Here is a 144,179-nt window from a genome sequence, read left to right as displayed (position 1 = left end):
TTAAAACTCTATAACACAATAGTGGTTTTGGAAAACTGGTTCATATATCCTAAAGTCAATGGCGAATGTGGCTATGTATATATTTATTTTGCCGTTCATAAATTGAAGACCTATTTCAGCAAGTTAACCAGGTTTCTGCTTGTTTAGCTAGCCGTGTTAATGACGAGCTAACTAGCACCGTTGGTCACTGCACTACAATGTGTCACGCAGCTATTACCAGCAGGTGATTTACTAGCAGGTGACTTATTGAAATATTAACTTCATGTTTATTTTCTTACAACCTTCAAATGTTTATATAAAAAGGGTTGTACTTGTGCTCTGTATTTATGGATTAATATCACTTCACATTGAGGGCATGTATCACTACTGTTGCTCCTATCTAAATGATATCTTGTGTCCTACCTAACCATGTATCACTACTGTTGTTCCTATCTAAATGATATCTTGTGTCCTACCTAACCATGTATCACTACTGTTGTTCCTATCTAAATGATATCTTGTGTCCTACCTAACCATGTATCACTACTGTTGCTCCTATCTAAATGATATCTTGTGTCCTACCTAACCATGTATCACTACTGTTGCTCCTATCTAAATTATATATTGTGTCCTACCTAACCATGTATCACTACTGTTGCTCCTATCTAAATGATATCTTGTGTCCTACCTAACCAGTGAACGTGTGGCTGTGACCGTCCTGTCAGTGCCTGTCATAACTGTTTTATTTTACTGCTTTTCTGTATTTTTTGGTTATTTTCTAAACACAACGCATGTATATTATACAATCACTTTGTCGATTCAGTCTGAGAGCAGTGAACATGTGACTGTCCTGTCAATGCCTGTCATCACTGTTTGATATCTTTTACTGCAGATAAAAACTGAGTCAACCTGAAGTGTGGGTGTCCGTGTGCCTTTCTTCTGGGGGGCTGTGTGAAGTTGGTTACACCAGGTGCCTGTACTACAGAAACACAGCTAATCCAACAATAGTGCTAGGTGCCTGTACTACAGAAACACAGCTAATCCAACAATAGTGCTAGGTGCCTGTACTATATAAACACTGCTAATCCAACAATAGTGCTGGTGCCTGTACTATATAAACACTGCTAATCCAACAATAGTGTAGGTGCCTGTACTATATAAACACAGCTAATCCAACAATAGTGCTAGGTGCCTGTACTACAGAAACACAGCTAATCCAACAATAGTGCTAGGTGCCTGTACTATATAAACACTGCTAATCCAACAATAGTGCTGGTGCCTGTACTATATAAACACTGCTAATCCAACAATAGTGTAGGTGCCTGTACTATATAAACACAGCTAATCCAACAATAGTGCTAGGTTCCTGTACTATATAAACACTGCTAATCCAACAATAGTGCTAGGTGTCTGTACTATATAAACACTGCTAATCCAACAATAGTGTAGGTGCCTGTACTATATAAACACTGCTAATCCAACAATAGTGCTAGGTGCCTGTACTATATAAACACTGCTAATCCAACAATAGTGCTAGGTGCCTGTACTATAGAAACACTGCTAATACAACAATAGTGCTAGGTGCCTGTACTATAGAAACACTGCTAATCCAACAATAGTGCTGGGTGCCTGTACTACAGAAACACTGCTAACCAAGCAATAGTGCTGGTGCCTGTACTATAGAAACACTGCTAATACAACAATAGTGCTAGGTGCCTGTACTACAGAAACACTGCTAATCCAACAATAGTGCTAAGTGCCTGTACTACAGGTTCCTGCACACTTGATTAAAGGGGAACTACTCTCAAAAATCTAAATTTCTTAGATTTTTCCCAAACCTCAATTGATGTGGTTTAAGCATTGTTATGAACATACAATTGTATTGTTTTTCTGTTTAAAAAAAGTCAGACTTTGAGAACAAAAACCTGAAAAAAAATGAGAGAAATTTTGAAACCTGTGAATTTCTGACTCAGTTTCTCTGTTTCAATAATAGTTATTATATTATCCTACTGAACAGTACAGCTTGGGTTGGTCTACTATTATCCTACTGAACAGTACAGCTTGGGTTGGGCTACTATTATCCTACTGAACAGTACAGCTTGTGTTGGTCTACTATTATCCAACTGAACAGTACAGCTTGGGTTGGTCTGCTATTATCCTACTGAACAGTACAGCTTGGGTTGGTCTACTATTATCCTACTGAACAGTACAGCTTGGGTTGGTCTACTATTATCCTACTGAACAGTACAGCTTGGGTTGGTCTACTATTATTCTACTGAACAGTACAGCTGGGTTGGTCTACTATTATCCTACTGAACAGTACAGCTTGGGTTGGTCTACTATTATCCTACTGACCAGTACAGCTTGGGTTGGTCTACTATTATCCTACTGACCAGTACAGCTTGGGTTGTTCCACTATTATCCTACTGAACAGTACAGCTTGGGTTGGTCTACTATTATCCTACTGACCAGTACAGCTTGGGTTGGTCTACTATTATCCTACTGAACAGTACAGCTTGGGTTGGTCTACTATTATCCTACTGAACAGTACAGCTTGGGTTGGTCTACTATTATCCTACTGAACAGAACAGCTTGGGTTGGTCTACTATTATCCTACTGAACAGAACAGCTTGGGTTGGTCTACTATTATCCTACTGAACAGAACAGCTTGGGTTGGTCTACTATTATCCTACTGAACAGAACAGCTTGGGTTGGCCTGACTGTGAAAGACCAATATGGGATTCATCATTTTAGGTCATTCAGAGTGTATGTCACTATTTCTCATGCTTTTCACACAGAGGGCCTTTCCTTCGCTGGGCCGTTTGGAAAATGTTTTACTAAATTAGAGTACTGTATACCCACTTCTCCAGGCACCACTACACCACTGGCCTACACAACAGCTTTCAACATACCAGTATTTAGTTTGGAAACTTTCTAAAGAAATGCTGGTATAACTAATACTATATTAAAATACATCAAATTATCCATTTATTTGTTTCTAAAGTGGTTGCACTGCTGTGAAAAACAGTTGTACTGCACTACAGTGCTAAAATAATTTATATTCTCAAAGTTGATCTTGTTTTTGCAGGGGGACTCTTATTTAGAAGAAAATAATCTGATGTTGTGCTGCCAGCATATTATCCTGCTGCTAGCAGAACGGTAATATAGGCTTTTAACCTAGAATATTTGTACGGTGTGCTGCGAGGTACAAACTGCAGAGATCTCTATAGAGAGAAAGATCAATAAGAGGTTATTTAAGAGGCTTAATAAAAAAGAAATAAAAAAAACAGGCAAATTGGGTTGATGAATTATGGTCCAAGGTGAAGCCATGCTGTCCCAAACACCCTTTTGATTGGTCACATGTCCTGCTCAGGGACACACCTGACTCAGGAGACTGCAATGTTTCTATACTCATTGACTCACCCTTTTGATTGGTCACATGTCCTGCTCAGGGACACACCTGACTCAGGAGACTGCAATGTTTCTATACTCATTGACTCACCCTTTTGATTGGTCACATGTCCTGCTCAGGGACACACCTGACTCAGGAGACTGCAATGTTTCTATACTCATTGACTCACCCTTTTGATTGGTCACATGTCCTGCTCAGGGACACACCTGACTCAGGAGACTGCAATGTTTCTATACTCATTGACTCACCCTTTTGATTGGTCACATGTCCTGCTCAGGGACACACCTGACTCAGGAGACTGCAATGTTTCTATACTCATTGACTCACCCTTTTGATTGGTCACATGTCCTGCTCAGGGACACACCTGACTCAGGAGACTGCAATGTTTCTATACTCATTGACTCACCCTTTTGATTGGTCACATGTCCTGCTCAGGGACACACCTGACTCAGGAGACTGCAATGTTTCTATACTCATTGACTCACCCTTTTGATTGGTCACATGTCCTGCTCAGGGACACACCTGACTCAGGAGACTGCAATGTTTCTATACTCATTGACTCACCCTTTTGATTGGTCACATGTCCTGCTCAGGGACACACCTGACTCAGGAGACTGCAATGTTTCATTAACTGCAATTGCTACATTAACCCACCACCAAACTAAACAGGGTTAGAAGTTACAAGACATACGTTGAAATACTGTAGCATTATGGTAAAGAAAGATGACAAGAGAGAGCGAGAGAGAGAAAGGAGAGGGCCAAAGAGCCTGTTCATTATTCCTCCACATGGGGGTAACAAACACCAGTTAATATTCCAGAATAGAGCACCACAGAATTTACAGGCTACGTTTGACAATGGTCAATTTGGAGATCCTCCAGCCTGGACCAGGCCTGCGTCCCAAAAGTATTTACTGCTTCCTGAAGTGTGCACTCCTTCACTACTCCCCATAAAGTGTAAAAGCATTGGATTGCTGTAGGCATAGGTTATAGCATGAGTTTCCATTCTAATCAATTCCTGTCAAATCCTATCGATGAAGGGAAGTGAACAAGTGCACACTTTTGGAGGAAGGACAACAATACATCATAGTCAATGTGGAGGATAAATAACTACACACCAGGACAACAATACATCATAGTCTATGGAGGATAAATAACTACACACCAGGACAACAATACATCATAGTCTATGGAGGATAAATAACTACACACCAGGACAACAATACATAATAGTCTATGGAGGATAAATAACTACACACCAGGACAACAATACATCATAGTCTGTGGAGGATAAATAACTACAATGATGTCTTAACTTCTCTCTTTCTGTTTGTTTGTAGTTTCTCACTGTTTGAATTTGCAGGTGTTATCATTAGCCCCTCATATTTGTGAGAGAGAGACAGAAAGAGAGACAGAAAGACAGACAGACAGAAAGAGAGAGAGAGAGAGACAGAAAGAGAGAGAGACAGACAGACAGACGAGTCCCCTAAGCAAGCTGGACCTGGTACTCTGTTCACAAACAGACCCCACAGAGCCCCAGGACAGAAAACATATTAGACCAAACCAAATCATGAGAAAACAAAAGGATAATTACTTGACACATTGGAAAGGATTAACAAAAAACAGAGCAAACTAGAATGTTATTTAGCCCTAAACAGAGAGTACACAGTGGCAGAATACCTGACCACTGTGACTGACCCAAACTTAAGGAAAGCTTTGACTACGTACAGACTCAGTGAGCATAGCCTTGCTATTGAGAAAGGCTGCCGTAAGCAGACCTCAAATCAAATCAAATTGTATTAGTTATGAGCCCCTAACCAACAATGCAGCTAAAAAAAATATGGATAAGAATAAGAAATGAAAGTAACAAGTAATTAAAGAGCATCAGTAAAATAACAATAGCAATACTATATACAGGTGGGTACCTGGCTCAAGAGAAGACAGGCTATGTGCACACAGCCCACAAAATGAGGTGGAAACTGAGATGCACTTCCTAACCTCCTGCCAAATGTATGACCAGTTAATTCATACTGTATGTTGTAGTCTGTCCAAGAGGGGAATCACACAAGACTGATCTCAGTTAATTCATACTGTATGTTGTAGTCTGTCCAAGAGGGGAATCACACAAGACTGACAGCCTGTCATTTTATTAAAAGCATTCAGTTGATTACATGGCAGTTTAGAGAGAAACATCATAACAATAATCTACTTCATAATCAATAACATCATTATCTATATAATACTAACAACATCATAACAATAATCTACATCATAATCAATATCATAACATTTATAATTAATAACATCATGAGAGGTAAACAACAAACCCCTTTATTAAATTTTTTTTTTAAATACAAAGAATGACCAGATGATTATAATAATACATGGACTAATAATGGAAACACTTCAAGATAAAGAATCTAAGAGACACTAAATAAGATAAAGAATCTAATAGACACTAAATAAGATAAAGAATCTAAGAGACACTAAATAAGATAAAGAATCTAAGAGACACTAAATAAGATAAAGAATCTAAGAGACACTAAATAAGATAAAGAATCTAAGACACTCTAAATAAGATAAAGAATCTAAGAGACACTAAATAAGATAAAGAATCTAAGAGACACTAAATAAGATAAAGAATCTAAGAGACACTAAATAAGATAAAGAATCTAAGAGACACTAAATAAGATAAAGAATCTAAGAGACACTAAATAAGATAAAGAATCTAAGAGACACTAAATAAGATAAAGAATCTAAGAGACACTAAATAAGATAAAGAATCTAAGACACTAAATAAGATGAAGAATCTAAGAGACACTAAATAAGATAAAGAATCTAAGAGACACTAAATAAGATAAAGAATCTAAGAGACACTAAATAAGATAAAGAATCTAAGAGACACTAAATAAGATAAAGAATCTAAGAGACACTAAATAAGATAAAGAATCTAAGAGACACTAAATAAGATAAAGAATCTAAGAGACACTAAATAAGATAAAGAATCTAAGAGACACTAAATAAGATAAAGAATCTAAGAGACATTAAATAAGATAAAGAATCTAAGAGAACACTAAATAAGATAAAGAATCTAAGAGACACTAAATAAGATAAAGAATCTAAGAGACACTAAATAAGATAAAGAATCTAAGAGACTAAATAAGATAAAGAATCTAAGATAAATAGATAGACATGAAGACAAAAGTTAAAAGTAATACATTCTGGAACACAAAACAGACGTAATTAAGCTACTCTCTTAAACTAATCAAAACCCCATGTTACCCACAAAACCCCATGTTACCCAAAACCCCATGTTACCCAAAACCCCATGTTACCCAGAACCCCATGTTTCTCTGGTGGTAAAAACCAAACTAAAAGGAATAATGGTGGTTACAGTCAATCCTTTTAGATTTCTTCCAAGGTTCTAGAAAGAGAAACTAATTCTGAACTTGTTATTAAAATTACAACCACTTCAGGTTTGTCACCACATTTTAAACATCAGTCCACTGCTGACCATCCATTTAAAACACAAAACTGACCTAAGATCAGCATGTAGGGTCAGCTTCATTCTACTCCTACTCCGTCCCCTGGGCTGCTCTCTCCTCTCCCGTTCCAGCTACAGCTCTGGAGCTCAGAGAGACCATCTCCATGGCATTGACATAAAGATCCATGCTGCTCACCCTGTTCACTCTCTTCTGCCTCCTGGTGGGCTAGGGAGACACAGCACCAACAGTCAGACATTTACTCTCCAGTATCTCCATTCTCTCTCCCTCCCTCTCCCCCTCACCCTCTCCCTCTAGTTTAAATGACTTGTAACGTCTGAGTAAATGTCTTTACCTTGTAGTACAGGTATAAGGTGGTGATGGCTGTCAGTAGGATCAGCAGCACTACAACATGTCTGATGATGAAGGCTGGCAGAGGAGAGGCTGCAAACAGAAACACCTTTGATGAGGGGACTGATCATCATCACATAGATCTGTGGGAAATCTGTCAATGACAAAGTTATAAGTCTGGTTCATGTTCAGTTACCTGTGATGGTGAGGGAGAGGAGCTCACTCTCAGAGGAGAAGTCATGAGAGAAAACATAATTGTCATGAACACAGCTGTAGTTCCCTTGGTGGGAGTCATCTGCAGCAGGGAAGAGGAAGGCAGCAGAGTGATTGACAGCTGGCTGGGTCTGGGTTCTGTTGGAGCTGGTGAACGTGAGGAGGAAGGAGCCTCCTGAGTACTGTGGCTGAGTGGAGCAGGTGATGGTGAAGCTGTAGCCCCTGAACACCCCGGGCCCCTGGTGTCCCCTGGAGACCCCTCCCATTGAGTCAGTCAGGGAGATATCAGGCTGGACCAGGAGATCTGTAACAATAAAAGAGAACAAGAAAAACCTCTTCATCTAGTTTCCTATAGATATGACAATAACATCAGCATGTAACAGTGCTGGCCACCCTCCCTCACAGGGCAATATGAGTAGTGGGCCTACAGTCACTGAGACAACATATGTTGATATCAGGCTTAAGCAGGACATCTGGAACAAGAGGAGAGAAAAAGAAAACGTAGCTCCTCAACTACTTTCCTCATTTAGATATGACAATAACATGACATGTGACAGTGGTAGTGAGTAGAGACGTTCACTGAGATAACACTCAAATACAAAAGCATTCTGGGATATTTAAGTTGTATTTGATTCCTACTTGACTGAGTGATCTATTTTGCAAAGCAGACTTACAAGCTAAGCAGTCATCATGAGAGGTGCAGAGGAAGTTGTATGGATGAAGGAAATAGTTGAATATAATTACAATATCTTGTTATTACCTGAGCAGATCACTGTGAGTCCAGGATAGAGATCATACATTCTCCTACACTCCTTCAGTACAGGCTCATCCCCATAACAGTCAACTCCAAACCCTCCAGTGGTGTTTCCAGGTAGAACTGAAACAGTGGAGCCACAACCCAGCTGTCTACACACTACTGCAGCTACATCCCTCTGGTTCCTGTCTTCAGCTCCCACAGTCCTCCACTCTCCCTGGTCGTACCACTCCACTCCACCAGCACAGTGACTGCCTCCTCCCACCAGCCTCACATCATCAGGCTCTGAGAAAAGAAAAGAGAGAGACAGTAATCTTACTATTTTCTCACTAAAACACACCTATATTGTCTCTCATATTCTTCACTCCAGGTGAGAAACAATGTTGATTGAGTGACAAACTGTTTCTTACCTGAGCAGGTGAGTCCAACAGCATTACCAGGTAGACAGGTGTTGTTTTCTCTGTCTGAGGTGTCACAGTCCAGGAGAAGGGATTCTTTGCCTTTACACTGGAACTCTTTATCCCAGGTCTGACCCTCACCTTCTCCATAGAGCCCCCCCTGTAGAGCTGCAGGAGCCCCACAGCCAAGCTCCCCACAGACTACCTCTGCATCCTGCCGGTCAAAGTCAGCTTCACACACTGAGGCCCAGGACTGATTGGACTTCACCTCCACTCTCCCAGAGCAGAGACCAGCTCCATCCACAAGCCGCACAGACTCTGGAGAAAAAGACTTGGTTGAACATTCAATCAGTGTTGTTGATGACACTGTCAAGGACTAAACACAAATATGTTGGATAAAAGATTGTAGTTTGCTATGTTTGATACTGTAAGAGGTAGAAATGGGTTCTTAGTCACTCAGGATAGGGTTGGGAATAATGCAGGCAGGAGACAGGAATAAGTTCACTTCACTTTATAGAAAATAAACAGCTGGACATCCATCAGGCAGCTTCACTTCAGTACCATCTGAACTACAATGATCTGCCCATGAACATCTCCCATAAACCAATATGACAAACACAAATATAATGTTTAAATACATCTGACATCTCTCCCTCTATTTAAATGAAGTAAAAACACATAAAACATGATACATGGTAATATTGTATAATGTATAAATAAATCTCTCAATATGACCAGTCTCTTACCTGAACAGGTCACATGATGATAATATCTACCAATACAGTCACCAGGTCCTCCTCTTATGATGACACACTGTCTAATGGAAGACTCATCTCCACTACAACTAAATAGTATGACTCCTCTTCTTCCATCTTCAGCCAGAGGTCCTCTAGATTCAGCTACAGGATTCCCACAGTCCAGCTCTCTACACACAACCTTAACCTCTATCATCATTCTCCACCCCACAGTACATAGACCCAACCACTCTCCTCTGGAAAAGACTTCCACTGTCCCAGAACAGGAAGTGGTCCCATTCACCAGTCTGACTGAGTGTTCAGCTGTAAACAGCAGAGAGGAAAACACAGTGGTGAGGACAGATGATGACAGTGATTCTGTTATTCTAACAGCAGTAGTGCTTTGTGGTTGACAAGTATTAGTAGTTCCATAAAACACTACTTGTTATTGGGGTTTAGAATGGTTTGTATGGACACATGAATTTCTCCATGTGGGATAATAAAGTTATATTGAACTGCTATAATCACTGTAGATTTATACTCTACCTACCTGGTGGACTGACGCTTTGAGCCTGGAGATCTGAGGAGAAGGAGAGAGACAGAGGAGAAAGAGAGAAAGACAGAGAGAGAGAGAAATAAATGAGAAAGGAAGGGATGAGTCAGAGGAAGAGAGAGACAGAGGTTAAATGAACATCAACATGACCTTTCATGATGTGATGGGGAAGACAGGCTTATCGTTGGTATGGTGCAACAACACCCATGTGTACATACACTATATATACAAAAGTATGTGGACACCCCTTCAAATTAGTGGATTCTATTTCAGCCACACCGCTTCCTGACAGATGTATAAAATCAAGCCATGCAATCTCCATAGACAAACATTGGCAGTAGAATGGCCTTAATGAAGAGCTCAGTGACTTTCAACATGGCACCATCATAGGATGCCAACTTTCAGATGGTCAAATTTCTGCCCTGCTAGAGCTGCCCCGGTCAACTGTAAGTGCTGTTATTGTGAAGTGGAAACATCTAGGAACAACGGCGGCTGACCTCGGTTGCAACACTCACTAACGAGTTCCAAACTGCCTCTGGAAGCAACGTCAGCACAATAACTGTTTGTTGGGAGCTTCATGAAATGGGTTTCCATGGTGAGCAGCCGCACACAAGCCTAAGATCACCATGGGAAATGCCAAGGGTCGGCTGGAAAGGTGTAAAGATCGCCTACATCGGACTCTGGAGCAGTAAAAACGTGTTCTCTGGAGTGATGAATCACGCTTCACCATCTGGCAATTCGACGTACAAATCTGGGTTTGGCGGATGCCAGGAGAACGCTACCTGCCCCAATGCGTGTCAACTGTAAAGTTTGGTGGAGGAGGAAAAAGGGTTTGGGGATGTTTTAAATTATTGTTAACGCTACAGCAAACAATGTGCTAAAACATTAAACATTAAGAGTGTTTACTTATCAGACCCACATATATAATAAATATACTATAATATACTATATTCATATGCTTTTAGTACTCACACATGAATCATATCATGTATGCAGGTCATGTGTTGTTTTGAGCCAGCAGTAAAAACACACTGACAGGACAGTTCCACTTATGGCCACTAGGCGGTAGTCCCCCCACTCCTTTCCTCCCCTTCTCCTCTCCCCCCTTCTCCTCATATCCTCTTCTCTTCTCCCCCTCTCCTCCTCTCTCTTCTGATCTTCTCCCCCTCTATCCTCCTCTTCTCCACCTCTCTTCTCCTCTTCTCTCCTCTTCCTCTTCTCTCCCATTCCTCCTCCCCCTCGCCTCTACTCTTCTCCCCCTCTCCAATCTCTAACCCCCCTCTCCTCTCCTCTTCTCCCACTCTCCTCTTCTCCCCCCTCTCTTCTCCTCTTCTCCCCCCTTCTCCCCCTCTCTTCTCCTCCCCCTCTCTTCTCCTCCCCTCTTCTCCTCACCCTCTCTTCTCCTCTTCTCCCCCCTCTTCTCCTCTTCTCCCCCCTTCTCCCCCTCTCTTCTCCTCCCCCTCTCTTCTCCTCCCCTCTTCTCCTCACCCTCTCTTCTCCTCTTCTCCCCCCTCTCTTCTCCTCTTCCCCCCCTCTTCTCCTCACCCTCTCTTCTCCTCTTCTCCCCCCTCTTCTCCTCTTCTCCCCCCTTCTCCCCCTCTCTTCTCCTCCCCCTCTCTTCTCCTCCCCTCTTCTCCTCACCCTCTCTTCTCCTCTTCTCCCCCTCCCTTCTCCTCTTCTCCCCCTTCTCTCTTCTTCTCCCCCCTCTCTTCTCCTCCCCCACTCTTCTCCTCTTCCCCCCCTCTTCTCCTCACCCTCTCTTCTCCTCTTCTCCCCCTCTCTTCTCCTCTCCTCTTCCCCCCCTCTTCTCCTCCCCCTCTCTTCTCCTCTTCTCCTCTACTCTGTTCGCCTCTTCTCCTCTTCTCCCCTCTCTCATCTCCTCTTCTTCTCTTCTCCCCCTCGCCTCTCCCCTTCTCCCCCTCTCCTGTTCTCCCACTCACCTCTTCTCCTCCCCCTCTCTTCTCCTCCTACTCTCTTCTCTTAGTCTACCCCTCTCTTCTCCTCTTCTCTCCATTTTCTCTTCTCCCAGTCTCCTCTTCTCCCCCTCTCTTCTCCTCTTCTTTTCTCCACCTCTCATCTACTCTTTTCCTATTCTCCTCCTCTCCCCTTCTCACCCTCTCCTCTCTTCCCTCTCTCCTCTCCTCCCCCTCTCCACCACCCCTCCTCTTTCCCCCTCTCCGCTTCTCCCCCTCTCCTCTTCTACTCTTCTCCCCCTCTACTATTCTCTCCTTCTCTTCTTCTCTCGCTCACCCCCTCTCCTCTTCTCCCCTCTCCTCTCCCTGTCCTCTTTCCCCCTCTCCTCTTCTCTTCTCCCCTCCCCCTCTTATTCTCCCCCCCTCCTCGTCTCTCTCTTCAGCCCCTCTCATGTCCTCTACTCCCCTACCCCCTCTCCTCTCTTCTCCTCTCCTCTCCTCCCCCTCTCCTCTCCTCCCTTTCTCCTCCCCAGCTCCTCTTATCCCCCTCTCCGCTTCTCCCCCCGCTTCTCTTATTCCCCTCTCCGCTTCTCCTCCCCCTCTCTCCTCCCTATCTCCCTAAATCAGCCTGCTTTTCTATTTTAATCAGGTCCCTACACAGGCTCAGAGGGATCCTGTGATGGAGGGACATTTCCTGGTGACAGTAGTCCTTGAAGTGCTTCTGCCGTAAGTCTTGGAGGCCCAAAAACTTCTCGGCTGCAGTTATAATAATGTGCAGTACAATGAATAACTGTGGCTGTAAATGCTATAAAATCCACCTTTTCCACAATAAGTCTATCCAGATCACTTGATTGACGTATAACATTTACAACTGGTTGTGTTACATCCACCTCCATATCTTCTTCAGAACTGTGGCCTCTTTTCCCTTCAACTCTCTTCACCACCTCCACATAGGAGACTTGCTGTACAGCCCTGATCCTTGACTCCTCAACCTCTTTCACCCTCACAGGGCATTCTGGGAATTCAGAAATATGATCCCAGCTACATTCTCCAGACAGGTCAATAATACAGATAAACAGCTACATTCTCCATACGGTACAATAATATAGATAGACAGCAGTGTCCAACGGTACGCCAGAGATATCAACACCATCCCACTCCTGGTTACTATGACTACACCATATCAACACCATACTACTCCTGGTTACTATAACTACACAATATCAATACCATACCACTCCTGGTTACTATAACTACACAATATCAACACCATACCACTCCTGGTTACTATGACTACACAATATTAACACCATACCACTCCTAGTTACTATGACAACACAATATCAACACCATACCACTCCTGGTTACTATGACTACACCATATCAACACCATACCACTCCTGGTTACTATGACTACACAATATCAACACCATACCACTCCTGGTTACTATGACTACACCATATCAACACCATACCACTCCTGGTTACTATGACTACACCATATCAACACCATACCACTCCTGGTTACTATGACTGCACAATATCAACACCATACCACTCCTGGTTACTATGACTACACCATATCAACACCATAGCACTCCTGGTTACTATGATAAAAACCATATCAACACCATACCACTCCTGGTTACTATGACAACACAATATCAACACCAGACCACTCCTGGTTACTATGACTACACCATATCAACACCATACCACTCCTGGTTACTATGACTACACCATATCAACACCATAGCACTCCTGGTTACTATGATAAAAACCATATCAACACCATACCACTCCTGGTTACTATGACAACACAATATCAACACCAGACCACTCCTGGTTACTATGACTACACAATATCAACACCATACCACTCCTGGTTACTATGTCTACACCATATCAACACCATAGCACTCCTGGTTACTATGACTACACGATATCAACACCATACCACTCCTGGCTACATCCGATTGGCCAGCGGTAGCCCTATAGTGCACTTGATTTGCTCTCTGGGCCAGCCAGAAAGGCAGTTTGTACATTCAGACACATCAAATGGTTCAATATGGCAACAGTTTGCCTACCCGGCGTGCAGGGCAACTGAATCAGGTGCACCTACTGCCAACAGCCCGAGACCCCCCCATTAATAGGAACACAAGGCTTTATCGTGGGTTTTTACAGCAATGTTTGGCGATCCACTAGGAATGCCATGGAGATCAACCGGTTGGTGACCACTGTTCTAGAACATTTAGTGAAGTTCAATCTCGTGCTTCTCACTGTTGGCTGATTTATCTGCAGTTTAGAGGGAACATTGTGTCACACACTGATCTGTTTCACCTGTCTTTGTGATTATCTCCACCCCCTTCCAGGTGTAGCCCATCTTCCCCATTATCCCCTGTGTATTTGTTCGAGTCTACCAGTGGTTTGTGTCTGCGCCTGCTTTTTCCCCAGTCTCTGTTTTCTTGTCCTCCTGGTTTTGACCCTTGCCTGCCCTGACTCTGAGCCCACCTGCCTGACCACTCTGCCTGTCCTGACTCTGAGCCCGTCTGCCTGACCACTCTGCCTGAGCCTGCTTGCTGATCTGTACCTCTGCCCTCTTCTGGATTACCGACCTCTGCCTACCCTGAGCATGCCTGCCATCCTGTACCTTTGTCCCCTTACTCTGGACTATCGACCCCTGCCTGCCTTGACCTGTCTTTGCCTGCTCCTGTTGTCTGCATTTTGGTCTTACCTTGGTTCTAATAACACTGACCATCACACCAACCTCTTACATCTAGACGTTCCGCTAGCTTTTCGGTGAAAGCACATTTTGCAATATTCTGAGTAGATAGCTCGCCATCACAGGCTAGCTATTTTGACACCCACCAAGCTTGGCCCTCACCAAACTCAGATTTACCATAAGAAAAATTGGATTACCTTTGCTGTTCTTTGTCAGAATGCACTCCCAGGACTTCTACTTCAATAACAAATGTTGGTTTGGTTCCAAATAATCCATAGTTATATCCAAATAGCGGCGTTTTGTTGTGCATTCAAGACACTATCTGAATGGTGACGCGCCCGGCGCGTTTCGTGACAAAATATTTCAAAATATTCCATTACCATACTTCGAAGCATGTCAAACGCTGTTTAAAATCAATTTTTATGCGATTTTTCTCGTAAAAAAGCGATAATATTCCGACCGGGAGTCGTTGTTTTCGTTCAAAAACTGAAAATAAAAACATGGTGTTGGCTCGTGCACACGCCCCCAGTCTCATTGTTCTCAGATCAACCACTATCCAAATGCTCTACTGTTTTTCAGCCATGGCCTGCAAAGTCATCATTCAACATTCTGCCGCCTTTTGAGATCCTATGGGAGCCGTAGGAAGTGTCACGTTACAGCAGAGATCCTCAGTTTTCAATAAAGAAGTGTAGAAGGCCAAGAAATGGCCAGAGAGGGCACTTCATGTAAGGAATCTTCTCAGGTTTTGGCCTGCCAAATAAGTTCTGTTATACTCACAGACACCATTCAAACAGTTTTAGAAACTTTGGAGTGTTTTCTATCCAAAGCTAATAATTATATGCATATTCTAGTTTCTGGGCAGGAGTAATAATCAGATTAAATCGGGTACGTTTTTTATCCGGTCGTGAAAATACTGCCCCCTATCCATAACAACTTAACTGACATTAGTGCCTGTCCCCAGATGGACAGTTAGGCTACAGTAAAGTACATTTACAGGTGATCACATCATTGTCCTGCTTTGAGACAGATGTTTACTGTCTGCTTCCAGTTGCATGTTCTTTACTAACCCTGCAAATGATAATATATCTTACAATATCAAAACATTTCTCAGTAACTGTCACAAGTGTATATCAGTATAACAGCATCTTACCTGTACACCAGAACAGGATCGTCAATATCACTGCAGGTATCATATCTGCCTCTAACTGGGGCTCCACTGACCGAACCAAGTGTACTGTCATGAGTGAGTGGACTGAGAGTGAGAAATACTGCTCGGCTATATTACTTCTATCTCAATACTTCCTGACTTCTATGATGTGACAAACTTTTAAGCAAATCAGATCAGTTAAACCCACCTACCTACAGGAAACATTGACATTAGAAAAACTCCACAGGAAACTGCTGACAGAGCAGCAGTTACACATAGTGTGTCCTATAATATCTTACCTAATTGTCAGTGCTTGACTTGGGAAAGTCACCTCTAACTTTCTGTGGTGTAGAAGCTAGAGGACTGTTACCCAAGTCAACACAACAGGTGTGGTGGTAAATTACAAATTAGAAATGCTATGCTGTTTTTGTTACTTAGATAATTGTATGTTGTTAAATGCTAGTGTTTTTTCACTGATACAAACTTGTCTTGTGTGACTTATTGATAAGTCTGGGCGTACAGCCAAGAGCTGTTTTGGTGTGACCGCAGTGTGTGACACATCCTGTTTTTCACAATCTGCAGGAACTCAGTTATGTGGAAACATGCAGAACGGATCAGAGAATAGTGTGAGCTGTGGTAACTAGACGGCTGAGCCCTGGTGCTGTCAACGTCAGCTATCTTCATCTGCAGAGACAAGTTAGTCACCTTTTACACACTATGTTCCTCACCCTCTCTCTCCCTCCTCCCGTCTCCTTCTACCAACCCAGTCTGTCAATAAGTCCTATCTCTCTCTCATCTCTCTCTCCCTCCTACCCTGTCTCCTTCTACCAACCCAGTCTGTCAGTTAGTTTTATCTCTCCCTCCTGTCCTGTCTCCTTCTACCAAACCAGTCTGTCAGTTAGTCCTCTCTCTCTCTCTCTCATGTCCTGTCTCCCCCAGTTGCTCACTTCCACCTTTCTCCCTCCTCTTCGACAGACCTGATGTTGTATGTCAGGGTTGGGGTCAGGTCAGTTTACAGCTGTGTCTGTAAACAACAACCTTACATGGAAATAAATTAATTCAAACTACATTCAAGACTTGAGTTTATTCAAGTAGAATAACAAAAGGACAGAACATGTGACGTTCAGAACTAGCATTCCCACCGAACACTTCCGGTGAATTTACTAAATTACTCACGATAAACGTTCACAAAAAACATAACAATTATTTTAAGAATTATAGATACAGAACTCCTTTATGCAATCGAGGTGTCCGATTTTAAAATAGCTTTTCGGTGAAAGCACATTTTGCAATATTCTGAGTAGATAGCTCGCCATCACAGGCTAGCTATTTTGACACCCACCAAGTTTGACCCTCACCAAACTCAGATTTACTATAAGAAAAATTGGATTACCTTTCCTGTTCTTCATCAGAATGCACTCCCAGGACTTCTACTTCAATAACAAATGTTGGTTTGGTTCCAAATAATCCATAGTTTCATCCAAATAGCGGCGTTTTGTTCGTGCGTTAAAGACACTATCCAAGGGTGACGAAGGGTTACGTGCCCGACGTGTTTCGTGACAAAAAAAATCTAAATATTCAATTACTGTACTTCGAAGCATGTCAACCGCTGTTTAAAATACATTTTGATGCTATTTTTCTCGTAAAAAAGCGATAATATTCCCACCGGGAGTCGTTGTTTTCGTTCAAAGACGAAAGAATAAAAACATGGTGTCGCCTCATGCACGCGCCTCCAGTCTCCTTTCTCTGATCGACCACTATCCAAATGCGCTAGTGTTTTTCAGCCAGGGCCTGCAAAGCCACCATTCAGCTTTTTGCCACCTTCTGAGAGCCTATGGGAGCCGTACGAAGTGTCACGTTACAGCAGAGATCCCCTGTTTTGGATAGAGATGATCAAGAAGGCCAAGAAATGGTCAGACAAGGTACTTCCTGTACAGAATCTTCTCAGGTTTTGGCCTGCCAAATGAGTTCTGTTATACTCACAGACACCATTCAAACAGCTTTAGAAACTTTGGAGTGTTTTCTATCCAAAGCTAATAATTATATGCATATTCTAGTTTCTGGGCAGGAGTAATAATCAGATTAAATCGGGTATGGTTTTTATCCAGCCGTGAAAATACTGCCCCCTATCCAAAAAAGGGTAACACTTGGTAGACTATATAACTTAAACATCCATGGTGGAGACATTAACACTTGGTAGACTATATAACTTAAACATCCATGGTGGAGACATTAACACTTGGTAGACTATATAACTTAACCTCTATGGGCTAGGTGGGACGCAAGCGTCCCACCCGTGGTGCACTCCATCAACAGCAGGTGCATTTCAAGAGCGGCAAATTTGAATCCAAATAAATGTCAAAATTCAAATTTTTCAAACATACAACTATTTTACACCCTTTGAAAGATAAACATCTCCTTAATCTAACCACGTTTTACGATTTCAAAAAGGTTTTACGGCGAAAGCATAAATTTAGAGTATGTTAGGACAGTACATTTACAAGAGTTGTGTGTAATGTTGTGCCAATTCAAAGACAGGCATCACCAAAACCATAAAATCAGCTAAAATTATGCACTAACCTTTTACAATCTCCAACAGATGACACTCCTAGGACATTATGTTAGACAATGCATGCATTTTTAGTTCTATCAAGTTCATATTTATATCCAAAAACAGCGTTTTACTGTGGCGTTGATGTTCAGGAAATCGTTTCCCTCCAATAACCGGCATTCAAGTCAGCACCACAAATTAAATAATTAAAATTAGAAAACATTGGTAAAATATTATATTGTCATTTAAAGAATTATAGATTTACATCTCCTGAACGCAATCAACTTGCCAGATTTAAAAATAGCCTTACTGGGAAATCACACTTTGCAATAATCTGAGCACTGCGCCCAGAAAAATACGCTTTGCGATACAGACTAGCCGCCATGTTGGGGAGATCTAAAATCGAAAATACTATGTAAATAATCCATTACCTTTGATTCTCTTCATCAGATGTCACTTCCAGGTATCACAGGTCCATAACGAATGTAGTTTTGTTCAAAAAAGCTCATCATTTATGTCCAAAAATCTCCGTCTTGTTAGCACATGATCTAAGCCCGCCGGACTTCACTTCATGAACGAGGGGAAAAAATATATTTACGTTCGTTCAAACATGTCAAACGTTGTATAGCATAAATCATTAGGGCCTTTTTTAACCAGAACATGAATAATATTCAAGGTGGACGAATGCATTCTCTTTTATAACGTATTGGAACAAGGGTACCCAACATGAACTCGCGCGCCAGGTGTCTAATGGGCCATCATCGTTCCATGGCTCTTGTTCGGTCAGATCTCCCTCCAGAAGACTCAAAACACTTTGTAAAGGCTGGTGACATCTAGTGGAAGCAATAGGAAGTGCCAAAATATTCCTCAGCCCCTGTGTTTTTCAATGGCATAGGTTTAAAGGTAATACAACACATCAGGTATCCACTTCCTGTCAGAATCTGTCTCAGGGTTTTGCCTGCCAAATGAGTTCTGTTATACTCACAGACACCATTCAAAAAGTTTTAGAAACTTTAGGGTGTTTTCTATCCATATATAATAAGTATATGCATATTCTAGTTACTGGGTAGGATTAGTAACCAGATTAACCTCTATGGGCTAGGTGGGACGCTGGCGTCCCACCTACGTAACAGCCACTTGCAGCCTGTGGCGCGATTTTCAAAACCTTAAAAATCCTATGACTTCAATTTCTCAAACATATGACTATTTTACAGCTATTTAAAGACAAGACTCTCGTTAATCTAACCACACTGTCCGATTTCAAAAAGGCTTTACAACGAAAGCAAAACATTAGATTATGTCAGCAGAGTACCAAGCCAGAAATAATCAGACACCCATTTTTCAAGCCAGCATATAATGTCACCAAAACCCAGAAGACAGCTAAATGCAGCACTCACCTTTGATGATCTTCATCAGATGACAACCCTAGGACATTATGTTATACAATACATGCATGTTTTGTTCAATCAAGTTCATATTTATATCAAAAACCAGCTTTTTACATTAGCATGTGACGTTCAGAACTAGCATACCCCCCGCAAACTTCCGGGGAATTCGCTAATATTTTATTAAATTACTCACGATAAACGTTCACAAAAAGCATAACAATTATTTTAAGAATTATAGATACAGACCTCCTCTATGCACTCGATATGTCCGATTTTAAAATAGCTTTTTGGTGAAAGCACATTTTGCAATATTCTAAGTACATAGCCCAGGCATCACGGGCTCGCTATTTAGACACCCGGCAAGTTTAGCACTCACCATAATCATATTTACTATTATAAAAGTTTGATTACCTTTTGTTGTCTTCGTCAGAATGCACTTCCAGGACGTCTACTTCAATAACAAATGTTGGTTTGGTCCAAAATAATCCATCGTTATATCCGAATAGCGGCGTTTTGTTCGTGCGTTCCAGACACTATCCGAAATGGTAAAGAAGTGTCGTGCGCATGGCGCAATTCGTGACAATAAAATTCTAAATATTCCATTACCGTACTTCGAAGCATGTCAACCGCTGTTTAAAATCAATTTTTACGCCATTTTTCTCGTAGAAAAGCGATAATATTCCGACAGGGAATCTCCTTTTCGGCAAACAGAGGAAAAAATCACAAAGGCGGGGGCGGTCGGGTCATGCGCATAAGCCCAGAGTCCCTTGATCGGCCACTTGAGAAAGGCGATAATGTGTTTCAGCCTGGGGCTGGGATGACGACATTCTGTTTTTTCCCGGGCTCTGAGCGCCTATGGACGACGTGGGAAGTGTCACGTTAGAGCAGAGATCCTTAGTAAAAGATAGAGATGGAAAAGAAGTTCAAGAAATGGTCAGACAGGCCACTTCCTGTAAAGTAATCTCTCAGGTTTTGACCTGCCATTTGAGTTATGTTATACTCACAGACACCATTCAAACAGTTTTAGAAACTTTAGGGTGTTTTCTATCCATATGTAATAAGTATATGCATATTCTAGTTACTGGGTAGGAGTGGTAACCAGATTAAATCGGGTATGTTTTTTATCCAGCCGTGTCAATACTGCCCCCTAACCCTAACAGGTTAAACATCCATGGTGGAGACATTAACACTTGGTAGACTATATAACTTAAACATCCATGGTGGTGACATTAATTTTTTCATAATGTTTCCAAATTGATTGTTTTTTCTAGAAGCATCTACCAGCTTGTTGTTGTTGTCATGGTTGTTCCTGTTAGGTAGCAACTTCACCAGCTTGTTGTTGTTGTTCTGAAGCATCTTGTGTGATGTAGGTCTTGTGGGGAGAGGGTGAGAGAAGATGGATTCTATTCATATGCTGTCCAGCTTCTGAAGAACATATGGTGCTAGAATGGAGAGGAGATCAGTAAACAACAGAACGTATGGTGCTAGAATGGAGAGGAGATCAGTAAACAACATATTTAGATTCTCTTCACAACTAGACAGTTACAGTACATTTAACCTTAAAGTAAAATCCTAATTGTATATGTACTTACCTATATAGACACACTTCCCATAGTTTGACAGAAAACAACTAGCTACAAAGACTATTTTCCTGACTGTCTCTACTGATGGCCTCTAACAGCAGAATAAAATAATGGGATATTTAAACAGCACTGAAACAGAGCAGGTTGCTAGTTGACTATGTGTTGTAAATTGTTCCAATGCTGCCGTCTACAGATCTTCTAATGTATTGTAATACCACATGTACCAATACAGTAGAATTGACAGTGACACTGTGTAATGACACAATGACCCTCCATGGAATGTTCTGCTGCTGTTGTGCAACATTGTGACACCACTGACATGTTTACAGGTTGCCATGCCGACGAAAGAGAAGGCGTTGTCATTCTGTAATAAGGCCTTCACTTCAGTCGGGATGGATAGTTGACTGCAGACAGGTTACACAGTATCAGCGTAGGTGTTAGGCTGTTTCTGCTCTCCTCCCTACTACTAATGGAATTGTCCTGCCAATGCAACGTATGAAAATGTATCCACTCACTACTGTAAGTCTCTCTGGATAAGAGCGTCTGCTAAATGACTCACATGTTCAATGTAATGTTCAGTTTGACAATATCAATGGAATAGACCAAAGCAGAGCCATGTATTTAGATATGAATACATGACTCTGCGCAAAAACACAAACAGATCTGGGACCTGCCAGGCTACACAGTTGACATCATAGGGAAACCCGACTAGCTTCTGGTCCAGTACTTACTGACTCGGAGCAGGGAGACATAGAGGAGAAAGTTCCTGACCGAAGACACAACAACTTCCTCTTCATCTCTTCTGGGTCTATCTTCGGCCCGAGTCCCTCCATTTTCAGCATCTTTAGTTAATTATCTGGTGGCAGGGACGTCGCTAGGCCTAATTTAGGGGGTTTAACCATAAACATCAATGCCTTTCTTTAATATCAATACACAATTATATATTTTTAAACCTGCATATTTAGTTAATATTCCCTGCTAACATGAATTTCTTTTAACTAGGGAAATTGTGTCACTTTTCTTACGTTCTGTGCAAGCAGAGTCAGGGTATATGCAGCAGTTTGGGCAGCCTGACTAGTTGGGAACTGTGTGAAGACCATTTCTTCCTAATAAAGACTGTAATTCATTTGCCAGAATTGTACATAATTATGACATAACATTGAAGGTTGTGCAATGTAACAGCAATATTTAGACTTAGGGATGCCACCCGTTACATTAAATATTGAACGGTTCCGTATTTCACTGGAAGAATAAACGTTTTGTTTTCTAAATTATAGTTTCCGGAATTGACCATATTAACGACCTAAGGCTCGTATTTCTGTGTGTTATTATATTATAATTAACTCTATGATTTGATATTTGATAGAGCAGTCTGACTGAGCAGTGGTAGGCAGCAGCAGGCTCGTGAGCATTCATTCAAACAGCACTTTCCTGCATTTGCCAGCAGCTCTTCGCTGTGCTTCAAGCATTGTGCTGTTTATGACTTCAAGCCCATCAACTCCTGAGATTAGGCTGGCACATATTGCACTTTTACTTTCTTCTCCAACACTTTGTTTTTGCATTATTTAAACCAAATTGAACATGTTTCATTATTTATTTGAGACTAAATGGATTTGATTGATGTATTATATTAAGTTAAAATAAAAGTGTTCATTCAGTATTGTTGTAATTGTCATTATTACAAATATATATAAAAATCGGCCGATTAATCGGTATTGGCTTTTTTTGATCCTCCAATAATCGGTATTGGTGTTGAAAAATCATAATCGGTCGACCTCTAGTCATTATTCAGTCTGAGAGCAGTGAACATGTGGCTGTGACTGTCCTGTCAATGCCTGTCATCACTGTTTGATATCTTTTACTGCAGATAAAAACTGAGTCAACCTGAAGTGTGGGTGTCCGTGTGCCTTTCTTCTGGGGGGCTGTGTGAAGTTGGTTACACCAGGTGCCTGTACTACAGAAACACTGCTAATCCAACCATAGTGCTAGGTGTCTGTACTATATAAACACTGCTAATCCAAAAATAGTGCTAGGTGCCTGTACTATATAAACACTGCTAATCCAACAATAGTGCTAGGTGCCTGTACTACAGAAACACTGCTAATCCAACAATAGTGCTAGGTGCCTGTACTATATAAACACTGCTAATCCAACAATAGTGCTGGTGCCTGTACTACAGAAACACTGTTAATCCAACAATAGTGCTAGGAGCCTGTACTACAGAAACACTGCTAATCCAACACTAGTGCTTGGTGCCTGTACTATATAAACACTGCTAATCCAACAATAGTGCTGGTGCCTGTACTATAGAAACACTGCTAATCCAACAATAGTGCTAGGTTCCTGTACTATATAAACACTGCTAATCCAACAATAGTGCTAGGTGCCTGTACTATATAAACACTGCTAATCCAACAATAGTGCTAGGTGCCTGTACTAACCTTTAATTCAAGGGGAACTACTCGCAAAAATCAACATTTTAGATTTTTCCCAAACCTCAAACGTGGTCTCCTGATGTGGTTTAAGCATTGTTATGAACATACAATTGTATTGTTTTTCTGTTTAAAAAAAGTCAGACTTTGAGAACAAAAACCTGAAGAAAAAAAGAGAAATTTTGAAACCTGCGAATTTCTGACTGTTTCTCTGTTTCAATAATAGTTATTCTATTATCCTACTGAACAGTACAGCTTGGGTTGGTCTACTATTATCCTACTGAACAGTACAGCTTGGGTTGGTCTACTATTATCCTACTGAACAGTACAGCTTGGGTTGGTCTACTATTATCCTACTGACCAGTACAGCTTGGTTTGGTCTACTATTATCCTACTGAACAGTACAGCTTGGGTTGGTCTACTATTATCCTACTGAACAGTACAGCTTGGGTTGGTCTACTATTATCCTACTGAACAGTACAGCTTGGGTTGGTCTACTATTATCCTACTGAACAGTACAGCTTGGGTTGGTCTACTATTATCCTACTGAACAGTACAGCTTGGGTTGGTCTACTATTATCCTACTGAACAGTACAGCTTGGGTTGGTCTACTATTATCCTACTGAACAGTACAGCTTGGGTTGGTCTACTATTATCCTGCTGAACAGTACAGCTTGGGTTGGTCTACTATTATCCTACTGAACAGTACAGCTTGGGTTGGTCTACTATTATCCTACTGAACAGTACAGCTTGGGTTGGTCTACTATTATCCTACTGAACAGTAGAGCTTGGGTTGGTCTAGTATTATCCTACTGAACAGAACAGCTTGGGTTGGTCTACTATTATCCTACTCAACAGTACAGCTTGGGTTGGTCTACTATTATCCTACTGAACAGTACAGCTTGGGTTGGTCTACTATTATCCTACTGAACAGTACAACTTGGGTTGGTCTACTATTATCCTACTGAACAGAACATCTTGGGTTGGTCTACTATTATCCTACTCAACAGTACAGCTTGGGTTGGTCTACTATTATCCTACTGAACAGTACAGCTTGGGTTGGTCTACTATTATCCTACTCAACAGTACAGCTTGGGTTGGTCTACTATTATCCTACTGACCAGTACAGCTTGGGTTGGTCTACTATTATCCTACTGAACAGTACAGCTTGGGTTGGTCTACTATTATCCTACTGAACAGTACAGCTTGGGTTGGTCTACTATTATCCTACTGACCAGTACAGCTTGGGTTGGTCTACTATTATCCTACTGACCAGTACAGCTTGGGTTGGTCTACTATTATCCTACTGAACAGTACAGCTTGGGTTGGTCTACTATTATCCTACTGACCAGTACAGCTTGGGTTGGTCTACTATTATCCTACTGAACAGTACAGCTTGGGTTGGTCTACTATTATCCTACTGAACAGTACAGCTTGGGTTGGCCTGACTGTGAAAGACCAATATGGGATTCATCATTTTAGGTCATTCAGAGTGTATGTCACTGTTTCACATGCTTTTCACACAGCCTTTCCTTCACTGGGCCGTTTGGAAAATGTTTTGCTAAATTAGAGTACTGTATACCCACTTCTCCAGGCACCACTACACCTACTGGCCTACACAACAGCTTTCAACATACCAGTATTTCGTTTGGAAACTTTCAAAAGAAATGCTGGAATAAATAATACAATATTAAAATACGTCTTATCCATTTATTTGTTTCAAAAGTGGTTGCACTGCTGTGAAAAACAGTTGTACTGAACTACAGCGCTAAAATAATCTATATTCTCAAAGTTGATCTTGTCTTTGCAGGGGGACTCTTATTTAGAAGAAAATAATCTGATGTTGTGCTGCCAGCATATTATCCTGCTGCTAGCAGAACTGTAATATAGGCTTTTAACCTCAAATATTTGTACGTGTGCTGCGAGATACAAACTGCAGAGATCTCTATAGAGAGCGAGATCAATAAGAGGTTCTTTCCACAAGGGGGCGACAAACGCCAGTTAATATTCCAGAATAGAGCACCACAGAATGTATAGGCACCCTTTGACAATGGTCAATTTGGGTGTGTCCCAAAAGTCTTTCCTGCTTCCCGAAGTGTACACTCATTCACTACTCCCCATGAAGTGTAAAAACATTGGATTGCTGTAGGCATAGGTTATAGCATGAGTTTCCATTCTAATCAATTCCTGTCAAATCCTATCCATGAGTGGAAGTGAACAAGTGCACACTTTTGGAGGAAGGACAACAATACATCATAGTCTATGTGGAGGATAAATAACTACACACCAGGACAACAATACATCATAGTCTATGGAGGAAAAATAACTACACACCAGGACAACAATACATAATAGTCTATGGAGGATAAATAACTACACACCAGGACAACAATACATCACAGTCTATGGAGGATAAATAACTACACACCAGGACAACAATACATCATAGTCTATGGAGGATAAATAACTACACACCAGGACAACAATACATCATAGTCTATGGAGGATAAATAACTACACACCAGGACAACAATACATCATAGTCTATGTGGAGGATAAATAACTACACACCAGGACAACAATACATCATAGTCTATGTGGAGGATAAATAACTACACACCAGGACAACAATACATCATAGTCTATGGAGGATAAATAACTACACACCAGGACAACAATACATCATAGTCTATGGAGGATAAATAACTACATTGATGTCTTCTCTCTTTCTGTTTGTTTGTAGTTTCTCACTGTTTGAATTAGCAGGTGTTATTATTAGCCCCTCATCTGTGTGTGAGAGAGAGACAGAAAGACAGACAGACAGAGCAAGAGACACAGAGAGAGAGAGACAGACAGACAGACAGAAGAGTCCCCTAAGCAAGCTGGACCTAGGGCTCTGTTCACAAACACAAACAGACCCCACCGAGCCCCAGGACAGAAAACATATTAGACCAAATCAAATCATGAGAAAACAAAAAGAATTAACAAAAAAACAGAGCAATCTAGAATGTTATTTAGCCCTAAACAGAGACTACACAATACATCATAGTCTATAGTGGCAGAATACCTGACCACTGTGACTGACCAAAACTTAAGGAAAGCTTTGACTACGTACAGACTCAGTGAGCATAGCCTTGCTATTGAGAAAGGCCGCCATAGGCAGACCTCAAATCAAATCAAAGTGTATTAGTTATGAGCCCCTAATTAACAATGCAGTTTAAAAAAATATGGATAAGAATAAGAAATGAAAGTAACAAGTAATTAAAGAGCAGCAGTAAAATAACAATAGTAACACTATATACAGGTGGTACCTGACTCTCAAGAGAAGACAGGCTATGTGCACACAGCCCACAAACTGAGGTGGAAACTGAGATGCACTTCCTAACCTCCTGCCAAGTGTATGACCAGTTAATTCATACTGTATGTTGTAGTCTGTCTAAGAGGGGAATCACACCAAGACTGACAGCCTGTAATTTTATTAAAAGCATTCAGTTGATTACACGTCAGTTTAGAGAGAAACATCATAACAATAATCTACATCGTAATCAATAATCAATATCATAACATTTATAATCAATAACATCATTATCTATATACTACTAACAACATAACAATAATCTACACCATAAACCAATATCATAACATTTATAATCAATTAAATTATTATCTCTAGACTACTAACAACATCATAACAATAATCTACATCATAATCAATATCATAACATTTATAATCAATTAAATTATTATCTCTAGACTACTAACAACATCATAACAATAATCTACATCATAATCAATATCATAACATTTATAATCAATTAAATTATTATCTCTAGACTACTAACAACATCATAACAATAATCTACATCATAATCAATATCATTACATTTATAATCAATTAAATTATTATCTCTAGACTACTAACAACATCATAACAATAATCTACATCATAATCAATATCATAACATTTATAATCAATAACATCATGAGGTGAACAACAACAACAACAAACCAAAATGACTTGAGAAAAAGATGACCCCTTTATTAAAAATTGTTTCAAAATACAAAGAATGAACAGATGATTATAATAATATATGGACTAATAATGGAAACACTTCAAGATAAAGAATCTAAGAGACACTAAATAAGATGAAGAATCTAAGAGACACTAAATAAGATAAAGAATCTAAGAGACACTAAATAAGATAAAGAATCTAAGAGACACTAAATAAGATAAAGAATCTAAGACACTAAATAAGATAAAGAATCTAAGACACTAAATAAGATAAAGAATCTAAGAGACACTAAATAAGATAAAGAATCTAAGACACTAAATAAGATAAAGAATCTAAGAGACACTAAATAAGATAAAGAATCTAAGAGACACTAAATAAGATAACGAATCTAAGACACTAAATAAGATAAAGAATCTAAGAGACACTAAATAAGATAAAGAATCTAAGAGACACTAAATAAGATAAAGAATCTAAGAGACACTAAATAAGATAAAGAATCTAAGAGACACTAAATAAGATAAAGAATCTAAGAGACACTAAATAAGATAAAGAATCTAAGACACTAAATAAGATAAAGAATCTAAGACACTAAATAAGATAAAGAATCTAAGAGACACTAAATAAGATAAAGAATCTAAGACACTAAATAAGATAAATAATCTAAGAGACACTAAATAAGATAAAGAATCAAAGAGACACTAAATAAGATAAAGAATCTAAGAGACACTAAATAAGATAAAGAATCTAAGAGACACTAAATAAGATAAAGAATCTAAGAGACACTAAATAAGATAAAGAATCTAAGAGACACTAAATAAGATAAAGAATCTAAGAGACACTAAATAAGATAAAGAATCTAAGAGACACTAAATAAGATAAAGAATCTAAGAGACACTAAATAAGATAAAGAATCTAAGAGACACTAAATAAGATAAAGAATCTAAGAGACACTAAATAAGATAAAGAATCTAAGAGACACTAAATAAGATAAAGAATCTAAGAGACACTAAATAAGATAAAGAATCTAAGAGACACTAAGTAAGATAAAGAATCTAAGAGACACTAAATAAGATAAAGAATCTAAGACACTAAATAAGATAAAGAATCTAAGAGAACACTAAATAAGATAAAGAATCTAAGAGACACTAAATAAGATAAAGAATCTAAGAGACACTAAATAAGATAAAGAATTTAAGAGACACTAAATAAGATAAAGAATCTAAGAGACACTAAATAAAATAAAGAATCTAAGAGACACTAAATAAGATAAAGAATCTAAGAGACACTAAATAAGATAAAGAATCTAAGAGACACTAAATAAGATAAAGAATCTAAGAGACACTAAATAAGATAAAGAATCTAAGAGACACTAAATAAGATAAAGAATCTAAGAGACACTAAATAAGATGAAGAATCTAAGAGACATTAAATAAGATAAAGAATCTAAGAGACACTAAATAAGATAAAGAATCTAAGAGACATTAAATAAGATAAAGAATCTAAGAGACACTAAATAAGATAAAGAATCTAAGAGACACTAAATAAGATAAAGAATCTAAGAGACACTAAATAAGATAAAGAATCTAAGAGACACTAAATAAGATAAAGAATCTAAGAGACATTAAATAAGATAAAGAATCTAAGAGACACTAAATAAGATAAAGACATTAAGAGACACTAAATAAGAATCTAAGACAAAAGCAAAAATCAACACATTCTGGAACACAAAACAGATGTAATTGAGCAACTCTCTTAAAATAATCAAAACCCCATGTTACCCAAAACCCCATGTTACTCAGAACCCCATGTTACCCAGAACCCCATGTTACCCAGAACCCCATGTTACCCCAAACACCATGTTACCCCAAACCCCATGTTACCCACAACCCCATGTTACCCAGAACCCCATGTTACCCCAAAACCCCATGTTACCCAAAACCCCATGTTACCAAAACCCCATGTTACCCCAAACCCCATGTTACCCAGAACCCCATGTTACCCAGAACCCCATGTTACCCAGAACCCCTTGTTACCCAAAACCCCATGTTACCCAAAACCCCATGTTACCAAAACCCCATGTTACCCAGAACCCCATGTTACCCAGAACCCCATGTTACCCAGAACCCCATGTTTCTCTGGTGGTAAAAAACTAACTCAAATGAATAATGGTGGTTGCAGTCACTCCTTTTAGATTTCTTCCAAGGTTCTAGAAAGAGCAACTAATTCTGAACTTGTTATTAAAATTACAACCACTTCAGGTTTGTCTCCACATTTTAAACACCAGTCCACTGCTGACCATCCATTTAAAACACAAAACTGACCTAAGATCAGCATGTAGGGTCAGCTTCATTCTACTCCTACTCCGTCCCCTGGGCTGCTCTCTCCTCTCCCGGTCCAGCTTCAGCTCCGGAGCTCAGAGAGACCATCTCCATGGCATTGACATAAAGATCCATGCTGCTCACCCTGTTCACTCTCTTCTGCCTCCTGGTGGGCTAGGGAGACACAGCACCAACAGTCAGACATTTACTCTCTAGTATCTCCATTCTCTCTCCCTCCCTCTCCCCCTCACCCTCTCCCTCTAATTTAAATGACTTGTAACGTCTGAGTAAATGTCTTTACCTTGTAGTACAGGTAGGAGGTGGTGATGGCTGTCAGTAGGATCAGCAGCACTACAACGTGTCTGATGATGAAGGCTGGCAGAGGAGAGGCTGCAAACAGAAACACCTTTGATGAGGGGACTGATCATCATCACATAGATCTGCGGGAAATCTGTCAATGACAAAGTTATAAGTCTGGTCCATGTTCAGTTACCTGTGATGGTGAGGGAGAGGAGCTCACTCTCAGAGGAGAAGTTATGAGAGAAAACATAATTGTCATAAACACATCTGTAGTTCCCTTGGTGGGAGTCATCTGCAGCAGGGAAGAGGAAGGCAGCAGAGTGATTGACAGCTGGCTGGGTCTGGGTTCTGTTGGAGCCGGTGAACGTGAGGAGGAAGGAGCCTCCTGGGTACTGTGGCTGAGTGGAGCAGGTGATGGTGAAGTTGTAGCCCCTGAACACCTCGGGCCCCTGGTGGCCCCTGGAGACCCCTCCCATTGAGTCAGTCAGGGAGATATCAGGCTGAACTGTAACAATAAAAGAGAACAAGAGAAACCTCTTCAACTAGTTTCCTATAGATATGACAATAACATCAGCATGTAACAGTGCTAGCCACCCTCCCTCACAGGGCAACATGAGTAGTGGGCCTACAGTCACTGAGACAACATATGTTGATATCAGGCTTAAGAAGGACATCTGGAACAAGAGGAGAGAAAAAGAAAACGTAGCTCCTCAACTACTTTCCTCATTTAGATATGACAATAACATGACATGTGACAGTGGTAGTGAGTAGAGACGTTCACTGAGATAACACTCAAAAACAAAAGCATTCTGGGATACTTAAGTTGTATTTGATTCCTACTTGACTGAGTGATCGATTTAGTAAAGCAGACTGACAAGCTAAACAGTCATCATGAGAGGTGCAGAGGAAGTTGTATGAATGAAGCAGATCACTGTGAGTCCAGAAAGGAGATATAATACATGGACTAAAGTATGTGGAACTCAGCAGTGAGTTTTGCAACAGAGGATTATTTTTACGCTCTACGTGGTTCAACACTCGGCGGCCCGTTCTGTGAGCTTGTTTGACCTACCACTTTACGGCTGAGCCGTTGTTCCTCCTAGACTTGCCACTGAGATCTTCAGTAAGGACATTTTACTGCTGATGTTTGACTACGGAGGTTGCATGGCTATCTGCTCGATTTTATACACCTGCCAGCAACAGGTGTGTTGAAATAGCCGAATCCACAAATGTCCACATATTTTTGGCCATATAGTGTATCTTGTTATTACCTGAGCAGATCACTGTGAATCCAGGAAGGAGATCATAACTTCTCCAACACTCCCTCAGTGTCACGTCCTGACCAGCAGATGGAGCTGGTGTAGTAGTTTGGGGGTCAGGACGTGGCAGTCTGGTGTGTGTCTTGTGACTCCTGATCAGGAACAGCTGGGAATCGTTGTTCCTGATTGGGAGTCACATATGTAGGAGTTGTTTGTCACTGGGGTTTGTGGGTAATTGTTTCTTGTTTAGTGTGTTTGCACCTGACAGGACTGTTGGCTGTCAGTTTCCTTGTTTTGTTTGTTTGTTATAGTGGTCTTTCTAATTAAATTGAAAGATGAATACTAACTCCGCTGCATTTTGGTCCATTCCTGAAGACAGCCCTTACAGAATTACCCACCAAACAAGGACCAAGCAGCGGAAGAGGAAGGAGCAGCGACAGGAGAGAAAAAGGGAGGAATGGACATGGGAGGACGTCCTGGACGGCAAGGGAGTCTACACCTGGGAAGAGATCCTGGCCGGAAGGGATCGCCTCCCATGGGAACAGGTGGAGGCACTCAGGAGAGTGGAGGCAGCTGGACAGAGGAACCATCGGGAAAGTTACGCTGGAACACGGTTGGCTAGGAAACCCGAGAGGCAACCCCAAGATTTTTTTGGGGGGGGGCACACGGGTAGCTTGGCCAGGGAAGAGCCGTAAGCCAGCTACCCGTGACTACAGGGAGGTGCGTACGAGGTGGAGGGCGCCATGTTACGCTGAGGTGCGCACCATCTCGCCTATACGGACGCACAGCCCAGTTCGCCCAGTACCAGCGCCCCGCAGGTGCCAGGGCAAGGGGAGCATCGAGCCGGAAGGGGTGATGCCAACCCTGCACTCAAGACCGCCAGTGCGCCCTTTCGGTCCGGTGTTTCCCGCCAGACGCACTAGCATGGAGGTGCGTGTCTCCGGGCTGGCACGTCCTATACCAGCCCCGCGCATCAGGAGTCTAGTGTGTCAACCCAGCCTCGCCAGTCAACAGTCATCAGAGCTGCCCGCCAGTCAACAGTCGTCATCAGAGCTGCCCGCCAGTCAACAGTCGTCATCAGAGCTGCCCGCCAGTCAACAGTCGTCATCAGAGCTGCCCGCCAGTCAACAGTCGTCATCAGAGCTGCCCGCCAGTCAACAGTCGTCATCAGAGCTGCCCGCCAGTCAACAGTCGTCATCAGAGCTGCCCGCCAGTCAACAGTCGTCATCAGAGCTGCCCGCCAGTCAACAGTCGTCATCAGAGCTGCCCGCCAGTCAACAGTCGTCATCAGAGCTGCCCGCCAGTCAACAGTCGTCATCAGAGCTGCCCGCCAGTCAAAAGTCGTCATCAGAGCTGCCCGCCAGTCAACAGTCGTCATCAGAGCTGCCCGCCAGTCAACAGTCGTCATCAGAGCTGCCCGCCAGTCAACAGTCGTCATCAGAGCTGCCCGCCAGTCAACAGTCGTCATCAGAGCTGCCCGCCAGTCAACAGTCGTCATCAGAGCTGCCCGCCAGTCAACAGTCGTCATCAGAGCTGCCCGCCAGTCAACAGTCGTCAGAGCTGCCCGCCAGTCAACAGTCGTCAGAGCTGCCCGCCAGTCAACAGTCGCCAGAGCTGCCCGCCAGTCAACAGTCGCCAGAGAGGTCAGACTGCGCTGAACTGCCGGAGTGGCCAGACTGCGCTGAACTGCCGGAGTGGCCAGACTGCGCTGAACTGCCGGAGTGGCCAGACTGCGCTGAACTGCCGGAGTGGCCAGACTGCGCTGAACTGCCGGAGTGGCCAGACTGCCCTGAACTGCCGGAGTGGCCAGACTGCCCTGAACTGCCGGAGTGGCCAGACTGCCCTGAACTGCCGGAGTGGCCAGACTGCCCTGAACTGCCGGAGTGGCCAGACTGCCCTGAACTGCCGGAGTGGCCAGACTGCCCTGAACTGCCGGAGTGGCCAGACTGCCCTGAACTGCCGGAGTGGCCAGACTGCCCCGAACTGCCGGAGTGGCCAGACTGCCCCGAACTGCCGGAGTGGCCAGACTGCCCCGAACTGCCGGAGTGGCCAGACTGCCCCGAACTGCCGGAGTGGCCAGACTGCCCCGAACTGCCGGAGTGGCCAGACTGCCCCGAACTGCCGGAGTGGCCAGACTGCCCCGAACTGCCGGAGTGGCCAGACTGCCCCGAACTGCCGGAGTGGCCAGACTGCCCCGAACTGCCGGAGTGGCCAGACTGCCCCGAGCTGCCGGACTGCCCAGACTGCCCCGAGCTGCCGGACTGCCCAGACTGCCCCGAGCTGCCGGACTGCCCAGACTGCCCCGAGCTGCCGGACTGCCCAGACTGCCCCGAGCTGCCGGACTGCCCAGACTGCCCCGAGCTGCCGGACTGCCCCGAGCTGCCAGACTGCCCAGACTGTCCCGAGCTGCCAGACTGCCCAGACTGTCCCGAGCTGCCAGACTGCCCAGACTGTCCCGAGCTGCCAGACTGCCCAGACTGTCCCGAGCTGCCAGACTGCCCAGACTGTCCCGAGCTGCCAGACTGCCCAGACTGTCCCGAGCTGCCAGACTGCCCAGACTGCCCCGAGCTGCCAGACTGCCCAGACTGCCCCGAGCTGCCAGACTGCCCAGACTGCCCCGAGCTGCCAGACTGCCCAGACTGTCCCGAGCTGCCAGACTGCCCAGACTGTCCCGAGCTGCCAGACTGCCCAGACTGTCCCGAGCTGCCAGACTGCCCAGACTGTCCCGAGCTGCCAGACTGCCCAGACTGTCCCGAGCTGCCAGACTGCCCAGACTGTCCCGAGCTGCCAGACTGCCCAGACTGCCCCGAGCTGCCTGGAACGGCCAGAGCCTGAGCCGCCTCCAGGATAGGTGGGTTGGGGAGGGAGGGTGTAGCACAGTGCCGTCGTTGACGGCAGCCACCCTCCCTTCCCTCCCTTATTGTTTAGGGTTACTGTTTAAGGGTTTTGTTGGGGATTTTGTTTGTTGGTGGTTTTTTGTTGTTGTGGTTAGGTGCATTCTGGGGTCTGCACCTTGAGGGGGGGGGGTACTGTCACGTCCTGACCAGCAGATGGAGCTGGTGTAGTAGTTTGGGGGTCAGGACGTGGCAGTCTGGTGTGTGTCTTGTGACTCCTGATCAGGAACAGCTGGGAATCATTGTTCCTGATTGGGAGTCACTTAAGTAGGAGTTGTTTGTCACTGGGGTTTGTGGGTAATTGTTTCTTGTTTAGTGTGTTTGCACCTGACAGGACTGTTGGCTGTCAGTTTCCTTGTTTTGTTTGTTTGTTTGTTATAGTGTTCTTTCTAATTAAATTGAAAGATGAATACTAACTCCGCTGCATTTTGGTCCATTCCTGAAGACAGCCCTTACACTCAGTGAAGACTCAGATCCAGAACAGGAAACTAAAAACCCTCTAGTGTTTCCAGGTAGTACTGAAACAGTGGAGCCACAACCCAGCTGTCTACACACTACTGCAGCTATAGACATCACGCCAGAGGAAGATCCCACAGTCCTCCACTCTCCCTGGTCGTACCGCTCCACTCCACCAGCACAGCGACTGTCTCCTCCCACCAGCCTCACATCATCAGGCTCTGAGAAAAGAAAAGAGAGAGACAGTAATCTTACTATTTTCTCACTAAAACACACCTATATTGTCTCTCATATTCTTCACTCCAGGTGAGAAACAATGTTGATTGAGTGACAAACTGTTTCTTACCTGAGCAGGTGAGTCCAACAGCATTACCAGGTAGACAGGTGTTGTTTTCTCTGTCTGAGGTGTCACAGTCCAGGAGAAGGGACTCATTGCCTTTACACTGGAACTCTTTATCCCAGGTCTGACCCTCACCTTCTCCATAGAGCCCCCCCTGTAGAGCTGCAGGAGCCCCACAGCCAAGCGCCCCACAGACTACCTCTGCATCCTGCCGGTCAAAGTCAGCTTCACACACTGAGGCCCAGGACTGATTGGACTTCACCTCCACTCTCCCAGAGCAGAGACCAGCTCCATCCACAAGCCGCACAGACTCTGGAGAAAAAGACTTGGTTGAACATTGTCAGAACAGAAATTACTGTTATTGCATAAAATGGTTGTTTTATGCAAGAGAATAGACCCTGGTTTCTTCTTTACAGCGGATACTATCTTTCATTAATTAATGCAGTAATGAATGGTTGTTATACGTTGTGAATAAAGTAATATCCTGACTGGTGATTGGTCTCTTCTCATTACTGATTAGAATTTACACCACAACATTCAATCAGTTTTGTTAATCACACTGTCAAGGACTAAACACAAATATGTTGGATAAAAGATTGTAGTTTGCTATGTTTGATACTGTAAGAGGTAGAAATGCGTTCTTAGTCACTCAGGATAGGGTTGGGAATAATGCAGGCAGGAGACAGGAATAAGTTCACTTCACTTTATAGAAAATAAACAGCTGGACATCCATCAGGCAGCTTCACTTCAGTACCATCTGAACTACAATGATCTGCCCATGAACATCTCCCATAAACCAATAGGACAAACACAAATATAATGTTTAAATACATCTGACATCTCTCCCTCTATTTAAATGAAATAAAAACACAAACATGATACATGGTAATATTGTATAATGTATAAATAAATCTCTCAATATGACCAGTCTCTTAAATGAACAGGTCACATGATGATAATATCTACCATCACAGTAACCAGGTCCTCCTCTGATGCCACACTGTCTAATAGAAGACTCATCTCCAATACATCTACTAGATAGTCTGACTCCTCTTCTTCCATCTTCAACCAGAGGTCCTCTAGATTCAGCTACAGGATTCCCACAGTCCAGCTCTCTACACACAACCTTAGTCACTATTATCATGTCCCACCACCTGGAACATAGACCAAACCACTCTCCTTCATTGAATACTTCCACTGTTCCAGAACAGGAAGTGGTCCCATTCACCAGTCTGACTGAGTATTTAGCTGTAAACAGCAGAGAGGAAAACACAGAGGTGAGGACAGATGATGACAGTGATTCTGTTATTCTAACAGCAGTAGTGCTTTGTGGTTGACAAGTATTAGTAGTTCCATAAAACACTACTTGTTATTGGGGTTTAGAATGGTTTGTATGGACACATGAATTTCTCCATGTGGGATAATAAAGTTGACTAATATTGAACTGCTATAATCACTGTAGATTTATACTCTACCCACCTGGTGGACTGACGCTTTGAGCCTGGAGATCTGAGGAGAAAGAGAGAGACAGAGGAGAAAGAGAGAGAAAGAGACAGAGAGATAGAGAGAAACAAAGGAGAAAGGGAGGAGTCAGAGGAAGAGAGAGACAGAGGTTAAATGAACATCAACATGACCTTTCATGATGTGATGACAGGTTTATCATGAAGTTTCACATGTGTTTGGTTACATAGTGCCCAATGTTCTTCTTAGTGATAAAACAGAAAACATTAAGAATGTTTACTAATCAGACCCACGTATCTAATAAATATACTATAATATACAATATTCATATGCTTTTAGTACTCACACATGAATCATATCATGTATGCAGGTCATGTGTTGTTTTGAGCATGTTTTGAAAATCCCCCCTCTACCCTTCTCAACCTCGCCCTCCTCTTCCTCCTCTCCTCACCCCTCCCCCCTTCTCCTCTTCTCCCCTTCTCCTCTTCTCCCCCTTTCCCTCTCCCCCTCTTATCCCCCTCTCTTCACCCCCTCTTCTCCTATTCTCCCCTTCTCTTCTCTCCTCTCCCTTTCCTCTTCTCTTCTCCCCTCCCCCCTCTCCTCTCCCCTCCTCTCCCCCCTCTTCACTTCTCTCCCTCTCCTCTCCCTGCCCCTCTTGTAAGGGGTGCGTAACTGGTAGCAGGGAAGTCAGACGCAGGAGAGCAGAACTAGGTAATAACCGGAGCAGGTTAATAGCAAAAACCAACGGCATAAAGAATTACAAACATGGGTACAAAACCTGTCGCGCACCAGTAACCATGTGCACAAGCACTTACAACAAACAATTCCACACAAAGACATGGGGGGAACAGAGGGTTAAATACACAACCCTTAATGAGGGAAATGAGAACCAGGTGTGTAGGAAAACAAGACAAAACAAATGGAAAATGAAAAGTGGATCGACAATGGCTAGAAGACCGGTGACGCCGACCGCCGCCTGAACAAGGAGAGGAACTTCGGTGGAAGTCATGACAGTACCCCCCCCCCCCCCCTTGACGTGCGGCTCCAGCAGTGCGTCGAAACCGGCCTCGAGGACGACCCGGAGGGCGAGGTGCAGGGCGATCCGGACGGAGACGGTGGAACTCCCGCAGCATTGAAGGGTCGAACACGTCCTCCACCGGAACCCAGCACCTCTCCTCCGGACCGTACCCCTCCCAGTCCACGAGGTACTGAAGGCCCCTCGCCCGACGCCTCAAATCCAGGATGGATCGAACGGAGTACGCCGGGGCCCCCTCGATGTCCAGAGGGGGCGGAGGAACCCCCCGCACCTCAGACTCCTGGAGCGGGCCAGCCACCACCGGCCTGAGGAGAGACACATGGAACGAGGGGTTAATACGGTAATCGGGGGGAAGCTGCAACCTGTAACTCACCTCGTTCAGTCTCCTCAGGACTTTAAATGGCCCCTCAAACCGCGGACCCAGCTTCCGGCAGGGCAGGCGGGGGAGCAGGTTTCGGGTTGAGAGCCAGCCTCACTGCGGTGACGGTCTGCCCTGGCTTTCTGGCACAGCACGGCGCGCTGAAGGTGAACATGAGCGGCATCCCATGTCTCCTCCGCGTGCCGGAACCAGTCGTCTACCACAGGAGTATCGGTCTGACTCTGATGCCAAGGAGACAGAACCGTCTTATACCCCAGTATGCACTGGAAGGGGGAGAGGTTAGTGGAGGAGTGGCGGAGCGAGTTCTGGGCAATCTCTGCCCAGGGCACAAACGTCGCCCACTCCCCCGGCCGGTTCTGGCAATAAGACCTCAGAAACCTACCCACATCCTGGTTAACTCTCTCCACCTGCCCGTTACTCTCGGGGTGAAAACCCGAGGTAAGGCTGATCGAGACCCCCAGACGTTCCATGAACGCCCTCCAGACCCTTGAAGTGAACTGGGGACCCTGATCAGACACTATATCCTTAGGCACCCCGTAGTGCCAAAAGACGTGCGTAAACAAGGCCTCCGCAGTCTGTAGGGCCGTAGGGAGACCGGGCAGAGGAAGTGGACGGCAGGACTTAGAGAAACGATCCACAACAACCAGGATCGTGGTGTTTCCCTGTGAATGGGGGAGATCGGTCAGGAAATCGATCGACAGGTGCGACCATGGCCGTTGTGGAACTGGTAAGGGGTGTAGCTTACTTCTGGGCAGGTGCCTAGGAGCCTTACACTGAGTGCACACCGAGCAAGAGGAAACATAAACCCTCATGTCCTTGGCCAAAGTGGGCCACCAGTACTTCCCACTCAGACAGCGCACCGTCCGACCGTTGCCTGGATGACCAGAGGAAGGTGACGTGTGGGCCCAATAGATCAGCCGATCACAGACAGCAGACGGAACGTACAGACGCCCAGCGGGACACTGGAGGGGAGCGGGCTCTGCATGTAACGCCTGCTCAATGTCCGCGTCCAGCTCCCACACTACCGGTGCCACCAGGGGGGAGGCCGGGAGTATGGGGGTGGGATCCATGGGCCGCTCCTCTGTGTCATACAGCCGGGACAGTGCATCTGCCTTCACGTTCTGGGAACCTGGTCTGTATGAAAGTGTGAAAACAAAACGGGTAAAAAAACATGGCCCACCTTGCCTGGCGAGGGTTCAGTGTACTCGCTGCCCAGATGTACTCCAGATTGCGGTGGTCAGTCCAGATGAGAAAAGGGTGTTTAGCCCCCTCAAGCCAATGTCTCCATGCCTTCAGAGCCTTGACGACAGCCAACAGCTCCCGGTCCCCCATGTCATAGTTTTGCTCCGCCGGTCTGAGCTTCTTCGAGAAGAAGGCACAGGGGCGGAGCTTCGGTGGCATACCCAAGCGCTGAGAGAGCACGGCTCCTATCCCAGCCTCGGACGCGTCCACCTCCACTATGAACGCCAAAGAGGGATCCGGATGGGCCAGCACGGGAGCCGAGGTAAACAGAGCCCTCAGGTGACCAAAAGCCCTGTCCGCCTCAGCCGACCACTGCAAAAGTACCGGTCCCCCCTTCAGCAGTGAGGTAATGGGAGCCGCTACCTGACCAAAACCCCGGATAAACCTCCGGTAGTAATTGACAAACCCTAGAAACCACTGCACCTCCTTTACCGTGGTGGGATTCGGCCAATTACGCACGGCTGAAAGGCGGTCACTCTCCATCTCCACCCCTGAGGTGGAAATGCGGTACCCTAGGAAGGAGACAGACTGTTGGAAGAACAGGCATTTCTCAGCCTTGACGTACAGGTCATGCTCCAACCGTCGACCAAGCACCCTGCGCACCAGGGACACATGCTCGGCGCGTGTAGCGGAGTATATCAGAATGTCATCAATATACACCACTACACCCTGCCTGTGCAGGTCCCTGAAAATCTCGTCTACAAAGGCTTGGAAGACTGATGGAGCGTTCATCAACCCGTACGGCATGACGAGGTACTCATAATGCCCTGAGGTTGTACTGAACGCCATCTTCCACTCGTCTCCCTCCCTGATACGCACCAGGTTGTAAGCACTCCTGAGATCTAGTTTGGTGAAGAAGCGCGCCCCGTGCATTGACTCAATCGCCATGGCGATAAGAGGTAGCGGGTAACTGTACCTCACCGTAATCTGATTTAGGCCTCGGTAGTCAGTACACAGGCGCAGACCTCCCTCCTTCTTCTTCACAAAAAAGAAACTCGAGGAGGCGGGTGAAGTGGAGGACCGAATGTACCCCTGACGCAGGGATTCGGAGACATATGTTTCCATAGCCGCCGTCTCCGCCTGTGACAGGGGATACACGTGACTCCTGGGAAGTGCAGCATCTACCAGGAGATTTATCGCACAATCCCCCCGTCGATGGGGTGGTTATTGAGTCGCCTTCTTTTTGGAGAATGCGAGAGCCAAAATCGGCATATTCGGGGGGGATGCGCACGGTGGAGACCTGGTCTGGACTTTCCACCATAGTAGCACCAACGGAAACCCCTAAACACCTCCCTGAGCACTCTCGCGACCACCCCGTGAGAGCCCTCTGTTGCCATGAAATGGTGGGGTCATGACGAGCTAACCAGGGAAGGCCTAGTACCATGGGAAGCACAGGAGAATCAATGAGGAAGAGACTGATTCTCTCTTCGTGACCCACCCCCCCCCCCCCCCCTGCGTCACCATGCCCAGGGGGATGGTAGCTTCCCTAATTAACCTGGACCCTAATGGTCGACTGTCCAGAGCGTGAACTGGGAAAGGCCTAACCACTGGAACAATAGGGATCCCTAACCTATGGGCGAATGCTCTGTCGATAAAATTCCCAGCCGCGCCTGAATCGACGAGCACCTTATGCTGGGAATGCGGGGGAAACTCAGGAAAGTAAACATGCACAAACAGGTGTACAACAGAGGGCTCTGGTTGAGAGTGGTGCATGCTCACCTGGAGCGACGCCAGAGTGCCCTGCCTGCTGCCTCAACCCCTAGAGGAACCAACCCGGCACCGACCAGCAGTGTGACCTCTGCGGCCACAGATGGCACACGTGAAAGCCCCTCCTCCGGCCTCCCTGAGCACAGCACCTCCCAGCTCCATAGGCACCGGAGCGGTGGTGCTGGGAGAGGGAATCGACAGAGCCCTCTCTGGACGTCCACGGGTGACCAGCAGGTTATCCAACCGAATGGACAGGTCCACCAGCTGGTTGAAGGTGAGGGTGGTATCCCGGCAGGCCAACTCCGACGGACATCCTCGCACAGGCTGCAACGGTAGTGGTCGATAAGGGCCCTGTCGTTCCATCCCGCTCCTGAGGCCAGGGTCCGAAAGTCCAGGGCGAACTCCTGGGCGCTCCTCTTCCCCTGCCTCGGGTGGAAAAGACGTTCACCCGCTGCTCTACCCTCGGGCAGGTGGTCGAAGACTGCCCGGAAGTGGCGGGTGAACTCCGTGAAGTCGTCCGGGTAAACGGTGCCCAGGTATAGGTCCAGCTGTAGCAGGAAACCCTGGCACCGTGCCCGCTGTCCCATCATACTCCCCGGGAAGGGCGAGACGCATCCCACTGGGACCGGGTACAGGAGGGACGAGTAGTGGGAACCCCTGTTGTGCTGGTGGAGGCGCTGGAGGGACTCCCTGTCTCTCCCAGCGGTCCATGGTCTGGACAACGCGGTCCATCGCAACGCCAAGATGTTGTAGCGTCGCCGCATGTTCTCTGACGCGCTCCTCGACTCCTATAACCAGGGTACCTGCTCCTGCTGACTCCATGGTGAGGTGTGGAATTCTGTAAGGGGTGCGTAACTAGTGGCAGGGAAGTCAGACGCAGGAGAGCAGAACTAGGTAATAGCCGGAGCAGTTTAATAGCAAAAACCAATGGCATAAAGAATAACAAATACCTTATTATTATCTATCCTGATGTCTAGTCACTTTACCCTGCCTTCATGTACATATCTACTTCAAATACCTAATTATTATCTATCCTGATGTTGTAACGGTCGTCGTTCAAGGTAGACCAAGGCGCAGCGTGAGTTCATCATCTTTTATTTTAAAGGTGAACCAGCAAAAAAAACAATAAACAGCACAATGAACGAAAAAAATCATCAATCTACACACAATACCCCATAATGACAAAGCAAAAAAAGGTATTTAGAATTTGTTGCTAATTTATTAAAAATAAAAAACAGAAATACCTTATTTACATAAGTATCTTAACTTACCAGAACCAATTAACCAATTTGTTTTACAGAAAACCACAGAACCACTACTGTAATATAGTCCTACACTCTTAACATAGCAGCACCACATTTGGTTTTCATCAACCTCAGACTTATATAGCAGTGTTCCAAGAACCTCCACCAGGGGAACTGTAGAATCCTCAAACGGTCCACCACCTTCTCCCAAACTGCCTTCTCATACAAACCAATAAAGACATGGAATGGCCTCACCTCAACATGGATCTAGTCTAATCAGACATGTCTCACCTCAACATGGATCTAGTCCAATCAGACGTCTCACCTCAACATGGATCTAGTCCAATCAGACATGTCTCACCTCAACATGGATCTAGTTCAATCAGACGTCTCACCTCAACATGGATCTAGTCCAATCAGACGTGTCTCACCTCAACATGGATCTAGTCCAATCAGACGTGTCTCACCTCAACATGGATCTAGTCCAATCAGATGTGTCTCACCTCAACATGGATCTAGTCCAATCAGACGTGACTCACCTCAACATGGATCTAGTCCAATCAGACGTGACTAACCTCAACATGGATCTAGTCCAATCAGACGTGACTAACCTCAACATGGATCTAGTCCAATCAGACGTGTCTCACCTCAACATGGATCTAGTCCAATCAGACGTGTCTCACCTCAACATGGATCTAGTCCAATCAGACGTGTCTCACCTCAACATGGATCTATTCCAATCAGACGTGTCTCACCTCAACATGGATCTAGTCCAATCAGACGTGTCTCACCTCAACATGGATCTAGTCCAATCAGACGTGACTAACCTCAACATGGATCTAGTCCAATCAGACGTGACTAACCTCAACATGGATCTAGTCCAATCAGACGTGTCTCACCTCAACATGGATCTAGTCCAATCAGACGTGTCTCACCTCAACATGGATCTAGTCCAATCAGACGTGTCTCACGTCAACATGGATCTATTCCAATCAGACGTGTCTCACCTCAACATGGATCTAGTCCAATCAGACGTGTCTCACCTCAACATGGATCTAGTCCAATCAGACGGGTCTCACCTCAACATGGATCTAGTCCAATCAGACGTGTTCACACTGATATTGATCTAATTGGCAACAGTGACCTTTTTAATGCAACAGAATAAACAGTAAAAACACATTACATTTCAATAGGTGTAATAACTTATCTCTGTACACTATTCTGATTAGATACTATTTAATGCTGAGTTTGGACACAGGTTTTTATAGGAACACTAAGGCACCTGGACCACATATTGAGATGTGCCTTTTGTTAAGTAAATCAGTTGTTACATAAGGTGACAGTTGTAGGGCTACTTCTCTGGGCAAGGTGGGACGTGACCGTCCCACACTATTCAACAGCCAGTGAAATAGCATGGTGGGAAATACAAAACAGCAAAAATATAATAATTTCAATTTCTCAAACATACGACTATTTTACACCATTTTAAAGATACACTTCTACTTAATGTAACCACATTGTCCGATTTCAAAAAGGCTTTACAGCGAAAGAAAAACATTAGATTATGTTAGGAGAGTACATAGACAAAAATAACCACAGCCATTTTCCAAGCAAGGATATATGTCACAAAAACCCAAAACACAGCTAAATGAAGCACTAACCTTTGACGATCTTCATCAGATGACACTCCTAGGACATCATGTTACACAATACATGTATGTTTTGTTCGATAAAGTTCATATTATATCCAAAAACAGCATTTTACATTGGCGCGTGATGTTCAGAAAATGTATTCCCACCAAAAACTTCCGGTGAATGACCACATCAATTTACAAAAATACTCATCATAAACGTTGACAAAATACATAAATTATTTTAAGAATTATAGATACAGTACTCCTTGATGCAACCGCTGTGTCAGATTTTAAAATAGCTTTTCGGCGAAAGCACATTTTTCTATATTCTGAGTACATAGCTCGCCATCAAAGCAAGCTATACAGACACCTGCCAAGTTCTGGGGTCACCTAAACTCAGAATTAGTATTATAAATATTCTCTTACCTTTGCTGATCTTCGTCAGAATGCACTCCCAGGAATGCTAATTCCACAAGAAATGTTGTTTTTGTTAAAAATAATCCATATTTATGTCCAAATACCTCCGTTTTGTTCGTGCGTTCAGGTCACTATCCAAAGGCATAATGCGCGAGCGCAAGTCGAGACACGAAAAGTCAAAATGTTCCATTACCGTTAGTAGAAGCATGTCAAACGTTGTTTACAATCAATCTTTATGGTATTTTTAATGTAAAAATGCGATAATATTCCAACCGGACAATATTCATTCCAGGAGAAAAAGAAGGAGGGGTGCGCTATCGGGCTCGCGCATCACCAAGTCCTTGGTCCTCAGGCAGTCCATTCATTGACTGAGCTCCTATTTTCTGCCCAGTAACAGGAGAAGGATGAAACACATTTCTAAAGGCTGTTGACAGCCAATGGAAGCCTTAGGAAGTGCAACGTGACCCCACAGACACTGTAGTTTCGAAAGGGATTCAAAAGAATACCTACAATTCTCAGATCTCCCACTTCCTGGTTGTATTTTTCTCCGGTTTTTGTCTGCCATATGAGTTCTGTTATACTCACAGACATCATTCAAACAGTTTTAGAAACTTCACAGTGTTTTCAATCCAAATCTACTAATAATATGCATATTCTAGTTTCTGGGCCAGAGTAGTAACCAGTTTAATTTGGGTACGTTTTTCATCCGGCCGTGAAAATACTGCCCCCTACATTTTAAGAAGTTTTAACAAAGTAGTTGAATTGTCAAAGACCGAAGCCTGAGGTCACCCAAAGAAAAGTGATCCAGAACTTTCTCTGGTAAAGAATTACAAATCTACCACTTTCATATGAACCCCTGGATACACAGCAGAACATCTACATTGAATCCATCCACCAAACATCCTGATTTGTTTTAATGAACACTTTTTATGACACTAAAATAACCTTCAACTACAGTATATATGAAGGGATTATTGTAATTGTTACATTATATAGGCTACAGTAAGTTATATTTAAAACATTTATGGAAGTATATATGGAGATAGTTTAGTTCCACAAATAAGGGGTTAAATACGTGTAGAAGAAAAATGCGTTTCCTGATCTTTCTTATATCTCTCAGATAAAAAAAGTAATCTCTCAAAAAATATAAAAACCCCAAGACTATTTGGCCCTAAACAGACATTACACAGTGGCAGACTACATACAGTAGAAAGACTATATACAGTAGAGAGACTATATACAGTAGAGAGACTATTTACAGTAGAGAGACTATATACAGTAGAGAGGCTATATACAGTAGAGAGACTATATACAGTAGAAAGGTTATATACAGTAGAGAGGTTATATACAGTAGAGAGGCTATATACAGTAGAGAGACTATTTACAGTAGAGAGACTATATACAGTAGAGAGGTTATATACAGTAGAGAGACTATATACAGTAGAAAGGTTATATACAGTAGAGAGGCTATATACAGTAGAAAGGTTATATACAGTAGAGAGACTATATACAGTAGAGAGGCTATATACAGTAGAGAGACTATATACAGGCAGACAGAGTTCAGTGTGTCAAATCTGAGGGCCTGGTTTCCGGACCTCTGGCAGTCTCTAAGGGGGTACCACAGGGTTCAATTCTCGTGCCGACTATTTTCTCTGTATATATCAACGATGTTGCTCTTGCTGCTGGTGATTCTCTGATCCACCTCTACGCAGACAACACCATTCTGTATACTTCTGGCCCGTCTTTGGACACTGTGCTAACAAACCTCTAAACGAGCTTCAACTCCATACAACACTCCTTTCGTGGCCTCCAACTGCTCTTAAACACTAGTAAAACTAAATGCATGCTCCTCAACTGATTGCTACCTGCACCCGCCCGCCCACCTAGCATCACTACTCTGGACAGTTCTGACTTAGAATATGTGGACAACTGCAAATACCTAGGAGTCTGGCTAGACTGTAAACTCTCCTTCCAGACTCATATTAAACATCTCCAATCCAAAATCAAATCTAGAATCAGCATTTTATTTCGCAACAAAGCCTCCTTCACTCACGCCGCCAAACTTACCCTCGTAAAACTGACTATCCTACCGATCCTCGACTTAGGCGATGCCATCTACAAAATTGCTTCCAATACTCTACTTAGCAAATTGGATGCAGTCTATCACAGTGCTACCGTTTTGTTACTAAAGCCCCTTATACCACCCACCACTGCGACCTGTATGCTCTAGTCGGCTGGCCCTCGCTACATACTCGTCGCCAGACCCACTGGCTCCAGGTCATCTATAAGATTATGCTAGGTAAAGCTCCGCCTTATCTCAGCTCACTGGTCACCATAGCAACACCCACCTGTAGATTGGGCTCCAGCAGGTATATCTCACTGATCATCCCCAAAGCCAACACCTGCTTTGGCCGCCTTTCCTTCCAGTTCTCTGCTGCCAGTGACTGGAACGAATTGCAAAAATCGCTGAAGTTCCCTCACTAACTTTAAACATCAGCTATCTGAGCAGCTAACCGATCACTGCAGCTGTACATAGTCCATCTGTAAACAGCCCATCCAATCTACCTACCTCATCCTCATATTGTTTTTATTTACTTTGCTGCTCTTTCGCACACCAGTATCACTACTTACACACCATCATCTGCTCATCTATCACTCCAGCGTTAATCTGCTAAATTGTAATTACTTCGCTACTATGGCCTATTTATTGCCTTACCTCCTCATGCCATTTGCACACACTGTATCTAGACTTTCTTTTTTTCTATTGTGTTATTGACTGTACGCTTGTTTATTCCATGTGTAACTCTGTGTTGTTGTTTCTGTGGCACTGCTTTGCTTTATCTTGGCCAGGTCTCAGTTGTAAATGAGAACTTGTTCTCAACTAGCCTACCTGGTTAAATAAAGGTTAAATAAAAACATAGAAAACACACACATACACCTGGTTAAATAAATGTGGGGGGGATCTAATTTAATACATTTGCTTTCATCTGTTTTTTAAAATAATTTAAATCAGAGGTCGGGGTCAAGCTGAGACGGACCAAGAGTGGAAGAGTGGAAAAGGTGACTGGTTATGATGACATCACTGGTGAGAAGTCATTTATGAAAAGATATTGAGTTGACTTTATGTTAGTCTGTCAGCCCTATCTCTGTTGACATCTCCATCTCTCTCCACCTCCCCTCCTACTCTGTCCCATAGCCACATTATGTAGTTTGGGGGTGTAGAATTACAGCTAAACCTAGGGTATGGCTAAATGGGGTGTGTAGAAATACAGTTAAACCTAGGGTATGGCTAAATGGGGTGTGTAGAAATACAGCTAAACCTAGGGTATGGTTAAACGGGGTGTGTAGAAATACAGCTAAACCTAGGGTATGGTTAAATGGGGTGTGTTGGAATACAGATAATCCTAGGGTATGGCTAAATGGGGTGTGTATAAATACAGCTAAACCTAGGGTATGGCTAAATGGGGTGTGTATAAATACCCCCACCAATTGAAGCTCATTTACTGTACTTAAAACTCTAAAATACTATTTGGAGAACTGCCCCCAGACATGAATTATCAGTGCAATATTAGGTTTATATTAGGTTTAAAGGTCTGTGGAATGGAGTGTACCATGTACAACTCAACCTCATCATACATAGACTACATTGACTCATTTAGTCTACTGGTGGAACAGCACTCTCACTCTCAACTGCGTTTATTTTCAGCAATCTTAACATGTGTAAATATTTGTATGAACATAACAAGATTCAACAACTGAGACATAAACTGAACAAGTTACACAGACATGTGACTAACAGAAATTGAATAATGTGTCCCTGAACTAAGGGGGGGGGGTAAAAATCAAAAGTAACAGTGAGTATCTGGTGTGGCCACCAGCTGCATTAAGTACTGTAGTGCATCTCCACCTCATGGACTACACCAGATTTGCCAGTTCTTGCTGTGAGATGTTACCCCACTCTTCCACCAAGGCACCTGCATGTTCCCGGACATTTCTGGGGAGAATGGCACTAGCCCTCACCCTCTGATCCAACAGGTCCCAGACGTGCTCAATGGGATTGAGATCTGGGCTCTTCGCTGGCCATGGTAGAACACTGACAATCCTGTCTTGCAGGAAATCACGCACAGAAAGAGCAGTATGGCTGGTGGCATTGTCATGCTGGAGGGTCATGTCATGATGAGCCTGCAGGAAGGGTACCACATGAGGGAGGAGGATGTCTTCCCTGTAATGCACAGTGTTGAGATTGCCAGCAATGACAACAAACTCAGTCCGATGATGCTGTGACACACCGCTCCAGACCATGACGGACCCTACACCTCCAAATCGATCCCGCTCCAGAGTACAGGCCTCAGTGTAACACTCATTCCTTTGACTATAAACGTGAATCCGACCATCAGCCCTGGTGAGACAAAACAGCAACTCGTCAGTGAAGAGCACTTTTTGCCAGTCCTGTCTGGTCCAGCGACGGTGGGTTTGTGCCCATAGGCGACGTTGTTGCCGGTGATGTCTGGTGAGGACCCGCCTTACAACAGGCCTACAAGCCCTCAGTCCAGCCTCTCTCAGCCTATTGCAGACAGTCTGAGCACTGATGGAGGGATTGTGCGTTCCTGGTGTAACTCGGGCAGTTGTTGTTGCCATCCTGTACCTGTCCCGCAGGTGTGATGTTCGGATGTACCGATCCTGTGCAGGTGTTGTTACACGTGGTCTACCACGGCGAGGACGATCAGCTGTCCGTTCTGTCTCCCTGTAGCTCTGTCTTAGGCATCTCACAGTACGGATATTGCAATTTATTGCCCTGGCCACATCTGCAGTCCTCATGCCTCTTTGCAGCATGCTTAAGGCACGTTCACTCAGATGAGCTGGGACCCTGGGCATCTTTCTTTAGTTTTTCAGAGTCAGTAGAAAAGCCTCTTTAGTGTCCTAAGTTTTCATAAATGTGACCTTAATTGCCTACCGTCTGTAAGCTGTTAGTGTCTTAAAACCTGTTGAGGACAGAAGTTCCGCTAGCGGAACGCCTCGCCAATATCCAATGGAAGAACGTGGCGCGAAATACAAAAACCTCAAAAATGCAATAATTTCAATTTTTCAAACATACGACTATTTTATACCATTTTAAAGATAAGACTCTCGTTAATCTAACCACATTGTCCGATTTCAAAAAGGCTTTACAGCAAAAGCAAAACATTAGGTTATGTTAGGAGAGTACATAGCCACAAATAATCACACAGCCATTTTCCAAGCAAGCATATCTGTCACAAAAACCCAAAACACAGCTAAATGAAGCACTAACCTTTGATGGTCTTCATCAGATGACACTCCTAGGACATTATGTTATACAATACATGCATGTTTTGTTCGATAAAGTTCATATTTATATCAAAAAACAGCTTTTTACATTGGCGTGTGATGTTCAGAAAATGTATTCCCACCGAAAACTTCCGGTGAATGTGCACATCAATTTACTAAATGACTCATCATAAACGTTGACAAAATACGTAACAATTATTTTAAGAATTATAGATACAGAACTCCTTTATGCAATCGCTATGTCAGATTTTAAAATAGCTTTTCGGCGAAAGCACATATTGCAATTTTCTGAATATATAGCTCAGCCGTCAGGGCTAGCTATTTTGACACCCGCCAAGTTCGGGGCACACTAAACTCAGAATTTCTATTAGAAAAATTATATTACCTTTGCTGATCTTCGTCAGAATGCACTCCCAGGACTGCTACTTCCACAAGAAATGTTGTTTTTGTTCCAAATAATCCATAGTTATGTCCAAATACCTCCGTTTTGTTCGTGCGTTCAGATCACTATCCAAAGGGTAACGCACGAGCACATATCGAGACAAAAAAATTCAAAATGTTCCATTAACATACTTAGAAGCATGTCAAACGCTGTTTAAAATCTATTTTTATGGTCTTTTTCTCGTAAAATAGCGATAATATTCCAACCGGACAATAGTGTATTCATTCAAAGAGGAAAAGAAAAAACAGCGTGCTCACGTGAATGCGCATCTCCAATCTCTTTGTCACCAGGCAGACCACTGACAAACTGAGCTCCTATACTCTGCCCAGAGACAGAAGACGCCTCAATCCGCTTTCTGAAGGCTTTAGAGAGCCAATGGAAGCCTTAGAAAGTGCTACGTAACCCCACAGATACTATTGTTTTGATAGAGAATCAAAAGAAGAACTACAAATTCTCAGACAGGCCACTTCCTGCTTGGATACCTCTCAGGTTTTTGCCTGCCATATGAGTTCTGTTATACTCACAGACACCATTCAAACAGTTTTAGAGACTTTAGAGTGTTTTCTATCCAAATCTACTAACAATATGCGTATTCTCATTTCTGGGCAATAGTAGTAACCAGTTTAAAATCAGGTACGTTTTTTTTTCATCCGGCCTTGAAAATACTGCCCCCTATCCCAAACAGGTTTTAATGACTGTTCAACAGGTGCATGTTCAATAATTGTTTATGGTTCATTGAACAAGCATGGGAAACAGTGTTTAAACCCTTTACAATGAAGATCTGTGAAGTTATTTGGATTTTTACGAATTATCTTTGAAAGACAGGGTCCTGAAAAAGGGACTTTTTTTTTATTGAGTTTACAAGCGTCAAAGGCTGACGTCAAATACCAACATCAATGTGAAACTAACCGGAGCATAAAACAGCTGACTGTGAATGTAAACTGTGCCAGATAAATCCTACACATGTATTGAAATAAAAGGCAGACATCAAAGGAACTACTTAGGCCTTCAATCGACAAGGACGAGTAACGACAAACAGACTCAACCAAAGAATGAAGAAAATCATGAAATACAAAAGGAAAATCTACACATTAAAGGAAAAATCCACCCAAAACCACTCAATATTTTTTATTTACTGTGATAAATTACTCTAATATATGAGAACAATCATTTTTGTTAACAGATTTTCATTTCAGCGTTATAATAAGGTTGGTAGAAATATGGAAAATCGTTGAGGAAATCTGTTGCAGCTCAAGTTGAGTACACAATCCACAATGCAATGCTCTCGCCTAAACACACTGCACTATCAATTTATGGGTCTACAATCTCACCATGTTCAACCTGCAGATCGATGTGTCTCACAGAGTGGAGTTTAAATCACAACGGCAGATATACTTCTGAGGAGATGGGAAACGTTGCCCGTCCCTCGTTATTGGCCCACGCGGTGCATTCTGGGCGATTCTGGGACAGGAGGCGCTCTCCTTCACGGAGTGAATGGGAGTCTACTGGGCGCTAGCTCAAAAACCCAACGTTAACACGAATTTAGTCAACAAGAAGTACAACATTACTAATCTTTTCCGAGATGTGAGGTAATTAACTTGCTATCTGTAGTATCATACAGCTTTGGAATCGTGGCATTACGTACTTTAGAAGAAAATAGCCACATTTCTCAACATACAGTATACTGACTATGAGAAGGCATTACGTGACGATTAGCTTAGCAACAACGTGACATGGCATGACAACCTGAACGTGATTGGTCGACAGTCTGCTGGGAAGGGCATTATACATTGTTTCATTAAATTGGATTCCTATCTCCTTTCTATAATATCTCTGGCAAAGGCACCATGCAATGCACCCTGGACTATAGAGGCAGACAAATAGGAGAAACGTGTCAGACCCTCCGTTAAATTACCAATTTCCCAAGGCAGGAATATCACAAAAATATGATCAATGGCTCATTAGAGAGAAGACCTCCTGAGTTATATCGTCCAGTATTGAAATCTGTATGAATAACGTTTTAGCGATCTAAAAGTCATATTCCTATTAACTTCCAGTGTAGTGAGACTTTATCACGATGCTACGTCATACCGGACATATTTCTGCCTGCTTGAAGGCAAATAACTCAGATACACATGAAAACATGACATGACGCAGGGAATCGATAGAACATCACTCAGAAATGAACAAAAACAATACAATATTTAACTTTACCTGAAGGCTGCACTGCTGATTGGACAGCGCCTCCATACAGGAAGACAATGCATAGTGGGGCTCCGTGGCCTGTGGTTGAATGGACAACGTTTCTGTCTAGTAGCCAGCTACAAATATTCAGTTTGTGGGCAGTTAAAATTTTCTGCGGCACAGTTGAGTAGCATAAAATGCTTATATGGAAATAATTACAGTCACGCAGATCTTTAGAAATAGTAGGATCATTTGTAAATGTATATGAAGTCACCCTTGTGGAGCGGTTCATATAGTGTACTATGACAGTGTCATTGTCTCATGTGCTTCCCACCAAAATTGTTGCTCTGCATTCAAAACCGAGGTAAAGCCAGTTTCAGGTTGGATATTCGACGGATATTCGCCTGTAGTTTTCCTTACCTCCACCAACAGCAGTTAGGGACCGTCAACATAGTGACAAATCACATTTTTCTAATTTCAATAGCTATTTAACCATTACTCCTAAAACTTTCAAAACTGGTTCTAGCTAACCCGATGGCATAGACACACATTGCACACATTTTTTTTGTCGATTTCATTTAATTTATTTACATTTTTGAATTTCAGTTGCTCATTGGTCATATGACCTACTGGACTCAAACAAGGTTCAGAATGTCCACTGACTACCCTTCTATATTGCACACCCTTTAGTTTGTCCATTTTCATCTCACATGATTTTACGTGAATCCTTCAAAATGTAGATTTTCAACAGCTCATTGGTCATGTGACCTACTGACTCCAATGAAGGTTTAAATCACATTTTATTGGTCACGTACACATGGTTAGCAGACGTTAATGCGAGTGTAGCGAAATGCTTGTGCTTCTAGTTCCGACCATGCAGTAATATCTAACAAGTAATCTACCAATTCCACAACAACCACCTTATACACACAAGTGTAAAGGAATGAAAACGAACATGTACATAAAAATATATGAATGAGTGATGGCCGAACGGCATAGGCAAGATGCAGTAGATGGTATAGCGTACAGTATATACATATGAGATGAGTAATGTAAGGTATGTAAACATTATATTGAAGTGGCATTGTTTAAAGTGGCTAGTGATAAATGAATTCCATAAATCTTTCCACTATTAAAGTGGCTATAGTTGAGTCAGTATGTTGGCAGCAGCCACTCAATGTTAGTGATGGATGTTTAACAGTCTGATGGCCTTGAGATAGAAGCTGTTTTTCAGTCTCTCGGTCCCCGCTTTGATGCACCTGTACTGACCTCGCCTTCTGGATAACAGCGGGGTGAACAGGCAGTGGCTCAGGTGGTTGTTGTCTTTGATGATCTTTTTGGCCTTCCTGTGACATCGGGTGGTGTAGGTGTCCTGGAGGGCAGCTAGTTTGCACCCGGTGTGGGTCAGGGAGATTGTATAGTTATGAACTAGACTGGTGGGGGTCGGAGAGAGAGTATAGTTATGTACTAGACTGGTGAGGGTTGGGGAGAGAGTTGAGTTATTTACTAGACTGGTGGAGATCTGGCGTCCAGGCGGCCTTGGCAGCAGCAGTGGGTTCTGGGTAAAATCACTGGGGAAGCCAATCCAGAAACAAAAGCCATATTACAACCTATGTGTTGTGATAATTGTGTTGTTTGCTCTGTAACCTGTTAGTTTATATGCCTTGACAATGTGATATATAAACCTAAAACCGAGATTATAAGAAGGACACAGTGGCAGAATAAATTCAACCACACCTTTGTTTCATCACAAAACCAGAAAGCAACATCTGTCCTGTGAAGTTCACAAAACATATTACATGTAACAAACAGTTACATGACCTACAGCATGGTCAAGCAAGGTCATGTTTCTGACATTTTCTGACTACTAAACAACTATTGATTTAGAACCACAGAGTTACAGCAAGTCACAAAGAAAACAGGATCTGCCTCCACTATTCCAGCACCATTTACACTTCAACACTTCAACATCATCAAATCACCTCTGTTTAGTCTAATACAGTGACAACTAAAAGATACCAACAACTATTTAGTCCAATCATGTGAGCTAAATATGATGTGGCTGTCCCTGTGTGTGTGTGTGTGTGTGTGTGTGTGTGTGTGTGTGTGTGTGTGTGTGTGTGTGTGTGTGTGTGTGTGTGTGTGTGTGTGTGTGTGTGTGTGTGTGTGCATCTCTGTAAGGTTACGTACGAGCTGGCTCTGAATGAACGCCTCTCTGAGGAAGATGCAGGCGCGGCCCACGATGTTGTGTATCACGGTGCAGTTCTGGACCACAGCAAACACTGTGTGTGTGTATATGTGTGTGTGTATATGTGTGTGTGCGTGCGGGTGTGCAAGTAGAAAACACATGTACATGTTGAACTTCCATCCTGTCAGGCCAGCTAGTTAACATTAGCCTACTACATCTAGCTACAGTACATGTTGAACTTCCATCCTCTCAGGCCAGCTAGTTAACATTAGCCTACTACATCTAGCTACAGTACATGTTGAACTTCCATCCTCTCAGGCCAGCTAGTTAACATTAGCCTACTACATCTAGCTACAGTACATGTTGAACTTCCATCCTGTCAGGCCAGCTAGTTAACATTAGCCTATTACATCTAGCTGCAGTACATGTTGAACTTCCATCCTGTCAGGCCAGCTAGTTAACATTAACCTACTACATCTAGCTACAGTCCATGTTGATCACTCATCCTCTCAGGCCAGCTAGTTAACATTAGCCTACTACATCTAGCTACAGTACATGTTGAACTTCCATCCTCTCAGGCCAGCAAGTTTACATTAGCCTACTACATCTAGCTACAGTACATGTTGAACATCCATCCTGTCAGGCCAGCTAGTTAACATTAGCCTACTACATTTAGCAACAGTAGATGTTGAACTTCCATCCTGCCAGACCAGCTAGTTCACATTAGCATACTACATCTAGCTACAGTACATGTTGAACTTCCATTCTGTCAGGCCAGCTAGTTAACATTAGCCTACTACATCTAGCTACAGTACATGTTGAACTTCCATCCTGCCAGGCCAGCTAGTTAACATTAGCCTACTACATCTAGCTACAGTACATGTTGAACTTCCATCCTCTCATGCCAGCTAGTTAACATTAACCTACTACATCTAGCTACAGTCCATGTTGATCACTCATCCTCTCAGGCCAGCTAGTTAACATTAGCCTACTACATCTAGCTACAGTACATGTTGAACTTCCATCCTCTCAGACCAGCTAGTTAACATTAGCCTACTACATCTAGCTGCAGTACATGTTGAACTTCCATCCTCTCAGGCCAGCTAGTTTACATTAGCCTACTACATCTAGCTACAGTACATGTTGAACTTCCATCCTCTCAGGCCAGCTAGTTAACATTAGCCTACTACATCAACCTACAGTACATGTTGAACTTCCATCCTGCCAGACCAGCTAGTTAACATTAGCCTACTACATCTAGCTACAGTACATGTTGAACTTCCATCCTGTCAGGCCAGGTAGTTAACATTAGCCTACTACATCTAGCTACAGTACATGTTGAACTTCCATCCTTTCATGCCAGCTAGTTAACATTAGCCTACTACATCTAGCTACAGTACATGTTGAACTTCCATCCTCTCAGGCCAGCTAGTTAACATTAGCCTACTACATCTAGCTACAGTACATGTTGAACTTCCATCCTGTCAGGCCAGCTTGTTAACATTAGCCTACTACATCTAGCTACAGTAGATGTTGAACTTCCATCCTGTCAGGCCAGCTTGTTAACATTAGCCTACTACATCTAGCTGCAGTACATGTTGAACTTCCATCCTGTCAGGCCAGCTAGTTAACATTAGCATACTACATCTAGCTGCAGTACATGTTGAACTTCCATCCTGTCAGGCCAGCTAGTTAAAATTAACCTACTACATCTAGCTACAGTCCGTGTTGAACTTCCATCCTGTCAGGCCAGCTTGTTAACATTAGCCTACTACATCTAGCTACAGTAGATGTTGAACTTCCATCCTGTCAGGGCAGCTTGTTAACATTAGCCTACTACATCTAGCTGCAGTACATGTTGAACTTCCATCCTGTCAGGCCAGCTAGTTAACATTAGCCTACTACATCTAGCTGCAGTACATGTTGAACTTCCATCCTGTCAGGCCAGCTAGTTAACATTAACCTACTACATCTAGCTACAGTCCATGTTGATCACTCATCCTCTCAGGCCAGCTAGTTAACATTAGCCTACTACATCTAGCTACAGTACATGTTGAACTTCCATCCTCTCAGACCAGCTAGTTAACATTAGCCTACTACATCTAGCTACAGTACATGTTGAACTTCCATCCTCTCAGGCCAGCTAGTTAACATTCGCCTACTACATCTAGCTACAGTACATGTTGAACTTCCATCCTCTCAGGCCAGCTAGTCAACATTAGCCTACTACATCTAGCTACAGTACATGTTGAACTTCCATCCTCTCATGCCAGCTAGTTAACATTAACCTACTACATCTAGCTACAGTCCATGTTGATCACTCATCCTCTCAGGCCAGCTAGTTAACATTAGCCTACTACATCTAGCTACAGTACATGTTGAACTTCCATCCTCTCAGACCAGCTAGTTAACATTAGCCTACTACATCTAGCTACAGTACATGTTGAACTTCCATCCTCTCAGGCCAGCTAGTTTACATTAGCCTACTACATCTAGCTACAGTACATGTTGAACTTCCATCCTCTCAGGCCAGCTAGTTAACATTAGCCTACTACATCAACCTACAGTACATGTTGAACTTCCATCCTGCCAGACCAGCTAGTTAACATTAGCCTACTACATCTAGCTACAGTACATGTTGAACTTCCATCCTGTCAGGCCAGGTAGTTAACATTAGCCTACTACATCTAGCTACAGTACATGTTGAACTTCCATCCTTTCATGCCAGCTAGTTAACATTAGCCTACTACATCTAGCTACAGTACATGTTGAACTTCCATCCTCTCAGGCCAGCTAGTTAACATTAGCCTACTACATCTAGCTACAGTACATGTTGAACTTCCATCCTGTCAGGCCAGCTTGTTAACATTAGCCTACTACATCTAGCTACAGTAGATGTTGAACTTCCATCCTGTCAGGCCAGCTTGTTAACATTAGCCTACTACATCTAGCTGCAGTACATGTTGAACTTCCATCCTGTCAGGCCAGCTAGTTAACATTAGCATACTACATCTAGCTGCAGTACATGTTGAACTTCCATCCTGTCAGGCCAGCTAGTTAACATTAACCTACTACATCTAGCTACAGTCCGTGTTGATCACTCATCCTCTCAGGCCAGCTAGTTAACATTAGCCTACTACATCTAGCTACAGTACATGATGAACTTCCTTCCTCTCAGGCCAGCAAGTTAACATTAGCCTACTACATCTAGCTACAGTACATGTTGAACATCCATCCTGTCAGGCCAGCTAGTTACCATTAGCCTACTACATCTAGCTACAGTACATGTTGAACTTCCATCCTGTCAGGCCAGCTTGTTAACATTAGCCTACTACATCTAGCTACAGTAGATGTTGAACTTCCATCCTGTCAGGGCAGCTTGTTAACATTAGCCTACTACATCTAGCTGCAGTACATGTTGAACTTCCATCCTGTCAGGCCAGCTAGTTAACATTAGCCTACTACATCTAGCTGCAGTACATGTTGAACTTCCATCCTGTCAGGCCAGCTAGTTAACATTAACCTACTACATCTAGCTACAGTCCATGTTGATCACTCATCCTCTCAGGCCAGCTAGTTAACATTAGCCTACTACATCTAGCTACAGTACATGTTGAACTTCCATCCTCTCAGACCAGCTAGTTAACATTAGCATACTACATCTAGCTACAGTACATGTTGAACTTCCATCCTCTCAGGCCAGCTAGTTAACATTCGCCTACTACATCTAGCTACAGTACATGTTGAACTTCCATCCTCTCAGGCCAGCTAGTCAACATTAGCCTACTACATCTAGCTACAGTACATGTTGAACTTCCATCCTCTCAGGCCAGCTAGTTAACATTAGCCTACTACATCTACCTACAGTACATGTTGAACTTCCATCCTGCCAGGCCAGCTAGTTAACATTAGCCTACTACATCTAGCTACATTACATGTTGAATTTCCATCCTCTCAGGCCAGCTAGTTAACATTAGCCTACTACATCTAGCTACAGTACATGTTGAACTTCCATCCTGTCAGGCCAGGTAGTTAACATTAGCCTACTACATCTAGCTACAGTACATGTTGAATTTCCATCCTCTCAGGCCAGCTAGTTAACATTAGCCTACTACATCTAGCTACAGTACATGTTGAACTTCCATCCTGTCAGGCCAGCTAGTTAACATTAGCCTATTACATCTAGCTGCAGTACATGTTGAACTTCCATCCTGTCAGGCCAGCTAGTTAACATTAACCTACTACATCTAGCTACAGTCCATGTTGATCACTCATCCTCTCAGGCCAGCTAGTTAACATTAGCCTACTACATCTAGCTACAGTACATGTTGAACTTCCATCCTCTCAGACCAGCTAGTTAACATTAGCCTACTACATCTAGCTACAGTACATGTTGAACTTCCATCATTTCATGCCAGCTAGTTAACATTAGCCTACTACATCTAGCTACAGTACATGTTGAACTTCCATCCTCTCAGGCCAGCTAGTTAACATTAGCCTACTACATCTAGCTACAGTACATGTTGAACTTCCATCCTGTCAGGCCAGCTTGTTAACATTAGCCTACTACATCTAGCTACAGTAGATGTTGAACTTCCATCCTGTCAGGCCAGCTTGTTAACATTAGCCTACTACATCTAGCTGCAGTACATGTTGAACTTCCATCCTGTCAGGCCAGCTAGTTAACATTAGCATACTACATCTAGCTGCAGTACATGTTGAACTTCCATCCTGTCAGGCCAGCTAGTTAACATTAACCTACTACATCTAGCTACAGTTCGTGTTGATCACTCATCCTCTCAGGCCAGCTAGTTAACATTAGCCTACTACATCTAGCTACAGTACATGTTGAACTTCCATCCTCTCAGGCCAGCAAGTTAACATTAGCCTACTACATCTAGCTACAGTACATGTTGAACATCCATCCTGTCGGGCCAGCTAGTTAACATTAGCCTACTACATCTAGCTACAGTACATGTTGAACTTCCATCCTGTCAGGCCAGCTTGTTAACATTAGCCTACTACATCTAGCTACAGTAGATGTTGAACTTCCATCCTGTCAGGCCAGCTAGTTAACATTAGCCTACTACATCTACCTACAGTACATGTTGAACTTCCATCCTGCCAGGCCAGCTAGTTAACATTAGCCTACTACATCTAGCTACATTACATGTTGAATTTCCATCCTCTCAGGCCAGCTAGTTAACATTAGCCTACTACATCTAGCTACAGTACATGTTGAACTTCCATCCTGTCAGGCCAGGTAGTTAACATTAGCCTACTACATCTAGCTACAGTACATGTTGAATTTCCATCCTCTCAGGCCAGCTAGTTAACATTAGCCTACTACATCTAGCTACAGTACATGTTGAACTTCCATCCTGTCAGGCCAGCTAGTTAACATTAGCCTATTACATCTAGCTGCAGTACATGTTGAACTTCCATCCTGTCAGGCCAGCTAGTTAACATTAACCTACTACATCTAGCTACAGTCCATGTTGATCACTCATCCTCTCAGGCCAGCTAGTTAACATTAGCCTACTACATCTAGCTACAGTACATGTTGAACTTCCATCCTCTCAGACCAGCTAGTTAACATTAGCCTACTACATCTAGCTACAGTACATGTTGAACTTCCATCATTTCATGCCAGCTAGTTAACATTAGCCTACTACATCTAGCTACAGTACATGTTGAACTTCCATCCTCTCAGGCCAGCTAGTTAACATTAGCCTACTACATCTAGCTACAGTACATGTTGAACTTCCATCCTGTCAGGCCAGCTTGTTAACATTAGCCTACTACATCTAGCTACAGTAGATGTTGAACTTCCATCCTGTCAGGCCAGCTTGTTAACATTAGCCTACTACATCTAGCTGCAGTACATGTTGAACTTCCATCCTGTCAGGCCAGCTAGTTAACATTAGCATACTACATCTAGCTGCAGTACATGTTGAACTTCCATCCTGTCAGGCCAGCTAGTTAACATTAACCTACTACATCTAGCTACAGTTCGTGTTGATCACTCATCCTCTCAGGCCAGCTAGTTAACATTAGCCTACTACATCTAGCTACAGTACATGTTGAACTTCCATCCTCTCAGGCCAGCAAGTTAACATTAGCCTACTACATCTAGCTACAGTACATGTTGAACATCCATCCTGTCGGGCCAGCTAGTTAACATTAGCCTACTACATCTAGCTACAGTACATGTTGAACTTCCATCCTGTCAGGCCAGCTTGTTAACATTAGCCTACTACATCTAGCTACAGTAGATGTTGAACTTCCATCCTGTCAGGCCAGCTAGTTAACATTAGCCTACTACATCTAGCTGCAGTACATGTTGAACTTCCATCCTGTCAGGCCAGCTAGTTAACATTAACCTACTACATCTAGCTACAGTCCATGTTGATCACTCATCCTCTCAGGCCAGCTAGTTAACATTAGCCTACTACATCTAGCTACAGTACATGTTGAACTTCCATCCTCTCAGACCAGCTAGTTAACATTAGCATACTACATCTAGCTACAGTACATGTTGAACTTCCATCCTCTCAGGCCAGCTAGTTAACATTCGCCTACTACATCTAGCTACAGTACATGTTGAACTTCCATCGTCTCAGGCCAGCTAGTCAACATTAGCCTACTACATCTAGCTACAGTACATGTTGAACTTCCATCCTCTCAGGCCAGCTAGTTAACATTAGCCTACTACATCTACCTACAGTACATGTTGAACTTCCATCCTGCCAGGCCAGCTAGTTAACATTAGCCTACTACATCTAGCTACATTACATGTTGAATTTCCATCCTCTCAGGCCAGCTAGTTAACATTAGCCTACTACATCTAGCTACAGTACATGTTGAACTTCCATCCTGTCAGGCCAGGTAGTTAACATTAGCCTACTACATCTAGCTACAGTACATGTTGAATTTCCATCCTCTCAGGCCAGCTAGTTAACATTAGCCTACTACATCTAGCTACAGTACATGTTGAACTTCCATCCTGTCAGGCCAGCTAGTTAACATTAGCCTATTACATCTAGCTGCAGTACATGTTGAACTTCCATCCTGTCAGGCCAGCTAGTTAACATTAACCTACTACATCTAGCTACAGTCCATGTTGATCACTCATCCTCTCAGGCCAGCTAGTTAACATTAGCCTACTACATCTAGCTACAGTACATGTTGAACTTCCATCCTCTCAGACCAGCTAGTTAACATTAGCCTACTACATCTAGCTACAGTACATGTTGAACTTCCATCATTTCATGCCAGCTAGTTAACATTAGCCTACTACATCTAGCTACAGTACATGTTGAACTTCCATCCTCTCAGGCCAGCTAGTTAACATTAGCCTACTACATCTAGCTACAGTACATGTTGAACTTCCATCCTGTCAGGCCAGCTTGTTAACATTAGCCTACTACATCTAGCTACAGTAGATGTTGAACTTCCATCCTGTCAGGCCAGCTTGTTAACATTAGCCTACTACATCTAGCTGCAGTACATGTTGAACTTCCATCCTGTCAGGCCAGCTAGTTAACATTAGCATACTACATCTAGCTGCAGTACATGTTGAACTTCCATCCTGTCAGGCCAGCTAGTTAACATTAACCTACTACATCTAGCTACAGTTCGTGTTGATCACTCATCCTCTCAGGCCAGCTAGTTAACATTAGCCTACTACATCTAGCTACAGTACATGTTGAACTTCCATCCTCTCAGGCCAGCAAGTTAACATTAGCCTACTACATCTAGCTACAGTACATGTTGAACATCCATCCTGTCGGGCCAGCTAGTTAACATTAGCCTACTACATCTAGCTACAGTACATGTTGAACTTCCATCCTGTCAGGCCAGCTTGTTAACATTAGCCTACTACATCTAGCTACAGTAGATGTTGAACTTCCATCCTGTCAGGCCAGCTAGGTAACATTAGCCTACTACATCTAGCTGCAGTACATGTTGAACTTCCATCCTGTCAGGCCAGCTAGTTAACATTAACCTACTACATCTAGCTACAGTCCATGTTGATCACTCATCCTCTCAGGCCAGCTAGTTAACATTAGCCTACTACATCTAGCTACAGTACATGTTGAACTTCCATCCTCTCAGACCAGCAAGTTAACATTAGCCTACTACATCTAGCTACAGTACATGTTGAACTTCCATCACCTAGGCCAGCTAGTTAACATTCGCCTACTACATCTAGCTACAGTACATGTTGAACTTCCATCCTCTCAGGCCAGCTAGTCAACATTAGCCTACTACATCTAGCTACAGTACATGTTGAACTTCCATCCTCTCAGGCCAGCTAGTTAACATTAGCCTACTACATCTACCTACAGTACATGTTGAACTTCCATCCTGCCAGGCCAGCTAGTTAACATTAGCCTACTACATCTAGCTACAGTACATGTTGAATTTCCATCCTCTCAGGCCAGCTAGTTAACATTAGCCTACTACATCTAGCTACAGTACATGTTGAACTTCCATCCTGTCAGGCCAGGTAGTTAACATTAGCCTACTACATCTAGCTACAGTACATGTTGAATTTCCATCCTCTCAGGCCAGCTAGTTAACATTAGCCTACTACATCTAGCTACAGTACATGTTGAACTTCCATCCTGTCAGGCCAGCTAGTTAACATTAGCCTATTACATCTAGCTGCAGTACATGTTGAACTTCCATCCTGTCAGGCCAGCTAGTTAACATTAACCTACTACATCTAGCTACAGTCCATGTTGATCACTCATCCTCTCAGGCCAGCTAGTTAACATTAGCCTACTACATCTAGCTACAGTACATGTTGAACTTCCATCCTCTCAGGCCAGCAAGTTTACATTAGCCTACTACATCTAGCTACAGTACATGTTGAACATCCATCCTGTCAGGCCAGCTAGTTAACATTAGCCTACTACATCTAGCTACAGTAGATGTTGAACTTCCATCCTGCCAGACCAGCTAGTTCACATTAGCATACTATATCTAGCTACAGTACATGTTGAACTTCCATCCTGTCAGGCCAGCTTGTTAACATTAGCCTACTACATCTAGCTGCAGTACATGTTGAACTTCCATCCTGTCAGGCCAGCTAGTTAACATTAGCCTACTACATCTAGCTGCAGTACATGTTGAACTTCCATCCTGTCAGGCCAGCTAGTTAACATTAACCTACTACATCTAGCTACAGTCCGTGTTGATCACTCATCCTCTCAGGCCAGCTAGTTAACATTAGCCTACTACATCTAGCTACAGTACATGTTGAACTTCCATCCTCTCAGGCCAGCAAGTTAACATTAGCCTACTACATCTAGCTACAGTACATGTTGAACATCCATCCTGTCAGGCCAGCTAGTTAACATTAGCCTACTACATCTAGCTACAGTAGATGTTGAACATCCATCCTGCCAGGCAAGCTAGTTCACATTAGCCTACTACATCTAGCTACAGTACATGTTGAACTTCCATTCTGTCAGGCCAGCTAGGTAACATTAGCCTACTACATCTAGCTACAGTACATGTTGAACTTCCATCCTCTCAGGCCAGCTAGTTAACATTAGCCTACTACATCTAGCTGCAGTACATGTTGAACTTCCATCCTCTCAGGCCAGCTAGTTAACATTAGCCTACTACATCTAGCTACAGTACATGTTGAACTTCCATCCTGTCAGGCCAGCTTGTTAACTTTAGCCTACTACATCTAGCTACAGTAGATGTTGAACTTCCATCCTGTCAGGCCAGCTTGTTAATATTAGCCTACTACATCTAGCTGCAGTACATGTTGAACTTCCATCCTTTCAGGCCAGCTAGTTAACATTAACCTACTACATCTAGCTACAGTCCGTGTTGATCACTCATCCTCTCAGGCCAGCTAGTTAACATTAGCCTACTACATCTAGCTACAGTACATGTTGAACTTCCATCCTCTCAGGCCAGCAAGTTAACATTAGCCTACTACATCTAGCTACAGTACATGTTGAACATTCATCCTGTCAGGCCAGCTAGATAACATTAGCCTACCACATCTAGCTACAGTAGATGTTGAACTTCCATCCTGCCAGACCAGCTAGTTCACATTAGCCTACTACATCTAGCTACAGTACATGTTGAACTTCCATTCTGTCAGGCCAGCTAGGTAACATTAGCCTACTACATCTAGCTACAGTACATGTTGAACTTCCATACTCTCAGGCCAGCTAGTTAACATTCGCCTACTACATCTAGCTACAGTACATGTTGTACTTCCATCCTCTCAGGCCAGCAAGTTAACATTAGCCTACTACATCTAGCTACAGTACATGTTGAACATCCATCCTGTCAGGCCAGCTAGTTAACATTAGCCTACTACATCTAGCTACAGTACATGTTGAACTTCCATCCTGTCAGGCCAGCTTGTTAACATTAGCCTACTACATCTAGCTACAGTAGATGTTGAACTTCCATCCTGTCAGGCCAGCTAGTTAACATTAGCCTACTACATCTAGCTGCAGTACATGTTGAACTTCCATCCTGTCAGGCCAGCTAGTTAACATTAGACTACTACATCTAGCTGCAGTACATGTTGAACTTCCATCCTGTCAGGCCAGCTAGTTAACATTAACCTACTACATCTAGCTACAGTCCATGTTGATCACTCATCCTCTCAGGCCAGCTAGTTAACATTAGCCTACTACATCTAGCTACAGTACATGTTGAACTTCCATCCTCTCAGACCAGCTAGTTAACATTAGCCTACTACATCTAGCTACAGTACATGTTGAACTTCCATCACTCAGGCCAGCTAGTTAACATTAGCCTACTACATCTAGCTACAGTACATGTTGAACTTCCATCCTCTCAGGCCAGCTAGTCAACATTAGCCTACTACATCTAGCTACAGTACATGTTGAACTTCCATCCTCTCAGGCCAGCTAGTTAACATTAGCCTACTACATCTAGCTACAGTACATGTTGAACTTCCATCCTGTCAGGCCAGGTAGTTAACATTAGCCTACTACATCTAGCTACAGTACATGTTGAATTTCCATCCTCTCAGGCCAGCTAGTTAACATTAGCCTACTACATCTAGCTACAGTACATGTTGAACTTCCATCCTGTCAGGCCAGCTAGTTAACATTAGCCTATTACATCTAGCTGCAGTACATGTTGAACTTCCATCCTGTCAGGCCAGCTAGTTAACATTAACCTACTACATCTAGCTACAGTCCATGTTGATCACTCATCCTCTCAGGCCAGCTAGTTAACATTAGCCTACTACATCTAGCTACAGTACATGTTGAACTTCCATCCTCTCAGGCCAGCAAGTTTACATTAGCCTACTACATCTAGCTACAGTACATGTTGAACATCCATCCTGTCAGGCCAGCTAGTTAACATTAGCCTACTACATCTAGCTACAGTAGATGTTGAACTTCCATCCTGCCAGACCAGCTAGTTCACATTAGCATACTACATCTAGCTACAGTACATGTTGAACTTCCATCCTCTCAGGCCAGCTAGTTAACATTAGCCTACTACATCTAGCTACAGTTTATGATGAACTTCCATCCTGCCAGGCCAGCTAGTTAACATTAGCCTACTACATCTAGCTACAGTACATGTTGAACTTCCATCCTCTCATGCCAGCTAGTTAACATTAACCTACTACATCTAGCTACAGTCCGTGTTGATCACTCATCCTCTCAGGCCAGCTAGTTAACATTAGCCTACTACATCTAGCTACAGTACATGTTGAACTTCCATCCTCTCAGACCAGCTAGTTAACATTAGCCTACTACATCTAGCTACAGTACATGTTGAACTTCCATCCTCTCAGGCCAGCTAGTTAACATTAGCCTACTACATCTAGCTACAGTACATGTTGAACTTCCATCCTCTCAGGCCAGCTAGTTAACATTAGCCTACTACATCTACCTACAGTGCATGTTGAACTTCCATCCTGCCAGACCAGCTAGTTAACATTAGCCTACTACATCTAGCTACAGTACATGTTGAACTTCCATCCTCTCAGGCCAGCTAGATAACATTAGCCTACTACATCTAGCTACAGTACATGTTGAACTTCCATCCTCTCATGCCAGCTAGTTAACATTAGCCTACTACATCTAGCTACAGTACATGTTGAACTTCCATCCTCTCAGGCCAGCTAGTTAACATTAGCCTACTACATCTAGCTACAGTACATGTTGAACATCCATCCTGTCAGGCCAGCTAGATAACATTAGCCTACCACATCTAGCTACAGTAGATGTTGAACTTCCATCCTGCCAGACCAGCTAGTTCACATTAGCCTACTACATCTAGCTACAGTACATGTTGAACTTCCATTCTGTCAGGCCAGCTAGGTAACATTAGCCTACTACATCTAGCTACAGTACATGTTGAACTTCCATACTCTCAGGCCAGCTAGTTAACATTCGCCTACTACATCTAGCTACAGTACATGTTGTACTTCCATCCTCTCAGGCCAGCAAGTTAACATTAGCCTACTACATCTACCTACAGTGCATGTTGAACTTCCATCCTGCCAGACCAGCTAGTTAACATTAGCCTACTACATCTAGCTACAGTACATGTTGAACTTCCATCCTCTCAGGCCAGCTAGTTAACATTAGGCTACTACATCTAGCTACAGTACATGTTGAACTTCCATCCTCTCAGGCCAGCTAGTTAACATTAGCCTACTACATCTATTTACAGTACATGTTGAACTTCCATCCTGTCAGGCCAGCTTGTTAACATTAGCCTACTACATCTAGCTACAGTAGATGTTGAACTTCCATCCTGTCAGGCCATGCAGACTTGTTTACGCTGCTGTGCGTTTTGTTGCCGATCTTACTTTGCTTCCTGACGGTTTTTTACTTTTTCATTACAGTATATTTTTACTTTTTCCCTCACTCAACTTTTTTCATTCAACTTTTTCACCCCGGAGGTTTTATCTGGACATGGTTCGTCAGGACTTCAAACAGCCGAAGCTAAGTAACATTAACAATGATGCCTTCTAATTGCAGTCGTTGTACTTATAATATACAGGAGAACGATCGCCTTACGGCAAGGATAGCTGTGCTGCAAGCCCAGCTTCAGACGCAATCGTTAGGCAAGGGTAATTTCAGTGTAGGAAAGGATGAAACAGCGTCTGTGCCACCAGTAAGTACAGATAGTAACGTTAGTATAAACCCCCTCGCACGGTCCCCGCAGCCGGACATCTTTCTCATGGCTTCTGGAGGGAAACGCTGTAGGAATGCTCAACCGGTGTCGCTTATTCAGCCGACAGAAACTTTCAACCGGTTCTCCTCATTAAGCGAGTCGGAGTCGGAGGCCGAGACTTCTCTGGTCTCTACTCCTCCCGTTGTGGGGTCTGAGACGCCGACGGCTCCCACCATTAGCTCTGACAAATTGAAAACCCTAGTCATTGGCGACTCCATTACCCGCAGTATTAGACTTAAAACTAATCATCCAGCGATCATACACTGTTTACCAGGGGGCAGGGCTACCGACGTTAAGGCTAATCTAAAGACGGTGCTGGCTAAAGCTAAAACTGGCGAGTGTAGAGAGTATAGAGATATTGTTATCCACGTCGGCACCAACGATGTTAGGATGAAACAGTCAGAGGTCACCAAGCGCAACATAGCTTCAGCGTGTAAATCAGCTAGAAAGATGTGTCGGCATCGATTAATTGTCTCTGTCGCTCTACAGCAGAGTCTCACAACTCAATCGCTGGTTGAAAACTGTTTTCTGCCCCTCCCAAAAGATAGAATTTGTAGATAATTGGCCCTCTTTCTGGGACTCACCCACAAACAGGACCAAGCCTGGCCTGTTGAGGAGTGACGGACTCCATCCTAGCTGGAGGGGTGCTCTCATCTTATATACGAACATAGACAGGGCTCTAACTCCTCTAGCTCCACAATGAAATAGGGTGCAGGCCAGGCAGCAGGCTGTTAGCCAGCCTGCCAGCTTAGTGGAGTCTGCCACTAGCACAGTCAGCGTAGTCAGCTCAGCTTTCCCCATTGAGACCGTGTCTGTGCCTCGATCTAGGTTGGGCAAAATTAAAAATGGCGGTGTTCGCTTTAGCAATCTCACTAGAATAAAGACCTCCTCCATTCCTGCCATTATTGAAAGAGATTGTGATACCTCACATCTCAAAATTGGGTTACTTAATGTTAGATCCCTCACTTCCAAGGCAGTTATAGTCAATGAACTAATCACTGATCATAATCTTGATGTGATTGGCCTGACTGAAACATGGCTTAAGCCTGATGAATTTACTGTGTTAAATGAGGCCTCAGCCCCTGGTTAGACTAGTGACCATACCCCCCGTGCATCCGGCAAAGGCGGAGGTGTTGCTAACATTTAGGATAGCAAATTTCAATTTACAAAAAAAAAAACTATGACGTTTTCGTCTTTTGAGCTTCTAGTCATGAAATCTATGCAGCCTACTCACTCACTTTTTATAGCTACTGTTTACAGGCCTCCTGGGCCATATGCAGTGTTCCTCACTGAGTTCCCTGAATTCCTATCGGATCTTGTAGTCATAGCAGATAATATTCAAATTTTTGGTGACTTTAACATTCACATGGAAAAGTCCACAGACCCACTCCAAAAGGCTTTCGGAGCCATCATCGACTCAGTGGGTTTTGTCCAACATGTCTCTGGACCTACTCACTGCCACAGTCATACTCTGGACCTAGTTTTGTCCCATGGAATAAATGTTGTGGATCTTAATGTTTTTCCTCATAATCCTGGACTATCGGACCACCATTTTATTACGTTTGCAATCGCAACAAATAATCTGCTCAGACCCCAACCAAGGAGCATTAAAAGTCGTGCTATAAATTCTCAGACAACCCAAAGATTCATTGATGCCCTTCCAGACTGCCTCTGCCTACCCAAGGACGTCAGAGGACAAAAATCAGTTAACCACCTAACCGAGGAACTCAATTTAACCTTGCGCAATACCCTAGATGCAGTTGCACCCCTAAAAACTAAAAACATCTGTCATAAGAAACTAGCTCCCTGGTATACAGAAAATACACGAGCTCTGAAGCAAGCTTCCAGAAAATTGGAACGGAAATGGCGCCACACCAAACTGGAAGTCTTCCGACTAGCTTGGAAAGACAGTACAGTGCAGTATCGAAGAGCCCTCACTGCTGCTCGATCATCCTATTTTTCCAACTTAATTGAGGAAAATAAGAACAATCCGAAATTTATTTTTGATACTGTCGCAAAGCTAACTAAAAAGCAGCCTTCGCAAATGGAGGATGGCTTTCACTTCAGCAGTAATAAATTTATGAACTTCTTTGAGGAAAAGATCATGATCATTAGAAAGCAAATTACAGACTCCTCTTTAAATCTGGGTATTCCTCCAAAGCTCCATTGTCCTGAGTCTACACAACTCTGCCAGGACCTAGGATCAAGGGAGATACTAAAGTGTTTTAGTACTATATCTCTTGACACAATGATGAAAATAATCATGGCCTCCAAACCCTCAAGCTGCATACTGGACCCTATTCCAACTAAACTACTGAAAGAGCTACTTCCTGTGCTTGGCCCTCCTATGTTGAACATAATAAACGGCTCTCTATCCACCGGATGTGTACCAAGCTCACTAAAAGTGGCAGTAATAAAGCCTCTCTTGAAAAAGCCGAATCTTGATCCAGAAATTAAAAAGAACTATCGGCCTATATCGAATCTTCCATTCCTCTCCAAAAATTTTGAAAAAGCTGTTGCACAGCAACTCACTGCCTTCCTGAAGACAAACAATGTATACGAAACGCTTCAGTCTGGTTTTAGACCCCATCATAGCACTGAGACTGCACTTGTGAAGGTGGTAAATGACCTTTTAATGATGTCAGACCGAGGCTCTGCATCTGTCCTCGTGCTCCTAGATCTTAGTGCCGCTTTTGATACCATCGATCACCACATTCTTTTGGAGAGATTGGAAACCCAAATTGGTCTACATGGACAAGTTCTGGCCTTTTTTAGATCTTATCTGTCAGAAAGATATCAGTTTGTCTCTGTGAATGGTTTGTCCTCTGACAAATCAATTGTGAATTTCGGTGTTCCTCAAGGTTCCGTTTTAGGACCACTATTGTTTTCACTATATATTTTACCTCTTGGGGATGTCATTCGAAAACATAATGTTAAATTTCACTGCTATGCGGACGACACACAGCTGTACATTTCAAGGAAACATGGTGAAGCCCCAAAATTGCCCTCGCTAGAAGCCTGTGTTTCAGACATAAAGAAGTGGATGGCTGCAAACGTTCTACTTTTAAACTCGGACAAAACAGAGATGCTTGTTCTAGGTCCCAAGAAACAAAGAGATCTTCTGTTGAATCTGACAATTAATCTGGATGGTTGGACAGTCGTCTCAAATAAAACTGTGAAGGATCTCGGCGTTACTCTGGACCCTGATCTCTCTTTTGAAGAACATATCAAGACTGTTTCAAGGACAGCTTTTTTCCATCTACGTAAAATTGCAAAAATCAGAAACTTTCTGTCCAAAAATGATGCAGAAAAATTAATCCATGCTTTTGTTACTTCTAGGCTGGACTACTGCAATGCTCTACTTTCCGCTTACCCGGATAAAGCACTAAACAAACTTCAGTTAGTGCTAAATACGGCTGCTAGAATCCTGACTAGAACCAAAAAATTTGATCATATTACTCCAGTGCCAGCCTCCCTACACTGGCTTCCTGTTAACCTGTTAGGGCTAGGGGGCAGTATTGACACGGCTGGATAAAAAACGTACCCGATTTAATCTGGTTACTACTCCTGCCCAGTAACTAGAATATGCATCTAATTATTGGCTTTGGATAGAAAACACCCTAAAGTTTCTAAAACTGTTTGAATGGTGTCTGTGAGTATAACAGAACTCATATGGCAGGCAAAAACCTGAGAAGATTTCATGCAGGAAGTGGCCTGTCTGACAAGGTGTCGTCCTTCTTGTCTCTGTTTATTGAAGAGTGAGGATCTTAGCTGTACCGTGACACTTCCTACGGCTGCCATAGGCTCTCAGAAGGCGGCAAAATGCTGAATCATGGCTTTGCTGGCTCTGGCTGAAAAAAAGTAGCGCGTTTGGGTAGTGGCTGGTTACAGTACTGTGAGACTCAGGCTCGTGCCCGCGTCGACCGAAAGCTTTGTTTTCTTTCCTCTGTTTAGCTAAATGGAGATTCCCGGTCGGAATATTATCGCTTTTTTACAAGAAAAATGGCATAAAAATGGATTTTAAACAGCGGTTGACATGCTTCGAAGTACGGTAAAGGAATATTTAGATTTTTTTTGTCACGAATTGCGCCATGCGCGCGACCCTGATTTACCATTTCGGATAGTTTCTGGAACGCACGAACAAAACGCCGCTATTCAGATATAACGATGGATTATTTTGGACCAAACCAACATTTGTTATTGAAGTAGCAGTCCTGGGAGTGCATTCTGACGAAGACAACAAAAGGTAATCAAACTTTTGTAATAGTAAATCTGATTTTGGTGAAGGCCAAACTTGCCGGGTGTCTAAATAGCTAGCCCGTGATGGCTGGGCTATGTACTTAGAATATTGCAAAATGTGCTTTCACCAAAAAGCTATTTTAAAATCAGACATATCGCGTGCATAGAGGAGTTCTGTATCTATAATTCTTAAAATAATTGTTATGCTTTTTGTGAACGTTTATCGTGAGTAATTTAGTAAATTGTTAGTAAATTCCCCGGAAGTTTGCGGGGGGTATGCTAGTTCTGAACGTCACATGCCAATGTAAAAAGCTGTTTTTTGATATAAATATGAACTTGATTGAACAAAACATGCATGTATTGTATAACATAATGTCCTAGGGCTGTCATCTGATGAAGATCATCAAAGGTTAGTGCTGCATTTAGCTGTGGTTTGGGTTTTTCTGACATTATATGCTAGCTTGAAAAATGGGTGTCTGATTATTTCTGGCTGGGTACTCTGCTGACATAATCTAATGTTTTGCTTTCGTTGTAAAGCCTTTTTGAAATCGGACAGTGTGGTTAGATTAACGAGAGTCTTGTCTTTAAATAGCTGTAAAAAAGTCATATGTTTGAGAAATTGAAGTAATAGCATTTCTAAGGTATTTGAAAATCGCGCCACTGGATTAGACTGGCTGTTGCGTAGGTGGGACGAATTCGTCCCGCCTAGCCCAGAGAGGTTAAGGCAAGGGCTGATTTCAAGGTTTTACTGCTAACCTACAAAGCATTACATGGGCTTGCTCCTACCTATCTTTCCGATTTGGTCCTGCCGTACATACCTACACGTACGCTACGGTCACAAGACGCAGGCCTCCTAATTGTCCCTAGAATTTCTAAGCAAACGGCTGGAGGTAGGGCTTTCTCCTATATAGCTCCATTTTTATGGAATGGTCTGCCTACCAATGTGAGAGACGCAGACTCAGTCTCAACCTTTAAGTCTTTACTGAAGACTTATCTCTTATATCCTGCCTGTTTGGCCCTGTCCGGGGGTATCATCGGATGGGGCCACAGTGTCTTCTGATCCCTCCTGTCTCAGCCTCCAGTATTTATGCTGCAGTAGTTTATGTGTCGGGGGGCTAGGGTCAGTCTGTTACATCTGGAGTATTTCTCTTGTCTTATCCGGTGTCCTGTGTGAATTTAAATATGCTCTCTCTAATTCTCTCTTTCTCTCTTTCTGTCTTTCTCTCGGAGGACCTGAGTCCTAGGACCATGCCTCAGGACTACCTGGTATGATGACTCCTTGCTGTCCCCAGTCCACCTGGCCGTGCTGCTGCTCCAGCTTCAACTGTTCTGCCTGCGGCTATGGAACCCTGACCTGTTCACCGGACGTGCTTGTTGCACCCTCGACAACTACTATGATTATTATTATTTGACCATGCTGGTCATTTATGAACATTTTAACATCTTGACCATGTTCTGTTAATGTTCTGTTATAATATCCACCCTGCACAGCCAGAAGAGGACTGGCCACCCCTCATAGCCTGGTTCCTCTCTAGGTTTCTTCCTAGGTTTTTGGCCTTTCTAGGGAGTTTTTCCTAGGGAGTTTTTCCTAGCCACTGTGCTTCTTTCACATGCTTTGCTTGCTGTTTGGGGTTTTAGGCTAGGTTTCTGTACAGCACTTTGAGATATCAGCTGATGTACGAAGGGCTATATAAAAAAATTTGATTTGATTTGATTTAACATTAGCCTACTACATCTAGCTGCAGTACATGTTGAACTTCCATCCTCTCAGGCCAGCTAGTTAACATTAGCCTACTACATCTAGCTGCAGTACATGTTGAATATCCATCCTGTCAGGCCAGCTAGTTAACATTAACCTACTACATCTAGCTACAGTACATGTTGAACTTCCATCCTCTCAGGCCAGCAAGTTAACATTAGCCTACTACATCTAGCTACAGTATATGTTGAACATCCATCCTGTCAGGCCAGCTAGTTAACATTAGCCTACTACATCTAGCTACAGTCTACGTTGAACTTCCATCCTGTCAGGCCAGCTAGTTAACATTAGCCTTCGACATCTAGCTACAGTAGATGTTGAACTTCCATCCTGCCAGGCCAGCTAGTTCACATTAGCCTACTACATCTAGCTACAGTACATGTTGAACTTCCATTCTGTCAGGCCAGCTAGTTAACATTAGCCTACTACATCTAGCTACAGTACATGTTGAACTTCCATCCTCTCAGGCCAGCTAGTTAACATTAACCTACTACATCTAGCTACAGTACATGTTGAACTTCCATTCTGTCAGACCAGCTAGTTAACATTAGCCTACTACATCTATCTACAGTACATGTTGAACTTCCATCCTCTCAGGCCAGGGGCACAATGTATGAATTTCAAATCAAATCAAATGTTATTAGTCACATGCGCTGAATACAACAGGTGTCGACCTTACAGTGAAATGTTTACTTACGAGCCCCTAACCAACAATGCAGTTTCAAAAAATACTGATAAGAAAAAGAGATAAAAGTAACAAGCCTCTTGGACCTTGACTTGGTGCTCCGGTACCGCTTGCCGTGCGGTAGCAGAGTGAACAGTCTATGACTAGGGTGGCTGGAGTCTTTGACCATTTTTAGTGCCTTCCTCTGACACCGCCTGGTATACAGATCCTGGATGGCAGGATCCTGGATGGCACTACCCTCTGTAGTGCCTTGTGGTCGGAGGCCGAGCAGTTGCCATACCAGGCAGTGATGCAACCCGTCAGGATGCTCTCGATGGTGCAGCTGTAGAACCTTTTGAGGATCTGAGGACCCATGCCAAATCTTTTCAGTCTCTTGTTGTGCCCTCTTCACAACTGTCTTGTTGTGCTTGGACCATGTTAGTTTGTTGGTGATGTGGACACCAAGGAACTTGAAGCTCTCAACATGCTCCGCTGCAGGTTGAATTTATGGTTGGATCAGAATCTCTGTTAAAATCATTGTCCAGTACAGAGAATTAAAACCACAAGTCCAAACCCCTATCTCCATCCATGGCTAATTTAGGAAAGGGACAATTTTATCTAGCTAGACAATAACACAATGAGATGCATTCAAGATTTTTTTCTGTAACTTATGAATTTTGTCTTGTGATGTGATTGGTCTGAAGCCAAATACAAACTGGCTTCCCTTTACACTTTTTTTGTTGCGCCAGGACCATTCACAGCTGAGCTCACTCAGTTTAGCTCAACGCTGATTGGCTATTAATTAATAAAACATTTTTCGAGGGAGGCCAAATGCTCGCTGACTTCCCTTTCATTCAATGCTGTGGGCGACAATATAATAAACCTACACAGTATCTAGAACTACACAATTATAAAATATTTACTGACTAGGAAATATAATAAACCAACACAGTATCTAGATCTACACAACTACAAATGATCAAAGTGAATTTAAATCCTATTTGGCCCTAAACAGACAGTACATGGTGGCAGACTATCTGACCACTGTGACTGATAGAAAACGGATAAAAAAATGTACAATGTAGAGACTCAGTGAACATAGCCTTGCTATTGAGAGAGGTCATCATAGCCTGTCTTCTCTCTGCCTATGTGCCCACTGCTAACAAAATGAGGTGAAAACTGACCAGCACTTCCTAACCTCCTGTCAAATGTACGACGATATAAGACATACACATTTCCCTCAGATTACAAGGACCTCAAAATACTTTGAAAACAAATATAATATTGACAAGCTCCCGTATCTGTTAGGTAAAATACCACAGTGTGCAATCATGGCAGCAGAATGTGTGACCTGTTGTGATGAGAACAGGGTAACCAGTGGAGAACAAACACCACAGTAAATAAAACCTAGGACTAGATTTATCACTTTTTTTTCATTTCCCTTGATATTTGTACTTCTACTTTTTGGACACACAGCTCACACTCTCCTACACACACCAGCTGGCTGAGAGGGCCCTAGTGGAGCCAGCTGGCTGAGAGGGCCCTAGTGGAGCCAGCTGGCTGAGAGGGCCCTAGTGGAGCCGGCTGGCTGAGAGGGCCCTAGTGGAGCCAGCTGGCTGAGTGGGCCCTAGTAGAGCCATCTGGCTGAGAGGGCCCTAGTGGAGCCCTTCCCCTCTCTCACTCTTCCTGACATATAGTGTTGGACTTGTTTATCTTGACTCAGTTAATAGACCTCTAGCTTCTACACCCCTCCCTTCTCCTACTCTAACATAACACCAATATAATATATAATATATACTCTCATTCATTTACATAGAGACAGATACAATCAATCATTGACACACTGAATATACAACAGTCAGATGCATGACACCATCACAACTTAACTGACATTAGTGCCTGTTCCCAGATGGACAGTTAGACTACAGTAAAGTACATTTACAGGTGATCACATCATTGTCCTGCTTTGAGACACATTTTTACTGTCTGCTTCCAGTTGCATGTTATTTTACTAACCCTGTAAATGGTAACATATCTTACAATATCAAAACATATCTCAGTAACTGTCACAAGTGTATATTAATATAACAGCATCTTACCTGTGCTCCAAGAAATGATAATCAAAATCACTGCAGATATCATGTCTGTCTCTAACTGGGGCTCCACTGAGCTATAATGTATACTGTCATGAAGAGAGGACTGAAGAGCGAGAAATACTGCTGGGCTATATGACTTCTATCTCATTACTTCCTTACTTATATGATGTGACACACTTTTAAGCAGACAAGATCAGTGGTTAAACCCACCTACCTACAGGAAACACTGACATTAGAAAAACTCCACAGGAAACTGCTGGCAGAACAGCAAAGTTTCACATATTGTTCTATAATATCACCTCTAACTTTCTACTGCTTGAGTTCACCTCTTATAGAATATTGGCTTAATGTTCCAGCACCAAATATAAACAGTACCAGCACCCAAAATGAGTACTGATGAGGTCTCATGTTAGAGCAGGAGAAGGGGGGATGTGGTGTAGAAGCTAGAGGTCTGTTACCCAAGTCAACTCAACAGGTCTGATGCTATATGTCAGGGTCAGGCTGGACTGGGACAAGAGAGGAAAAGGTTACTGGTTATGATGACATCACTGGTGAGAAGTCAGTGATACAAATATATTCAGTTGATTTAAATGTTAAAATGACGCCCCCCATCCACAAAAGAGGACATATTTGCAGATGTTATGGTCTTGTGAATTCTGGCTGAATTCTGGTAAAGAGGATGTTCTTTTATCTCAGCATGTCTACAGATTCTCCCTGTATTTGTTGGCTTGGAAATGTTGATACCAGAGACTGTTATCAGAAGAAACTATGTAACCAACCATTTATAGCCACTCAGAAATGCATTATCATTAATTAGAAGGTTGGTTATCCTCCAACAATGTCACAATGGATGGCAGAAATGTCTCGTTATGTATCACTGGATTTGATTTACTGGTCAACTTTCATGAGGTCAGGATGCCTTATATGGAATACTGTACGACAAAAGGAGTCTGTATTAAAAGATGACCACTTCATGTTTACAATAACTGCTGGGTTGTTCAGTCCTGTCCTGGTGGTCTGCTGTCCTGTGGGTTGTCACTCTGGCCTTGACCTAACACACCTGAAACCAATAATGAATGTTTCACTAAGATCCTAAAGCTGAGTGGGATGTGTTGGGTTGGTGGAGGAGGACGGGCCGACCCAGCTACACCTTACAGTATATACAAAAGTATGTGGACACCCCTTCAAATGAGTGGATTTGGCTATTTCAGCCACACCCGTTCCTGACCTGTGAATAAAATTGAGCACACAGCCATGCAATCTCCACAGACAAACATTGGCAGTAGAATGGCCTTACTGAAGAACTCAGTGATTTTCAACATGTCACCATCATTGGATGCCAACTTTCCAACAAGTCAGTTTGTTAAATTTCTACCCTACTTTAGCTGCACTGGTCAACTGTAAGGGCTGTTATTGTGAAGTGGAAATGTCTAGGAGCAGCAGTGGCTTAGCCAGGAAGTGGTAGCTCACACAAGCTCACAGAACGGGACTGCGAGTGCTGAAGTTCGTTGCGCGTAAAAATCATCTGTCCTCGGTTGCAACACTCACTACCGAGTTCCACACTTCCTCTGGAAGCAACTTCAGCACAAGAACTGTTTGTCTGGAGCTTCATGAAATGGGTTTCTATGGCAGAGCAGTGGCACATGAGCCTAAGATCACCATGCTCAATGCCAAGCTTCGGCTGTAGTGGAAACGCGTTCTCTGGAGTGATGAATCACGTTTCACCATCTGGTAGTCCGAACCATAAACCTGGGGTTGGCAGATGCCAGGAGAACTCTACCTGCTCCAAAGCAGAGTGTCCACTGCAAAGTTTGGTGGAGGAAGAATAATGGTCTAGGGTTGTTTTTCATGGTTCCGGTTAGGCCCCTTAGTTCCATTGAAGGGAAAACTAATCACTACACCATACAATGACATTCTAGACTATTCTGTGCTTCCAACTTTGTGGCAACACTTTGGGAAGGCCCTGTCCTGGTTCAGCATGACAATGCCCCCTGTACACAAAGCGAGGGGTCCATACAGAAATAGTTTGTTGAGATCGATGTGGAAGAACTTTACTGGCCTGCACAGAGCCCTGACCTAAACCCCATTGAATAGCTTTAGGGATGAGTTGAAACGTCGACTGTGAGCCAGGTCTAATCGCCCAACCTCACTAATGCTGTTGTGGCTGAATGGAAGCAAGTCCCCGCAGCAATGTTTCAACATCTAGTGGAAAGCCTTCCCAGAAGAATGGAGTCTGTTATGGCAGCAAAGGGGGGACCAACTCCATATTAATGCCCATGATTTTGGAATGAGATTTTAGATGAGCAGGTGTCCACATACTTTAGGTCATGTAGTGTACATTCCCCTTCCATGCAAATGTGTAACTCACTTTGCAGAGGAGTTTATATATAATTTAATTCATTTGCTTTCATCTGTTTTTTAATTAATTAATTTCAGAGGTCAGGGTCAAGCTGAGCCGGACCAAGAGTGGAAAAGGTTACTGGTTATGATGACATCACTGGTGAGAAGTCAGTAATGAAAAGATTTTGAGTTGACTGCATGTTAGTCTGTCAGCCCTATCTCTGTTGACATCTCCCTCTCTCTCCTCCCCTCCTTTCTATCTCCCCTCCTGTCCTTTGATCTCTCTCTCCTTCCTCTCTCTCTTCTCCTCTAACATAAGACCAATATAAAATATAATATATAATATGTCAAGTACTAGTAGTTCCATAAAACACTACTTGTTATTGGGGTTTAGAATGGTTTGTATGGACACATGAATTTCTCCATGTGGGATAATAAAGTTGACTAATATTGAACTGCTATAATCACTGTAGATTTATACTCTACCTACCTGGTGGACTGACGCGTTGACTTAAGTAGATGGTCAAGGGAGTACAACTTCAGAGAGTTCCTAACCTTGAAGGAAAGGAACAGGCTGAGCCAGAAGGTGATAAACAGTGTGAGAAGTTTATGGGGGTTGCAGGTCACCAACGGAGTGTGTGTAAATGTATGTGCGTAAGTAAGCAAGAACTATATAATGACTGTTTTGTTATCCTGACGCCAGAACGTTCTCATGAATAAAGCTACAGAAACCTTTTGCAGAAAGCTGAGTCCTTGCCTAATTATTTTAACCCATTGTCTTACAAACCTTGGGCATTAGTCAAGGCGAATTGATTATTATCATCAAGATATAAAATTCTTATAACACTCCCCTCCCCTTCTCTCACCTATACTTCTCTATGCCCTACCCTCCTGTCTCCCCGTCTACCGTCTTCCCTCCCCTTCTCTCTCCCCTCCCCTTCTCTCTCTCCTGCCCTCCTTTCTCCCCTCCCCCTCTCTCTCTCTCCTCCTCCTCAAATCTCTCTCCCCTCCTCTCTCTTCCATCGTTCTCAGCTCATTTATCTCTCTCTCTTGCTCTCTTTCGCTCTCTCACTCTTCCTGACATATAGTGTTGGACTTGTTGATCTTGACTCAGCTCATAGACCTCTAGCATCTACAGCCCTCCCTTCTCCTACTCTAACATAACACCAATATAATGTATACTCTCATTCATTTAGAGACAGATACAATCAATCATTGACACACTGAATATACAACAGTCAGATGCATGACACCATCACAACTTAACTGACATTAGCGCCTGTCCCCAGATGGACAGTTAGACTACAGTAAAGTACATTTACAGGTGATCACATCATTGTCCTGCTTTGAGACACATTTTTACTGTCTGCTTCCAGTTGCATCTTATTTTACTAGCCCTGCAAATGGTAACATATCTTACAATATCAAAACATATCTCAGTAACTGTCACAAGTGTATATCAGCATCCTACCTGTGGTCCAGAACAGGATCATCACTGCAGGTATCATATCTGTCTCTAACTGGGGCTCCACTGAGCAATACAGTCTACTGTCATAAAGAGCGGACTGAAGAGTTGGAAATACTGCTCGGCTATATGACCTCTATGTCATTAGTTCATTACGTCTTTGATGTGATATAAACTTCTTAGCAACTTATCTTGGATCAGTGGTTGAACACACTACAGCAAACTGATCTGTTAAAAAAACTCCACAGGAAACTGCTGACAGAGCAGCAACGTTTCACATAATGATGACATCACTGGTGAGAAGTCAGTGATAAAAAGATGAAGAGGAGAGGGGAGAGGAGAGGGGGAGAGGAGAGGGGGAGAAGAGGAGAGAGGAGAGGGGGAGAGAAGAGGAGAGGGGGGAGAAGAGGAGAGGGGGAGAGGAGAGGGGAGAGGAGAGGGGGGCGAAGAGGAGAGGGGAGAGGAGAGGATGAGAGAAGAGGAGAGGGGAGCGAAGAGGAGAGGGGGAGAAGAGGGGGAGAAGAGGAGAGGGGAGAGAAGAGAGGAGAGGGGGAGGAGAGGAGAGGGGGAGAAGAGGAGAGGGGGGAGGAGAGGAGAGGGGGAGAAGAGGAGAGGAGAGGAGAGGGGAGAGGATGGGAGAAGAGGAGAGGATGGGAGAGGGGGAGAAGAAGAGGAGAGGGGAGAGGGGGAGAGAAGAGAAGAGGGGGTGAAGAGGAGAGGGGGAGAAGAGGGGGAGAAGAGGAGAGGGGAGAGAAGAGAGGAGAGGGGGAGGAGAGGAGAGGGGGAGAAGAGGAGAGGGGGGAGGAGAGGAGAGGGGGAGAAGAGGAGAGGAGAGGAGAGGGAGAGGATGGGAGAAGAGGAGAGGATGGGAGAGGGGGAGAGAAGAGGAGAGGGGAGAGGGGGAGAGAAGAGAAGAGGGGGTGAAGAGGAGAGGGGAGAGGAGAGGGGGAGAAGAGGAGAGGGGAGAGGAGAGGATGAGAGAAGAGGAGAGGGGAGCGAAGAGGAGAGGGGGAGAAGAGGAGAGGGGAGAGAAGAGGAGAGGGGGGAGGAGAGGAGAGGGGGAGAAGAGGAGAGGAGAGGGGAGAGGATGGGAGAAGAGGAGAGGGGAGCGAAGAGGAGAGGGGGGAGAAGAGGGGGAGAAAAGGAGAGGGGGAGAATAGGAGAGGGGAGAGGAGAGGGCAGAGGAGAGGAGGGGGGAGAGGAGAGGGCAGAGGAGAAGAGGGGGAGAAGAGGAGAGGGGAGAGGATGGGAGAGGGGAGAGAAGACGTGAGGGGGAGAAGAGTTGAGGGGGAGAAGAGGAGAGGGGAGAGGAGAAGGGGAGAGAATAGGAGATGGGGAGAAGAGGAGAGGGGAGTGGAGAAGGGGGGAGAAGAGAAGGGGAGAGGAGAGGAGAGAAGAGGAGAGGGGAGAGAAGAGGGGAGAGGAGAGGACAGGATGGGAGAAGAGGAGAGGGGGAGCGAAGAGGAAAGGGGAGTGAAGATGAGAGGGGGAGAAGAGGAGAGGGGGGGAGAAGGGGAGAGGAGAGGGGGGAGAAGGGGAAAGGAGAGGGGGGAGATAGGGGAAAGGAGAGGATGGGAGAAGGGGAAAGGAGAGGATGGGAGAAGAGGAGAGGAGAGGAGAAGGGGAGAGAAGAGGTGAGGGGGAGAAGAGGAGAGGTGGGAGAAAATAAGATGGGGAGAAGAGGAGAGGGGAAAGAAGAGGATGGGAGAAGGGGAGAGGAGGTACTGTTTGTCTCCCACCGTTCCACTCAGAGGACTCTACCTTCTGTTATCAAGTGGGCGTTTCCACCATATTTAGTATACTAGTCATTTCAGAGAAGGGAAGTGAACAAGGAGAGATAATTGGTGCAATGCTTCTTTCTAGTCTACAGATCTGCATCTGTGACACCAGATTACCACCTAGTGGCCATAAGAGGATCTGTCCTGTCAGTGTGTTTTTACTGCTGGCTCAAAACAACACATGACCTGCATACATGATCTGATTCATGTGTGAGTACTAAAAGCATATGAATATAGTATATTATAGTATATTTATTATATATGTGGGTCTGATAAGTAAACACTCTTAATGTTTGCTGTTTTATCACTAAGCAGAACATTGGTCACTATGTAACCAAACACATGTGAAACCTCATGATGTGAGTGATAAGAAGTGTTTAAAAAGGTGAGTTCTGAACCCTGTAGACTACTGCACTACTTCTGAAGAAGACCAGAGTCATTTCAGAATGAGGACTGCTATACTTCTGATGGTGTTGCTGTTCTGTCTGTCTGGGGCCTGGACTCAGGGAGAGAGTGGAGGGGTAAGAAGTAGTTCTGTCTGTCTGTCTGTCTGTCTGTCTGTCTGTCTGTCTGTCTGTCTGTCTGTCTGTCTGTCTGTCTGTCTGTCTGTCTGTCTGTCTGTCTGTCTGTCTGTCTGTCTGTCTGTCTGTCTGTCTGTCTGTAATAATATACTCTGTTATACATTTGCTTTCATCAGTTTTTTAATTAATTAATTTCAGAGGTAATGAAAAGATTTTCTGTATGTTAGTCTGACAGCCCTATATCTGTTGACATCTCCCTTTCTCTCCTCCCCTCCATCTCCCCTCCCGTCCTCTGTCCCCTCGTCTCTCTCCTTCCTCTCTCTCTACTCTAACATGAGACCAATATAATATATAATATGACAAGTATTAGTAGTTCCATAAAACACTACTTGTTATTGGGGTTTAGAATGGTTTGTATGGACACATGAATTTCTCCATGTGGGGTAATAAAGTTGATTAACCTCTTACATCTAGATGTGCCGCTAGCGGAACGCCTCCCCAATATCCAATGATAGAGCGTGGCGCGAATTACAAACACCTCAGAAATCCAAAAACTTCCATTTTTCAAACATATGACTATTTTACACCATTTTAAAGACAAGACTCTCCTTTATCTAACCACATTGTCCGATTTCAAAAAGGCTTTACAACGAAAGCAAAACATTAGATTATGTCAGCAGAGTACCCAGCCAGAAATAATCACACACCCATTTTTCAAGCTAGCATATAATGTCACAAAAACCCAGAAGACAGCTAAATGCAGCACTAACCTTTGATGATCTTCATCAGATGACACACCTAGGACATTATGTTATACAATACATGCATGTTTTGTTCAATCAAGTTCATATTTTTATCCAAAAACAGCTTTTTACATTGGTGTGTTATGTTCAGAACATGCATTCCCACCAAAAACTTCAGTTGAATTTACTAAATTACTCATCATAAACGTTGACAAAATACATAACAATTATTTTAAGAATTAAAGATACAGAACTCCTTTATGCAATCGCTATGTCAGATTTTAAAATAGCTTTTCGGCGAAAGCACATTTTGTAATATTCTGAGTACATAGCTCAGCCATCATGGCTAGCTATTTTGACACCTGCCAAATTCGAGGCAGACTAAACTCAGAATAAGTATTAGAAATATTGTATTACCTTTGCTGTTCTTCGTCAGAATGCACTCCCAGGACTGCTACATCCACAAGAAATGTTGTTTTTGTTCCAAATAATCCATAGTTATGTCCAAATACCTCCGTTTTGTTCGTGCGTTCAGGTCACTATCCAAAGGGTAACGCGCGATCGCATATCGAGACAAAAAAATTCAAAATGTTCCATTACCATACTTAGAAGCATGTCAAACTCTGTTTAAAATAAATTTTTATGGTATTTTTCTCGTAAAATAGCGATAATATTCCAACCGTACAATAGTGTATTCATTCAAAGAGGAAATGAAAAAAACAGCCTGGTCGCATGAACGTGCATATCCAATCTCTTTGTCACCAGGCAGACCACTGAGAAACTGAGCTACTATACTCTGCCCAGAGACAGGAGACGCCTCAATCTGCTTTCTGAAGGCTTTAGAGAGCCAATGGAAGCCTTAGAAAGTGCAACGTAACCCCACAGATACTGTTGTTTCGATAGAGAATCAAAGAAGAACTACAAATTCTCAGATAGGCCACTTCCTGCTTGGAATTTTCTCAGGTTTTTGCCTGCCATATGAGTTCTGTTATACTCACAAACACCATTCAAACAGTTTTAGAAACTTCATAGTGTTTTCCATCCAAATCTACTAATAATATGAATATTCTCGTTTCTGGGCAAGAGTAGTAACCAGTTTAAATCGGGTAGGTTTTTTATCCGGCCGTGAAAATACTGCCCCCTAGCCCCAACAGGTGAAAAACACCCTAAAGATTGACGCTATACATCGTTTGAGGGTAGGGGGGAGAGAAGGGTAGAGGAGAGAGGATGGGAGCGGATAGAGGCTAAGGTAGAGAGAAGGGTAGAGGAGAGATGAGGGGAGGGGAGAGAGGAGGGTAGGGGTGAGAGAAGGAGGGAAGAGGAGAGGAGGGGTGGGGAGAGAGGATGGGAGGGGATAGAGGATGGGAGGGGATAGAGGAGGGTAGGGGAGAGAGAGATTTGTGAAGGAGAAAGGAGGGTAGGGGAGAGAGGAGGGTAGGAGAGAGAGAAGGGTAGAGGAGAGAGAAATCGAGGGGAGAGAGGAGGGTTGGGGAGAGAGATGTAGGGGTGAGTAGGGTGAGGGGAGAGAGGATGGGAGGGGATAGAGGCTAAGGTAGAGAGAAGGGGAAGGTAGGGGAGAGAGACTTCGACTGTCTGAAATTAATGCGCGAGCTAAGCGCATTTGGAGTACTCGACCGAACGCGCCAACAAAAAGGAGGTTTTTGGACATAAATGATGGACTTTATCAAACAAAACAACATTTATTGTGGACCTGGGAATCCTGGGAGTGCCTTCTGATGAAGATCATCAAAGGTAAACGAATATTTATAATAGTATTTCTGAGATGTATTGACACCATGGTGGTGACATTAACACTTGGTAGAATATATAACTTAAAACCTCTTGCATCTAGGCCAAGAGCCTATGAAATAGCATGGCGCGAAATACAAAACTAAAAAAAATACCATATTTCAAATATCTCAAACATACGACTATTTTACATCATTTTAAAGAATCTTCTCGTTAATCCAACAACATTGTCCGATTTCAAAAAGGCTTTACGGTGAAAGCAAAACATTAGATTATGTTATGGAAGCACCTCCGCAAAAAACAACAAACACAGACATTTTCCAAGCAAGGATAGCATCACCAAAGGCAGAAAACCAGCTAAAATTATGCACTAACCTTTGACGATCTTCATCAGATGACACTCCTAGGACATTATGTTAGAGAATACATTAATTTTTGTTTCGATCAAGTTCATATTTATATCCAAAAAGACCATTTTACATTGGCGAGTGACGTTCAGAAAATGTATTCCCCCCAACATTTCCGAGAATAGGCACATCAATTTACAGAAATACTCATCATAAACGTTGACAAAATATAGAACAATTATTTTAAGAATTATAGATGAACTACTCCTTTATGCAACCGCTTTGTCAGATTTCAAAATAAATTTACGGAGAAAGCACATTGTTCAATATTCTGAGTACAGAGTCCCACCATCAATTAAGCTATACAGTTAGCCGATCAGCCACGGCATCGAAAAAACTCAGAAATATGTTCTAAATATTTTCTTTCCTTTGCTGATCTTCGGCGGAATGCACTCGAAAGGACTCCCACAATAAATTGTAATTTGTTAGATGAAGTCCATAATTTATGCCCAAATAAATCCATTTTGTTGGCGCGTCCAGATCGCCATTCAATAAAAATGCATGATACGCGTCGTCGAAAAGTTCAAAAGTTCCATTACCGTTTGTAGAAACATGTCAAACGATGTTCACAAACAATCTTTAGGGTGTTTTTAACGTAAAATTGTGAAAATATTCCAACCGGACAATAGTGTATTCATTACAGTAGAAAAAGCAAAATGGCTAGCCCTACGTGAGCACGCATGAAGTAAGTAAGTGACCCCAGCCAGACCACTTACTGTTCCGGGTCTTATTCAATCAAGTTGCATAGCAGAAGCCTCAAACAAGGTTCTAATGACTGTTGACATCTAGTGTAAGCCTTAGGAAGTGCAATATGACATCACAGACACTGCAGTTTGGATAGAGAATAATTTCAAAAGACTACAACCATCAGAGTTCACACTTCCTGGTTGGATACCTCTCAGGTTTTTGCCTGCCATATGAGTTCTGTTATACTCACAGACGTCATTCAAACAGTTTTAGAAACGTCAGAGTGTTTTCTATCCAAATCTACTAATGATATGCAAATATTTGACTCTGGGCCCGAGTAGTAGGCATTTTAATTTGGGTATGTTTTTCATCCGGCCGTGAAAATGCTGCCCCCTATAGCGAAGAGTTAAACATCCATGGTGGTGACATTAACACTTGGTAGAATATATAACTTAAACATCCATGGTGGAGACAATAACACTTGGTAGACTATATAACTTAAACATCCATGGTGGAGACATTAACACTTGGTAGACTATATAACTTAAACATCCATGGTGGAGACATTAACACTTGGTAGACTATATAACTTAAACATCCATGGTGGAGACATTAACACTTGTATGTTTTTTTCTGGGAGCATCTACACCAGCTTGTTGTTGTTGTTATTCTGAAGCATCTTGTGTGATGTAGGTCTTGTGGGGAGACGGTGAGAGAAGATGGATTCTATTCATATGCTGTCCAGCTTCTGAAGAACGTATGGTGCTAGAATGGAGAGGAGATCAGTAAACAACAGAATGTATGGTGCTAGAATGGAGAGGAGATCAGTAAACAACAGAACGTATGGTGCTAGAATGGAGAGGGGAGGAGGTCAATAAACAACCTATTTAGATTCTCTTCACAACTAGACAGTTACAGTACATTTAACCTTAAAGTAAAATCCTAATTGTATATGTACTTACCTGTATAGACACACTTCCCAGGTTTGACAGATAACAACTAGCTACAAATACTATTTTCCTGACTGTCTCTACTGATGTCCTCTAACAGCAGAATAAAATAATGGGATATTTAAACAGCACTGAAACAGAGCAGGTTGCTAGTTGACTATGTGTTGTAAATTGTTTCAATGCTGCCGTCTACAGATCTTCTAATGTATTGTAATACCACATGTACCAATACAGTAGAATTGACAGTGACACTGTGTAATGATACAATGACCCTCCATGGAATGTTCTGCTGCTGTTGTGCAACATTGTGACACCACTGACATGTTTACAGGTTGCCATGCCGACGAAAGAGAAGGTGTTGTCATTCTGTAATAAGGCCTTCACTTCAGTCGGGATGGCTAGTTGACTGCAGACAGGTTACACAGTATCAGCGTAGGTGTTAGGCTGTTTCTGCTCTCCTCCCTACTACTAATGGAATTGTCCTGCCAATGCAACGTATGAAAATGTATCCACTCACTACTGTAAGTCTCTCTGGATAAGAGCGTCTGCTAAATGACTAACATGTTCAATGTAATGTTCAGTTTGACAATATCAATGGAATAGACCAAAGCAGAGCCATGTATTTAGATATGAATACTTGACTCTGGGCAAAAACACAAACAGATCTGGGACCTGCCAGGCTACACAGTTGACATCATAGGGAAACCCGACTAGCTTCTGGTCCAATACTTACTGACTCGGAGCAGGGAGACATAGAGGAGAAAGTTCCTGACCGAAGACACCACATCTTCCTCTTCATCTCTTCCGGGTCCATCTTCAGCCCGAGTCCCTCCATTTTCAGCATCTTTAGTTAATTAGCTGGTGGCAGGGACGTTGCTAGGCCTATTTTAGGGGGCTTTAACCATAAACATCAATGCCTTTCTTTAAAATCAATACACAATTATATATTTTTAAACCTGCATATTTAGTTAATATTGCATGCTAACATGAATTTCTTTTAACTAGGGAAATTGTGTCACTTCTCTTACGTTCTGTGCAAGCAGAGTCAGGGTATATGCAGCAGTTTGGGCCGCCTGACTAGTTGCGAACTGTGTGAAGACCATTTCTTCCTAATAAAGACTGTAATTCATTTACCAGAATTGTACATAATTATGACATAACATTGAAGGTTGTGCAATGTAACAGCAATATTTAGACTTAGGGATGCCACCCGTTACATCAAATATTGAACGGTTCCGTATTTCACTGAAAGAATAAACGTTTTGTTTTCTAAATTATAGTTTCTGGAATTGACCATATTAACGACCTAAGGCTCGTATTTCTGTGTGTTATTATATTATAATTAACTCTATGATTTGATATTTCATAGAGCAGTCTGACTGAGCAGTGGTAGGCAGCAGCAGGCTCGTAAGCATTCATTCAAACAGCACTTTCCTGCATTTGCCAGCAGCTCTTCGCTGTGCTTCAAGCATTGTGCTGTTCATGACTTCAAGCCTATCAACACCTGAGATTAGGCTGGCACATATTGCACTTTTACTTTCTTCTCCAACACTTTGTTTTTGCATTATTTAAACCAAATTGAACATGTTTCATTATTTATTTGAGACTAAATTGATTTGATGAATCTTTGTCCCCATGTGCAGTTGCAAACCGTAGTCTGGCTTTTTTATGGCGGTTTTGGAGCAGTGGCTTCTTCCTTGCTGAGCGACCTTTCAGGTTATGTTGATGTAGGACTCGTTTTACTGTGAATATAGATCATTTTGTACCTGTTTCCTCCAGCATCTTCACAAGGTCCTTTGCTGTTCTGGGATTGATTTGCACTTTTCGCACCAAAGTATTTTAATCTCTAGGAGACAGAACGTGTTTCCTTCCTGAGCGGTATGACGGCTGCGTGGTCCCATGTTGTTTATACTTGCATAGTATTGCTTGTACAGATGAACGTGGTACCTTCAGGCATTTGGAAATTGCTCCCAAGGATGAACCAGACTTGTGGATATCTACAATTTATTTCTGAGGTATTGGCTGATTTCTTTTGATTTTCCCATGATGTCAAGCACAGAGGTACTGAGTTTGAAGGTAGGCCTTGAAATACATCCACAGGTACATCTCCAATTGACTCAAATTATGTCAATTAGCATATCATAAGCTTATAAAGCCATGACATAATTTTCTGTAATTTTCCAAGCTGTTTAAAGACACAGTCAACTTAGTGTATGTAAACTTGACTCACTGGAATTGTGATACAGTGAATTATAAGTGAAATAATCTGTCTGTAAACAAAAATTACTTGAGTCATGCACAAAGTAGATGATCTGATAAACACAGGATAGGTGTAGTATTTCATCAAATGAGACTTCATTTCAACCAGTAGAGAATGTGAAATGCTTTATTGAAAAGCTCATTTATCCAAGTGTTATAAATACAAGTTCAATCTGTACTTCAATGCACATGTGTTGTGCATTATAAAAACAGAGGAAGAAAGAGGTGTAAAAGACAGAAAGGGAAAGAGGTAAGCACACAGGAGCAGGGAAGGCAGCACATGATTAATGAATCACAGTGCTACCTAAATATTCTCTCAGTTCATCACAATTACACAATAGTGTCTCTCGTCGGCCCAAAGGTTCTTAAAAGCAGGTGAGGTGGCGATGATGGGACTGGGGGTTGGCATCCTCTCACATCAAAACATATTTCACAGCTCTCTGTATCTGAGGACCGAAAACCTCACAAGAAACAGACTTCATTATAGTCAAATTATACCGTACTGAATATAATGTTACTATTATCTCCATCCTTACTTCTAGGGACAGGAACTACACAAAAGTACCTGCCCTATCCAGAATAGTCTTCTCTCTCACTTTGACAGTTGGGGCTGCTATCATTTCACCCTCCAAGGCTGTTAGCTAGCTACCTAAAAATGCATTTTGAGTTAGTTTTTTACAGTGATAAATACATCAAGATACCGAGCTAATATGATGTTAGGTAGCTGGTGATATATAATTCACTTGGCTAGCTATCTATACAGTATATAACGTTGGCAAGATAGCTAACTAGCTAGTTAATTTAGCAGCTCATTTGTGTTAGCCTGCACTGTAGCTGGTTAGCTAATAATACATCGTTTTTTTTTACATTTTTGTATTGTATTTACTTAGTTGAATAGGTTCTGCCAGCCATGTGGATAATTGGAAACAGGGCAGCAAAGTGTTAGTCACCAGAGCGTTTTAGAGGATATTACTATTGAACTATGTACCCCTTTAATAACCAGATCTTCATACAAACTTGCTGTGCTGAATTCTTGACGCACAATCAAACATGCTGCCATATGCTGCCAGCACGTCCACAAGCGAGTCACAATGGGCGGCCTCAGCAGTTTACCACTATCTAGTGTACATGAAACGTTTAAGTTCACGTTAACTACTTCTGTGGCTTGAGACTGCTAGCTAACAATAAACGGACCGGAGGGAGTATGCCAGACCCCCCTAAAAGAGGCTTAGCCCCCCATCCATTCATGTCTAGTGACGTACCTGGCTGGCGGTGATGTGATCAGCGGCTGTCTGTCAACCAATAGCCTACTATGCTGTGTTATTAGCTAGAGCTAGACAGTCTGAGTACACTACATCCTGAATAGACACGAACATGTGTGTCTGAAATGCACCTTTAACTTCAGTTGGAGCTGAAACCACGGACAGATATCTCGATTGAGGATAATGTCAGTATTTAGCTAAGTTATTAGCTGTTTTGCTCACCAAAGGTGTAACAAAGTGAAAATGTAGAGTTTCCATCAACCTCGCGCGCAATGTAGATCTCAAAGCCTCAGTTCCGGGAGAGTAGTGGGTGAAACCATTCACTTCAGGAAAAGGGGTGATATAATTAACGTTTCCTTTCATTATGTGTTACTGAATTCATAAAAATATTTGCTGCCATTGTAGTAAGGTTGGTAATATGAGTGGTCTTCGGACTTACCATATTTGTATTATTTTCTTTGAAAGAACAACTAGTGTGTTTTGAGTGGTTCTCCCCTATTTGGGAAGTTGGTCTGCCTGCTCCTCAGGCTGAGAGAGATATTCTGACAGCATGTTCCAGTCCTCTTCCTCTGTATATAAAAACTGTTTAAAACTCTATAACACAATAGTGGTTTTGGAAAACTGGTTCATATATCCTAAAGTCAATGGCGAATGTGGCTATGTATATATTTATTTTGCCGTTCATAAATTGAAGACCTATTTCAGCAAGTTAACCAGGTTTCTGCTTGTTTAGCTAGCCGTGTTAATGACGAGCTAACTAGCACCGTTGGTCACTGCACTACAATGTGTCACGCAGCTATTACCAGCAGGTGATTTACTAGCAGGTGACTTATTGAAATATTAACTTCATGTTTATTTTCTTACTACCTTAAAATGTTTATATAAAAAGGGTTGTACTTGTGCTCTGTATTTATGGATTAATATCACTTCACATTGAGGGCATGTGTCACTACTGTTGCTCCTATCTAAATGATATCTTGTGTCCTACCTAACCATGTATCACTACTGTTGTTCCTATCTAAATTATATCTTGTGTCCTACCTAACCATGTATCACTACTGTTGTTCCTATCTAAATGATATCTTGTGTCCTACCTAACCATGTATCACTACTGTTGTTCCTATCTAAATGATATCTTGTGTCCTACCTAACCATGTATCACTACTGTTGTTCCTATCTAAATTATATATTGTGTCCTACCTAACCAGTTAACGTGGCTGTGACCGTCCTGTCAATGCCTGTCATCACTGTTTGATATCTTTTACTGCAGATAAAAACTGAGTCAACCTGAAGTGTGGGTGTCCGTGTGCCTTTCTTCTGGGGGGCTGTGTGAAGTTGGTTACACCAGGTGCCTGTACTACAGAAACACTGCTAATCCAACCATAGTACTAGGTGCCTGTACTATATAAACACTGCTAATCCAACAATAGTGCTAGGTGCCTGTACTACAGAAACACTGCTAATCCAACAATAGTGCTGGTGCCTGTACTACAGGTTCCTGCACACTTGATTAAAGGGGAACTACTCTCAAAAATCTAAATTTCTTAGATTTTTCCCAAACCTCAATTGTGGTCTCCTGATGTGGTTTAAGCATTGTTATGTACTTAGAACATACAATTGTATTGTTTTTCTGTTTAAAAAAGTCAGACTTTGAGAACAAAAACCTGAAAAAGACATTTTGAAACCTGTGAATTTCTGACTCAGTTTCTCTGTTTGGGGTCTACTATTATCCTACTGACCAGTACAGCTTGGGTTGGTCTACTATTATCCTACTGAACAGTACAGCTTGGGTTGGCCTGACTGTGAAAGACCAATATGAGATTCATCATTTTAGGTCATTCAGAGTGTATATCACTGTTTCTCATGCTTTTCACACAGGGGGCCTTTCCTTCACTGGGCCGTTTGGAAAATGATTTGCTAAATTAGAGTACTGTATACCCACTTCACCAGGCACCACTACACCACTGGCCGACACAACAGCTTTCAACATACCAGTATTTAGTTTGGAAACTTTCTAAAGAAATGCTGGTATAACTAATACTATATTAAAATACATCAAATTATCCATTTATTTGTTTCTAAAGTGGTTGCACTGCTGTGAAAAACAGTTGTACTGCACCACAGTGCTAAAATAATTTATATTCTCAAAGTTGAGCTCGTCTTTGCAGGGGGACTCTTATTTAGAAGAAAATAATCTGATATTGTACTGCCAGCATATTATCCTGCTGCTAGCAGAACGGTAATATAGGCTTTTACCCTCGAATATTTGTACAGTGTGCTGCGAGGTACAAACTGCAGAGATCTCTATATTAAGCCAGATCAATAAGAGTTTCTTTCCACAAGGGGGCGACAAACGCCAGTTAATATTCCAGAATAGAGCACCACAGAATGTATAGGCTCCCTTTGCCAAGTGGTCAATGTGGAGATCCTCCGGCCTGGGCCAAGGGTGTGTCCCAAAAGTATTTACTGCTTCTTGAAGTGTACACTCATTCACTACTCCCCATAAAGTGTAAAAGCATTGGATTGGTGTAGGAGTAGGTTATAGCATGAGTTTCCATACTAATAAATTCCTGTCAAATCCTGTCCATGAAGGGAAGAGAATAAGTGCACACTTTGGGAGGAAGGAGAGATTATTGGGGCACAGGCCAGGTATGCAGACGTTTCCCCAGCCCAGTACCACTTCAACAAATACCAATCAATCAATATATCATCAAATCCTTTATGATTAGCCAATTTAACTTCAGGCGTTTCAGTGGTGGTCTGGAACAAAATCCTGCAAAGCCTGTATCTCTCCTGGGTTGGTGGGTGACTGTATCTCTCCAGGGTTGGTGGGTGAATGTATCTCTCCAGGGTTGGTGGGTGACTGTATCTCTCCAGGGTTGGTGGGTGACTGTATCTCTCCAGGGTTGGTGGGTGACTGTATCTCTCCAGGGTTGGTGGGTGACTGTATCTCTCCAGGGTTGGTGGGTGACTGTATCTCTCCAGGGTTGGTGGGTGACTGTATCTCTCCAGGGTTGGTGGGTGCCTGTATCTCTCCAGGGTTGGTGGGTGACTGTATCTCTCCAGGGTTGGTGGGTGACTGTATCTCTCCTGGGTTGGTGGGTGACTGTATCTCTCCAGGGTTGGTGGGTGAATGTATCTCTCCAGGGTTGGTGGGTGACTGTATCTCTCCAGGGTTGGTGGGTGACTGTATCTCTCCAGGGTTGGTGGGTGACTGTATCTCTCCAGGGTTGGTGGGTGACTGTATCTCTCCAGGGTTGGTGGGTGACTGCTGGACCCTGACCAGACATGGAGTAGTTGATCCACAAATATTTTGTATTTATTGATTTATTTGATTAACTCCCATTTATACTGGGTGAAATACCACAGTGTACCATCACAGCAGCAAGATGTGTGACCTGTTGCCACAAGAAAAGGGCAACCTGTCACACCGTGATCTATTTCACCTGTCCTTGTGCTCTTCTCCACCCCCCTCCAGGTGTCGCCCATCTTCCCCATTATCCCCTGTGTATTTATACCTGTGTTCTCTGTTTGTTTGTTGCCAGTTCGTTTTGTTTCATCAAACCTACCAGCGGTTTTCCCTCGGCTCCTGTCTTTCTATTGTTCCTGTTTTCTAGTTTTCCTGGTTTTGACCTCTCTGCCTGCCTTGACCCTGAGCCTGCCTGCCGTCCTGTACCTTTTCCCCATCTATCTAGATTACTGACCTCTGTCTACCCTGAGCCTGCCTGCCGTCCTGTACCTTTGCCCCATCTATCTAGATTACTGACCTCTGTCTGCCCTGAGCCTGCCTGCCGTCCTGTACCTTTGCCCATCTATCTAGATTACTGACCTCTGTCTGCCCTGAGCCTGCCTGCCGTCCTGTACCTTTGCACCATCTATCTAGATTACTGACCTCTGTCTGCCCTGAGCCTGCCTGCCGTCCTGTACCTTTGCCCATCTATCTAGATTACTGACCTCTGTCTGCCCTGAGCCTGCCTGCCGTCCTGTACCTTTGCCCATCTATCTAGATTACTGACCTCTGTCTGCCCTGAGCCTGCCTGCCGTCCTGTACCTTTGCCCATCTATCTAGATTACTGACCTCTGTCTGCCCTGAGCCTGCCTGCCGTCCTGTACCTTTGCCCCATCTATCTAGATTACTGACCTCTGCCTGACCTTGACCTGTCTCTTGCCTGCCCCTGTTGGATTAATAAACTGTTGTTACTTTGACGTTGTCTGCATCTGGGTCTTAGCTGAAACGTGTTACAACCAGTCAAGAACAAACACCATTGTAAATACAACCCATATTTATGTTGATTTATTTTCCCTTTTGTTCTTTAACTATTTGCACATAATATGACATTTTAAAGCGGGAGAGAGAGAGAGATGAGAGAAGGATATAATATACATGTGTTTTAATGTGGATATCCAGGCCTAATTAAATTCAGAGTCATTGTGTACTCCCCATAGGGTTCTGGTCCACCCACCCACACACACACACACACACACACACACACACACACACACACACACACACACACACACACACACACACACACACACACACACACACACAGAGCGAGAGAGAACCATGTGTTCAAGCTATGAATGAACAGGCAAGAATCAACACATTTCAGTCCCTCTCCCTCTGCTTCCTCACACTGTTTCCTCAACACATTTCAGCCCCTCTCCCTCTGCTTCCCTACACTGTTTCCTCAACACATTTCAGCCCCTCTCCCTCTGCTTCCCCACACTGTTTCCTCAACACATTTCAGTCCCTCTCCCTCTGCTTCCCTACACTGTTCCCTCAACACATTTCAGCCTCTCTCCCTCTGCTTCCCCACACTGTTTCCTCAACACATTTCAGTCCCTCTCCCTCTGCTTCCCTACACTGTTCCCTCAACACATTTCAGCCTCTCTCCCTCTGCTTCCCCACACTGTTTCCTCAACACATTTCAGTCCCTCTCCCTCTGCTTCCCTACACTGTTCCCTCAACACATTTCAGCCTCTCTCCCTCTGCTTCCCCACACTGTTTCCTCAACACATTTCAGCCTCTCTCACTCTGCTTCCCCACACTGTTTCCTCAACACATTTCAGTCCCTCTCCCTCTGCTTCCCTACACTGTTTCCTCAACACATTTCAGCCTCTCTCCCTCTGCTTCCACACACTGTTTCCTCAACACATTTCAGTCCCTCTCCCTCTGCTTCCCCACACTGTTTCCTCAACACATTTCAGTCCCTCTCCCTCTGCTTCCTCACACTGTTTCCTCAACACATTTCAGTCCCTCTCCCTCTGCTTCCTCACACTGTTTCCTCAACACATTTCAGTCCCTCTCCCTCTGCTTCCCCACACTGTTTCCTCAACACATTTCAGTCCCTCTCCCTCTGCTTCCCTACACTGTTTCCTCAATGACATCACAACAATAACAAAGCAACAGTAAATATGTCGTCCCCCATGAATGATGCAGCGCCCCCTTTAGGCCAATCAGTGAAATTTAGTGAATTCTGGATCTCTATGGCAAGACTCATCATTCACCCACGTTTCATCAAAATGGAACTAGAGGTGTCTGAGATATCACCTGGGTTAGGTAGACTCATATCCCTGAGGCTGTGTCCCAAATGTCATCCCTCTGAGTCAAACAGATCAACAGAAAAAATGTTTGGCTGTTAACCTGTTATGGCTAGGGGGCAGTATTTTCACGATTTAATCTGGTTTCTAATCCTACCCAGTAACTAGAATATGCATATACTTATTATATATGGATAGAAAACACCCTAAAGTTTCTAAAACTGTTTGAATGGTGTCTGTGAGTATAACAGAACTCAAATGGCAGGTCAAAACCTGAGAGATTCCTTTACAGGAAGTGGCTTGTCTGACCATTTATTGAACTTCTTTGCCATCTCTATCTTTTACAAAGGATCTCTGCTCTAACGTGACACTTCCTACGTCTTCCATGGGCGCTCAGAGCCCGGGAAAAAACAGAATGTCGTCATCCCAGCCCCAGGCTGAAACACATTATCGCCTTTCTCAAGTGGCCGATCAAGGGACTGTGGGCTTAGGCGCGTGACCTGGCCGCCCCCGTCTTTGTGATTTTTCCTCTGTTTGCCGAAAAGGAGATTCCCGGTCGGAATATTATCGCTTTTCTACGAGATAAATTGCATAAAAATGTATTTTAAACAGCGGTTGACATGCTTCGAAGTACGGTAATGGAATATTTAGAATTTTTTTTGTCACGAATTGCGCCATGCGCGCGACCCTGATTTACCATTTCGGATAGTGTCTAGAACGCACGAACAAAACGACGCTATTCGGATATAACGATGGATTTTTTTGGACGAAACCAACATTTGTTATTGAAGTAGAAGTCCTGGGAGTGCATTCTGACGAAGAACAGGAAAGGTAAGACCATTTTTCTTATAGTAAATGTGATTATGGTGAAGGCTAAACTTGCTGGGTGTCTAAATAGCTAGCCCTGTGATGGCCGGGCTATGTACTTAGAATATTGCAAAATGTGCTTCATCCGAAAAGCTATTTAAAAATCGGACATATCGAGTGCATAGAGGAGTTCTGTATCTATAATTCTTAAAATAATTGTAATGCTTTTTGTGAACGTTTATCGTGAGTAATTTAGTAAATTGTTAGTAAATTCCCCGGAAGTTTGTATGCTAGTTCTGAACGTCACATGCTAATGTAAAAAAAGCTGTTTTTTGATATAAATATGAACTTGATTGAACAAAACATGCATGCATTGTATAACATAATGTCCTAGGGTTGTCATCTGATGAAGATCATCAAAGGTTAGTGCTGCATTTAGCTGTCTTCTGGGTTTTTGTGACATTATATGCTAGCTTGAAAAATGGGTAGTCTGATTATTTCTGGCTGGGTAGTCTGCTGACATAATCTAATGTTTTGCTTTCGCTGTAAAGCCTTTTTGAAATCGGACAGTGTGGTTAGATTAACGAGAGTCTTGTCTTTAAAATGCTGTAAAATAGTCATATGTTTGAAAAATTGAAGTTTTCGGATTTTAGAGGAGTTTGAATTTGGCGCCACGCCCATCATTGGATATTGGAGCAGGTGTTCCGCTAGCGGAACGTCTAGATGTGAGAGGTTAAGGAGCCACCGTGTGGTCATTATGAATGTTATAGAGCCACCATGTGGTCATTATGAATGTTATAGAGTAACATGTGGTCATTATGAATGTTATAGAGTAACATGTAATCATTATGAATGTTATAGAGTAACATGTGGTCATTATGAATGTTATAGAGTAACATGTGGTCATTATGAATGTTATAGAGCCACCATGTGGTCATTATGAATGTTATAGAGCCACCATGTGGTCATTATGAATGTTATAGAGCCACCGTGTGGTCATTATGAATGTTATAGAGTAACATGTGGTCATTATGAATGTTATAGTGCCACCATGTGGTCATTATGAATGTTATAGAGTAACATGTGGTCATTATGAATGTTATAGAACCACCATGTGGTCATTATGAATGTTATAGAGTAACATGTGGTCATTATGAATGTTATAGAGTAACATGTGGTCATTATGAATGTTATAGAGCCACCATGTGGTCATTATGAATGTTATAGAGCCACCATGTGGTCATTATGAATGTTATAGAGCCACCATGTGGTCATTATGAATGTTATAGAGCCACCATGTGGTCATTATGAATGTTATAGAGCCACCATGTGGTCATTATGAATGTTATAGAGCCACCATGTGGTCATTATGAATGTTATAGAGCCACCATGTGGTCATTATGAATGTTATAGAGCCACCATGTGGTCATTATGAATGTTATAGAGTAACATGTGGTCATTATGAAAGTTATAGAGCCACCGTGTGGTCATTATGAATGTTATAGAGTAACATGTGGTCATTATGAATGTTATAGAGTAACATGTGGTCATTATGAATGTTATAGAGTAACATGTGGTCATTATGAATGTTATAGAGCCACCATGTGGTCATTATGAATGTTATAGAGCCACCGTGTGGTCATTATGAATGTTATAGAGCCACCATGTGGTCATTATGAATGTTATAGAGCCACCATGTGGTCATTATGAATGTTATAGAACCACCATGTGGTCATTATGAATGTTATAGAGCCCCCATGTGGTCATTATGAATGTTATAGAGCCACCATGTGGTCATTATGAATGTTATAGAGTAACATGTGGTCATTATGAATGTTATAGAGTCACCGTGTGGTCATTATGAATGTTACAGAGCCACCATGTGGTCATTATGAATGTTATAGAGCCACCATGTGGTCATTATGAATGTTATAGAGCCACCATCTGGTCATTATGAATGTTATAGAGTAACATGTGGTCATTATGAATGTTATAGAGTCACCGTGTGGTCATTATGAATGTTATAGAGAAACATGTGAACCAAATATTGTTGCAATACAAATATCCTTGACTGATTCAGGAGAGGAAGGGAGAGGAGAGGAAGTGAGAGGAGAGGAAGGGAAATGAGAGGAAGGGAGAGGAGAAGAAGAGAGGAGAAGTGCACACTCCCCCGTTTGTCTCCCCCACCCATCCATCCATTATTCCCTCCCCGTCTGTCTCCCCATCCATTCATCCATCCATCCTCACATCTGTCTCCCCCATCTAACCAGACATCCATCCCTCCAACCTTTCATCCATCCTCATCACTCTCTCTCCCCCCATCGGTCTCCCCCATCTCTCTCCAACCATCCTCACCCACTCTCAAGCCCCTCTGCCTCCCCCATCAAACCATCCATCCATCCTCACCCCCTCTCTCCCCCCTCTGCCTCCCCCTCAAACCATCCGTCCATCCACCCCCCCCTCCCCCCTCTGCCTCCCCCATCCATCCTCACCCCTCTCTCTCTAGTTTGTCTCCCTCATCCTCACCCTTCTCTCTCCCCGTCTGTCTCACTCATCCATCCCTCCATCCATCCTCACCCTTCTCTCTCTCTCTCTCTCTCTCCATTTCTTCTCCTAATTTTCTGTTTTCTGAGTGACCCTTAACATTGACAGATCTAGTCCCACCTGATGTTCTGTTCAACAGTCCAGATCTAGTCCCACCTGATGTTCTGTTCAGACATAACAGTCCAGATCTAGACCCACCTGATGTTCTGTTCAGTCATAACAGCCCAGATCTAGTCCCACCTGATGTTCTGTTCAGTCATAACAGTCCAGATCTAGTACCACCTGATGTTCTGTTCAGTCATAACAGTCCAGATCTAGTCCCACCTGATGTTCTGTTCAACAGTCCAGATCTAGTCCCACCTGATGTTCTGTTCAGACATAACAGTCCAGATCTAGTACATTTACATTTACATTTAAGTCATTTAGCAGACGCTCTTATCCAGAGCGACTTACAAATTGGTGCATTCACCTTATAATATCCAGTGGAACAACCACTTTACAATAGTGCATCTAAATCTTTTAAGGGGGGGGGGTTAGAAGGATTACTTTATCCTATCCCAGGTATTCCTTAAAGAGTTGGGGTTTCAGGTGTCTCCGGAAGGTGGTGATTGACTCCGCTGTCCTGGCGTCGTGAGGGAGCTTGTTCCACCATTGGGGTGCCAGAGCAGCGAACAGTTTTGACTGGGCTGAGCGGGAACTGTGCTTCCTCAGAGGTAGGGAGGCGAGGAGGCCAGAGGTGGATGAACGCAGTGCCCTTGTTTGGGTGTAGGGCCTGATCAGAGCCTGAAGGTACGGAGGTGCCGTTCCCCTCACAGCTCCGTAGGCAAGCACCATGGTCTTGTAGAGGATGCGAGCTTCAACTGGAAGCCAGTGGAGAGAGCGGAGGAGCGGGGTGACGTGAGAGAACTTGGGAAGGTTGAACACCAGACGGGCTGCGGCGTTCTGGATGAGTTGTAGGGGTTTAATGGCACAGGCAGGGAGCCCAACCAACAGCGAGTTGCAGTAATCCAGACGGGAGATGACAAGTGCCTGGATTAGGACCTGCGCCGCTTCCTGTGTGAGGCAGGGTCGTACTCTGCGAATGTTGTAGAGCATGAACCTACAGGATCGGGTCACCGCCTTGATGTTAGTGGAGAACGACAGGGTGTTGTCCAGGGTCACGCCGAGGCTCTTAGCACTCTGGGAGGAGGACACAAGGGAGTTGTCAACCGTGATGGCGAGATCATGGAACGGGCAGTCCTTCCCTGGGAGGAAGAGCAGCTCCATCTTGCCGAGGTTCAGCTTGAGGTGGTGATCCGTCATCCACACTGATATGTCTGCCAGACATGCAGAGATGCGATTCGCCACCTGGTTGTCAGAAGGGGGAAAGGAGAAGATTAATTGTGTGTCGTCTGCATAGCAATGATAGGAGAGACCATGTGAGGATATGACAGAGCCAAGTGACTTGGTGTATAGCGAGAATAGGAGAGGGCCTAGAACAGAGCCCTGGGGGACACCAGTGGTGAGAGCACGTGGTGCGGAGACAGATTCTCGCCACGCCACCTGGTAGGAGCGACCTGTCAGGTAGGACGCAATCCAAGCGTGGGCCGCGCCGGAGATGCCCAGCTCGGAGAGGGTGGAGAGGAGGATCTGATGGTTCACAGTATCAAAGGCAGCAGATAGGTCTAGAAGGATGAGAGCAGAGGAGAGAGAGTTAGCTTTAGCAGTGCGGAGAGCCTCCGTGACACAGAGAAGAGCAGTCTCAGTTGAATGCCCAGTCTTGAAACCTGACTGATTAGGATCAAGAAGGTCATTCTGAGAGAGATAGCAAGAGAGCTGGCCAAGGTCGGCACGTTCAAGAGTTTTGGAGAGAAAAGAAAGAAGGGATACTTGTCTGTAGTTGTTGACATCGGAGGGATCGAGTGTAGGTTTTTTCAGAAGGGGTGCAACTCTCGCTCTCTTGAAGACGGAAGGGACGTAGCCAGCGGTCAAGGATGAGTTGATGAGCGAGGTGAGAAGGTCTCCGGAAATGGTCTGGAGAAGGGAGGAGGGGATAGGGTCAAGTGGGCAGGTTGTTGGGCGGCCGGCCGTCACAAGACGCGAGATTTCATCTGGAGAGAGAGGGGAGAAAGAGGTTAAAGCACAGGGTAGGGCAGTGTGAGCAGGACCAGCGGTGTCGTTTGACTTAGCAAACGAGGATCGGATGTCGTCAACCTTCTTTTCAAAATGGTTGACGAAGTCATCCGCAGAGAGGGGGGGGGGGGGGGGGGGGGAGGATTCAGGAGGGAGGAGAAGGTAGCAAAGAGCTTCCTAGGGTTAGAGGCAGATGCTTGGAATTTAGAGTGGTAGAAAGTGGCTTTAGCAGCAGAGACAGAAGAGGAAAATGTAGAGAGGAGGGAGTGAAAGGATGCCAGGTCCGCAGGGAGGCGAGTTTTCCTCCATTTCCGCTCGGCTGCCCGGAGCCCTGTTCTGTGAGCTCGCAGTGAGTCGTCGAGCCACGGAGCAGGAGGGGAGGACCGAGCCGGCCTGGAGGATAGGGGACAGAGAAAATCAAAGGATGCAGAGAGGGAGGAGAGGAGGGTTGAGGAGGCAGAATCAGGAGATAGGTTGGAGAAGGTTTGAGCAGAGGGAAGAGATGATAGATGGAAGAGGAGAGAGTAGCGGGAGAGAGAGAGCGAAGGTTGGGACGGCGCAATACCATCCGAGTAGGGGCAGAGTGAGAAGTGTTGGATGAGAGCGAGAGGGAAAAGGATACAAGGTAGTGGTCGGGGACTTGGAGAGGAGTTGCAATGAGATTAGTGGAAGAACAGCATCTAGTAAAGATGAGGTCAAGCGTATTGCCTGCCTTGTGAGTAGGGGGGGAAGGTGAGAGGGTGAGGTCAAAAGAGGAGAGGAGTGGAAAGAAGGAGGCAGAGAGGAATGAGTCAAAGGTAGACGTGGGGAGGTTAAAGTCACCCAGAACTGTGAGAGGTGAGCCATCCTCAGGAAAGGAACTTATCAAGGCGTCAAGCTCATTGATGAACTCTCCAAGGGAACCTGGAGGGCGATAAATGATAAGGATGTTAAGCTTGAAAGGGCTGGTAACTGTGACAGCATGGAATTCAAATGAGGAGATAGACAGATGGGTCAGGGGAGAAAGAGAGAATGTCCACTTGGGAGAGATGAGGATTCCAGTGCCACCACCCCACTGGCTCGATGCTCTAGGGGTATGCGAGAACACGTGGGCAGACGAGGAGAGAGCAGTAGGAGTAGCAGTGTTATCTGTGGTAATCCATGTTTCCGTCAGCGCCAGGAAGTCTAGGGACTGGAGGGTAGCATAGGCTGAGATGAACTCAGCCTTGTTGGCCGCAGACCGGCAGTTCCAGAGGCTGCCGGAGACCTGGAACTCCACGTGGGTCGTGCGCGCTGGGACCACCAGGTTAGAGTGGCAGCGGCCACGCGGTGTGAAGCGTTTGTATGGCCTGTGCAGAGGGGAGAGAACAGGGATAGACAGACACATAGTTGACAAGCTACAGAAGAGGCTACGCTAATGCAAAGTAGATTGGAATTGACAAGTGGACTACACGTCTCGAATGCTCAGAAAGTTAAGCTCACATTGCAAAAATCTTATTGACTAAAATGACGAAAATGATACAGTACTGCTGGCTGGTGGAGTAGGCTAGCTAGCAGTGGCTGCGTTGTTGACTTTGAACGTGTAGCTGGCTAGGTAACCTCGATAGTTTCAGTACTACACCTTGTCATGATACTAAAGCAACTTTGTAGCTAGCTAACATAACACCAATCAAGACGTTCCTTTGTAATGTATTTAGTTTCTACAATGCTGCTCGTCGGTAATAGTTGGCTGGGTTTGGAAAAAAATAAAAAAATGCCGTCGCGGGGGACGGAAATAGCTGGCTAGCTAACCTCGATAATTACTAAACTACACAGTTACGACTGATGTTCTGTTCAGTCGTAACAGCCCAGATCTAGTCTCACCTGATGTTCTGTTCAGTCATAACAGCCCAGATCTAGTCCCACCTGATGTTCTGTTCAGTCATAACAGCCCAGATCTAGTCCCACCTGATGTTCTGTTCAGTCATAACAGCCCAGATCTAGTCCCACCTGATGTTCTGTTCAGTCATAACAGCCCAGATCTAGTCCCACCTGATGTTCTGTTCAGTCATAACAGTCCAGATCTAGTCCCACCTGATGTTCTGTTCAGTCATAACAGCCCAGATCTAGTCCCACCTGATGTTCTGTTCAGTCATAACAGTCCAGATCTAGTACCACCTGATGTTCTGTTCAGTCATAACAGTCCAGATCTAGTCCCACCTGATGTTCTGTTCAACAGTCCAGATCTAGTCCCACCTGATGTTCTGTTCAGACATAACAGTCCAGATCTAGTACATTTACATTTAAGTCATTTAGCAGACGCTCTTATCCAGAGCGACTTACAAATTGGTGCATTCACCTTATAATATCCAGTGGAACAACCACTTTACAATAGTGCATCTAAATCTTTTAAGGGGGGGGGGTTAGAAGGATTACTTTATCCTATCCCAGGTATTCCTTAAAGAGTTGGGGTTTCAGGTGTCTCCGGAAGGTGGTGATTGACTCCGCTGTCCTGGCGTCGTGAGGGAGCTTGTTCCACCATTGGGGTGCCAGAGCAGCGAACAGTTTTGACTGGGCTGAGCGGGAACTGTGCTTCCTCAGAGGTAGGGAGGCGAGGAGGCCAGAGGTGGATGAACGCAGTGCCCTTGTTTGGGTGTAGGGCCTGATCAGAGCCTGAAGGTACGGAGGTGCCGTTCCCCTCACAGCTCCGTAGGCAAGCACCATGGTCTTGTAGAGGATGCGAGCTTCAACTGGAAGCCAGTGGAGAGAGCGGAGGAGCGGGGTGACGTGAGAGAACTTGGGAAGGTTGAACACCAGACGGGCTGCGGCGTTCTGGATGAGTTGTAGGGGTTTAATGGCACAGGCAGGGAGCCCAACCAACAGCGAGTTGCAGTAATCCAGACGGGAGATGACAAGTGCCTGGATTAGGACCTGCGCCGCTTCCTGTGTGAGGCAGGGTCGTACTCTGCGAATGTTGTAGAGCATGAACCTACAGGATCGGGTCACCGCCTTGATGTTAGTGGAGAACGACAGGGTGTTGTCCAGGGTCACACCGAGGCTCTTAGCACTCTGGGAGGAGGACACAAGGGAGTTGTCAACCGTGATGGCGAGATCATGGAACGGGCAGTCCTTCCCTGGGAGGAAGAGCAGCTCCGTCTTGCCGAGGTTCAGCTTGAGGTGGTGATCCGTCATCCACACTGATATGTCTGCCAGACATGCAGAGATGCGATTCGCCACCTGGTTGTCAGAAGGGGGAAAGGAGAAGATTAATTGTGTGTCGTCTGCATAGCAATGATAGGAGAGACCATGTGAGGATATGACAGAGCCAAGTGACTTGGTGTATAGCGAGAATAGGAGAGGGCCTAGAACAGAGCCCTGGGGGACACCAGTGGTGAGAGCACGTGGTGCGGAGACAGATTCTCGCCACGCCACCTGGTAGGAGCGACCTGTCAGGTAGGACGCAATCCAAGCGTGGGCCGCGCCGGAGATGCCCAGCTCGGAGAGGGTGGAGAGGAGGATCTGATGGTTCACAGTATCAAAGGCAGCAGATAGGTCTAGAAGGATGAGAGCAGAGGAGAGAGAGTTAGCTTTAGCAGTGCGGAGAGCCTCCGTGACACAGAGAAGAGCAGTCTCAGTTGAATGCCCAGTCTTGAAACCTGACTGATTAGGATCAAGAAGGTCATTCTGAGAGAGATAGCAAGAGAGCTGGCCAAGGTCGGCACGTTCAAGAGTTTTGGAGAGAAAAGAAAGAAGGGATACTGGTCTGTAGTTGTTGACATCGGAGGGATCGAGTGTAGGTTTTTTCAGAAGGGGTGCAACTCTCGCTCTCTTGAAGACGGAAGGGACGTAGCCAGCGGTCAAGGATGAGTTGATGAGCGAGGTGAGAAGGTCTCCGGAAATGGTCTGGAGAAGGGAGGAGGGGATAGGGTCAAGTGGGCAGGTTGTTGGGCGGCCGGCCGTCACAAGACGCGAGATTTCATCTGGAGAGAGAGGGGAGAAAGAGGTTAAAGCACAGGGTAGGGCAGTGTGAGCAGGACCAGCGGTGTCGTTTGACTTAGCAAACGAGGATCGGATGTCGTCAACCTTCTTTTCAAAATGGTTGACGAAGTCATCCGCAGAGAGGGAGGAGGGGGGGGGGGGGAGGATTCAGGAGGGAGGAGAAGGTAGCAAAGAGCTTCCTAGGGTTAGAGGCAGATGCTTGGAATTTAGAGTGGTAGAAAGTGGCTTTAGCAGCAGAGACAGAAGAGGAAAATGTAGAGAGGAGGGAGTGAAAGGATGCCAGGTCCGCAGGGAGGCGAGTTTTCCTCCATTTCCGCTCGGCTGCCCGGAGCCCTGTTCTGTGAGCTCGCAGTGAGTCGTCGAGCCACGGAGCAGGAGGGGAGGACCGAGCCGGCCTGGAGGATAGGGGACAGAGAAAATCAAAGGATGCAGAGAGGGAGGAGAGGAGGGTTGAGGAGGCAGAATCAGGAGATAGGTTGGAGAAGGTTTGAGCAGAGGGAAGAGATGATAGATGGAAGAGGAGAGAGTAGCGGGAGAGAGAGAGCGAAGGTTGGGACGGCGCAATACCATCCGAGTAGGGGCAGAGTGAGAAGTGTTGGATGAGAGCGAGAGGGAAAAGGATACAAGGTAGTGGTCGGGGACTTGGAGAGGAGTTGCAATGAGATTAGTGGAAGAACAGCATCTAGTAAAGATGAGGTCAAGCGTATTGCCTGCCTTGTGAGTAGGGGGGGAAGGTGAGAGGGTGAGGTCAAAAGAGGAGAGGAGTGGAAAGAAGGAGGCAGAGAGGAATGAGTCAAAGGTAGACGTGGGGAGGTTAAAGTCACCCAGAACTGTGAGAGGTGAGCCATCCTCAGGAAAGGAACTTATCAAGGCGTCAAGCTCATTGATGAACTCTCCAAGGGAACCTGGAGGGCGATAAATGATAAGGATGTTAAGCTTGAAAGGGCTGGTAACTGTGACAGCATGGAATTCAAATGAGGAGATAGACAGATGGGTCAGGGGAGAAAGAGAGAATGTCCACTTGGGAGAGATGAGGATTCCAGTGCCACCACCCCACTGGCTCGATGCTCTAGGGGTATGCGAGAACACGTGGGCAGACGAGGAGAGAGCAGTAGGAGTAGCAGTGTTATCTGTGGTAATCCATGTTTCCGTCAGCGCCAGGAAGTCTAGGGACTGGAGGGTAGCATAGGCTGAGATGAACTCAGCCTTGTTGGCCGCAGACCGGCAGTTCCAGAGGCTGCCGGAGACCTGGAACTCCACGTGGGTCGTGCGCGCTGGGACCACCAGGTTAGAGTGGCAGCGGCCACGCGGTGTGAAGCGTTTGTATGGCCTGTGCAGAGGGGAGAGAACAGGGATAGACAGACACATAGTTGACAAGCTACAGAAGAGGCTACGCTAATGCAAAGTAGATTGGAATTGACAAGTGGACTACACGTCTCGAATGCTCAGAAAGTTAAGCTCACATTGCAAAAATCTTATTGACTAAAATGACGAAAATGATACAGTACTGCTGGCTGGTGGAGTAGGCTAGCTAGCAGTGGCTGCGTTGTTGACTTTGAACGTGTAGCTGGCTAGGTAACCTCGATAGTTTCAGTACTACACCTTGTCATGATACAAAAGCAACTTTGTAGCTAGCTAACATAACACCAATCAAGACGTTCCTTTGTAATGTATTTAGTTTCTACAATGCTGCTCGTCGGTAATAGTTGGCTGGGTTTGGAAAAAAATAAAAAAATGCCGTCGCGGGGGACGGAAATAGCTGGCTAGCTAACCTCGATAATTACTAAACTACACAGTTACGACTGATGTTCTGTTCAGTCGTAACAGCCCAGATCTAGTCTCACCTGATGTTCTGTTCAGTCATAACAGCCCAGATCTAGTCCCACCTGATGTTCTGTTCAGTCATAACAGCCCAGATCTAGTCCCACCTGATGTTCTGTTCAGTCATAACAGCCCAGATCTAGTCCCACCTGATGTTCTGTTCAGTCATAACAGCCCAGATCTAGTCCCACCTGATGTTCTGTTCAGTCATAACAGTCCAGATCTAGTCCCACCTGATGTTCTGTTCAGTCATAACAGCCCAGATCTAGTCCCACCTGATGTTCTGTTCAGTCATAACAGTCCAGATCTAGTACCACCTGATGTTCTGTTCAGTCATAACAGTCCAGATCTAGTCCCACCTGATGTTCTGTTCAACAGTCCAGATCTAGTCCCACCTGATGTTCTGTTCAGACATAACAGTCCAGATCTAGTACATTTACATTTAAGTCATTTAGCAGACGCTCTTATCCAGAGCGACTTACAAATTGGTGCATTCACCTTATAATATCCAGTGGAACAACCACTTTACAATAGTGCATCTAAATCTTTTAAGGGGGGGGGGTTAGAAGGATTACTTTATCCTATCCCAGGTATTCCTTAAAGAGTTGGGGTTTCAGGTGTCTCCGGAAGGTGGTGATTGACTCCGCTGTCCTGGCGTCGTGAGGGAGCTTGTTCCACCATTGGGGTGCCAGAGCAGCGAACAGTTTTGACTGGGCTGAGCGGGAACTGTGCTTCCTCAGAGGTAGGGAGGCGAGGAGGCCAGAGGTGGATGAACGCAGTGCCCTTGTTTGGGTGTAGGGCCTGATCAGAGCCTGAAGGTACGGAGGTGCCGTTCCCCTCACAGCTCCGTAGGCAAGCACCATGGTCTTGTAGAGGATGCGAGCTTCAACTGGAAGCCAGTGGAGAGAGCGGAGGAGCGGGGTGACGTGAGAGAACTTGGGAAGGTTGAACACCAGACGGGCTGCGGCGTTCTGGATGAGTTGTAGGGGTTTAATGGCACAGGCAGGGAGCCCAACCAACAGCGAGTTGCAGTAATCCAGACGGGAGATGACAAGTGCCTGGATTAGGACCTGCGCCGCTTCCTGTGTGAGGCAGGGTCGTACTCTGCGAATGTTGTAGAGCATGAACCTACAGGATCGGGTCACCGCCTTGATGTTAGTGGAGAACGACAGGGTGTTGTCCAGGGTCACACCGAGGCTCTTAGCACTCTGGGAGGAGGACACAAGGGAGTTGTCAACCGTGATGGCGAGATCATGGAACGGGCAGTCCTTCCCTGGGAGGAAGAGCAGCTCCGTCTTGCCGAGGTTCAGCTTGAGGTGGTGATCCGTCATCCACACTGATATGTCTGCCAGACATGCAGAGATGCGATTCGCCACCTGGTTGTCAGAAGGGGGAAAGGAGAAGATTAATTGTGTGTCGTCTGCATAGCAATGATAGGAGAGACCATGTGAGGATATGACAGAGCCAAGTGACTTGGTGTATAGCGAGAATAGGAGAGGGCCTAGAACAGAGCCCTGGGGGACACCAGTGGTGAGAGCACGTGGTGCGGAGACAGATTCTCGCCACGCCACCTGGTAGGAGCGACCTGTCAGGTAGGACGCAATCCAAGCGTGGGCCGCGCCGGAGATGCCCAGCTCGGAGAGGGTGGAGAGGAGGATCTGATGGTTCACAGTATCAAAGGCAGCAGATAGGTCTAGAAGGATGAGAGCAGAGGAGAGAGAGTTAGCTTTAGCAGTGCGGAGAGCCTCCGTGACACAGAGAAGAGCAGTCTCAGTTGAATGCCCAGTCTTGAAACCTGACTGATTAGGATCAAGAAGGTCATTCTGAGAGAGATAGCAAGAGAGCTGGCCAAGGTCGGCACGTTCAAGAGTTTTGGAGAGAAAAGAAAGAAGGGATACTGGTCTGTAGTTGTTGACATCGGAGGGATCGAGTGTAGGTTTTTTCAGAAGGGGTGCAACTCTCGCTCTCTTGAAGACGGAAGGGACGTAGCCAGCGGTCAAGGATGAGTTGATGAGCGAGGTGAGAAGGTCTCCGGAAATGGTCTGGAGAAGGGAGGAGGGGATAGGGTCAAGTGGGCAGGTTGTTGGGCGGCCGGCCGTCACAAGACGCGAGATTTCATCTGGAGAGAGAGGGGAGAAAGAGGTTAAAGCACAGGGTAGGGCAGTGTGAGCAGGACCAGCGGTGTCGTTTGACTTAGCAAACGAGGATCGGATGTCGTCAACCTTCTTTTCAAAATGGTTGACGAAGTCATCCGCAGAGAGGGAGGAGGGGGGGGGGGAGGATTCAGGAGGGAGGAGAAGGTAGCAAAGAGCTTCCTAGGGTTAGAGGCAGATGCTTGGAATTTAGAGTGGTAGAAAGTGGCTTTAGCAGCAGAGACAGAAGAGGAAAATGTAGAGAGGAGGGAGTGAAAGGATGCCAGGTCCGCAGGGAGGCGAGTTTTCCTCCATTTCCGCTCGGCTGCCCGGAGCCCTGTTCTGTGAGCTCGCAGTGAGTCGTCGAGCCACGGAGCAGGAGGGGAGGACCGAGCCGGCCTGGAGGATAGGGGACAGAGAAAATCAAAGGATGCAGGGAGGGAGGAGAGGAGGGTTGAGGAGGCAGAATCAGGAGATAGGTTGGAGAAGGTTTGAGCAGAGGGAAGAGATGATAGATGGAAGAGGAGAGAGTAGCGGGAGAGAGAGAGCGAAGGTTGGGACGGCGCAATACCATCCGAGTAGGGGCAGAGTGAGAAGTGTTGGATGAGAGCGAGAGGGAAAAGGATACAAGGTAGTGGTCGGGGACTTGGAGAGGAGTTGCAATGAGATTAGTGGAAGAACAGCATCTAGTAAAGATGAGGTCAAGCGTATTGCCTGCCTTGTGAGTAGGGGGGAAGGTGAGAGGGTGAGGTCAAAAGAGGAGAGGAGTGGAAAGAAGGAGGCAGAGAGGAATGAGTCAAAGGTAGACGTGGGGAGGTTAAAGTCACCCAGAACTGTGAGAGGTGAGCCATCCTCAGGAAAGGAACTTATCAAGGCGTCAAGCTCATTGATGAACTCTCCAAGGGAACCTGGAGGGCGATAAATGATAAGGATGTTAAGCTTGAAAGGGCTGGTAACTGTGACAGCATGGAATTCAAATGAGGAGATAGACAGATGGGTCAGGGGAGAAAGAGAGAATGTCCACTTGGGAGAGATGAGGATTCCAGTGCCACCACCCCGCTGGCTCGATGCTCTAGGGGTATGCGAGAACACGTGGGCAGACGAGGAGAGAGCAGTAGGAGTAGCAGTGTTATCTGTGGTAATCCATGTTTCCGTCAGCGCCAGGAAGTCTAGGGACTGGAGGGTAGCATAGGCTGAGATGAACTCAGCCTTGTTGGCCGCAGACCGGCAGTTCCAGAGGCTGCCGGAGACCTGGAACTCCACGTGGGTCGTGCGCGCTGGGACCACCAGGTTAGAGTGGCAGCGGCCACGCGGTGTGAAGCGTTTGTATGGCCTGTGCAGAGGGGAGAGAACAGGGATAGACAGACACATAGTTGACAAGCTACAGAAGAGGCTACGCTAATGCAAAGTAGATTGGAATTGACAAGTGGACTACACGTCTCGAATGCTCAGAAAGTTAAGCTCACATTGCAAAAATCTTATTGACTAAAATGACGAAAATGATACAGTACTGCTGGCTGGTGGAGTAGGCTAGCTAGCAGTGGCTGCGTTGTTGACTTTGAACGTGTAGCTGGCTAGGTAACCTCGATAGTTTCAGTACTACACCTTGTCATGATACAAAAGCAACTTTGTAGCTAGCTAACATAACACCAATCAAGACGTTCCTTTGTAATGTATTTAGTTTCTACAATGCTGCTCGTCGGTAATAGTTGGCTGGGTTTGGAAAAAAATAAAAAATAAAATAAAAAAAATGCCGTCGCGGGGGACGGAAATAGCTGGCTAGCTAACCTCGATAATTACTAAACTACACAGTTACGACTGATGTTCTGTTCAGTCGTAACAGCCCAGATCTAGTCTCACCTGATGTTCTGTTCAGTCATAACAGCCCAGATCTAGTCTCACCTGATGTTCTGTTCAGTCATAACAGCCCAGATCTAGTCCCACCTGATGTTCTGTTCAGTCATAACAGCCCAGATCTAGTCCCACCTGATGTTCTGTTCAGTCATAACAGCCCAGATCTAGTCCCACCTGATGTTCTGTTCAGTCATAACAGTCCAGATCTAGTCCCACCTGATGTTCTGTTCAGACATAACAGTCCAGATCTAGTCCCACCTGATGTTCTGTTCAGTCATAACAGTCCAGATCTAGTCCCACCTGATGTTCTGTTCAGTCATAACAGTCCAGAATAGACATCTTTGTTCATCTTCTATCTAAAGGTTATTATAGTTCTATCTATCATATCTGTCTAGTTCTATCTATCATATATGTCTAGTTCTATGTATCATATCTGTCTAGTTCTATCTATCATATCTGTCTAGTTCTATCTATCATATATTTCTAGTTCTATCTATCATATCTGTCTAGTTCTATCTATCATTTCTCTCTAGTTCTATCTATCATATCTGTCTAGTTCTATCTATCATATCTTTCTAGTTCTATATTTCATATCTTTCTAGTTCTTTCTATCATTTTTCTCTAGTTCTATCTATCATATCCTTCTAGTTCTATATATCTATGTATATTTAGTTTTACCAATGACACCAATGTGTTCATATTGTATTTTCTTTTGAAGTGATGTTTCTTTGTCTTGCTGTGACAAGGTTCTCACCACATCCTGGTTTTGTCATCACAACACGCCATGTTCACACAGTTGAACCTATTTCCTGTACATCTCTCTGACACACACACACCTTTTCTCTACACACTCTCTCACACACACATTCTCTCTCTCTACACACCCTTTCTCCATCTCACACTCTCTACATACACACTTCCTGTCTGCTAAATAACAGTGTCAGGAATATCATCTATCATGGTGGGCTACTGTCCCATCTGTGGGAAACCCGTCTACTTTGGTGAGTGCAGTGTGTGTGTGTGTGTGTGTGTGTGTGTGTGTGTGTGTGTGTGTGTGTGTGTGTGTGTGTGTGTGTGTGTCTCCATGCTCTGAACAGTCTGTCATGACTCACACACAGACAACAGGAAGTGTCTTCTCTGAGGAAGCAGACTGTTCTGTAACACACCGGCTACTCTCCAATACTCTAACCTGGTGTCCTTTCCTTTCTAAGCAGCTTTCTTTTCATCCTGGGATAAGTCTCTTTTCCTTCACTGGCTGGGTTCCTATAGACTAACCTGGCTTCCTTTCCTTCAGAGGCTGGGTTCCTATAGACTAACCTGGCTTCCTTTCCTTCAGAGGCTGGGTTCCTATAGTCTAACGTGGCTTCCTTTCCTTCAGAGGCTGGGTTCCTATAGTCTAACCTGGCTTCCTTTTCCTTCAGAGGCTGGGTTCCTATAGACTAACCTGGCTTCCTTTCCTTCAGAGGCTGGGTTCCTATAGACTAACCTGGCTTCCTTTTCCTTCAGAGGCTGGGTTCCTATAGTCTAACCTGGCTTCCTTTCCTTTGTTGTCTGGGTTCCAATAGTCTAACCTGGCTTTCTTTCCTTCAGAGGCGGGTTCCTATAGTCTAACCTGGCTTCCTTTCCTTTAGAGGCTGGGTTCCTATAGTCTAACCTGGCTTCCTTTCACCTGGGCTCCTTTCCTATGTCCTCAACTGATATGAGACAGCAGACTGATCTCTCACACTTCGGCTTTGTTCAAATACCAACTTGCCTTCCTTTCCTTTAGGGACTTGCATTATTTGCATACAGGAACTAGGGTTGCAAATGAAAGGTATATTATTGGAAAATGTCTATGTTTACCAGGAAACTACCAGAAGTTTGGTAACATTTACATTTTAGGGGGAATTTTATCAAATTACATCTGGTGGTCTTTTTGTGCTTAAGATTATCACATGAGTCTGTAATTATCTCTGGCCCTCTGTGTGACCTTATCACATGAGTCTGTAATTATCTCTGGTCCTCTGTGTGACCTTATCACATGAGTCTGTAATTATCTCTGGTCCTCTGTGTGACCTTATCACATGAGTCTGTAATTATCTCTGGTCCTCTGTGTGACCTCATCACATGAGTCTGTAATTATCTCTGGTCCTCTGTGTGACCTTATCACATGAGTCTGTAATTATCTCTGGCCCTCTGTGTGACCTCATCACATGAGTCTGTAATTATCTCTGGTCCTCTGTGTGTCCTTATCACATGAGTCTGTAATTATCTCTGGTCCTCTGTGTGTCCTTATCACATGAGTCTGTAATTATCTCTGGTCCTCTGTGTGACCTTATCACATGAGTCTGTAATTATCTCTGGCCCTCTGTGTGACCTTATCACATGAGTCTGTAATTATCTCTGGTCCTCTGTGTGACCTTATCACATGAGTCTGTAATTATCTCTGGTCCTCTGTGTGGTCTTATCACATGAGTCTGTAATTATCTCTGGTCCTCTGTGTGACCTCATCACATGAGTCTGTAATTATCTCTGGTCCTCTGTGTGACCTTATCACATGAGTCTGTAATTATCTCTGGTCCTCTGTGTGACCTCATCACATGAGTCTGTAATTATCTCTGGCCCTCTGTGTGACCTTTTCACATGTCAAATATACAATAATTAAATAAGATTGTTTAAAAAATATATATATTACAATCATTAACCTTAATATAACCCATAAACTCAGTAAATATCATTGGTGTTTAATATGAGGGTCTCAGCATGAAATATTCTTTATATGTTTTTACACTTGTATTTATTTTACTGTCAGAATGTCTTTGTTGTAAATGTGTTGGAGCCAAACTGATGTCAGTTGTTAAATAAATCCACCCCCAGGTGGTAAGGGTAGGTAACAACACATCCGCCATGCTGATCCTCAACACGGGGGCCCCTCAGGGGATCGTGCTCAGACCCCTCCTGTACTCCCTGTTCACTCATGACTGTCGAGCCAGGCACGACTCCAACACCATCATCAAGTTTGCCAATGACACAACAGTGGTAGGCCTGATCACAGACAACGATGAGACAGCCTATAGGGAGGAGGTCAGACCTGACCATGTGGTGCCAGGACAACAACCTCTCCCTCAACGTGATAAAAACAAAGGAGATGATTGTGGACTACAGGAAAAGGAGGACCGAGTACGCCCCTATTCTCATCGACGGGGCTGTAGTGGAGCAGGTTGAGAGCTTCAAGTTCCTTGGTGTCCACGCCACCAACAAACTAAGATGGTCCAAGCACACCAAGACAGTCGTGAAGAGTGCATGACAACGCCTATTCCCCCTCAGGAGACTGAAAAGATTTGGCATGGGTCCTCAGATCCTCAAAAGCTTTTACAGCTGCACCATCGAGAGCATCTCGACTGGTTGCATCATTGCCTGGTATGGCAACTTCTCAGCCTCTGACTGCAAAGCAGTACAGAGGGTAGTGCGTACGGCCCAGTACATCACCGGGGCCAAGCTTCCTGCCATCTAGGACCTCTATACCAGGCGGTGTCAGAGGAAGGCCGTACAAATTGTGAAAGACACCTGCTGCTGTTTAATTATTTATTTCTAACTTTAAAAAATATATGTTTATTTAAAACATTTTTTTCTTAAAACTTCTTAAAGCTATGTTGGTTAAGAGCTTGTAAGTAAGTATTTCACTGTAAGGTCTACTACACCTGTTGTATTCAGCATTTAACTGTAAGGTCTACTACACCTGTTGTATTCGGCGCATGTCACAAATACAATTTGATTAAATGTTTAATTTAACCCCTGGTATCCTCCAACCCCAACGGTCCATGCCAGATATTTGACCTCTAACCCCTGGTATCCTCTAACCAGATTGGTCCATGACAGACATTTGACCTCTAACCCTTGCTATCCTCTCTCCCCATTGGTCCAGGTGAGAAGAAGAGGTCATTGGGACGGGACTACCACCCTCTGTGTCTGAAGTGTCAACAGTGTCAGAGACAGTTGACCCCAGGACAACATGCTGAGGTATGGAGAGAGAGGGAGGGAGGGAGGAGGAGGAGGGAGAGAAGGGGGACCCCGGGACAACATGCTGAGGTATGGAGAGAGAGGGAGGGGGGAAGAGGAGGAGGGAGAGAAGGGGGACCCCAGGACAACATGCTGAGGTATGGAGAGAGAGGGAGGGAGGGAAGAGGAGGAGGGAGAGAAGGGGGACCCCAGGACAACATGCTGAGGTATGGAGAGAGAGGGAGGGAGGGAAGAGGAGGAGGGAGAGAAGGGGGACCCCAGGACAACATGCTGAGGTATGGAGAGAGAGGGAGGGAGGGAAGAGGAGGAGGGAGAGAAGGGGGACCCCAGGACAACATGCTGAGGTATGGAGAGAGAGGGAGGGAGGGAAGAGGAGGAGGGAGAGAAGGGGGACCCCAGGACAACATGCTGAGGTATGGAGAGAGAGGGAGGGAGGGAAGAGGAGGAGGGAGAGAAGGGGAACCCCAGGACAACATGCTGAGGTATGGAGAGAGAGGGAGGGAGGGAAGAGGAGGAGGGAGAGAAGGGGGACCCCAGGACAACATGCTGAGGTATGGAGAGAGAGGGAGGGAGGGAAGAGGAGGAGGGAGAGAAGGGGGACCCCAGGACAACATGCTGAGGTATGGAGAGAGGGAGGGAGGGAAGAGGAGGAGGGAGAGAAGGGGGACCCCAGGACAACATGCTGAGGTATGGAGAGAGAGGGAGGGAGGGAAGAGGAGGAGGGAGAGAAGGGGGACCCCAGGACAACATGCTGAGGTATGGAGAGAGAGGGAGGGAGGGAAGAGGAGGAGGGAGAGAAGGGGGACCCCAGGACAACATGCTGAGGTATGGAGAGAGAGGGAGGGAGGGAGGAGGAGGAGGGAGATAAGGGGGACCCCAGGACAACATGCTGAGGTATTGAGAGAGAGGGAGGGAGGGAAGAGGAGGAGGGAGAGAAGGGGGAGAGAGGAAAGGGGGTTGAGAGGGAGAGGAGTATAGCGGAGGGGGGAGACGTAGGAGGGAGAGGGGAGAGAGGAGAGAGGGAAGGGGGAGAGAGAGTGAGTCAGGGAGAGAAGGGGAGGGGAGAGAGGGAAGGGAAGGGGGAGTGAGGGGGGAGAGATTGAGAAGTGGAGGGAAAGATAGTGTCAACAGTGTCAGAGACAGCTGACCCCAGGACAACATGCTGAGGTACGAAGACATGGAGGGGTAGTGTGGGGAGGGAGTGAGGGAGGTGGGGTGGAGAAGGTCTGTCCGTCCGTCCGTCTACATGTCTACATGTATGTGTGTATGTATGTATGTGTGTATCTATGTATCTCATGAACTAAGATGTTTTCTGTGCCTTGTGTTTCAGCATGATGAGAAACCCTACTGCACTAACTGTTACATGAAGATGTTTGGTACCAGAGGTAGATACTGCTTGGTGATGTACTGTAACTGTTGTGATGAGAAACCCTACTGCACTAACTGTTACATGAAGATGTACTTTAGCTGGGGTGCGTCCCAAATGGCAGCCCATTCTCTACATTGTACACTACTTTGGCCAGAGACTTGGTCAAAAGTAGTACACTAAATAGGGATCAGTGTGTGTCTTAGGATGCTATGTACCGCAAATCTCTCTCTCTCTCTCTTCTCTCTCTCTCAGCAGGTAACAGGAGACTGATGTCAAACTGTCACAGCTCAGCCTCCTCTTCCTCTTCCTCCTCCTAGGAACCAGTCTAACCAAAAACCACCAAAATACAACCTAATGAGAACTAACAGCCTATCAACAAGGATCTATGTTCAACAAACCTGACATTCAGCCATCAAGCCAACGACCAACCATCTAGACCCAACATTCAGCCAACCAACATTTGACCAACGAAGAAATACTCTGAAAGTCCCCCTCTTTCAGTCAGTCATAAAACAACTACCTTGACCACAACATTGTGTTCAATGGAGAAACGGTTGTTCTTCAATAAAACAGAAGCTTCTACAGTCGTCTGGTTGAAGTGTGTTAAACACAGAGTCTCTTTAGGCATCAACACACATCCTACACTACACATGTACTGGAGTACACAGACACACATCCTACACTACACATGTACTGGAGTACACAGACACACATCCTACACTACACATGTACTGGAGTACACAGACACACATCCTACACTACACATGTACTGGAGTACACAGACACACATCCTACACTACACATGTACTGGAGTACACAGACACACATCCTACACTACACATGTGCTGGAGTACACAGACACACTTCCTACACTACACATGTACTGGAGTACACAGACACACATCCTACACTACACATGTACTGGAGTACACAGACACACATCCTACACTACACATGTACTGGAGTGGACACTACCTAGTCAGATCATGTTTTAATACCACCAGAGTTCTGAAAACACACACACACACACACACACACACACACACACACACACACACACACACACACACACACACACACACACACACACACACACACACACACACACACACACACACACACACACACACACACACACACACAAACACTTGGCTATGAGGGTTTCAGCATGACATTCATACTGTATGTTGTAGTCTGTCCAAGAGGGGAATCACACAAGACTGATCTCAGTTAATTCATACTGTATGTTGTAGTCTGTCCAAGAGGGGAATCACACAAGACTGATCTCAGTTAATTCATACTGTATGTTGTAGTCTGTCCAAGAGGGGAATCACACAAGACTGATCTCAGTTACAGTTTTTTACAATCGCTAGGACCCATTTCCCTTTGCTTAGGTCACTTTTTCAAAACTCTTCACACAGTGAGCACAACAACAGTCTATGTGGACTAAACTGTGGATCATTTGTCATTGCTTTGACACAAAATGCATTCAATGACTTTTAAATGTCATGAATTCTTTTCTCACTCAGACACGACCACCACCAAAACTCTATGTACCTACAGGCCAATTTGCACATGTTTACATACTCTTTTCAAAACTGTTCAACTTAAATTCAAAACCTAAAATAACACAAAAATGAATAAGACAGCAATTTACTACATTTCTACAGTAATACCATATTGAAATATATTCCACATCTAAATAATGAAATACTATCAAAACAATTAGACCAACCACAGCTGATACCCATTGTAGCTGAATACCTGCCCAGGTGTTAGTCTGTCAATTACATTACCATCTATACAAAAGGAGACATCTTAGGAATAATGCTGTACTGTAATGTAAACATGTACCCAGGTGTTAGTCTGTCAATTACATTACCATCTATACAAAAGGAGACATCTTAGGAATAATGCTGTACTGTAATGTAAACATGGACCCAGCCAGAGATAAAGAGGCTGACAGAGGAAGAAGAGTGGCTGGGAGATGAAGAGGAGTACGTATGTGTGGTGGAGGAAGACTGAGAGGAAGATCAAGAGCTGTAGTCTCAGATGACATTAGGGCTACTATAATTGATCATGTAATAAATCATGGTCTATCAATGAGAGAGGCTGGTCTGAGAGTGCAGCCAAATCTGCAACGCTCAACAGTGGCATCTATTGTGAGAAATTTCCGGCAAAACAACAGGTAAGATGTGCATTCTGCAAGGGCATCTGACTGAACTGCACATTACAGAAGTAAATTGAGCAAAGCCTCCAAATCCACTTGTGTGTAATTGTTTTTGTATTTCTGCTTAGGACCCAACAGTTACCTCCCACAGGCAGGAGAGGTAGGATTCTCACTGCTGTGCAGGAAACTGCAATCGTTGATATGGTCATCAGAAACAATGACATAAAACTCACAGAGTGTTGGCAGACAACATTACATTTGGAAATATTCACAATGTAACCATAACTATTTCTAGAGTCCTGAAACAACATCAAGTCAGGATGAAGCAGTTGTAAACTGTTCCCTTTGACAGGAACTCTGAACGAGTCAAGCATCTCAGGTCCAATATGTCCAGGTAAGATGACTATAAAATACACAACTGGTTTTGAACTAAACCAAACAGGGCAGAGACACACAATGATATGTTTTTAGGTATAATGTAAACTACTGTAATAGCCTAACTCTTATGTTTCCTTGTGGATTTATTTTAGAGAGTCATGGAGATTGATGCCAGGCAAACACCCCACATATTCATCTTTGTGGATGAGGCTGGTTTCATCCTGGCCAGAACACGGTGGTGAGGAAGGAATGTGATTGGGAAAAGAGCCACAGTGGATGTCCCGGGCCAGAGGGGTGCCAACATCACAATGTGTGCAGCAGTATCCTCTGATGGATTCCTGTTACACAAACCACTAGTTGGGCCGAGCTTCTCATGTTATTCCTGGGTGACCTCTATGGAAGGGTTGTGCCAGGTGAGGAAAGGGTTGCAGTGAGGCCAAATCGGCCAACATTTGTAATTGTATGGGACAATGTGGCATCTCACCAGTCCCGTGCAGTCACAGAGTGGTTTGCAGCCCATCCCAGGATGTTGTCACTTTTCCTCCCACCTTACTCTCCACTCCTCAACCCCACAGAGGAATTATGTTCCTCCCACCTGACTCTCCACTCCTCAACCCCACAGAGGAATTATGTTCCTCCCACCTGACTCTCCACTCCTCAACCCCACAGAGGAATTATGTTCCTCTCACCTTACTCTCCACTCCTCAACCCCACAGAGGAATTATGTTCCTCCCACCTGACTCTCCACTCCTCAACCCCACAGAGGAATTATGTTCCTCCCACCTGACTCTCCACTCCTCAACCCCACAGAGGGATTATGTTCCTCCCAGCTTACTCTCCACTCCTCAACCCCACAGAGGAATTATGTTCCTCCCAGCTTACTCTCCACTCCTCAACCCCACAGAGGAATTATGTTCCTCCCAGCTTACTCTCAATGTCTGATTCATTCCTGTAACATACAGTGCCTTGCGAAAGTATTCGGCCCCCTTGAACTTTTTGACCTTTTGCCACATTTCAGGCTTCAAACATAAAGATATAAAACTGTAATTTTTTTGTGAAGAATCAACAACAAGTGGGACACAATTATGAAGTGGAATGAAATTTATTGGATATTTCAAACTTTTTTAACAAATAAAAAACGGAAAAATTGGGCGTGCAAAATTATTCAGCCCCTTTACTTTCAGTGCAGCAAACTCTCTCCAGAAGTTCAGTGAGGATCTCTGAATGATCCAATGTTGACCTAAATGACTAATGATGATAAATAGAATCCACCTGTGTGTAATCAAGTCTCCGTATAAATGCACCTGCTCTGTGATAGTCTCAGAGGTCCGTTTAAAGCGCAGAGAGCATCATGAAGAACAAGGAACACACCAGGCAGGTCCGAGATACTGTTGTGGAGAAGTTTAAAGCCGGATTTGGATACAAAAAGATTTCCCAAGCTTTAAACATCCCAAGGAGCACTGTGCAAACGATAATATTGAAATGGAAGGAGTATCAGACTACTGCAAATCTACGAAGACCCGGCCGTCCCTCTAAACTTTCAGCTCATACAAGGAGAAGACTGATCAGAGATGCAGGCAAGAGGCCCATGATCACTCTGGAGGAACTGCAGAGATCTACAGCTGAGGTGGGAGACTCTGTCCATAGGACAACAATCAGTCGTATACTGCACAAATGTGGCCTTTATGGAAGAGTGGCAAGAAGAAAGCCATTTCTTAAAGATATCCATAAAAAGTGTTGTTTAAAGTTTGCCACTAGCCACCTGGGAGACACACCAAACATGTGGAAGAAGGTGCTCTGGTCAGATGAAACCAAAATCGAACTTTTTGGCAACAAGGCAAAACGTTATGTTTGGCGTAAAAGCAACACAGCTCAACACCCTGAACACACCATCCCCACTGTCAAACATGGTGGTGGCAGCATCATGGTTTGGGCCTGCTTTTCTTCAGCAGGGGCAGGGAAGATGGTTAAAATTGATGTTAAAATTGATGGGAAGATGGATGGAGCCAAATACAGGACCATTCTGGAAGAAAACATGATGGAGTCTGCAAAAGACCTGAGACTGGGACGGAGATTTGTCTTCCAACAAGACAATGATCCAAAACATATGCAAAATCTACAATGGAATGGTTCACAAATAAACATATCCAGGTGTTAGAATGGCCAAGTCAAAGTCCAGACCTGAATCCAATCGAGAATCTGTGGAAAGAACTGAAAACTGCTGTTCACAAATGCTCTCCATCCAACCTCACTGAGCTCGAGCTGTTTTGCAAGGAGGAATGGGCAAAAATTTCAGTCTCTCGATGTGCAAAACTGATAGAGATATACCCCAAGCGACTTACAGCTGTAATCGCAGCAAAAGGTGGCGCTACAAAGTATTAACTTAAGGGGGCTGAATAATTTTGCACGGCCAATTTTTCAGTTTTTTATTTGTTAAAAAAGTTTGAAATATCCAATCAATTTCGTTCCACTTCATAATTGTGTCCCACTTGTTGTTGATTCTTCACAAAAAATTACAGTTTTATATCTTTATGTTTGAAGCCTGAAATGTGGCAAACGTTCGAAAAGTTCAAGGGGGCCGAATACTTTCGCAAGGCACTGTATACTGCAGTGAATTGTAAACAGTAGAGAGGTGTCATTCCTGTAACACATACTGCAGTGAATTATAAACAGTAGAGAGGTGTCATTATTGTAACATATACTACAGTGAATTGTAAACAGTAGAGAGGTGTCATTCCTGTAACATATACTGCAGTGAATTATAAACAGTAGAGAGGTGTCATTCCTGTAACATATACTACAGTGAATTCTAAACAGTAGAGGTGTCATTATTGTTATGTATAGAAAACATTGTGTAATGCTGCCTGTTGTTAGTGATGTTTAGGTCGTTGTTTTATGAGTGACAGTGTGCTTGTTGGGTGACAACCTTTGCTACTGTTATGGAAGAACGAGTTGATTTGAGACATGTATGAAGTGCATTTTGGATGTGAAATGAACTGCTGTGTCAAGCTGAAAGTTGGTTAGGAGAACTGTGAAGAGTTTTGAAAAAGTGACCTAAGTATTGAGAAATGGGTCCTAGGGATTGTAAAAAAACTGTCATTCATACTGTATGTTGTAGTCTGTCCAAGAGGGGAATCACACAAGACTGACAGCCTGCCAGTTTATTAAAAGCATTCAGTTGATTACATGGCAGTTTAGAGAGCAACATCATAACAATAATCTACTTCATAATCAATAATCAATATCATAACATTTATAATCAATAACATCATTATCTATATACTACTAACAACATCATAACAATCTACATCATAATCAATATCATAACATTTATAATCATAACATCATTATCTATATACTACTAACAACATCATAACAATAATATACATCATAATCAATATCATAACATTTATAATCAATAACATCATTATCTATACAGTTGAAGTCAGAAGTAAAAAAAAAAAACCTTAGCCAAATACATTAAAACTCAGTTTTTCACAATTCCTGACATTTAATCTTAGTAAAAATTCTGTTTTAGATCAGTTAGGATCACCACTTTATTTTAAGAATGTGTAATGTCAATAGAATGATTTATTTCAGCTTTTATTTCTTTCATCACATTCCCAGTGGGTCAGAAGTTTACACACACTCAATAAGTATTTTGTAGCATTGCCTTTAAATTGTTTAATTTGGGTCAAACGTTTTAGGTAGCCTTCCACAATAAGTTGGGTGAATTTTGGCCCATTCCTCCTGACAGAGCTGGTGTAATTGAGTCAGGTTTGTAGGCCTCTTTGCTCGCACACACTTTTTCAGTTTTGCCCACAAATTTTCTATAGGATTGAGGTCAGGGCTTTGTGATGGCCACTCCAATACCTTGACTTTGTTTTCCTAAAGCCATTTTGCCACAACTTTGGAAGTATGCTTGGGGTCATTGTCCATTTGGAAGACCCATTTGCGACCAAGCTTTAACTTTCTGACTGATGTCTTGAGATGTTGCTTCAATATATCCACAAAATTTTCCTGCCTCATTATGCCATCTATTTTGTGAAGTGCAACAGTCCCTCCTGCAGCAAAGCACCCCCACAACATCATGCTGCCACCCCCGTACTTCAAGGTTGGGATGGTGTTCCTCGGCTTGCAAGCCTCCCCCTTTTTCCTCCAAACATAATGATGGTCATTATGGCCAAACAGTTCTATTTTTGTTTCATCAGACCAGAGGACATTTCTCTAAAAAGTACGATCTTTGTTCCCATGTGCAGTTGCAAATCGTAGTCTTGCTTTTTTATGGCGGTTTTGGAGCAGTGGCTTCTTCCTTGCTGACAGGCCTTTCAGGTTATGTCGATATAGGACTCGTTTTACTGTGGATATAGATACTTTTGTACCTGTTTCCTCCAGCATCTTCACAAGGTCATTTGCTGTTGTTCTGGGATTGATTTGCACTTTTTGCACCAAAGTACGTTCAACTCTAGGAGACAGAACGCGTCTCCTTCCTGAGCGGTATGACGGCTGCGTGGTCCTATGGTGTTTATACCTGCGTACTATTGTTTGTACAGATGAACGTTGTACCTTCAGGCGTTTGGAAATTGCTCCCAAGGATGAACCAGACTTGTGGCGGTCAACAATGTCCCATGATGTCAAGCAAAGAGGTACTGAGATTAAAGGTAGGCCTTGAACTACAACCACAGGTACACCTCCAATTGACTCAAATGATGTAAATTAGCCTATCCGAAGCTTCTAAAGCCATGACATCATTTTCTTGAATTTTCTAAGCTGATTAAAGGCACAGTCAACTTAGTGTATGTAAACTTCTGACCCACTGGAATTGTGATACAGTGAGTTATAAGTGAAATAATCTGTCTGTAAACAATTGTTGGAAAAATTACTTGTGTCATGCACAAAGTAGATGTCCTAACCGACTTGCCAAAACTATAGTTTGTTAACAAGAAATTTGTGGAGTGGTTGAAAAACAAGTTTTAATGACTCCAACCTAAGTGTATGTAAACTTCCGATTTCAACTGTAGATACTACTAACAACATAAAAACAAAAATCTACATCATAATCAATATTATAACATTTATAATCAATTAAATTATTATCTCTAGACTACTAACAACATCATAACAATAATCTACATCATAATCAATATCATAACATTTATAATCAATTAAATTATTATCTCTAGACTACTAACAACATCATAACAATAATCTACATCATAATCAATATCATTACATTTATAATCAATTAAATTATTATCTCTAGACTACTAACAACATCATAACAATAATCTACATCATAATCAATATCATTACATTTATAATCAATAACATCATGAGGTGAACAACAACAACAACAAACCAAAATGACTTGAGAAAAAGATGACCCCTTTATTAAAAATTGTTTCAAAATACAAAGAATGACCAGATGATTATAATAATACATGGACTAATAATGGAAACACTTCAAGATAAAGAATCTAAGAGACACTAAATAAGATAAAGAATCTAAGAGACACTAAATAAGATAAAGAATCTAAGAGACACTAAATAAGATAAAGAATCTAAGATACACTAAATAAGATAAAGAATCTAAGAGACACTAAATAAGATAAAGAATCTAAGAGACACTAAATAAGATAAAGAATCTAAGAGACACTAAATAAGATAAAGAATCTAAGACACTAAATAAGATAAAGAATCTAAGAGACACTAAATAAGATAAAGAATCTAAGAGACACTAAATAAGATAAAGAATCTAAGAGACACTAAATAAGATAAAGAATCTAAGAGACACTAAATAAGATAAAGAATCTAAGAGACATTAAATAAGATAAAGAACCTAAGAGACACTAAATAAGATAAAGAATCTAAGAGACACTAAATAAGATAAAGAATCTAAGAGACACTAAATAAGATAAAGAATCTAAGAGGCACTAAATAAGATAAAGAATCTAAGAGACACTAAATAAGATAAAGAATCTAAGAGACATTAAATAAGATAAAGAATCTAAGAGACTAAATAAGATAAAGAATCTAAGAGACACTAAATAAGATAAAGAATCTAAGAGACACTAAATAAGATAAAGAATCTAAGAGACACTAAATAAGATAAAGAATCTAAGAGACACTAAATAAGATAAAGAATCTAAGAGACACTAAATAAGATAAAGACATTAAGACAAAAGCAAAAAGCTATTTATTCTGGAAAACAAAACAGACGTAATTGAACTACTCTCTTAAAATAATCAAAACCCATGTTACCCAAAACCCCATGTTACCCCAAACCCCATGTTACCCAGAACCCCATGTTACCCAGAACCCCATGTTACCCAAAACCCCATGTTACCCAGAACCCCATGTTACCCAGAACCCCATGTTACCCCAAACCCCATGTTACCAAAACCCCATGTTACCAAAACCCCATGTTACCCAAACCCCATGTTACCAGAACCCCATGTTACCCAGAATCCCATGTTTCTCTGGTGGTAAAACCAAACTAAAAGGAATAATGGTGGTTACAGTCACTCCTTTTAGATTTCTTCCAAGGTTCTAGAAAGAGAAACTAATTCTGAACTTGTTATTAAAATTAGAACCACTTCAGGTTTGTCACCACATTTTAAACACCAGTCCACTGCTGACCATCCATTTAAAACACAAAACTGACCTAAGATCAGCATGTAGGGTCAGCTTCATTCTACTCCTACTCCGTCCCCTGGGCTGCTCTCTCCTCTCCCGGTCCAGCTTCAGCTCTGGAGCTCAGAGAGACCATCTCCATGGCATTGACATAAAGATCCATGCTGCTCACCCTGTTCACTCTCTTCTGCCTCCTGGTGGGCTAGGGAGACACAGCACCAACAGTCAGACATTTACTCTCTAGTATCTCCATTCTCTCCCCCTCACCCTCTCCCTCTAGTTTAAATGACTTGTAACGTCTGAGTAAATGTCTTTACCTTGTAGTACAGGTAGGAGGTGGTGATGCCTGTCAGTAGGATCAGCAGCACTACAACGTGTCTGATGATGAAGGCTGGCAGAGGAGAGGCTGCAAACAGAAACACCTTTGATGAGGGGACTGATCATCATCAGATAGATCTGTGGGAAATCTGTCAATGACAAAGTTATAAGTCTGGTTCATGTTCAGTTACCTGTGATGGTGAGGGAGAGGAGCTCACTCTCAGAGGAGAAGTTATGAGAGAAAACATGATTGTCATAAACACAGCTGTAGTTCCCTTGGTGGGAGTCATCTGCAGCAGGGAAGAGGAAGGCAGCAGAGTGATTGACAGCTGGCTGGGTCTGGGTTCTGTTGGAGCCGGTGAACGTGAGGAGGAAGAAGCCTCCTGGGTACTGTGGCTGAGTGGAGCAGGTGATGGTGAAGCTGTAGCCCCTGAACACCTCGGGCCCCTGGTGGCCCCTGGAGACCCCTCCCATTGAGTCAGTCAGGGAGATATCAGGCTGGACCAGGAGATCTGTAACAATAACAGAGAACAAGAAAAACCTCTTCAACTAGTTTCCTATAGATATGACAATAACATCAGCATGTAACAGTGCTAGCCACCCTCCCTCACAGGGCAACATGAGTAGTGGGCCTACAGTCACTGAGACAACATATGTTGATATCAGGCTTCAGCAGGACATCTGGAACAAGAGGAGAGATAAAGAAAACGTAGCTCCTCAACTACTTTCCTCATTTAGATATGACAATAACATGACATGTGACAGTGGTAGTGAGTAGAGACGTTCACTGAGATAACACTCAAATACAAAAGCATTCTGGGATATTTAAGTTGTATTTGATTCCTACTTGACTGAGTGATCTATTTAGTAAAGCAGACTGACAAGCTAAACAGTCATCATGAGAGGTGCAGAGGAAGTTGTATGGAAATAAGTAGAAAATTATTATATAATGTTATTACCTGAGCAGATCACTGTGAGTCCAGGAAGGAGATCATAAATTGACAAACACTCCCTCAGTGACGACTCAGACCCAGAACAGGAAGCTCCAAACCCTCGAGTGGTTTTTCCAGGTAGTACTGAAACAGTGGAGCCACAACCCAGCTGTCTACACACTACTACAGCTAAATTCTTCCTTATCTTGGCACTGCCACTGTATGTGTATCCCCAAGGTAAGAGCCAGTCAGTTCCCACAATTCTCCACTCTCCCTGGTAGTACCACTCCACTCCACCAGCACAGCGACTGCCTCCTCCCACCAGCCTCACATTCAAAGGCTCTGAGAATAGAAAGACAGTAATCTTACTATTTTCTCACCTAAACACACCTATATTGTCTCTCATATTCTTCACTCCAGGTGAGAAACAATGTTGATTGAGTGACAAACTGTTTCTTACCTGAGCAGGTGAGTCCAACAGCATTACCAGGTAGACAGGTGTTGTTTTCTCTTTCTAAGGTGTCACAGTCCAGGAGAAGGGACTCTTTGCCTTTACACTGGAACTCTTTATCCCAGGTCTGACCCTCACCTTCTCCATAGAGCCCCCCCTGTAGAGCTGCAGGAGCCCCACAGCCAAGCTCCCCACAGACTACCTCTGCATCCTGCCGGTCAAAGTCAGCTTCACACACTGAGGCCCAGGACTGATTGGACTTCACCTCCACTCTCCCAGAGCAGAGACCAGCTCCATCCACAAGCCGCACAGACTCTGGAGAAAAAGACTTGGTTGAACATTCAATCAGTTTTGTTGATGACACTGTCAAGGACTAAACACAAATATGTTGGATAAAAGATTGTAGTTTGCTATGTTTGATACTGTAAGAGGTAGAAATGGGTTCTTAGTCACTCAGGATAGGGTTGGGAATAATGCAGGCAGGAGACAGGAATAAGTTCACTTCACTTTATAGAAAATAAACAGCTGGACATCCATCAGGCAGCTTCACTTCAGTACCATCTGAACTACAATGATCTGCCCATGAACATCTCCCATAAACCAATATGACAAACACAAATATAATGTTTAAATACATCTGACATCTCTCCCTCTATTTAAATGAAATAAAAACACATAAAACATGATACATGGTAATATTGTATAATGTATAAATAAATCTCTCAATATGACCAGTCTCTTACCTGAACAGGTCACATGAAGATGATACTCATATGTAGCATTACAGACACCAGCTCCTCCTTCTATTTTTTTAAACTCTGTAATAGAAGACTCATCTCCACTACAAAGCCGATTCCTCCTCTTCCATCTTCAAACGGTGGTCCTCTAGATTTAGCTACAAGATTCCCACATCCCAGCTCTCTACACAAAATCTTGGTCTCTTTCATGCCCCACCACCTAGAACATAGACCCAACCACTCTCCTTCGTGGAAGACTTCCACTGTCCCAGAACAGGAAGTGGTCCCATCCACCAGTCTGACTGAGAGTTCAGCTGTAAACAGCAGAGAGGAAAACACAGTGGTGAGGACAGATGATGACAGTGATTCTGTTATTCTAACAGCAGTAGTGCTTTGTGGTTGACAAGTATTAGTAGTTCCATAAAACACTACTTGTTATTGGGGTTTAGAATGGTTTGTATGGACACATGAATTTCTCCATGTGGGATAATAAAGTTGACTAATATTGAACTGCTATAATCACTGTAGATTTATACTCTACCTACCTGGTGGACTGACGCTTTGAGCCTGGAGATCTGAGGAGAAAGAGAGAGAGAAAGAGACAGAGAGAGAAACAAAGGAGAAAGGGAGGAGTCAGAGGAAGAGAGAGACAGAGGTTAAATGAACATCAACATGACCTTTCATGATGTGATGGAGGAGACAGGCTTATCGTTGGTATGGTGCAACAACACCCATGAGTACACACATTCCCATTCCATAGAAATTTGAACCTCTCTTTGCAGACAAGTTGATATATTAGTTATAGACTAGACTGGTGGGGGTCAGGGAAAGAGTTGAGTTATGTACTAGACTGGTGGGGGTCAGCGAGAGAGTTGAGCTATGTACTAGACTGGTGGGGGTCAGGGAGAGAGTTGAGTTATGTACTAGACTGGTGGGGGTCAGGGGGAGAGTTGAGTTATGTACTAGACTGGTGGGGGTAAGGGAGAGAGTTGAGTTATGTAATAGACTGGTGGGGGTCAGGGAGAGAGTTGAGTTATGTACTAGACTGGTGGGGGTCAGGGAGAGAGTTGAGTTATGTACTAGACTGGTGGGGGTCAGGGAGAGAGTTGAGTTATGTACTAGACTGGTGGGGGTCAGGGAGAGAGTTGAGTTATGTGATAGAGTGGTGCAGTGGTGGAAAAAGTACTCAATTGTCATACTTGAGTAAAAGTAAAGATACCTTAATAAAAAAATATTCAGTAAAATATTACTTGAATAAAAGTCTAAAAGTATTTGGTTTTAAATATACTTAAGTATCAAAAGTAAATGGAATTGTTAAAATGTTCATAAGTATCAAAAGTAAAAGTAAAACTATAAACCATTTCAAATTCCTTATATTAAGCAAACCAGATGGCACAATTTGACAGGAAACTCATTCAACAATTTTAGATGAAGAAAAAGGACTGGGGCTAGAAATATATTTCTCCCATGGGCAAAACATTCAAAAGGGGTTATGATATTAATTAGCAGTAATTTTGATCCAAATGTGGAAATTGTCCAAACAGATCCTCAAGGTTGATGGCTGAATTTAAATATGTTATTAGACCATGAACAGATATGACTCATTAACCTATACAGTCCAAATAATAATGATCCACGCTTCTTTGAAAATATATCTAATAATTGATCAACCCTACAAGCAATACAAGACTCTATTTTTATGGTGGGAGATTATAATACGGTTTTAAATACCTCTATGGAACTTAAAGGTAATCACACTACAAACTATCACCCTCACACACTTAGGGAAATCACTTTTTCTAGACAGATCAAGTGTAATATATTACTTAAAATAAAGCAAACTGGATGAATATGGGGAAAATGCACCAAATTATTTTTTTCTCTTCAACATGCTACCAAAAAATAATTATACAAAACTTTTTACACATGACAGAGTCACCCATGATTCACCAAACAATATTTTGAAAGAGGAAGTAAAGCACTTGATGTTTTCGTTTCAGTCTCCAACATCTCCACTAACCGAAGCTAAGTGTTGGCATTTTCTTTCTATTCATAATGTAAAACTGACATCTGTACAGAAAGACTCTTGTGAAGACCAACTTACTACTTACTTTACTTAACTTACTTACGAGTAACTTCTTGATGCAATTAAAGGCTTTAAGTCGAGGACATCTCCAGGGCTGGAGGGCATACCAGTGGAGGTATACCAAACCTTTAAGATATACTCAGAGGACCATTATCAGCATGTTTTAACCACTCCTGTAGAAATGGTAGATTTTCAGATACTCAACAAGAAGGTCTGATTTCATTATTACTGAAAAAGGATCCAAGTGGTTAATATAAAGATCCAGTCCATTTAAAAAATTGGAGGCCTCTTACTTGTTAGATATTACTGCACTGTCGGAGCTAGAAACACAAGCATACTCTTTGAGTACAGGGAGGACAGTTGACCCCCTCCCCCTTGCATCATCCCCCTACCTACCTCCCCCCACCCAGGCCCTGTGTGAAGGCGGTCGTAAAATTCTAAAGGAGAATGTCCTGCCGCATGGCCCAGTTGAGACAGAGAGGGGTTTCATAGAGAGACAAAGGAAATTCTTCCAACTCACAGAATTGGGGAACCGAACAACATTTATGTTCTGGAGAAGATATAAAAGATCGGTGAAGAATTCAGCTACGAACTGGTCCGCTTGGTACAATTTTGTGATACTCAGAAGAGACAATATAGCCATATTACCATAATACTGTTTATATAATAGCCTCAGCTATGGGACTTGCATCTAAATGGTTGTATAAAATGTATTAATAAGGATAAAGCTATTTGTAATACATTGAGATGCTATGTACTGATGTTAATGCGATAGAATGTATTTCTGTTCAAAGCTTAAATCAGTCATCGGCATGCCCCCCAGGGACACGGACAGGACAAGGCGTCATGTGACAAGCCTGTTCTATGCTCACGTATAAAACCCCCACCTAGAAGTTATTTCTTTAGACCAGGCCTCCACTCCATTACGAGTTGGCCAATAGGCTTGACCATCCAATTCCTCGACTGAAAGTTAACTACACCACGTGGTTAACTTTCAGACTATCGATACCGACAGAATAAGAACAAGTCTTTGATATTAATTATTAGTCTGCAGCTAAGTACTCAATATCATCGAACGCGAAGACCGACGAAACATCCATTCTATAACAACATTAATGAATGTCGCTTTGAAAGACCCTTTCTAACGAAGAGAGAGAGAACTCTCCAACAGAACAACCTTTCCAACGAAGATCGACGACACACTGAGCATAAATATATATATTGATTGCAATTGTTTCCGAATGAGTGAGCATTCATGTGCAAAGGATTAGCATATCAATTGTTAATATTTATCAACTCTGTGTGTCTTCTCCGCTGCCCCCACCCCCCTTGTTTGTTTAACCTGTTTGGGCTAGGGGGCAGTATTGAGAATTTTGGAAAAAATATGTGCCCATTTTTAACTGCCTCCTACACCAACTCAGAAGCTAGAATATGCATATTATTGTTCAGGTTTGGATAGAAAACACCCTAAAGTTTCTAAAACTGTTTGAATGGTGTCTGTGAGTATAACAGAACTGACAAGGTTTCCTGACAAGGTTTCATGCAGGAAGTGGCCTGTCTGACAAGGAGTCGTGCGTCTTGCATCTGTTTATTGAAGAGTAAGGATCTTAGCTGTAACGTGACAATTCCTAGGGCTCCAATAGGCTCTCAGAACCCGGGAAAAACCTGAAGGATGACGAGGCGGCCTCTGGCTGAAACAGATTATCCCCTTTTCCAAGTGGCCGATCAGAGGACCATTGAATGAGGCGCGTGCACGATTCGCCCCCGTGGAGAAATTTCATTCGGCTGTTTAGGCTCATTGCAGATTCCCGGTCGGAATATTATCGCTTTTCTACGAGATAAATGGCATAAAAATTGGTTTTAAACAGCGGTTGACATGCTTCGAAGTACGGTAATGGAATATTTAGACATTTTTTGTCACGCCATGCGCCATGCGCACGACCGTTATTTACCATTCGCATAGTGTCTAGAACGCACGAACAAAACAGAGGATATTTGGATAAAACGATGGATTATTTGGGACCAAACCTACATTTGTTATTGAAGTAGAAGTCCTGGGAGTGCATTCTGACGAAGAACAGGAAAGGTAAGAACATTTTTCTTATAGGAAATATGATTTTGGTGAAGGCTAATCTTGCCGGGTGTCTAAATAGCTAGCCGTGATGGCTGGGCTATGTACTTAGAATATTGCAAATGTGCTTCATCCGAAAAGCTATTTTAAAATCGGACATATCGAGTGCATAGAGGACTAATGTATCTATAATTCTTAAAATAATTGTTATGCTTTTTGTGAACGTTTATCGTGAGTAATTTAGCAAACTGTTAGTAAATTCCCCGGAAGTTTGCGGGGGGTATGCTTTTTCTGAACGTCACATGCTAATGTAAAAAGCTGTTTTTTGATATAAATATGAACTTGATTGAACAAAACATGCATGTATTGTATAACATAATGTCCTAGGGTTGTCATCTGATGAAGATCAGCAAAGGTTAGTGCTGCATTTAGCTATCTATCTCTGTCCCGTGTAGCTCAGTTGGTAGAGCATGGTGTTTGCAACGCCAGGGTTGTGGGTTCAATTCCCATGGGGGGCCAGTATGAATATATATATATATGAAATGTATGCATTCACTACTGTAAGTCGCTCTGGATAAGAGCGTCTGCTAAATGACTTAAATGTAAATGTCTTCTGGGTTTTTGTGACATTATATGCTAGCTTGAAAAATGGGTGTCTGATTATTTCTGGCTGGGTACTCTGCTGACATAATCTAATGTTTTGCTTTCGCTGTAAAGCCTTTTTGAAATCGGACAGTGAAATTAGATAAAGGAGACTCTTATCTTTAAAATGCTGTGAAATAGTCATATGTTTGAAAAATTGAAGTTTATGTATTTTTGAGGAATTTGTAATTCGCGCCATGCCTATCATTGGATATTGGAGCAGGTGTTCCGCTAGCGGAACGTCTAGATGTAAGAGGTTAAAGTACATTTACAGGGGATCACATCATTGTCCTGCTTTGAGACACATTTCTACTGTCTGCTTCCAGTTGCATGTTATTTTGCATGTTTGTTCTTTTACTAGCACTGTAAATTCTAATATATATCTTACAATATCAAAACATATCTCAGTAACTGTCACAAGTGTATATCAGTATAACAGCATCCTATCTGTGGCCCAGAACAGGATCATCAGTATCACTACAGGTATCATATCTGTCTCTAACTGGGGCTCCACAGTCTGCTGTCATAAAGAGCGGACTGAAGAGTGGAAACTACTGCTCGGCTATATGACTTCTATGTCATTATTTCATTAGGTTTTTGATGTGAGATAAACTTCTTAACAACTTATCTTGAATCAGTGGTTGAACACACTACAGCAAACTGATCTGTTATGAAAAATTCCACAGGAAACTATTGACAGAGCAGCAAAGTTCACATAGTGTCTGCTATAATATCACCTCTAACTTTCTACTGCTTGAGTTCACCTCTTATAGAATATTTGCTTAATGTTCCAGCACCTAAATATAAACAGTACCAGCACCCAAAATGAGTACTGATGAGGTCTCATGTTAGAGCAGAAGGAGAAGGGTGGATGTGGTGTAGAAGCTAGAGGTCTGTTACCCAAGTCAACTCAACAGGTCTGATGCTATATGTCAGGGTCAGGCTGGACTGGGACAAGAGAGGAAAAGGTTACTGGTTATGATGACATCACTGGTGAGAAGTCAGTGATACAAATATATTCAGTTGATTTAAATGTTAAAATGACGCCCCCCATCCACAAAGGGGACATATTTGCAGATGTTATGGTCTTGTGAATTCTGGCTGAATTCTGGTCAAGAGGATGTTCTTTTATCTCAGCATGTCTACAGATTCTCCCTGTATTTGTTGGCTTGGAAATGTTGATACCAGAGACTGTTATCAGAAGAAACTGTGTAACCAACCATTTATAGCCACTCAGAAATGCATTATCATTAATTGGAGGTATTGGTTATCCTCCAACAATGTCACAATGGATGGCAGAAATGTCTCGTTATGTATCACTGGATTTGATTTACTGGTCAACTTTCATGAGGTCAGGATGCCTTATATGGAATACTGTACGACAAAAGCAGTCTGTATTAAAAACATGACCACTTCATGTTTTCAATAGCTGCTGGGTTGTTCAGTCCTGTCCTGGTGGTCTGCTGTCCTGTGGGTTGTCACTCTGGCCTTGACCTAACACTCCTGAAACCAATAATGAATGTTTCACTAAGATCCTAAAGCTGAGTGGGATGTGTTGGGTTGGGGTGGTGGAGGACGGGCCGACCCAGCTACACCTTACAGTATATACAAAAGCATGTAGACACCCATTCAAATGAGTGGATTTGGCTATTTTAGCCACACCTGTTCCTGACCTGTGAATAAAATTGAGCACACCGCCATGCAATCTCCATAGACAAACATTGACTGTAGAATGGCCTTACTGAAGAACTCAGTGACAATCAACATGGCACCATCATAGGATGCTACCTTTCCAACAAGTCAGTTCATCATTTGTACCCTGCTTTAGCTGCCCCGGTCAACTGTAAGGGCTGTTATTGTGAAGTGGAAATGTCTGGCAGCAGTGGCTTAGCCAGGAAGTGGTAGCTCACACAAGCTCACAGAACGGGACCGCGAGTGATGAAGTGCATCGCGCGTAAAAATCATCTGTCCTCGGTTGCAACACTCACTACCGAGGTCCACACTTCCACTGGAAGCAACTTCAGCACAAGAACTGTTCGTCTGGAGTTTCATGAAATGGGTTTCTATGGCCGAGCAGCAGCACACAAGCCTCAGATCACCATGCGCAATGCCAAGCTTCGGCTGTGGTGGAAACACGTTCTCTGGAGTGATGAATCACGTTTCACCATCTGGCAGTCCGAACCACAAACCTGGGGTTGGCAGATGCCAGGAGAACGCTACCTGCCCCAAAGCATAGTGCCAACTGTAAAGTTTGGTGGAGGAGGAATAATGGTCTGGGGTTGTTTTTCATGGTTCCGGTTAGGCCCCTTAGTTCCATTGAAGGGACAACTAATCGCTACAGCATACAATGACATTCTAGACTATTCTGTGGTTCCAACTTTGTGGCAACAGTTTGGGGAAGGCCCTGTCCTGTTTCAGCATGACAATGCCCCCTGTACACAAAGCGAGGTCCATACAGAAATAGTTTGTTGAGATCGATGTGGAAGAACTTTACTGGCCTGCACAGAGCCCTGACCTAAACCCCATTGAATACCTTTAGGGATGAATTGAAACACCGAATGTGAGCCAGGCCTAATCACCCAACCTCACTAATGCTGTTGTGGCTGAATGGAAGCAAGTCCCCACAGCAATGTTCCAACATCTAGTGGAAAGCCTTCCCAGAAGAGTGGAGGCAGTTATAGCAGCAAAGGGGGGACAAACTCCATTGTGTGGCCCATGATTTTGGAATGAGATGTTAGATGAGCAGGTGTCCACATACTTTTGGTCATGTGGTGTACATTCCCCTTCCATGCAAATGTGTAACTCTCTTTGCAGATGAGATTAAATCTAATTTAATACATTTGCTTTTGTCAGTTTTTTAAATCATTAATTTCAGAGGTCAGGGTCAAGCTGAGCCGGACCAAGAGTGGAAAAGGTTACTGGTTATGATGACATCACTGGTGAGAAGTCAGTAATGAAAAGATATTCAGTTGACTGCATGTTAGTCTGTCAGCCCCATCTTGTTGACATCTCCTTCTCTCTCCTCCCCTCCACTCTATCTCCCCTCCCGTCCTCTGTCCCCTCGTCTCTCTCCTTCCTCTCTCTCTGCTCCTCTCCCTCTCTTCCTGACAGACAGCATCAGACCTGTTGACTTGGGTAACAGACCTCTATCCTCTACAGCCCCCTTCTCCTACTCTAATATGAGACCAATATAATATATAATATGACAAGTATTAATAGTTCCATAAAACACTACTTGTTATTGGGGTTTAGAATGGTTTGTATGGACACATGACTTTCTCCATGTGGGATAATAAAGTTGACTAATATTGAACTGCAAAAATCACTGTAGATTTATACTCTACCTACCTGGTGGACTGACGCTTTGAGCCTGGAGATCTGAGGAGAAAGAGAGAGACAGAGGAGAAAGAGAGAGAAAGAGACAGAGAGATAGAGAGAAACAAAGGAGAAAGGGAGGAGTCAGAGGAAGAGAGAGACAGAGGTTAAATGAACATCAACATGACCTTTCATGATGTGATGGGGAAGACAGGCTTATCGTTGGTATGGTGCAACAACACCATTGTGTAAACACATTCCCCCTCTCTCCTCCACAAATCTCTCTATCCCCTACCATCCTCTCTCCTCCACCCCTCTCTCTTCTCCACCCTCCTCTCTCCCCTACCCTCCTCTCACTTCCACACATCTCTCTCTCCCCTCCCCTATCCTCTACCCAACTCGCTCCCCTACCCTCCTCTCTCCTCTACCCTCCTCTCGTCCCTACCCTCCTCTCTCCTCTACCATTCCCTCTCTCCTCTACCCACGTCTACCCTACCCTCCTTCTCAAATCTCTCTCCCCTACCCTCCTTTCTCACCTCCCATTCTCTCTCCACTACCCTCCTCTTCTCTCTCCACTACCCTCCTCTTCTCTCTCCACTACCCTCCTCTTCTCTCTCCACTACCCTCCTCTCTCCTCTACCTTCCTCTGTCTCCCCAACCCTCCTCTACTCTCCTCCCGACCCTCCTTTCCCCTCTTCTCTCCCCTACCCTATATCCCCAACCCTCCTCTCTCCTCCACAAATCTCTCTATCCCCTACCCTCCTCTCTCCTCTACCCTTCCCTCTCTCCTACCCTCGTCTACCCTACCCTCCTTTCTCCTTCTCAAATCTCTCTCCCCTACCCTCCTTTCTCACCTCCCATTCTCTCTCCACTACCCTCCTCTTCTCTCTCCACTAATCTCCTCTCTCCTCTACCTTCCTCTCTCTCCCCTACCCTCTATCCCCAACCCTCCAGTCTCCTCCACCCTCCTCTCTCCCCTGCCCTCCTCTCCCCTACCCTCCTATCTCCTTCACAAATATATCTCTCATTTACCCTTCTCTCTCTCCTACCATCCTCTCCCCTACCCTCATTTCTCCTTCACAAATATCTCTCTCCTACCCTCCACTATCCCCTCCCATCCTCTCTCCCCTCCTCTTTCCTCTACTCTCCTCTCCCCTCCTTCTCCCTCCCCTCCCATCCTCTCTCCTCTACCCTCCTCTCTCCCCTCATCTACCCTTCTCTCTCCCCTACCTTCCCGTTCTCTCTACCTTAGCCTCTATCCCCTCCCCCTTCTCTCCTCCCCTTCTCTCGCCCCTACCCTCTCTCCCCTACAGTCCTCTCTCCTCTACCTCTTTCGCTAACCCCCTTCTCCTCTCTCCCTTACCCTCCTCCTATTCCCTATACCCTCCTATACCCTTCTCTCTCGGCTCACCCTCCTCTCTCCCCTCACCTCCTCTCTCCTACCTTCCTTTCTCCCCTCCCCTTCTCTCTCACCTATCGTGCTCTATGCCCTCCCCTCCCCTCCCATCTCCCCTCCCTTTCTCTCTCCCCAACCCTCCTCTCTCCCTACCCTCCTCTCTCTCTCCTCCTCCTCAAATCTCTCTCCCCACCCCTCCTCTCTCTTCCATCTCTCTCTCGTTCTCTCTCTCTTCGTGACATATAGTGTTGGACCTGTTGATGTTGACTCAGCTCATAGACCTCTAGCATCTACAGCCCTCCCTTCTCCTACTCTAACATAACATCAATATAAAATATAATGTATACTCTCATTCATTTACATAGAGACAGATACAGTCAATCATTGACACACTGAATATATATCAGTCAGATGCATGACACCATCACAACTTAACTGACATTAGTGCCTGTCCCCAGATGGACAGTTAGACTACAGTAAAGTACATTTACAGGTCATCACATCATTGTCCTGCTTTGAGACACATTTTTACTGTCTGCTTCCAGTTGCATGTTCTTTTACTAACCCTGCAAATGGTAATATATCTTACAATATCAAAACATATCTCAGTAAGTGTTACAAGTGTATATTAATATAACAGCATCTTACCTGTGCTCCAGAAAATGATCATCAAAATCACTGCAGATATCATGTCTGTCTCCAACTGGGGCTCTACTGAGCTATAATGTCTACTGTCATGAAGAGAAGACTGAAGAGTGAGAAATACTGCTGGGCTATATGACTTCTATCTCATTACTTCCTTACTTATATGACGTGACACACTTTTAAGCAGACAAGATCAGTGGTTAAACCCACCTAGCTACAGGAAACACTGACATTAGAAAAACTCCACAGGAAACTGCTGGCAGAACAGCAACGTTCCACATAGTGTTCTATAATATCACCTCTAACTTTCTACTGCTTGAGTTCACCTCTTATAGAATATTGGATTAATGTTCCAGCACCTAAATATAAACAGTACCAGCACCCAAAATGAGTACTGATGTGGTCTCATGTTAGAGCAGGAGAAGGGGGGATGTGGTGTAGAAGCTAGAGGTCTGTTACCCAAGTCAACTCAACAGGTCTGATGCTATATGTCAGGGTCAGGCTGGGCTGGGACAAGAGAGGAACAGGTTACTGGTTATGATGACATCACTGTTGATAAGTCAGTTATAAAAATATATTTTTTCTCTCCCATCTCCCCCCTCCTCCCTCTCTACTCCCCTTCCCCTCCCCCCTCTCTGTCTCCCTCCCATCCTTTAATTTATATTATATAAAGTCAGGGGAGGTAGAAGAAGGGGAAAGGGGGAGAAGAGGGGAGCCATGGGGGGAGAAGAGGAGAGGGGGGAGAAGAGGAGAGGGGGGAGGAGAGGAGGGAGAAAAGGAGAGGAGAGAAGGGAGAAGAGAGAGGGAGAAGAAGAGAGGGGGAGAATAGGAGAGGAGAGAGGGAGAAGAGAAGAGGAGAGGAGGGAGAAGATCTGAGGGGGGAGAAAGGTAGAGGGGAGAGGAGGAGAGAGAGGAGAGGAGGATGGGGGAATGGGAGAGGAGGTACTGTTTGTTTCCCACAGGACTATTCCTTCTGTTATCAAGTGGGTTTTTCCACCATATTTAGTGTACCAGTCATTTCAGTGAAGGGAACAAGTGCACACTTTAGGAGAAAGGAGAGATAATTGGGACAATGCTTCTTTCTAGTCTACAGTCCTGCGTCTGTGACACCAGATTACCACCTAGTGGCCATAAGAGGAACTGTCCTGTCAGTGTGTTTTTTACTGCTGGCTCAAAACAACACATGACCTGCATACATGATCTGATTCATGTGTGAGTACTAAAAGCATATGAATATAGTATATTATAGTATATTTATTATATATGTGGGTCTGACAAGTAAACACTCTTAATGTTTGCTGTTTTATCACTAAGCAGAACATTGGGCACTATGTAACCAAACACATGTGAAACCTCATGATGTGAGTGATAAGAAGTGTTTAAAAAGGTGAGTTCTGAACCCTGTAGACTACTGCACTACTTCTGAAGAAGACCAGAGTCATTTCAGAATGAAGACTACTATAGTTCTGATGGTGTTGCTGTTCTGTCTGGGGCCTGGACTCAGGGAGAGAGTGGAGGGGTGACTAGTAGGTCTGTCTGTCTGTCTGTCTGTCTGTCTGTCTGTCTGTCTGTCTGTCTGTCTGTCTGTCTGTCTGTCTGTCTGTCTGGGGCCTGGACTCAGGGAGAGAGTGGAGGGGTGAGTAGTAGTTCTGTTTGTCTGTCCGTCCGTCCGTCTGCCCTGACATTACAGAGTATTGTGTGTAGATCGTTGACAATTAAATACATTTTAATCCCACATTGCAACAATCAAATGTGAAGAAATTCAAGGGACTTTCTGTGGGCACTGTAATGTAATTTAAGCAAACGTGATTTTTTTGTTTTTTTATTTATTACGGATAGCCAGGGGCTGCAACACTCAGACATAATTGACAAACAAAGCAGTTCAGTTTAATTCCTATTCTAAGTTTATCAAAATGTTTGTGAGATATAATAAGTACATTTTTTTCATTTTGTCAGGTGATGACCTTGAATTGCAGGAATTCATTACATTCATGAATTCCAGCAGTCCATTAAATGTACGTTAGTATCTGATAAAGAACATGTTTTTGGGATGTTTTGGTTAAGAAAGATGACAATGGCACACTGAGGTCTATAGAACAGAACGGATAGAAATGCCTTTCTTTATTTCAATACTTATCAATACTACACCTTCATAAACAAACGGTTCACCATATAGCCAACTCTTTCGCATTCGGTGCATTTGTGACTCTGATGAATCGTTTGATGGACATGGCAGAGATTAATGTAAACAATTCAAAACCAGAAGGTATAAAGAAGATTTATTGGACAATTGCCTAAAGAGAGTAAGACAAACTGAGCGGAATGCATTATGCATATCTCCTCGCTCTGCAACTTTACAGTCCCATTTCAATGTAGCGCTGTTCTGGTGACCATATTACCGCCACACCAGCCGGTCACGAGTCATGACGGCAGTCAAATTCCACGTGACCATTTAGTCGCTGTAATTAGGATTCTCCGAGCTCTGTTTCTGTGGATGGTCATTAGTCGCCTACCAAACCAAAACTGCCTGGTACTCAGCACTCTATTGTCCCTCTAATCACTCTGACATCAATGCAAATGTAGGAGAAAATCGAATCAAACACTTCATGAGAGCTGATGTTGTTCAACATTTCTATAGACATTTACATTTTAGTCATTTAGCAGACACCCTTATTCAGAGCAACTTACAGTAGTGAATGCATACATTTCATTTCATGCATTTTTTTTTGTACTGGCCCCCCATGGGAAACAAACCCACAACCCTGGCGTTGCACACACCATGCTCTACCAACTGAGCCACAGGGAAGGCCCTGTGGAATCACGTGAGAAAACAGAGTGATGGCCTCTACTAAAAAGAGGAGGATCACATCAGCTTTTTATAGACTACTATATTTACATCTCAACTTTTCTAATATTAAGCACATTGCTTGTCTATACAACAGAAGTATAGCCTACCTGACTGGCCTGAAAAAATGTCTTTTTTTCTGCTGCCCCTGTTTAGAGACAGGTGCATGATAATGGTCCGTTCAAAATCCAAACAAAATTCACACATATATTATTCAGTATGTAAAGACAATATTACATCAAGAATAGCCTATCGCTTGTGAGTGAGACATGATCACTTATGAATGATACCCAGTTTAAAACAAAAAAAGCTTTTTTCAAATCCTAGTTGCGCACCTCATGTAGTCTAGCCCATAGGCCTGTATGTTTTGATAAGGTTTGTATCACAACTAAAGTGGCCAAATAACTTCTTAAAATTAAGCACATGAATCCGTTTTACAACTGGTGTAGAGCCCAACTGGCATACATACACAGGCATGAGTTTCAAGTTTGGGGACGATAACTTTCCCCATAAAAATGGACCTTTATAATAACAGCATTAGATGCATAATCACATTTGTGGTCACTTTTGATTATTGTGTTTTCCTGCTAATGGAACATTCACACTTATAGCCTACTACCATGTGCACATTGCTGCTCTTATAATGTGAAGAAATAGCCTATTAGTTGATCAACATTTTAAGCTAAATGTTCTCACCTGTTGCGTCAGGATCATTGATTGAAATAGTTTTTAAGATGCCAGTGGTTGTATTTTTTGGGATCTATCACATCCAGTGGAGGCTACTGAGGGGAGGACGGCTCATAATAATGACTGGAATGGAATGATATCATATAAACCATGAAAACCATGTGATATCATATAAACCATGGAAACCATGTGATATCATATAAACCATGGAAACCATGTGATATCATATAAACCATGGAAACCATGTGCTATCATATAAACCAAGGAAACCATATGATATCACATAAACCATGAAAACCATGTGATATCACATAAACCATGGAAACCATGTGATATCATATAAACCATGGAAACCATGTGATATCATATAAACCAAGGAAACCATATGATATCATATAAACCATGAAAACCATGTGATATCATGGAAACCATGTGATATCATATAAACCATGAAAACCATGTGATATCATATAAACCATGGAAACCATGTGATATCATATAAACCATGAAAACCATGTGATATCATATAAACCATGAAAACCATGTGATATCATATAAACCATGGAAACCATGTGATATCATATAAACCAAGGAAACCATGTGATATCATATAAACCATGCAAACCATGTGATATCATATAAACCATGGAAACCATGTGATATCATATAAACCATGAAAACCATGTGATATCATATAAACCATGTCTTTGATGCCATTCCATTCACTGCATTCCGGCCATTGTTATGAGCTGTCCTCCCCTCAGTAGCCTCCACTGATCGCATCCCACAACTGTCCCAGAATATGTTTGGAATATTTATTTTTTGCACAGAATAGAATAGGTTATCTTTTGTAATATGGGGAATAGTAGATTGACTTTTGCTGTTCGTTAGGCCTACTCATCTTGTTGGCTGACGAAAAGTAAATGTTGACAGTTCTTCCAATATCTTCAATATGCGTCTCAGAATTGGATAAGGACTCACGCAGTTGTGTCCCCAATATGTCTATCTTCACTTGTAGCCTGTGAGAAAGACCCGATCACGTGATGGAGAGCCATGTGAGTGAGAGGTGTTCAACATGCAGCCGGGGAAGGGAATTATAATTATTATATTCAGCCCAAGGGTACAACGGCCACTGGCCGCAAAAGGCCTGGATTTATTTAGTGGGTATTACAGCCACACAAAGGGGATGCAGCCTGGAAATTCGAAGCAGGAGCAAGTGTTTGTCAAATTGTGAATGAGAGACTGATGAAGTGTGTACAGCCTGCATAAAAAACTAAGAGCTCATATCTTATCCTTTCTATTTTGTTCAATTGTATTCTTCATACTATAAAATAATATAAAATAATGCCACTGAATTCTAAGTGAATCTTGTCTGATAAATTAACTAGTGTAGCCCACAGCCATATGGCATAGCCACATCAGGGCCAGTATGCTATTCCTTTCTTCTGAAATGGACTACATTTTCTTCATAACATGTTTCTTTAGACCTGTCTAAAATAAGTAATGGATTTAGTGTGATGGCGTAGGCAATATTACATGGATTTATTAGACTTTCTAAAATGTAGATGTTCTCAGTGGCTTGTAGGCTGTGGAAGCCAGGAGATGCTAAATGTGGCTGTCATAATGTCATGACCGCCAGATTTCAAGGTCAATCAAGGATGTGGTTAATAGACATTGGAACATATTACACTGCGACCCCAGCTTTGGTAAAGCCTTCGAATCCCCCCCCCAATATACCCTCAAATTGGTTTGTTTAGTAAAGTCAGCTTTGACTGAGAAAAAAGCATTGGATTTCATGTCTATCATTCCTGATGGTAGTGACCCTTGTCACAACTACATCTACTGTTATGCCATGATCAGAGAGAACTCTCTTATCCATCCCCATTCAGGTGAAAGGATAAAGGTTTGACGTAGAATAATATAACACAAAATGGGTTGTATATCTCTTTAAGTGTTCCTGTACTTGCATTATGTGGGTAAGACCTTACCTTATATGTTCATTGGATTGGTGAAGACATCACAAAGGGGAGGGGATAGGGATAAATTACCTCTCCAAAGAGAGACATATTGGGTAGAACGCTTGGTCACTCTTGTCCCAGCAGGCCTTAATGAAGAATGCTATTTTTCTTGTTTTTTTTGGAGTAGGTTCAAAATAGCCCAAACATTTAGGTAATGA

General features: G+C 43.6%; 3 protein-coding genes and 1 pseudogene across 5 annotated transcripts; 1 reads left to right on the top strand and 3 right to left on the bottom strand.

Annotated features, from left to right (window-relative positions):
• Positions 1 to 6,963: 6,963 nt before the first annotated feature.
• LOC106601384 (CD5 antigen-like) lies at positions 6,964 to 15,853 on the bottom strand. Its single transcript, XM_082973944.1, has 8 exons — positions 15,659 to 15,853; positions 9,871 to 9,900; positions 9,333 to 9,644; positions 8,599 to 8,904; positions 8,195 to 8,473; positions 7,418 to 7,738; positions 7,226 to 7,314; positions 6,964 to 7,098 (listed from the first exon to the last, which is right to left on the bottom strand). The coding sequence occupies exons 1-8, from the start codon at positions 15,747 to 15,749 to the stop codon at positions 6,964 to 6,966; spliced, it is 1,563 nt and encodes a 520-aa protein (XP_082830070.1). The 5' UTR covers positions 15,750 to 15,853.
• A 5,027-nt stretch (positions 15,854 to 20,880) lies between these two features.
• Positions 20,881 to 22,019, bottom strand: LOC123733125 (mitochondrial import receptor subunit TOM5 homolog; annotated as a pseudogene).
• Positions 22,020 to 29,979: 7,960 nt separating this feature from the next.
• Positions 29,980 to 127,612, bottom strand: LOC145878576 (leukocyte immunoglobulin-like receptor subfamily B member 3-like). Its single transcript, XM_082973943.1, has 6 exons — positions 127,589 to 127,612; positions 126,388 to 126,745; positions 51,164 to 51,172; positions 30,434 to 30,745; positions 30,242 to 30,330; positions 29,980 to 30,114 (listed from the first exon to the last, which is right to left on the bottom strand). Exons 1-6 carry the CDS (start codon positions 127,610 to 127,612, stop codon positions 29,980 to 29,982), a joined length of 927 nt encoding a protein of 308 aa, XP_082830069.1.
• On the top strand, positions 112,127 to 117,281 carry LOC123724026 (cysteine-rich protein 2). 3 transcript variants are annotated; one of them, XM_082973893.1, is made up of 4 exons: positions 112,127 to 112,330; positions 115,234 to 115,328; positions 116,659 to 116,713; positions 117,015 to 117,281. In XM_082973893.1, exons 1-4 carry the CDS (start codon positions 112,288 to 112,290, stop codon positions 117,050 to 117,052), a joined length of 231 nt encoding a protein of 76 aa, XP_082830019.1. In that variant the 5' UTR covers positions 112,127 to 112,287; the 3' UTR covers positions 117,053 to 117,281. The 3 variants fall into 3 exon arrangements, with proteins under 3 accessions (XP_082830019.1, XP_082830018.1, XP_082830017.1); XM_082973892.1 differs by having other exon boundaries at positions 116,953 to 117,281; XM_082973891.1 differs by having other exon boundaries at positions 112,129 to 112,330; positions 116,950 to 117,281.
• Positions 127,613 to 144,179: the final 16,567 nt, after the last annotated feature.

Source organism: Salmo salar, chromosome 04 (assembly GCF_965601325.2).
Source record: "Salmo salar chromosome 04, fSalSal1, whole genome shotgun sequence".
Classification (NCBI taxonomy): Eukaryota; Metazoa; Chordata; class Actinopteri; order Salmoniformes; family Salmonidae; genus Salmo; species Salmo salar.
This window is presented reverse-complemented; position numbering and strand designations above follow the sequence as displayed.

Excerpts from the sequence above, each read along its gene's own strand:
- LOC106601384 (XM_082973944.1), bottom strand. The coding sequence starts at position 15,749 with ATGACAGTACACTTGGTTCGGTCAGTGGAGCCCCAGTTAGAGGCAGAT. Across the intron at positions 8,474-8,598 it reads TGTTGGACTCACCTGCTCAG|AGCCTGATGATGTGAGGCTG; the intron begins GTAAGAAACAGT and ends TTCTTTTCTCAG. Across the intron at positions 7,315-7,417 it reads CCTCTCCCTCACCATCACAG|CCTCTCCTCTGCCAGCCTTC; the intron begins GTAACTGAACAT and ends TTCTGTTTGCAG.
- LOC123724026 (XM_082973891.1), top strand. The coding sequence starts at position 112,288 with ATGGTGGGCTACTGTCCCATCTGTGGGAAACCCGTCTACTTTG. Across the intron at positions 112,331-115,233 it reads TGGGAAACCCGTCTACTTTG|GTGAGAAGAAGAGGTCATTG; the intron begins GTGAGTGCAGTG and ends CCATTGGTCCAG. Across the intron at positions 115,329-116,658 it reads CCCCAGGACAACATGCTGAG|CATGATGAGAAACCCTACTG; the intron begins GTATGGAGAGAG and ends CTTGTGTTTCAG.
- LOC145878576 (XM_082973943.1), bottom strand. The coding sequence starts at position 127,612 with ATGCTGTTGGACTCACCTGCTCAG. Across the intron at positions 126,746-127,588 it reads TGTTGGACTCACCTGCTCAG|TTGAAGAGGTTTTTCTTGTT; the intron begins GTAAGAAACAGT and ends ATAGGAAACTAG. Across the intron at positions 30,331-30,433 it reads CCTCTCCCTCACCATCACAG|CCTCTCCTCTGCCAGCCTTC; the intron begins GTAACTGAACAT and ends TTCTGTTTGCAG.